General features: G+C 37.3%; 5 protein-coding genes across 6 annotated transcripts; 1 reads left to right on the top strand and 4 right to left on the bottom strand.

The window, feature by feature from the left end:
• The first annotated feature begins 4,533 nt into the window (after positions 1-4,533).
• On the top strand, positions 4,534-27,626 carry LOC115418881 (calcium/calmodulin-dependent 3',5'-cyclic nucleotide phosphodiesterase 1B). Its single transcript, XM_030133412.1, has 14 exons — positions 4,534-4,703; positions 6,571-6,684; positions 7,717-7,899; positions 8,299-8,365; positions 8,498-8,614; positions 8,976-9,116; positions 14,188-14,288; positions 15,842-15,967; positions 18,783-18,884; positions 19,107-19,227; positions 22,845-22,926; positions 24,231-24,348; positions 26,389-26,525; positions 27,150-27,626. Exons 1-14 carry the CDS (start codon positions 4,651-4,653, stop codon positions 27,245-27,247), a joined length of 1,560 nt encoding a protein of 519 aa, XP_029989272.1. The 5' UTR covers positions 4,534-4,650; the 3' UTR covers positions 27,248-27,626.
• A 5,020-nt stretch (positions 27,627-32,646) lies between these two features.
• LOC115420043 (protein phosphatase 1 regulatory subunit 1A-like) lies at positions 32,647-69,563 on the bottom strand. Of its 2 annotated transcripts, XM_030135196.1 has the most exons (8): positions 69,117-69,563; positions 52,130-52,190; positions 43,657-43,694; positions 43,422-43,485; positions 41,846-42,028; positions 37,506-37,634; positions 35,231-35,841; positions 32,647-33,594 (listed from the first exon to the last, which is right to left on the bottom strand). In XM_030135196.1, the coding sequence occupies exons 1-7, from the start codon at positions 69,195-69,197 to the stop codon at positions 35,762-35,764; spliced, it is 636 nt and encodes a 211-aa protein (XP_029991056.1). In that variant the 5' UTR covers positions 69,198-69,563; the 3' UTR covers positions 32,647-33,594; positions 35,231-35,761. The 2 variants fall into 2 exon arrangements, with proteins under 2 accessions (XP_029991056.1, XP_029991058.1); XM_030135198.1 differs by lacking the exons at positions 32,647-33,594; positions 37,506-37,634 and having other exon boundaries at positions 35,273-35,841.
• A 7,630-nt stretch (positions 69,564-77,193) lies between these two features.
• On the bottom strand, positions 77,194-78,938 carry npffl (neuropeptide FF-amide peptide precursor like). Its single transcript, XM_030135261.1, has 3 exons — positions 78,651-78,938; positions 77,674-77,789; positions 77,194-77,314 (listed from the first exon to the last, which is right to left on the bottom strand). The coding sequence occupies exons 1-3, from the start codon at positions 78,798-78,800 to the stop codon at positions 77,194-77,196; spliced, it is 387 nt and encodes a 128-aa protein (XP_029991121.1). The 5' UTR covers positions 78,801-78,938.
• A 3,626-nt stretch (positions 78,939-82,564) lies between these two features.
• On the bottom strand, positions 82,565-130,458 carry itga7 (integrin, alpha 7). The gene is given in 26 exon segments (XM_030135427.1): positions 82,565-84,314; positions 85,777-85,902; positions 88,693-88,791; positions 89,260-89,373; positions 89,653-89,769; positions 90,804-91,001; positions 91,179-91,281; positions 92,098-92,175; positions 92,543-92,622; positions 92,735-92,809; positions 92,903-93,089; positions 93,279-93,394; positions 94,027-94,176; positions 97,329-97,498; positions 97,762-97,823; positions 99,468-99,563; positions 99,690-99,817; positions 99,919-100,007; positions 100,899-101,095; positions 103,183-103,390; positions 106,482-106,613; positions 107,398-107,653; positions 107,785-107,864; positions 108,153-108,280; positions 129,987-130,050; positions 130,053-130,458. Coding segments are annotated over 26 exon segments (3,360 nt in total). The 5' UTR covers positions 130,204-130,458; the 3' UTR covers positions 82,565-84,158.
• A 5,207-nt stretch (positions 130,459-135,665) lies between these two features.
• Positions 135,666-140,261, bottom strand: LOC115420177 (protein shisa-5-like). Its single transcript, XM_030135428.1, has 5 exons — positions 140,146-140,261; positions 139,677-139,831; positions 137,854-138,002; positions 137,583-137,732; positions 135,666-136,311 (listed from the first exon to the last, which is right to left on the bottom strand). Exons 2-5 carry the CDS (start codon positions 139,826-139,828, stop codon positions 136,187-136,189), a joined length of 576 nt encoding a protein of 191 aa, XP_029991288.1. The 5' UTR covers positions 139,829-139,831; positions 140,146-140,261; the 3' UTR covers positions 135,666-136,186.
• Positions 140,262-141,164: the final 903 nt, after the last annotated feature.

The following is a 141,164-nucleotide window of genomic DNA, read 5'->3' as shown; positions in this document are numbered from 1 at the left end:
AGCTGTTCTACTTCAAAACAGTCACATTACAATATATTCAGTTTTCACACTCCTTCCATTGTAAGGTTAATAAATCCATTAAATAAATCTATATTAACCTGTGTATATTTTAACTACACTTTGTTATACATCTTGAAAACACTGGTCAAACAGTAAATTTTGTTTTGTTTCTTAATTCATCCTTTATCAAAGCAGGATCCTAAAAACTGTAGACCAGTATTATGTGGGACTTTTTCAGCTAATTTATAATATATTAAATGTTTTATAGATTTCACAAGTTAAAGATTGTGGGAGATTTTATTTATCCTACCCCTATAATTGTAGATAATTGTGAAAAAACTTTATCAAAAAAAAAAAAAAAAAAAAAAGGTTATATCTGTGGTGTTCATATACGTAGTGGAAGTTGTAGTGATGCTATAATTTGTCTTTACCTTACATAGAGGCTTTGCATGTAAATGAACTATTACCTTGCAGCTCCATTGTGGATCCTGTCCCGAGACACAGAGGACAGTTAATGGTGGAAACTCTGCTCCTGATATAAAGGCTCTCTGCTGATTGCGTCGGTGACGCAGACACTCTCTTGCTGACTACTGGAACACTGACAAACAAACACACACATACAAATGCACATATACAATCCACCATACATAAGGACTAGACATATCTGTGGGCATTAATGCGCAGTCACACAGATTAACCTAAACAACAGCCTTATATGTACACATTTATACAGTCAAAGACATTACATTTAAGGGAAAACACTGAGGTACAAACACACATGTTGCACAGCTGCACTGGAGCCAGAGGTCATGACGCCGAAGCGTAAGACACGCAGACCGCCTGATAGACATCTCAGTCTTATCACATGGAAAACCACAGAGGGAAGGTAAGGCTGCTTCTCATGCTTTATTTATTTATTCTACACTTACTGCTTATATTATTTTACATGTTGATTTTCCAGCTGGACAGATTTTAGTGTCAGTCTCTGGGGATTACAGGCCGTAACAACAGTGAATAGTTAGATTTGCTTATTTAATGTAAGAACAGTTTCGGAGCTGCAGACTCAATGTATTTTTGTGTCCCTTAAAGGGTATTTGAAGAAAAAAAAAAAAAAAAAGACGTTTAAGGTGATTAAGTCCAGTGTCTCGCCTACACTGTAAGCCCAGACTTTGTTTTTACTAAAATGCTTTAATTACAATGTATTTAAATGTTTTAAGTTTTATTACATTACTATAAAATGTAAAGTATATTCTACTAATTTGTAGACATAGTCGAAAGTATGAAAAAGTTTAAACTGAGTGGATTTAAATCACTAAGTTTTAGTCATGACCACACCTTTTTATCTCTGCATTGCATTGTGGGTATTGGGCATTTTGTTGAAAATGTGTTCTTTTTATGTGCAAGGGTTCGGCGGAGTTGTGGTGTTAGTGTTAATTTTGACTTAATGTGTGTATGGCAATGTTTATTGGCCTTTTTGTGTTTGTTTTTGTATTTTTGTAGAGCTGCACCATGAGTGAGAGCCATAGGCCCAACAATTGCTTTCCTGTTCATGCAAATTTGAAATTTTCCACTGTAAATCTTTATGCCTTGCCAAATCAAAAGCACTTCCTGTATTGGCAAATTAAAAATGAACTAACATCCTGCCTAACTTCCATCCACGCTATAATATATTAAGTGGAATAACCATACAAAGCAATTTATATTGCGAAAGATTTTAATTTAAATCAACTTGGAATTGAGTACACTGAAATGATGATATTAACCCTATCATGCACAGTGGTCACTACAGTGGACAGCTATTCAAAACTGTTATCTTATATATTCATGGATTTTATTGTTTTAGTTCCATATCAGCCAATAAAGTGGACATACTATTGCTGTAACTTTGCTGTTCTTGATAAACCTGATCTGCAGTAACATGTTTGGGTGTAAGTCAATTCCTTGTTATTGTTATCAGACTGTAATTAACTTTTTTTTTTTTTTTAAAACAAAAAGTTTTTTTTTTTTTTTTTTTTTAACATATTATCTCCATAAAGTGAGTAATAACTAATATTAGACTATATTAAAACGTGACAAAACATCAGATTAGCAGCATTAAAAAAATTATTTCATAATTTTCACACAGAATATTAGTAAATACATGTTTCTTTGCTTCAAAAATTTAACTCATGGTGTCCAACTGAGTGGATATTTTTGCAATTCCATGAAAAATGGGTTCATAAAATAATTCAATTGGTGTGTTTTTTTTTCATGCCTAAAGAGGAATAAAAACACTCAGGAAAAAATCTTGATGAAGGTTTTCATAATTCATGCATGAAAGGGTTAAGTTAATGATTATACCAAGCAATTGACATTGCAACACATTTGAAGTTAAATTAACTTGACATTTAGTGTGTTGTACTTAAAATAGCAATTCCATTCAAATCAAGCATTTAAGTTTAATACACTCAAGTTTTCATTACTCATTACTTAAATTTTTTAAAGCAACCGGTTTCCTTAAAATTTTAAGGTAAACCCAACTTATCCGGTCTTACAGTGTACCTTTAAGGCTCAGAGAGTTTCAGTTTAGTGATTTTCCCTGATGTTTATGCCTCCATGTGCAGTGAAGGTCAATTTGATTTTGTTTGTAGTCACCTACTCACAATTATTAAAATTCATTTTATAATACTGATGTTTCCTCTGGATGATGACATACTTAAGGTATAAGTGAGGATGCTGATTGTCACTGAAATTCCAAATCTATTTTTCAAGTACTGTGGGCACAACAAATAAAATTTCATTCACTTTCTCAGCAGAGGCAGAAAATTTCAACACTTGGATTTATACCAGGGAAACTTGAGTCAGAGATGAGCCTTTAGCCTCAGTACACGGCCTTTGACCAATGTGTTAAGTAAAAAATATTTTGACCTGGGTGAAAAACACAAATGACCACTCTCTGTGCCCCTCAGCCCCATCAGACCTTGGAAGTCTAGTTCCCATGCGGAGAAATGTAACATTAAGACATGATTTATGGTACCACAAAGTCAGATTTCAGCCTTTGAAGTGTGGAGTCTGTGAGTAATTATTGGCTCAGGTCACTCAGTGGATGGAGAGAGATCAGAGAGTGAATTTTCTTCACTATCAGACGACGGAGGATGGTGCACAAATGAAAGAAACAATAACTCAGTCTGTAAAATAAATTACTAGATAAAGCAAACCACAGAGGAATTACATAACTTTTATAATATATATTTTACATATGGACTACATCAACTATTCCTCAACCGTCTTTGAAATAACGTAATTATTGCGCAAATCTATTTTTCTTTGTCGATTATGTATCAATTGGTTTTTTCACTTTTTTTTTCTCAACAACGCTGCAAGTCATCAAAGATGGAAAAAAAACAAACGGACGAAAACAACCGACACATGAGATGCAGAATCATATGTCCTAATGTTACTTCTCTTCATTTTTGCGATACGTTGTGCCATGTCAAAGAGCATGGGAGCATGAGAGTCAGTTTGACCCAACAGCCAAAGCAGAACAAGTGAGGAGGGAGACAGACAACAGGCAGGGGTTTTCCCAAGCCACGTTCTAGCACAGCTCTCACAATCCTCTATAAAAAGACTAGTATTGGACTTAAGACCTTGAACTGTAAAAGTTTGAAAAGGATGACATTCATTGTCTTTTTCTGATGTTGTTCATTTGTGCATTTGCCTTTTATGGCATCTCGAGTGAAAGAAAATTCCTTTTCTTGGCCAGACGTTCCTTTCACTGCTCACAAAACACTACTCTGGCATTTACTCATGTGCAATTTTCAGTAAAAAAAAAAAAAAAAATGTTGCTGTTAGGCTCAGTTTTTATTTATTATTTTTTTGTGTTGTTGATTATTATCTTTTATTTATTTATTTAGTTATTTTTTTCATCAGATCAAGTGCATTAATACCTGCATATTAATTCAAATAACAGTTTGCATGAAGATTTTTAATATGAAATAGGACAGCAAAGAATATCATCTGCTAAAGAAATCACAGTTTTTTATTTTGGATTTTTATTAAGTTGCTTTTTTTTATTTATTTATTTTTATTGTTTTTGTTGTTTTTATGCCTGAGCCACCACCTATCACATTTTCTGTGCACTGCCGTACCAAAAACAGAAGTTAATGTATCGACCCGTTGTGGGTGGCTTTCGAGGACAAGCTTTGTTTATGTATTTTGGTTCGGGTGACTCTGGTGGGTTTCAGTGAAAGACCCTCTCTGTAGTTCTCTGATTTGCGGCTGTGGTGGAAAATTCTCATTTGGGATTTGAGTACACATTGCTTGAAAACCTCGCAGTCAACACTTCATCAGTGAGGTTAACTCACTCACACTTCACAGCGCAGGTTTAAACATATGCACACACACTCACTGACAAAGACACACATACACGTAGACGCACACACTGACACACTTTGGGCCTGCTTAACCAATCAGAGTGAAGTGGAGTAGGTCCCCCCTGAAGTGGGTGGGAGAGTTGTTGAAACAGAAGTCTGTCTCAGGGCACACAAGTTTGAGTTGGTGGTTGGGAGAACTTTTCTGCTTACTTATTGCTTTTCAACAATTTACCTTTTTTTTTCTTTTATTGTTTTTTATTGAACTCTGGGGTCCATTAGAGCATAGCTTGAGTGTGGAATGGCTGAACTGGTGCGAATCCGTAAGAAACGGCTGCAGATCCCCATCTCTAGGTAAGGCAGGGGGTTAAAATTACAGTTTACAGCATAGTTAGTCACCCACAATTTGAGCTTTTCTCTGACAGCACGAATACAACTGTAGAATATGCAGCATCTTTAACATTAGTAAAGCAGTGGAAGGGTTTATTTAGATGTAGGAGTTGTTTTCTTGTTTTGCAGCAATGGAAACATATGACTCAAAATAACATCCTGACAGACACACCAATGAGTGATAATGTAGCCGTTTTGACATATTTCTACAGTGATGAGTAAACAATGCAAAGTAATGATTAACAAATGCACTCTTACCTTTTGAAAGAGGAAGACAATTGACATGTACATTTTAAAGTTCATTAAGATTTTATTGGCTCCATGTGAACAAACACTTGTCACTATAAGTAGCTGTGTGAACACTTGTCTTACTCATACTTTTGCTGTAAGAGGGAAATGAGCTGGGGAGGGTGATAGGTCATGTGGTTTTGTTTTGGTTAACCCACTTGTGTAGTGTCATTTTTCATGAGAATCAGACTCGTTTCTCTTCCGACAATTTGTGAACATCATTGATATCTATATCTATATCTAACATAAAACCTGTGCGGACAAAGCTGATTTAACATTGAAAACCTTTCAGACTGCCGTGGACACTTTGTAAGGACGGTCCTATTCAGTGTGTAGATTCAACACAGCCTGAGCCAAAAGAAAATTTGTCATTTGTCTCTATAAACAAAGTTTCATGAGTGCACTTGACGAGATATTTCCTGTAAACCTCCTGTCAAAGGCCCTTCTAGTGCAAAGAGTTGAAACAAAAAAGACTATGTTATCACGAAGATTACTTGAGATTAAAAGGGAGCTGTGGCATTCAGATGCATGCTATTTTTATGACTCAACAGCTTTTGAAAGCCCTTGCCAGCGTGATAAACACTTGAAAAGCTGTGAGCGTCTCATCCCCAGGAGTTGGCTCCATGGCGTGGCCTGGTACCGTTTGTACACAATCATTCTGTCACGGCAGCATAATGTTTTAAAGAAATCATATGCAGTACAAATGCGTTATCATATGAAATGTGAGTCTCTCTCAGTCAGATGGAGGGAAAATCAGGTTACCCCAAAGTCAGGTTTCTCATCTGGGATGTTTAAGGCTTTGAGCGCATTTGGATTTATTACTGGGATGAGATTATGTTGAAAAACTGCAGGTGGGGTGCACTGGAAGTGATATATGGGTCACGCATTTGTTTTTTATTATAGTGCAGGAGATTAATGCATTCCCACCAGATCTCTATCATAATTTGATTAAAACTTTCAAAACCAAGAATGAGCAACATGTTCTCAGATGAGATCAGACTCCAGCCAAAGCTTTCAAAATTTCAACATTTTTCACCAAGCCCCCTTCGACAAAATACGGGTTACATAAGACCCCAACCATGGGAAGTTTTCCTCTCATGGAATATTTGGCACTAATGATGCCCTTTTGCCATTGGCTTCCTTTGGACAGCTTGGCACTGAATTCACTTCCAAACAAACTCTTTCCATTCACAAGGATTTCGTAGCTTGTTGTTAAAGCCCTTCTTAAACTTTGTTTTCTCAGCAGTCAAGCATCAACTCACTCACTCACTCATGACAATGACAAGCCGCTGCTATTTTAAGAGCTTGTTTAGAATCCTTTTACCACACATTTTGTTTAAATGGACCTTCCTCTGTAGCTATAACTTTTATTGCTGTAAACACTTCACTGTAAAATTGCTCCAGCCTTCGACCCTTTTTCACACCCCCGTTACTTCTGTCAGTTATTTTCTATTTTAACGTCTTTCCAGTGCTTTCAACAAGGGCATCACCCATTTTATGAGGTTTTGATCCTGTCCAAATAAATGATTATGTTCTCTTTCAGGTTGAGGAGTATGCTGAAGCAGCTGGAGGAGAAAGATGTGGACTTTGAAGAAATAAAAAAGAACCTGGACGTCACTGCATCGCTGCTCGAGGCTGTATATCTCGACGGAACAAGGTACAATACAGTTTAATAATTTGATATTGGAAAACACAAGCTAGCAACTGGATTTTCATCGACTTATGTGTCATTTCATGTTTGTATTCACAAGACCGAAGGGTTCTGTCCAGGGAAAGTATTTGGTGCTAGCTGAAAAAGGCAGCAAAGACTAAATTACAAATAATGTTAAAAAGAAAAAAAAAAAAAAAAGGTGATGGAGAAATAAACAAATTAGAACTGGAGCACTGACCTTTAAATATGCACAAAACACTGATAATCAGATGCCACATTATATACAAATGTCACAAATGAGAATGTTAAACTAAACTGACCAATATCTAAAACAACCTGCACTTGTACTTCTTAGATCTTTAATCATCATTATCAAAATCTACTATACAGGGTGGGGAAGCAAAATTTACAATATTTTGAGGCAGGGATTGAAAGACAGTGTATGACCAATTAGTTTATTGAAAGTCATGAGAATTTATTTGCCACAAGAAAATTGACATAATAGAAAATGTTTTTATTCTATGTGTCCTCCTTCTTTCTCAATAACTGCCTTCACACGCTTCCTGAAACTTGCGCAAGTGTTCCTCAAATATTCGGGTGACAACTTCTCCCATTCTTCTTTAATAGTATCTTCCAGACTTTCTCGTAATAGTTTTGCTCATAGTCATTCTCTTCTTCACATTCTAAACAGTCTTTATGGACACTCCAACTATTTTTGAAATCTCCTTTGGTGTGACGAGTGCATTCAGCAAATCACACACTCTTTGACGTTTGCTTTCCTGATTACTCATATGGGCAAAAGTTTCTGAAAAGGTATGGATAATAGTGTTAGGTATGATTATGACATCAATATATGTTTGGTTTCAAAACAATTGACGTAGTGCCTGCTGAGAAAAAACAACTAAATGTTAATTGTAAATTTTGCTTCCCCACCCTGTATGACTTGGTTTGATAATTACACATCTAGTGCTTGACCCTTAAGTGCGCACATTCTTTCTGCTTCACAGTTTTTGCCTGTAATTATGTTGTACCTTTCAGGCAATGCTTGGACACAGAGGACGACCTTCAGCGGCTGCAATCAGATGGGGTGCCCTCGGAGGTCACTGATTGGTTGGCGTCCACTTTCACCCAGAGGATCCGACGACCTGTACGACGGTCAGATGAGAAACCCAAGTTCCGTAGCATCGTACACGCAGTGCAAGCTGGGATATTTGTGGAGAGGTGATCTATCTATCTATCTATCTATCTATCTATCTATCTATCTATCTATCTATCTATCTATCTATCTATCTATCTATCTATCTATCTGTCCTGCAACTACAGAATACATAGGTGAAATAATTACGTCACCACCTCAAATAGTAAAAACCCATTGTATATAACTGATTTTAACTCTCTACTATAACTCTAATGTAAGATAGTGTTACTATTACAACCAAAGAAATTACAGACAGCTACACCACAATGTGAAAAATTAGCCTCCTTTTCTCTTTAAAACATCCTTCCAAAGGGGATGGGGACTTTGGAGGATTTATATAAACAGCTCCTGAGACGAGTTCGCTGTACAGTGTCAACATCTGAACTTTAACTGAACTCAACATAAACATTACATTATTCCAGGATGTTCAAGAGGGCCTACACAGCCGCCATGCCAGACCAACCTGCAGCGGTCGTAAACTGCCTCAGGGTAAGCCGTGTCTACTCGTAAATCTCACCGTGCTGAATGCGTTTGTGCAATAAATCGGACACCACAAAGAGCTCACATACACACTGCAAGTATGTGTCAATAATACAGTAACTTTTGTCTCTTTCTGCTCAGGATGTTGACCGCTGGAGCTTTGACGTGTTTGCTCTGAACTCTGCCAGCTCCGATCATGCACTACACACATTGTTTTTTGAGCTGATCACCAGATACGAGCTCAACAGCCGTTTCAAGGTCTTTCAATTATGGATTTTACCTTCATTTTTGTATTAATTATATGCTTTTGTAGCTATACAAGAATGTCAGGAAGGAAGCAATCATACTCTTTAACCTTGTACACTCAACATTTGTGAATACAAGTGTTGTAATTTGTTGATAGAATCAGACATATGGGTTTATTTATAAATGTCTGCTGTGCGAAGGAACAATGAGCTGCAAAAGTAATGTGTGCAAGCCCCGTCGGTCCTAAACACAACCTAATTACAATCCTGTAATACTGAGATAGTTTGAGCTTTTTGATTATTGACACAAACTTTTGAACCTTGGATTTCTAAACACAACCTTAGATTTAACGATTACATTATGTGTTTTGCAGATCCCAATCTCGAGCTTGACAGAATTCCTGTCTGCACTGGAGAGAGGATACTGCAAATACAACAACCCCTACCACAGTCATGTTCACGCTGCAGATGTGACTCAGACGCTACACTGCCTCCTGCTGCGATCTGGACTCGTGGTACAGTCGACCTGCCTCAGTACTTATCATTAGTCAACTGGTTTATCTCATCAGAAGGCCATGAAATGGAAAGATCAAGATCAAAAACACATCTTATTCTTTCTTTTAATATTACCGGAGACTCTAAGTGTTTGACTTGTTAAGTAAAAACATGCTTTACACATTACAAGTCAGAGATGGCAATATAGACTACACATTTACTAGACAGACAGACAGACACGTTATTCATCCCATAGGGAAATGTACAGGTTCCAGCAGTATCCACAAACTTAAAAAAAACTTAAAACAACAAAAGTAAAAACACAAGAGTAAAAAACACTTTAAATTTCCATAAGGAGTCAGTGCAAAGGAGATTGCTGTGTTTAGAGAGTTTGTGCGATGAGTGAGTTTGTGCAAAGGATAAAGTGCTATGTGAACAGTGTGTGTGTGTGTGTGTGTGTGTGTCCTACAGTCCAGGAACATGAGGAGTGTTTGTATTAACTACTACTAGATATCAGTACAGGTTTATGGGTCCAAAAATAAAACAAAAAACAAAACATAAATACAAGCTGTGAAAGATAAAATATAATCCACTTGTTCTGGCAAAACTAGTGAACTTCCAAGAAGCAAAAATGAAGCCAATACGCAAATATCCTAAAGGTGTAATACCACTGATGGCCACTTGAGTTGGCTTGTAAAAGTCCTGGTTCCTACAGACTTATGCTGCGTTTCCACTATGTGGAACCAGCTCGACTCGACTCGGCTCGTCTCGTCTCTACTCGGGTACCAGGTCCTATTCCTGGAGACCGTTTCCATTACAGGATACTACAGACTTTACAGTACTTGGACATCATAGCAATGCAACGCATTACTTCCGTGTTGTCTGCTCAGAGTCGCTGATAAACTCGCTCGTCGCGTGCTGTCTCGTCAAGCTCATACTGAATTTTTACATCTGAATCTCCTCGACAAACCATGGTGTAGTTGTGCGGGCTGTCATCATGTGGATTAACATACTGCTATATTTACTGTAAACTTCCGCATCTGTTTTTTCTAAAACGGCAGGTCACAGAGACAACTCTCTGACCAATCAGTGGTCTGTAGTGTTTACACGTCACATTTTAGTATCTGGTCCCCAGTCCTGGAACCTTGGCGGAGGTGATACCGAAAAACTAGTACCGGGTACCAGATTCCAGGCCCTTTTTCGTAATGGAAACGCAAAAAGGCCGAGTCGAGTCAAGCTGAGCCGAGCCGAGCCGATACCACGTAGTGGAAACGCGGCATTAGACTGAATTTGTCTCTAAAAATACTAAGTTAATAATTTGTTTTCGAGCACTCATTCCAGTCTCATCTATTTTATTTGGAACCTGTAACCTGGTGACTGGATGGTCCATCAATTAATTTTTTCCTCAGTTAATCATATCTCAGGTCAAAAAGAAGGTTTTGATGTCTGCTGTGTAGAGCTTTGAGTATAGGATGTAAAGGGTTTCATGTCAAACGTGCAGAGTTTTAGTTTATTCAATAAAGCACATTTTTACCTGACAGACAGCTGCATTAGGATTCTGCTTAATAGGTTCCAATAACACTGGTCTACAAGTAAAATGCTTCCAGAATAAAAGTATTGAAACTTTATTAAGTTTGAGTCACTAATAAAGAAAAATAAAGTCAAAAATCCTGCTTGGCTGTAGTTTCCAAGACACGGTCTTGGGTCAAAATGTGAATTTCTGGAAATTAATGAGAGAATAGGTTGTACTAAAAAGGAATGTTTGTCTCAGAGGTACCAGATCTACTTCAAAACACTGTCTACACGTTACAATACAATCAATTTTCAGGTTCTTTCTAGTGAAAGATTTATAAATGTACATGTAAATGTTTGGCTAGTGTTTGGTATTAGCTCACCACAGACTGCTAGGGCACTGTAGCTCCACCCCTTTTGTCCAAAAATGGTCTAAAAAAAAATCTAAATGGCTGTTCGGAAACCAAAGGACGGTGTTATGGTTCTTCTGTTTGCCAGTCCTATACATTCCATGACCTGCATTTATTCAAGTCAGTATTAGTTCTCCTGGTATTTAACATGTCATTAAACAGACAACACCTTTTGCACTTATGTAAAACTCATAACTTTGTAAATCTGTCTTTTCCATGCATTCTTTGTTCCATCCATTCCGTCTTGGTGTTGGAATTATTTATCATTCATTCATTTTTATTTAACCATATAAAATCCCATTGAGATGAAAGACAGAAGCATGTTGTGATATAAAATGAGAGAATAGTCAACTATCCCGACAAACATAACTAGCCTGTTTTGAGAAGTCATCATAACGTTAATAAATACTAGTAGAGTAAATAGAGATTTCTGGATACAGGTATAGTAAAAGTATTTATACTTTCATGACTTTAGTGGGAATTTTATTAAATCCTATTCAGACAAGTCTACAGATTATTTATTAGGATTATTGGTTCTCTGTGCAAGTCCATATTTACAGAACAGTGTACAATTAACTTTGACTGACAAACAATAAGTTTAATGCGGTTTTGATCAGTAAGGTGAAAAGCACCTTGAATGAGAGTGGTAGAGAGCGGTCAAAAAGTGGAACAATAGAGCTCAAAACAGATGGGATGAGTGCTAATGATGGTTTGACAGTTGCAAATCAATTCAGCAATTATTTTTTGGCTTCAGTTATTGAAATTAACCAACAAACTGCTCATTCCCCTTGTCTCTGTCTAACACCTGGTATAACATTTAACGGTGACGTGCTAAGCTTTAAAATCACTGACACGGCTAAAACAGATAACATAAAACTGTCCTTATGAAATTCAAAAACCAAAGACTACTGGGGACTTGATTGTTCTTTCATCAAAAAACACAGAGAGACATTAACAGCATCTATGACTCACATTGTTTATAACTCAACTGAAGACAGTGTATTCCCAAACATTTTATAAACAGCCCTGTTTATAAATCTGGCAGTAAAACTGAAGTTAGCAATTATAGACCTATTAGTATAATACCTACGGTCTCTAAAATTGTAGAAAGAGTCATAACAGAGCAACTGACAGAATGTGTTAATAGTAACAGTTTTTTACATTCCATGCAGTTCAGTTTTTGAGTGAATCACTCAACTGAAGCAGGCTGCTGCTCTCACAAAAAATATTAAAGCAAGCCTGGACAAAGGAGGCATAGTGCGTGCTGTGTTTTTAGGCTTGAGAAAGGCCTTTGACATGGTAAGACTTGCTGTACTCCTGTCCAAACTCTCTCATTATAATCTGTCCTCTGATGTTTTGCAGTGGCTAAAATCGTACCTGTCAGATTGTGTTCAATGTGCATGAATAAATAACTAGAAAAGCACTCGGAGAGCGCAGACCTCCTCCAAGGCAGATCAGTCCCCCCCCCCAACACCACCAAAATTTTATCATTTATTCCTCGTGCCAGTATCAACATTTCCTGAAAATTTCCTGAAAATCCATCCATAACTTTTTGAGTTATCTTGCTAACAGACAAACAAACAAACAAGCAAACAGACAGACAGACAAACGCCGTTACACTTGGCGGAGGTACCAATCTGTCCCCTCTAAAGCCCTGCACAACAGGGGTCCCCCAAGGGTAAATTTTTGGGCCCCTGTTGTTCACCATCTACATTAATGCTCTGCCCTCTGTGTGCAAAGATTTAGGCATCATCATGTACGCAGATGACACTGTCATCTACATACATGGGAAGGACACTGATCACATGGCTCTGAAATTGTCTCTGGCCATGGAGAGAAGAAGTGAGTGGCTAAAATCTTCTTGCCTGACACCGAACATAAATAAAAGAGTAGGAATGTATTTTACCAAGACCAACAAACTCAAAAACATGCCCAATATTTTTGTAAACGGTGACAAATTAAATATTGTAACAGAAATTAAATACCTAAGAGTGCATTTGGACCCTACTCTAGGGTTTTAAAAACATAATAAAAAAGTATGCAATTTAGTAAAATATAGTATCTTCATATTTAGACATGTTAGAAATAGTCTATCACTTGATGCAGCCATAATTGTTCCACACATGACCTACTGTATGTCCAGCTGGTCTCAGGTCAGTGAGACCACAATCAAACCACTCAGGTTTCCCTATAATCAGGCATTAAAAGTACTCGATAAAGAAGCCCTTCACTAACATTATTGTAGCATCTTAAACAAACACAAAATGCTAAGTTTTGACAATCTAATTTTATACTCTAATTTACAAGCCCTTTTCAAAATTATTTATAATACTGCTTCACCTCTGTTAACAAAATTTATTCAACTTTGTTCGTAACGAACGACCCAAAGTTCTTGATCCATGGCGCACAGAAACTATGTAATCCGTAAAAGATGTTCTGCCTTTGTGCAGTCGGCCTTTTCTTTTAAAACCCATCAAACAAAGGAACCAGCTGCCGGACAATTTGAAGTTGTCTGTTGATCTGAATAGTTATTCACAAAATTAAAAAAAAAACATATCGTAAATTCCCGACTGTGCCAATATGAGATGCACTGACATGTTTTTAATATAGAGTAGTGTTATATGTTCACTGGTAAATATTTTTAATATATTTTTAATGGTTGATGAATTAAGACAAATTGACTTTTTAAACATGATTTTAAAACCTGCATTATAGGAATGGAATATAATGAAATTGCTTTTTAGGAAACAATGTGAAATTTATGAAATTCAACTAAATATAGAAGTTTTTAACTAGTGGAATTATGAGCTGAGGTTAGTTGTGTATTGCATGTAATGTAAATGTTCTATATTGTGTGCGCACCTACCCAGTGACAGCAGATGGACAGTAGCTTGTAGCTAACTCTGCTGCAAAGCATCTCTTCTCTTTGAGATTAATGTATTTATGTCCCTGATAACTAAATAAACTAAACTAAACTAATGGAAAACATCATTTAATTGTTGCTTTGGTCCTATAGAAGGATGTGTTGTTTCTATTGAGTCATTATATCACTGATAAGGTATTGTTACTGTGAATTACTTAAAAAAAAAAGATTAAAAAAAGATAAAATATAAAGAATTTCCTTCCTGTTGCTTACATATATTTGTTTTTTTTGTGTGTGTTTACTTAGCACTGGTTGACAGAGCTTGAGGTGATGGCATCTTTATTTGCTGCAGCCATCCACGACTACGAACACACAGGAACAACAAACAACTTTCACATTCACACAAAGTAAGTTCTTTTTGTGCTTTGTGTTATATTAACCCATGAGCACCGACTATACGAACCTCATCCTCTTGTGAGGTAATAAAAAGTAAGAGATGTGCACTTTTAGACAGAGAGCAAGAGTGCAATCTAAAGCAAACACATCTTCATGGAGGGAACACTGTATTTTTAGATGTGGACTTTCCACATAGGAAGGCTGAAGTACACGGTCTCTTGGCACCCATCATCATCATCATGCTTTATTTTGGGAGTTAAGAACAAAGATGCTTGTCCGCATATCAAATTACATGTGATACTGAATCCGCAGCTTTTTTCATCTTGTGAGGGTTTGCTGGGTGGCTTTGAAAACCTTCACAGAGAATAGCAGCCACAATTTCTGCAAATGATTCTAATCAAACTATCAGACCATCCAGAGGAAACTCACAAGCTCCTCCCTCCAAAGTGTGTACTCCGCTGACCATCTGTGTGCTCAGTATGTTCAAGTTGTTATCATTTATGCAAAGACTGTCAGTATGGACTGCTTTGTGTTGTACAGCACGAAGCTCTTAACAGCTCTGAAGATGGAATGGAGGTTGTAGATGATGCGGTACCACTGGATCGCAAAGCGTCATTGTAATTACCCATATGCCATTTGAAATTGCTCAGAGATTTCCTGGAAACATTTTTATAATCATTGGTTTTACAGGGAAAATGGAAAAAGTGAATGGCTGGTATAATTTCCATTGGCATAAAAAAATCTGATTCAGTGCATGGCCTTTTAGAAATGTTCGACGAAATTGGACACATTTCAACAGATAAGATGGTTTTTACTGGTTCCAATAATAAATAAAAATGCACTGTTATTTAAATGGTTTCAAATAGAGACATTCTTTCAGTGACACCATTAGTAAATGAACATTTGCTCATTAAGTCCACACATCCAGATGCAATAAGCCCCAAGAAAAATAAATATGTCACAACGGTGTCTGTTTTTCCCTGATAATTAAAACAAATATTAGCTTTCTAGGATGTGTTCTTTTTTGGGAAAACTGCAGCAAAGGGATTATTCCACCATAAAATCTATAAGAAGTGGAATACTTTGTTACTTATGTTAATTTAATCTGGGATGTGCACTGTAATATACACACACCGATTTTGTTTACTGTGGAGGATGTTAAGCCTCATAATAATCACAGCTGGAAAACTTGTCACAATACTCTTTGCTGCCTATTTTAAGTGTGTAATAAAGTAGATTATGCAAATGAGTGGACACAGGAAGTCTGATTGGGAAATGAGTTAATTAACTTGCTATATTGAGTCATTAATACCCACATGGTGCCAGCTTTTTATCACCTTCCACTCCCACTTCACCACTTTTAAAATCATCATTACACACCTACAGTCATAGGACTTAAATTACACCCTGAGGACTCTCCCTTTATCTCCTTTGCACCTCGTTCGCCCCGTACTGCTCATAAGAGAGGCACGCTTTTTCACACTTTGCAAATGTACTTTATAAGCATTTCCATGTATTCATCTATGTTTCTTCTCCTGTGTTATTGCCTCTGTGTTTCTGCCAGGTCAGAATTTGCACTGATCTACAACGACCGGTCGGTACAGGAGAGCCATCACCTGAGTGCAGCGTTTCGTCTGCTGCAGGAGGACCAAATGAACATCTTCGTTAATTTGTCACGGGAGGAATGGATGTAAGATGATAGAGCCTCTAAAACCTAAAATTCATATTAATCAGAGACACAGATATCTGAGCGCATGTAATTATTAGTAAATGAATGAGAAATTGATAGTCTTTTCTTCTCTTTTCATCTCTTTTAGCTCTTTGTTTCACTCAGAGACACTTTTATTTATTCATAGCATATCTAACTAGAAGCACTCGGAGAGCGCAGACCTCCGCCAAGGCCGATCAGTGCCCCCCCCCCCCCGTGGGCCCCCCCATGCCAAGGAGGTTATGTTTTTGCCAGGGTTTGTTTGTTTGTTTGTCTGTCTGTCTGTCTGTCTGTTTGTCTGTCCGTTAGTGTGCAACATAAGTCAAAAAGTTATGGACAGCTTTTGATGAAATTTTCTGGTCTGCGCCCCCCCCGAGGGCCCCCCCACCCCCGAGGGCCCCCCCACCCCCGATCACCACCAAAATTTAATCATTTCTTCCTTATCCCATTTCCAACAAACCCTGAAAATTTCATCCAAATCTGTCCATAACTTTTTGAGTTATGTTGCACACTAAGGGACAGACAAACAAACAGACAAACAAACACACAAACAAACAAACCCTGGCAAAAACATAACCTCCTTGGCGGAGGTAATTATTAGTGAATGAAGATCTGATTGAAAAGGTTCCTCTTCTCTCCATTTTTCTCTCAACATGAACATCTTGACTCTTTCAACTAACATTAAACGCTAGATTTAGTTTCTTTAAACTTGTTTTTGTTTAGAATGCTCCCCAAAGTAATCCTAAGTCATTACAATAACAGATAATTTAATAAATAAATCAACTACTGTGACAATAGTTAGGCATTTGGTTTGATCAATATCATGTTTTATGTAGTTATGTCATTTTTTTTTATTATGTTTACTGCTTATAAGAGGATTAAAATTAATAAATGCAACAGGACAACACAATACAAGTACATAAAGGTGGCTAGCCATAGTGCTTTTGGACCACATGAAGCAGTCAAAGCATTGAATAATCCATTATACGAATGAAAAGACATGTTGCATTAAAATGTCTCATTCATGGCAAATATTTTTTCCTCAGAAATCTTGCAGCCCTGTACACCTACATGTTTATTTAAAGCAAAAAGTCCTTTAACCTTCTGTTTTTGTGCATTCTGGGAAAATCACTTACTAAAATAGAAAGAGATGAAAAAAGCAGCATCTCAGGCTTTAAAAGGGTATTCAAGGAAAAACAAGAGCAGATCCAGAATTAGTTCCACCCTAGAAAACTAAATCTTAAATGGAGTAAATATAGAGAAACACAGCTTGAGATCCTCCAAATGGCACAAGGATGAGGGAGGGATACAGTGACAAAAGAGGACCTTGTGAAGGTAATCACCATGACCACACCCTTAACCCTGACCTCTGAACTACTGGTCTTACATTACTACTTTAATAATCAATAAAGGATCATGTTACTGACACTGGATAATTACCAGCAAACACTTCTTCTCAGTCCAAGATGTGAGCAAAAGGGGTAAAATGATCAGAATGCATTCCTCACTGAACAGTATCCAGTATTTGATACAAAATAAAAAATCATGATAACCTCCTAAGACCCAGCTATAGGTTTTCTGTCCACGTTTGTGGACAAGAGTTTCACAGCTTTAAACAAAAAACAACAACAACAAAAAAAAACACTGTCCTACGTAAAGGATAATTTTTTTTTACCCCACCCCCTGAAGGGGAGGCAAGGGGTATTATTTTTGGTTCACTTTGTTTGTTTGTTTGTAAACACTGTAGCAGCAAAACTATTGGTTGAATTCATACTAAATTGGGTTTATAGATTACCAGTAACCGAAAATTGATCTGATTACATTTTGAGAAAAGTAGGTCAAAGTTAAAAAAAAAAATTTTAATGAATTTTTAAAATCTTTTTTTTTTCCACATTTACTTATAATGGATGAAATTTCAAATGTCTGTAGCAGCAACATTCTTGGTTGAATTCATACCAAATTGGGTTTATAGATTGCCAGTGACCCAAAATAGATGTGGTTAAATTTTGGGAAAAGTAGGTCAAAGTTCACATTTTTAATGAATTTTTTAAAATCTTATTTTCTCTCATTTACTTATAATGGGCGAAATTTCAAATGTCTATAAAAACATCAATTTTGTTTCTATTTACATCAAACTTATATAGACATATATAGATGCAGTTTTTATGCTGACATCAGCACATGCATAGACATGATGACATCAGCTGGATCGATGCCAAAATAAGCTATAACATGTGAGGGACAGGGTTTGTTGTGCCTAGCACCACTTGTTAAAAATGCATCTGAAAATTTGTTGCATCATGATGTTCCCAATATAGACAATTATTTAATTAAAAAAGCAAAAATTTGGTCTTTCCTGACATTTCCTGGATCTCACAGGAGGATAAACAAAAATAGCACCAGCTCACTTCACCTGCTTGTATTTTCTAGTGGATGTAAACAATTCAGTGATAAGAGTTTGTGATGAGAAAGCGTCCATGCCGCCTATACAGCTGATATATGGTGGCTGCAGATGCTTATATCATAAATCTATCATGTGACGATATTTCATGGTAAATGGAAGAGCTTTGGGGATATCACCGAAGATAAACACCAGCAGTATAATGTGCTTTTCTTGCAGTCAGTGTTACCATGGGAACAGGAAAATCTATCAGGGAATCTAAGAAGGTTACAACCCTATTGAGTCTTCCTGCTTGCCTTTTTGCTTCATGCATTTTTTTTTACATGATCCAAGGTCAACCAGTGTGTATAACTGTATGTCCCTCTCTATATATGTGTGTGTTTGCTTGCGTTGCAGGGAACTGCGATCGCTGGTAATAGAGATGGTGTTGTCCACAGACATGTCCTCCCACCTACTCCAAGTCAAAGCAATGAAATCATGTATACAGCAACAAGAACGGTAATGCTAATGGCCTGCACTGTCGTTCATGCTCTGATGCATAATTTAAAACCAATGAATAAATGTGTAAAGCAGATTCGGCTGATTAAATGTCTTGCACAAAGGGTCGAGTATATCAGTGTCTTAGTCTGCTTTTAAGATTTGTCTGTTCACTGAGTATACAGTACTGTGGTCTTGAGGCACAACTCAGCAACAACTAGTGCATTACGCTTTCTCCAACAGGATTGACAAGCCCAAAGCACTGTCTCTGTTACTCCACACAGCTGACATAAGCCATCCATCCAAGCCCTGGGCACTGCATTCACGTTGGACCAAATCCTTGATGGAAGAGTTTTTTAGGCAGGTAGGAACCATAATAGATCTGAGAAGACAATAGTTTTTTTTTTTTTGTTTTCTTCATTGATTTCAGCTCATTTACTTACAAATAAAGAGCAAACATAAAAATGTGTATCTATACAGTATTTCCATAAAAGTGAGTTAAGCACCTGTTTATATTCTGCTTTTATCTGCAGTTAGACTTCATTTTTCATCAGTTCATTTCATATTTCAGTTCTTATGTCTCAGCGTTTTTCTGTTGGTGTTCCAACAGGTGATGTGAACTCTGCTCTCTGCTGTTGTTTCATGTTGAACCTACTCCTGCGGTTTTCTATTTTAAATTGTTATCGTCTCGGTGAAACTTTGCCAAAATGGTTGAGAGGCAACTACTATCTTAACAGTTTTTGAAATGAATCATCTGTGTCTTGTTTTCAACAAGATCAGAGTGTGAAAAACAGCAACAGAGAGGCGTTTCATGTATCTGTGTCTTGTTTCATTCATTTTTCTGATCTGATCCCTCAGATTTACAGTGTGATGTTAGATGTCTGTGTAGGTTCTCATTTGCCAAGTAATCTTTCTTCTTGGTGGTTGAACTGAGAAGAACTACCAAGAAGTATGACGTTAGGTTTTCAACTTAAAAGTTTGCAATGCAGTGCAACATCTGAAACAAGGCTCTGTAACCGAATGACGTTCATTCATTTGACCTACATTTTGATTCAGAATGTTTTGTTTAGCGAGAAGAGGAACCTAAAGAATAACTGCAGTTATTAAAAAGCTAGACAAACAAAATGCTCTAAGCAAAGGAATGAAATGAAGTAAGTTTCTGTACATAATGTGGACCAAGTTGCAGGTGGACAGTGACTAAAACTAGATTTTCCTATTGCAGTAAAAAAAAATAAGCTGAACATAATGACTCATTTACACATGTATGATAAGAACCCACATTTATAGACAGTAGTGATGTGATGTAGGGAGTACACAATATAGTAATCATTTTATATATAAAACCTAACCCTTTCACCTCGTCAGATAAGTATCACTGTTGATTATTCTCAGTGAAAAACAGTGTTCATTGCAGCTGAGATATATACATATAGAACATCATCATAGTCCAAGGCTGATAAGAAAATTACCTACATTAGCTCCTATTTCTAATGTAGAGAAAATCCAGACCCGAAGATATTTGTAGCCTGTGACCCTTTCAATATTTCTTCTACTTTTATTGGAAATGAACTGATCATCACAATCAATTTTTTTTGCCTCTGGAGAAAAACAGATTCAGTTTTATCTACTTGAAGAATTTATTCATAATCACAGAAGAAGAGTTTTTCAATCAGCATAACAGTTTGGATGAATTATACAGCTGAATATACATCCACGTTAGAGAATAATATGGTGTCATCAGCATAGAGATGTTTATTAGACAGAAGAGACAGTATCATCTGTATAAAGAATGAACGAAGTAGTCACACACTGCTTTCTGTTTATTAACCCATAAGGATCCAAACAGCAGCCGACAACCAAAACCATTTACTGATCTAAACTGTTTAATACCTGTTGTTCCATTAATCCTATCAATACATGTAAATGACTGAGGTAAAATGCAGTTTCTCATCTTTTCACGGTCATCAGATATGACCCATTTGGACGTTCAGAGGCTCCGTAGTGAATATTGAAACACTATCATCTTGATTCACCAGTAAAAGCCGTGGAGTTTGATCAATGACAGTAGATGGACATACTTGGTTTATGTTCAGTTAATGATATAGTTTGCTGACAAAAACACCTTTTCCTCAGTTTTTGACATAATAACCCTCAACTTTAATTTGAGCTTTTTATGATCATATAGATGATCAGTGAATTAAATATAGTAAAATACATCATTTTCACTGGAAAAAAAAGCTACATACAGTGGATAATATTAAAATAAATAGTGATAAATCAGGAATTGCCATAAAAGTAGCACTGGGTCTTTATGGGTTAAGTCACACTGAAGCCACATGGAAGCAAAACTATCAAATCCGAAGTGTTGAGGCTTTTCTAGAAGAGATATATGATCAGCAGGATTAAACTTTAATTTTCTTTCATTTTCTCCAAAGTCATGTTAATGTCATTTAAAACAAGAGGTGATAGTAATAAGCTTTTCTTTAACATCCCAACAATGTATATATAGAATAAAATGTACTAACAGAAATGGTTTAATCTGATCATTCAATAGTCATTCTAGAATATTTGCAAGGAGGTATAATTTAAGAGTAGGCTGATAGTTGAAATCAGATGTTTTGAGCATCAGTCAAAACTAACAAGTTAAAAGTACAGTTATGTTGTATATGACGTAGTTGATGATAAAAACATAGGCTTTTCACAGGACATTATATAAAACTAGAGCTACAGCTGTAACATAAAATGAGTTTAATCAAAGGGGATACCAACAGACGCACGGGTATGAAAATCTACACAAATCTGTCGCAGAAATGAGACAAAAGACTGACAGTTAAGGGAATGCATTGCTGTTGAAGATTTTGCTGGATTTTAATGTGATAAGGGAATTAAAAACAAATATAATTATTCTGCCTATTTTATTGAAGCTAAGGAAAATATTTGAAGCTGCTGAAAAGCAAGCCAGGCCTGGCAGGAATCCAGGCTTTATTTCTTTCTCTCTGTCTCTGTCTCTGTGTAAGGATGGAATTTCTGCTGAGAACCAGAGACTTGACCTATTTTATACTCAATATTTCTAAAGGTTGTGTGCTTATCAACTATTGTGTTAAAAGGCTTGCAAAAACGGCCAAGAGCTAATTCAGTGTCAGGAATTTTAGTAGTGAGATGATCCAAGAGGGCCAGCTCATCAAAATCAACATATATGAACCTAATTTTTTCATCCTTTTAAACCAAACCTAAACCCTCACTATTCTTAAAACCAGAGTTTAGATTTAGCATATTTAAGATGACATAGGTTTAAGGCGGTGCTGCATTTAACACTGTTTCCCATAGCAACAGGGATAAAACTAACAGGTTGATGTTATTTTTGGGTGATTAAAACTTATGTTTGTACAATACCCCCAGTCTCCCAGGATGAGTAATGTGTTTTAAAGATATCTGTGATGATAACTATACAACCTTTTCACGACTTTTGTCATGTTTTTTTGTTTTGTTTTTGTTTTTCCTGAACAAAAGCAGCTCAGCAAGAGATGCAATCATCCAATCAAGTGTAGGAAGCATTTATGTTGTGATGTCTGGATTCTTGCAAGAAAACAAGAAATTGTCAATCATACTTTGTGCCACCTACTTGAAATGTCATTACAGTATTTTCATCAGATTTACCAGACTGAGCAAGAATAAGCCGGTGTAAGAGGATAGAACATTGAGTTTTTTAGTGGAAATACCGCAAAAACTTGTGTTTCTGTTGTCTATTTCCACTGCATGGAGAAATAAAGGAGGCGCGGGGCAGCTTTAATGTCTTTAAATGTGAATATCAGCTCTCAGTAAAAGCTTCTTCACGTTTGTATTGTGATGTAAAAACATTCTGTGGTATTATATTTTCTAAAGGTCTCAGGTAGTGAAAATCAATACACCTTAAAAGTTATTTCAGGCTGCATGTGGGAGGCATTTTAAGATATCTTCTCTCTGTCTTTCTATCTTTGTGAGGGTGATAGAGAGGCGGAGCTCGGCCTGCCCTTCTCTCCTCTGTGTGATCGAAAAAGTACGCTGGTAGCTGAGTCCCAGATTGGTATGTATCACCAAACACTTTGCAAAATCTGCTACTACTGAGTTCATTTGTAAGCAGCAATTTCCTCTACATTTTTAATTCCTTACTGTTAATCTCATGCTTAGTGAAGCTAAAAAAAAAATTAAACATTGCACAAATGAGTGTTAAAAAAAGCCTGTATGTTTCACAGCTGCTCCCAGGTATGATAGAACAAATCATTGTGCTCAGACTAAAAATAGCACTGAAAACACGTGTGTGTTTGCCTGGCCATGCAAATGCAACAAGCAGACCAGTGCCATCGTGCTGTTAGTGTAGGGGAGAGTGGGGTTGGTTGTCACAAGGGTTGGTTGTCACACTCATCATATCTAAGTCAACAGGGGGCGCAGTCACAAAATATTAGTGGTGAAATGACCAGAACTGGGAACAGAGTAAATGTATATAGCCTTATTTCCTATTGAAATAATATGGGACAACCAACCCCATAGTGTGTGACTCACCTATAAAAGCCTGGCTACGTCTGACCATAGGAATGAAGCAATTATGCTAAACTAGGCTAAGTTAAGCTAATGGAAGGGCTGCGAGAACAAGGCAATAGGTGCACTGCAGTGCAAACTGTTTTGCCCACTTATCAAACTCATTAGTGCATGACAAATGAATTAATAAAAAACAGGTGGTGAACTATTCCTTCAGGCTTTTAGAAGCTGGTAGATCCCATCAGAATAGCGCACTGGAACGGTTTGGGTTGACTAGACTGCATTGCCTATTCTTCCGCCAGTGCAGAATGTGTGTGTCATCGCGACAAGACAAGACAAGACAACGAGCATGTGCAGAATGGAAGGAATAAAGTCCAAATGGAATAAAGGGTTTACATGTCCGAGGAATAATTTAGACCGGATTCAAAAGTGAATTAAACCAGTGACTTTAATCGGGTTTAAATTTAATCCGAACTTTTCTTTTTCAACTGGAATAAGGTGCTTACATGGGCATCTGAAATAGGATCTAACCTTTAATCAGTTTAAACCAGGAATAAAAGTTGTCATGTAAACACATGGAATGTGTCAGAGTGTTTTTGATGGTTGAATAATCACTGATAAAATAAGTTAAAAGAATGAAAGGGATGCCTATTACAATCCAAGACTTTAAGCTTGACTGCAATGTAGGAATGACTATTCTATGTTGATCATGAGATATTCACAAATGAGTCAAAATTGTGACAACAAACCCCATTCTCCCCTACTGACTGCTCATAGTTTTACACTTCTGCAAGCTATCACTTTATAAACATGTTTAATGTCGTAGTAATAAGCTTATGTTTGCTGTGGCAGGTTTCATAGACTTCATTGTGTACCCTACATTCTCTCTGCTGACGGACATGGCTGAAAAGATTGTTATCCCATTAGTGGAGGAGAACCCAGGTCCACCTGACCCCTGCAACAGACACAGGTAAGAGCATCTACAAGACTGGAGGGACACAAGACCATATGAATACAGCAGTTTAATGTTGTAGATAATGTTTTCAATTTTAATATTTGGCTAAAGTCCACCTGCATTTTTTGACAAATTTAACACTTTTACCTGCAGGATTCAAACTCGTGACAGCACATTGCAAACCCGCCACACAACTACTTAACCACTAGTCACCTGCTGCCCTGTATTACCTTTGCAGCCGAATGGCCAAGGGGTGTTTGGTGTCACACTCTGTTAAACTAAAGTGTTTGTGTAAAACCCAAATGTGGATTAGACCAGTGGTGTGGTCCAGGGTATATGGTGTATACCTACTAATTTTTCAGTCAGCATTGCATATACTCACTTCTAAATCCCCACGATGTGCACCATTCAGTAGTATCTGAGCCAATAGCCAAATAGCCTATAATTTCTCCTGACCCACCCTACTCTGTCTCTAATTGGCTAGTACTGGGTACATTCACTGATTAGATTGGTTAACTTTAGGCATGAGGACTGATGAGCCAATCAGAGGCAGAGTAGGGTAGGTCATGCCGAGGAAAATATTGGTAATTTAGCGCCAGCCACCTCTGGAACCTGATTGGACACCTCAGCTGCCAGCATCACCCCAGGTGACTGACAGGTCACTGCACATTTCATTGAAAGATACACGGTTATTGGAAATGTGAACGAGAAACGTCTTTCAAGTGAGTGACACATATCGAGAGAACCTACTTTCATGGAATACAAAATTATGTGGTAAGTTTTAAGGTGGTTTCAGAATGAGTCACTGTTAAACTACTGGCCACATGACTGCACATTTAGAGAACTGATGCTGTCGCCAATAGTTAAACTGTGTGAGTAGGCTAACGTTATGAAAGGCTAATGTTATGAAAGGCTAATGTTATGAAAGGCTAACGTTATTCTATGTTCGCCTCATGTTGAATACATTTACATTCATGCAGTTGCTTGTGTAACCAGTAAAACCTACAAATTGCTCCTGATCAAGTCATGATAATTTTATAACAGTGAGCAAATACTACTGACGGATATTTGAGTAAACTAAATAGAATAGTCTTACATGCCACTGTTTCTAAAACAGGGCATATTTCTGGGCTACTTAAAAAAATAGGCAAAAATTGAGAGTAGACCCATTTCTCCAGGGACCACTACACCACTGGATTAGACTACATTGAGACGTGATACTTGGGACAGAGTAAACTTTGTTACCTGTGGATAAACATCTACTTTCTGGTAATTCTGGAGTCCTGAAAGAATCTGTATCCCACTTAAGGCCACAACCTAAGGAAAAGTGTCCAATCACGAAATAGAGAAGAAGCCATTCTGACTGGCTACGGGGTCCAAAAACTGGCACCTTGAGTCGAATGTTTAATCCTCCAGTAATGTTACAGCTCGATGTCACCTATTCTTTAGGTTTTCAGAGCCACATACTCCTTAGTCCAGCTGTCTAGGACCAGAAAGTGAAACATATTCACACAGAAATGACCTAAATGCAGTTGAAAACCTTTTCAGTAAATGTTGCCATGATATACAGATGCAGATCAGGTATATCATAATAATTAAGACACACACTGTTGCCCATAAAGTTGGAATCATTTTGTTTTCAGACACATTCCTCTTTTTATTCCTGTTTATACACATCACCTTTGAACAGGTTCAATAATTACATACTGAGTCCAAGATAAAATGTATCTATCAAAAATAAATCACATTGTCACTATCAGTTCATGAGAAGATGTAAAAATATTTTATTCCAGCTTTATGGGCAACAGTGTATTTTGTTTCCGAGACATTTTTTTTTGCTCCAAGTACTATGATTATTAACAGTTCCTCTTGTCTAAGTAATTTTAAGTGCAGTCCAGCAGTACTGGTCCCCCTATGAACCACTATTTAATAGCACAGACGCAAAAATTCTTAAAATACCTAAACATCTTGATATAGAAACAGGTTTGTTTGCCAGAAACTTAGGGTAAAACTAGAAACATGAGCTCTTATGACAGCTCTGTTATTTCTCAACAGTAATCTTTGGAAGGAGAGCTCCAGAGGTCTGCAGTGGAGTCTCGCCCACATCACAGCCGAGCTGGTGAGCTTCCGCTCCACTTGGACACGACACACTGAGGACAACAAGCTCAAATGGAAAGAAACTAGCTCCAATGGTACGACATTCATCCAAAAATACACTGTGACGCATGTTAATATTGTTCAGAAATTAACTAGACATACATACGTAGTTATTCTTACCTCTAGTCATTTTCACTCTCTATTTCATTAACTGAGACTTGAAATATTTATTTAATTTGAATTAGATTAATATAAATATTTCTATATGTACCAAATGTATTATTTTTCTTTTATATTTCATCTTTCACTCATTTGTAGTTTTTCTACCTATCTTTTTCTGATGCACTTTCTTGTTGTATGTTGCTACTGTTAACTGTGACATTTCCCCACAGTGGGATCAATAGTCTTATCTTATCTTATCTTATCTTATCTTATCTTATCTTATCTTATCTTATCTTATCTTATCTTATCTTATCTTATCTTATCTTAAATGATCACCTATGAAACAATATGGTTAACACCTTTTTCTCCAGATGTGTGACTGATTTTGAATAAAGTTTTTCCAGCTTGTGCTATAAAATTCTCAATCTCCCTGATCTGATTTATTATCTCTATTTATTTTTGAGTGATCTCATAGACTAATTACCAGATACAGATATTGTTTTCTTTTCAGTTTAACATTTTCCAATGTCTTTTCCAATTTTTTTAATATCCTCCAGGATTTTCAGATTCCAGTGTGACAAAAGAGGCAAGATCCAGACACGAGGAGCTGTCAGAAAAATCTCTTCAAGACTCCACTAAAGCTACAACACAGTAGACAGGACTTCATCTGTGACATGTGTTATTTAATAGGATATCTATAAAGGTAAAATGACTTTAGCATTGAGTCACTGTTTATGATGAAAACACAATGCTTTTTTTATAACTGTTAGAAAAACAGGATGGTGACAACTGAGGTGGAGGAGGAAAGTTAAGATCATCTTCCCACACGAGATGCTGCGTAATCACAGAAAACTGTCCTCATGTCTTATTTTAAATGTAGTATACAAAGATAATTTAAACAGTGTACATGCTGGCCATGTTATACAGTATAGTCTAGAGCAGTAATTTAATTTGCCACCTAAACACCTGTAAGAGCATTTTACTTTTTGTAGTTTATACTGTACACCATCAAGTAACCGTGCAATAAACTATGGAAGTATGATCATAAAAGGTTTGGTTTGAATTCATAACTGCACTTTTTTTTTTTTTTTTTGTCAAAATGCCAATTACGAAGTCTTTGTGTGTGAAGGGTGATAAGTTGTCGCCTAAGGTGCAATGGAATTATACAGCTCTCAGTTCATTCATGAGCTGTTCATTTAATAACTTTTGTGGTTTTTCTGTTTCAGATAATTGAAATTTGCACATCAGCACTTTCCGCAAAAAATTCTGTAAAGTACATGACATGTTCTTGGCAAAATGACAAATAGAAAAACGGTACAGAGCTTGGTTTCTCCCAATATTGTCTCTGTGCAGTTTTCTACAGTGAACCCCGAATAACCAAGGTGTCACTGCATGAAACTAGTGCTGTCCATTTTCTCAGAAAGTGATGACTTGCAGTTTTCAATTACTCGAAACAGAAAATCCATCATTAATTTTTTTCTTCTTTCTACACAGTCATTCTGTGTGATCCAAAAAGCACCCTGGTAGCTGCTAAAGTCACACAATCATCTGTCTCACATAACACTTTCTGAAACCTGTTTCATCTTGCTCACTTCACTTTTTTTTCTTTTTTTTTTTTTTTTAATGTAAACATATCATCCAGTAAAGCTGAAAGTAATACTTGATAGAGTTTTGTCCAGCCTTACAAGATGTAAAAAGCCATTATATTTTTTTAGTAAAATATAATACAGCAGCAGCATACTCCATCTATCTATCTATCTATTTTTTTTTGTAGGCAGTGACATTCAAGAAACATTAGAAATATATTCTATTACCAAGTATTATTATTACCTCCACCAGGAAGCATTGTGAGCGCTTTGCTTTGTGTGTGTGCGTGTTTGTTTGTTAGCAAGATAACTCAAAAAGTTATGGACGGATTTTCATGAAATTTTCAGTAAATGTTGATACTGGCACAAAGAAGAAATGATTAAATTTTGGTTGTGACTGCGGGGGTAGGGGGCAGATCTGTCTTGGTGGAGGTCTGTGCTCTCCAAGTGCTTTTCTTGTTGAGTAATATTGAGTAATATATTTGGTTCAGTTTATTTGTTTGTTTGTTTGTTTTTTAACACTCTAACAGCAAAACTATTGGTTGAATTCATACCAAATTTGGCTTATAGATTTCCAGTGACCCAGATTAGATCTCATTACATTTTGAGAAAAGTAGGTCAAAGTTAAAAAATTTTTTATGAATTTTTAAAATCTTTTTTTTTTCACCATTTGCTTATAATGGGCGAAATTTAAAATGTCTGTAGCAGTAAAACTATTGGTTGAATTCAAACCAAATTTGGTTTATAGATTGCCAGTGATCCAGAATAGATCTCAATACATTTTGGGAAAAGTAGGTCAAAGTTTAAATTTTTTATGAATTTTCTAATTTTTTTTTTTCTCCCATTTACTTATAATGGGCAAAATTTCACATGTCTGTAGATGCAAAACTATTGGTTGAATTCATACCAAATTGACTTTGTACTTTGCCAATGACCAGAATGGATCTCATTACATTTTGAGAACAGTAATTCAAAGTTTAAATTTTATGTGAATTTTTAAAAATCTTTGCATTTACTTATAATGGGCGAAATATGTGCAAGAAGTGGGGTTTGTTGTGCCTGGCACCACTTGTTTTAATATGTTACTGAGGTAATACGTGCTTTTACAGGTTTCACCCTTCACGATGTACCCTACATCCTACATCCTCTCTACCGATGCACACTTTTCAGTTACATGGAACAGAAAAAACCCTTAAAGGATTTTTTTCTTTCTATGTAATGATTGAAAGTGTTGATACCGCATGTGGCTGTAGCTCATCTTTTTCCTCCATCAGTAACTGTCTCCATTATTTTATTTATTTGCAAGTGAAATGAGTATAACGTGTTTCTTAACATGCAAACCAGGGAATTATGTGACAAGTAAAAGGACACTATTGTTCTCAGAAATGATGGTTCATATTCATTGAACTTCCTCATACACATCTGTGTATTTTATGCTTGAAAGTACTGACGATAGTTTTATAATAGATCCAATGCGGCACATACGGGAAATTACTTCCATATAAACACTACCCTATTCCTGCGCATTGCCATTTGAGAGTTTAAATAGACCATAAGTGACCCAACAGGGGAGCTTATTAGAAGCTGTCCCTTCAGGCAGAGTGTGTCCTTCGAAAGCCACGTGTTATGTTGAGTTACAGAAAACAATCCATCTGCAGCAACTGTATGGTAAGTAAAGGCTGTTTAATGTGTTCAAAACAGGCTTAAGACTGTCCAAGGTGTAAATATACTGTACTTTTATTTTTTGTGTATGTGTGTGTGTCCATACGTTCATAAATTTCAAAGTGGTACATTTTTACAATAAACAGACAAATTATTTGTACATATGTCATTGTAGGGAAACCAGTGTAAAATTTCTGGTTTTAATACAATTTGAGAGAGACTATTGGGGACATCTTGACATTTTTCATGCTTTGTAGTTAACACCATTTGACATTTTCAGGTGGGTGCAGTCTTACATTTACAAAAAAAAAAAAAAGTCATAACTAATATAGAACTACTATGAGACAAAGACAATTGAAAAATAGAGAATTTAACTGATCTAGTGCATACTTTTAATTCTTAAAGACCTAGAAGTATTCCTGTGGTGGCTTCCAAATTAAATTTTCTCATTTAACGTTCCCTCAGCGATTTATCACCACTTATATTCCTCTATATAATTTGCTGACCATGTAGATGTTAAGAAAACCTCAGAGTAAACACAAAGGCTATTAAATAAGAACAGAAAAAAATGAAAATATAATTTTTTCACCAAAACATTTCATTAACTGGACATCAAAACAAATCTACAACCACTGTTATTTGTCAAAGTACATTGGTTTTATTGATGAATCGATGTTACAGAAAATGACAGTGTTCCCACGTTCACTATAAAGCCTCTGAATGTCTAAATGGGTCATATCTGATGATGATGTGAAGCAGAGACAGCGCAGTTTTCCTGAATTATGTCATTGTATTGATAGAATAAGTGGTTCAAAAGTTATCCACCGGGTTCTTTAGCCTGCGGGTGTTTGGGTCACTGAAGGTCAGAACAGATTTATAGACCAAACGCTCTTATTGTCACTGACTCACTCACAGAAAAATGAGAATTGTATCTGGATTTTATTCTTTTACTTAGTCTCCATTCCATCCAAAAACATGTTTGTGTGCTTCCAACCATCCAGCCTACACTATCTTTGTTAGACCTCTTGTTTGACCTTTTAGTGGATTGTAAAGTTGGTGGCATTTAGGTGAGTTTATCTTCCGTAAGTCTGTTAAAAGCTGTAGCATGACTCATAAACTTATGTCTTTAATTCTCTGCTCCGCCAGCAGGAGGGGATGTTGAGTAAACTGACACAACTGCCATGAGGGTGACCCAGGGCATTCAACATCAGATCCATTTTCTAGTTATAACAGTGGTCAGACAGGCAGTTTGTTTTTGCATTTGCATTTTTGTTTTCTCAGCATTAAGACAGACATGACAAATGACCAGATTTATATTTAGGTTATCTGGAAGAATGTAAATGACCAAAGAGACAGTGCTACAACAGTGAGAACAGATTCGTTTTTTTAATGTGCAGGCTTAAGTCCAACACACACAAACATATTCTATGTCACGCGTGTCAAACTCATTGTAGTTCAGGGGCCACATTAAGCCAAATTTGATCTGAAGTGGACCGAACCAGTGAACTAATAACATAATAATATATAAATAATGTCAACTCCAAACTTTCCTCTATGTTTTAGAGCGAAAAAAGTAAAATTATGTGATGAAAATGTTTACATCTATCAACTATCTTTTAAAACATTGTGAATAACATGAATGAACCGAAATTTCTTAAGAAAACTAAGTGCAATTTTAACAATATTATGTCTCAGTTTATCATTTACACATGTAAATTACAACTTACAGGTCACAGTGGATCAACAAATACATAAAACATTTAATAAAAGGCAGAATATTAGTAAACTTGCACTTCAGACATTTCAAAACATTCATATTTGTTCAGGTTATTTGCGTTTTTGTGAAATGTTAGTTTGTCTTAGTGTAAGTACAGTAAAATGACATGAAAATGTTTATATTTACAAGAGAAACATTTGGAGTTGTGAGTATTTAGGTTATTATGATAGTATTTTACTGATCTGACCCACTTGAGATTAAATTGGTCTGTATGTGGAACCTGAACTAAAACGATTAATATCGCATTTGCATTTTACAAATTCACCCGACGGGCCAGACTGTACCCTTTGGTGGGCTGGATTTGGCCCCTGGGCCGCATGTTTGGGACCTCTACTCTATGTGATATCAGCAGAATAACCCTGCACAAACAGGCATAATGTATATTTATGTCACCATACATTTATAGACATAGACGTCATACATTCACCTTCACACTCAAGTAAAAAAAATGTGAAAGCAGTAGCTGTTTCTCTCATCCTGACATGGAAAAGCATTAAGGTGAACAATTTAATGCTTTTCCCTGCTGCATATTTGCCTCAGGTGATGAACAGAAAATACTTTTATGGCATTGCAATACAAATAAAAAATCTGACACAGGGCACACTAACAAAGACCAACTGGGAGCCTGTGTATAGATATCACAATGTATAACTCAAATTGCTGCAGTGTATCAAAAATATATTTGTGAGAACCAGTCATATTTATGAAAAATGTATGTGTTTTATGCTTCCAGCCCCTAGTTCAGTGAATTATTTACTGGCTGGGGGCCTATTTTTAGGATATGGTCAACCTCAACTAAGTATGTGACCAGTGGTGCAATGGTGTCAGAATACTGTCATTTTAACTTAAACACCTCCATTTACACACATCATTTCTGACATTTTATGAGGAAAGAAAACCCTAGTTCTCTCTGCCGTGGGCATTAAAAATAAGTGTTTTCTAAAAATAGCAGAGGGTGTCACGTTGTCAGGTGAGCATGCACTTCTAAAACTCATCTGAAAATATGTGAAGCAAACCACCAGCCAATCACCAATTTAAAGATTTTATTGTATCAAACAAATTTAGATTACAGACATAATCATCAATCAAGTAAAACTGAAACGAAACGCCCCAGATTGAATTAATGTAAAGTACAGTATTACCATCCAAAACAGAACAAACATTACATGGGTTCATAAATACATTGCAGAGGAAAAACTAGAGTTTGCACAGGAATGTTTTCTGTTCTTTTTTTTGTTCGTTGTGGACATAGTGGTCTTTGTCGGCAGCTGGGAAACAAGCTGCTCATAAATCCGGTAAAGTAATATTAACAAGGTGTCTTTCTGTTTGGGTTTTGTTCATTTATTATATTTGTTTCAAGGGGTGTTAAATATAACACGAAGGCTACGGAAGGATTGTCACTTAATCTAAGTACATTTTGATGTCAAATAATGATAATGACAAATATATATGACTGTGAATGAGTAGACTTAAAAGAGAATTCAGCGAGTACAGTTTGAGTCTGACGATGCTAAAATGGACTGTTTCAATTGTTCGACGTACAAAAAGAAGCACTGGAAAGATCCCGCGCTTCAAAAAAAAAGTTACTGTACATTCAGTGCCATGCAGGAAAGTGTTTTATGACAAAGACTTTGACTCCCAAAAGCATTCACGTGCCAGATACTGAAGTGCAGAAGAATTCTTCACTCTTAATAGTTGTTCATCCAAAATCTGTAAATACTGTATATCTGCAGACACATGATTTTTACTGGGTTTTGCTTGTGAACTATACATTTACAGCAACATTTGTATAGACATTAAATGCCTAGTTTTCTGTGTAATTTCAACCTTAATTCTTTGCTCAAAAAGCATCATTAATTTAAAATAAAACCATGATTACGTGACTTTCGAGCACATACATACAGTACATTGTGTGTGGCTATATCCAACTCCATCAAAAGCACTTGTTAAAATCTCTAAATGATGATGTGCTGTTTACTGACCAAGCATCTACGGGTGAATCAGAAAAAAGTAGACTCTCCGAAAAAACAACATAAAACCAAAATGCCAAGACATTTTGAAAATGTGGTCATTTTGTTTATTGACCATGTAATTTTCCCTTGATTAACACCAGTGTCCTGGGTCAGTTTTCATGCTTCAGTGAACAACACTAATATGAACTGTGTAAAATAGAAGTCTTTTGTGCATGGAAGTGTAAGAGTTAATATGATATCTGTGACTGTGGACGACAAGTTCCATTGGTCTTTTACTTGCATACATAAAACAGGAAAAAAATAGTAACATCTTGACCCCCTACCATTGATACAAAGATTTCACACATCGCTGAGAAACTGAAAATTAATAGAAAAATTTGCTCAGTGTCAAGATTTGGGCTTTACACTTCAGGATTTTATTTGAAGGCACACACTTCTGTTAGTCGAAGGATTCCGGTATGTTCAGTCTTCCACATGGGCCTGTTCCTTGCCACGCAAATTTGTGCCCCCCTCAACATATCTGCATGGTTTTTGGTCTGTTTCTAACTACTGAAATTACCAAGCGGGAACACTCAGATGATGCAATGAATTACATATTCTGACTGAAATATTTAACATTTCAAATGGTCAGCTCAAAACAAGTTTAAAGAATCCTCACTAACAGCATTAACCCCTTGCGTTTGTCATGACAGACTCAAACCTGACGTTGATGTGAAATCTTTGTATTGATGGTAAGGGGTTAACATGTAATTATTTTTGTCCTGTTTTATGCATGAAAGTAACAAGATTCTAATAGTTTTGGATTTTTCATTATAGTTTAGTTTTATTTAGTTTAGACTTTTTTTCTCTAATGCAGTTCGTTTTAATTCATTTCTAGAGCAGGTTTACTAGTTTTTATTAATTTTCATTTTTTTCTAAATGCTTAGTTTTAGTTTAGTTTTACTTTTGTCGTATCTTTTCTCTTCTTCTCCGTCGTATTCAAATAAATCTCAGACAGGATTCTGCTTCTTTCTCCCAACTTTAGTCTCCATGTTTCCAGGTAGAGTGGGGACCAGAAGACGACTGTAAACCACTAGTGACCACAAGTGACTGACCGTCCAGTGTCGTATGGTGACAGCAGATAAAATTGCTAGAGCGAAATAAATCGCTTTCATATCAATCCGATGTTGACAAAGACGAAAACAAAGGGAATTTTATCCATAATTTTTATACGTTTTAGTAAGTTTTGTAAACACACAATACAGTTTAAGTTAGTTATTATTTTTTTCCTTTTAATTATAGTTTTTATTTTTTTTTCAGTTAACGTAAATGTTTTTTCAATTATAGTTTTCGTCATTTTGTTAGTTTTTGTTAACGATAATAACCTTGGAAAGTAAAAGAGCAATGGAACTTGTCATCCAATGGCGACAGATCTCCTATTAACTCTTACACTTCCATGCATAAAAGACTTTTATTTTGCACAATTCAAATTAGCGTTGTTCACTGAAGCATGAAAACTGACCTAGGACACTGGTGTCAGTCATGGGAGAATTACACAGTTAATAAACACATATGACCACATTTTCAAAATATCTTCACATTTTGGTTTTATGTTGTTTTTTCTGAGAGTCTACTATTTTCTGATACACCCTGTATATTACACGATGCTGTGATATTTGAGGGTGACAGATTCTGCTCCAGTGTTTTTGAGGTACAGATGTAATGTTATTGCTCTGAGATGGAACAACAATTGCAGAATTCATGGCACATATTTAATGATAAAAACAGATTGCAAGTATATTTGTTACCTCTGAACATTAAAATGGGACATGAAGCCAGTGAGTTTTGGTAGCTTGTGATAATGATTGTGTGACTGTGCCGCTATAAATATTCCCTCTTTCCCATTTTGTACACAGGAAGTCTGGTTCAATAGGTTAGTTATGTTTAGTGCAGGGTAAATTATAGAAAACAATTTAATCAGAATGAAGTAGTAATTGGCCCTTGACACAAGATTGTTGACACAAAATAAGTGTAGAAACGTCTTTGTTGAGGTGGTAACTAAGGCCTGACCGTAGAGGAATATAATATATGCCCTGATGTATCGAAAAAGTGGATTTACAGACACAATCTTCTGTCATTGTGTTGGGCTGGCTGAGCAGACTGAGCAGCATTGTGTTGTACAGAAGACCACTCTATTTGCCCTTCTTCAGGCTGGATTTCTTTGTCTTCTCCTCTGATGGCTGACTTGCACTGGATGCTGCTGCTTTTGTGTCTGCAAAAATGCAGACAGAGACATAAAAGACTCACAGACAATGAGACAAGAGGTTGAATCTGAGGAATTAAACAGAATCTCTGAGAACAATGCACTACGGTAAATAAACACTTGGCAGCGCTTTTATTATTTTCGTCTGTGGAGTGTTCCTCTGAGTGACATGCAAAATGTGATTTTCTCTGTTTCTATGCTTCACTATAGGTCATTAAATAGTCAATATATGGTGTAAAGGTAATTTAATTTAAATAATAGGAGGTGGACAGTTAGATGGTGCCTTTACTCCATACTGAAACACCGTACTGAAACAGAACAGTACTGCTTAATTTTCCACCAAATATGAAAACAACACTGACACTATATATATATACCATGTAAAAAACACACTACAAAGAACAAAAATGAATCTCTAAGAGTCAATAAATGTTCTGCAACAGTAAATACAGTCTTTGTAGAGTTGTTGTAGAGGATGTGGAGAAAGGAAAACCTTTTTCCTCATTCTCTGTGACTACAGTTAGACTGCAGGCAAGTCAAGTGGTCCAAATGTGATTTTTTTTTTTTTTTGTCAAAGTGACCCAGATTTTTTTTTTTTTTTTTTCTTGTGAAGGTTTCAACAACATAAATGACATGGAATCTGGTCTTTTGGATTCTGATTTGGGTCACTGCAATGCAGCCATAAATCAGAAACAGATCCCAGTTTTTGAAATGCAACCTCAGTTTCAGTTTATTCAGTTCAGTTTATTGTCATTGCCATAAAAGAGACAATTCATTGTAACACATCATGGCAGTTTAACATCGTTCTATTTAGTGACACTTGGCGAAAAGATAAGCCTCGCTTTCTCTTCTTCTATGCAATTATTTGCTCTTAAATTTAGTGATTTCCACTACAGATGCATGTAAAAATGACAGAATGTGAGCAGAAGCTGAGCTCTAAGGCTTGAAGTGTGAATGTAGCTGAAGTATTAATGATGACTGATTAGTGACCTACATAATAACACATGTTCTTTGAAGGATTTGCTGAGCTTTTCCTCTGAGCAGCTGATGAGTTCACTGGTCATGATAACAGATATGACTTGTATTAAAACATAATATTACACATGCAATACCCTGTTCTTTAAAGATTTATTTGATGCTGCTTTGTCAGATAAGAAACTGTAAGTAGGTATTTTGAATTTTTGTATTTTATGATCAGATATGAAAAAAGTTGCCTATACACTACTGAATTATGAAAAAACTGCAGCTCTAGTTGTGTGAAGCTGTTAAGATATAATACAGCTGTGTTTACTCTTTATAATTAACTGGCTCTATGAAAAGTATTAACTAGTATTTGGTCAAAACAAACTCAGTTTTAACTACTAACAGGCTCTGACAGTCAGGTCACCCCTACTCGTCTCTACCCGTTTTTCCACTTTCGCCTGCGGCTGCCTCTCTGGATATTTCATCCACTGCAGGATTCTGTGAAGTGCGGATCAAAGCCACTTCACAGATGTTTGTTCACAAGCCATGATTACATGACGCCAAGCCAAGCCTGTTGAACTGTTTAACATATCTAAATAAATAAACCCGCTGAAATGAACTAATGATGAGGAGCCCCCTGGGAAAGACCGCAGGGGAGAAATGAGAGGCAAAGGACTTCAGGGTCCGTGGCTCTGCAGGCTAAAACATACCTGGTTGTGCGTTGTTTTGTTGTGATGACGGCTCTGCTACACTGGCGACGCTGGAACAGTCCTCTGTCTCCTTGGAGAGAGGACACTCCAGTCCTCCTGCAGCTTCTAATAAACTCTCCCTGGAGAACTCTGTACACATTAAAAAACAGAGTCAATTTAACTCTTACAGAGTTGAATTTAACTCTGTTTCAGATAAGATTTGGTCCCACTCAAAATTAGAGTAAAATTTACTCTATGGCCAGGGTCAAATTTTCAGAGTTAATTCTACTCAATTCAGTGTCAACATTAACAATGAAATGTGTAAAAATATTTAACACTGTGGTGTTTTCACACTGTTAAGAGTAATATGATTACACTTTATAGAGCTATTTTTTCCTCCAGATTTAGTTTCAAAATGACTCTATAAAGTGTTAATATTTATTTCTCTGCAGTGTTATTTTCTTCATCAGTTTGCACCTTATAATAATATTGAAACAATATACACTCTTAAAACCATATTTTTCGACATAATTTTTATTTTGAAAACCTAAACTGGAATTTTTTTACATGACTCATTTGTTTAGGATATTGCCATACAGAAACAAAAATGTAAAGTTTCAAGAATAATTTCAAAACAAAAAACTTAAAAGAAAATGGCACCTGCCAAACACAAAGTCACAACAGTAGCGGTCCTGGTCGAGAGTTGTCACTCTCTCTCACCCTGGACGCGGTCTATCGTCAACAGAGCCTGTGGTGTTGTGGCGTTCAACCAGGTTTGTGATTGTGGGTTGGGAACAGCCCATACGTAGGCCTGGCTATATCACTGGAGCTCAAACCGGCCTCCACCATACCCAGTGCCCGGAGACGTTGTTCACATGATAGACGTGGCATGATGCCGTTCACTGGACTAACAATGGTGGCCTTTTTTGGGCCTTTATATAGGCCTTCAAAACCAATCCTCAAATTGTGCAGATACCCACTGAGTATTGCTCAATGTGTATTTGGTCCACTTTTGCAAAGAGACCAACCCATGTGCAATGAACCGTGACAACATGACAACTCATCATTATCTCAACTACTCGAGCACTAAGTCATCAATAAATCCACAATGAATAATTACAACCCCCCTACAAGTAGAAATATGCACACATGTCTACCTCAAAGTTTCTATTGACTGTTAGTATACAGGGGTTGGACAAAATAATGGAAACACCTAACATTGTGGCATCATAGAAGGTGTTTCCATTATTTTGTCCAACCCCTGTAGAACTGCAAAGGTTCCCAAGGTGGGGTTCGTGAAGAGCATAAGTTTGCATTATGAGTTTCAAACACTCAAGGACATGATTTTACTTTGATAGAGCAAAGTCCTCCCTACATGAAATACAGTTATAATTTCATGGCGACAATCAAGTAAGGCACTGTTTGACTAATGGTGTCACATTAATACAAAAATAAACATAAAAAGGCCAATAAATGTTGTAAAAAAGACACATTACCCTAAATAAACGCTAACATAAAACCCCCCTTGAATCCCTGCACATAAAACAGAACACAATGAGTAAAATGTCTGGTACCCACAATGCAATGTGGCAGTCTGGCACTAATCATCACTCCGTAGAGTTGAATTTTACACTGCATCTGTGCAGAACTTTACACTGACTCGTACTCTACTGTTAGAGCTGGTTTACTCTCCATAGAGCTATAAATACTCTATCTAGGTTAAAATAGCTAGACTCTGAAATATGCATGATATGCATCTATGAAACTGCATTTTTTTACTGTGTAGGAGGCACAACAGAAGCCAGCAGAAGAGAAGTCAGGGATGGGTAGACCATACCATAAATGACATGTTCTGCACCGAGACCAGATCTTAGTTCACCTTGTCTCATCAATCAATACCACCTGACATTTGCACTCACGTGTTACCTACTCATGCTGCGTGATTTCAAAAGGGTGATCTTTAAGAATAAAGCTACACTCAATTGGACTGGTGTTAATGGTCATTGATTTGTTTCCCCTCAGCTTCCTCTTTGCTCCTTTTATCTGGATTGAAAACTTAATTTGCAGATCCTCTAACTACACAATCAAACCACAAAAAAAGAAGGCGACCATCCTGTTATTTTGCCGTATTTGTTAATCTAAAAGCTTTTACACCAAAAAGGTCACCTGCATCCCATAATGAATTAAAACCAATAACTGCATCAACAAAAAAAAGTCACTTTGTGCTAAAAAATCACCCCTGTCCATTCATGATGCATTAGTCCTGGAGTGTGTGTATGTGTATGTGTGTGTATGTGTTGTCCTCTATGACCATCTACTGTATTTTCCTGCCATTTATGTGAATTATGTGGCCCGGCCTGAAAGGCTGACCTCTGTTTTTAGTCGTCACATGTAAAGTATTTGGCACAGAAAGGAGAACGCATGTGCCAAGGCAGTACTCTTGTGATTGCTTCTTTCTCCCTTGTCTGACTGATGTTAATGCCCCCTTCCTCTCCTTAACCCCAATGTGCATTTACATATATCCCTTCCAGCTGTTTTCATGCTTCCTACTTCATTCCCTGCTTCCCTTTTATCCCCTTTCCTCCTAATATTAAACCTATCCCTTATGTTAATAAGCTGTATTTTGCTGTGTTCCTCTTTCTTAATTTGCCTCTGAAAAATCTCCTCTTTCTTTTTTTCCATCACTATCCATCTGCTTTCATCTCCTGACACCACACCATTCATTTTTCAGTGACCTTCTTATCCTCTGCTTTCATTCAAGCATCCATATAATCTCTCTTTTCTCCTCTCATTCTTTGTGAGATTTTCTTATTTTCTATGCCATCCTTGTAGTAGACAGTGTTCTGGAAGACCTCCTTCTGACTCTGTTCATACATTCATTCATGTTCTTTACCCTTATTATTGCCTTACACTGAGTAAAATGTGATGCGACAGAGTATCATCACATACACATCTAGAGGAGAGTCTGCATTTGTAGCACCTGTGTTTCTGAATAAGCAGCTAAATGAACTCATGTAAATTAACCCTGTAGAGCCTGAACCATTAAATCATTGACAGAAAATTCCAGTTCTTTGAAACTGCAGCCTTTATTGGTCCTTCTGAACAACCAAAAAAGATTTTTTTCAAATATAAAATCCAATGTATGAGTTTAAATTTTGTATCATATTTGATACATCAGTTCTCAATGATCAAATATTATTATTTTTGAACAAATAAAAACATAACACAAACATGTCTAACGAATTGGTAATTCCTTTTCAAAATTGGCAAAGTTCTGTCTCCTTCTTCATTAATTACCTCCGCCAAGGAAGTTATGTTTTCATCGGGGGTTGTCTGTCTATTAGCAAGATAACTCAAAAATTCAGTAAAGATGGATTTGGGTGAAATTTTCAGGAAATGTTGATACTGGCACATTTAACAAATGATAAAATTTTGGTGGTGATTGGGGTGGGGGGGCAGATTTTGGTGAAATTTTCTAGAAATTTTGGGCAGATTTTTTGTTTGTTTGTTTGTCTGTTAGCAAGATAACTCAAAAAGTTATGGCAGGATTTTGATGAAATTTTCAAGAAATGTTTATACTGGCCCAAGGAACAAACGATTACATTTTGGTGGTGACCGGGGGGGGCAGATCTGCCTTGGTGGAGGTCTGCGCTCTCTGAGTGTTTTTCCAGTTTAATCTTGTAGTGTCACTGGACATTCCTCCCCCCTAGTGAATTATCTGTGTATTGCATGTATCTAATTGTATACATCAGGTTTTTCAATAAAAAAAACAGAAAAGCACTGAAGGAGCACAGACGTCCGCCGAGGCAGATCAGCAACCCCCCCCCCCCCCCCCCCCCCACACACACACACACACACACACATACACACACACACACCACAAAAATGTAATAATTTGTTCCTTGAGCCAGTATCAACATTTGCTGAAATTTTCATTCAAATCTGTCCATAACTTTTTGAGTGATCTTGCTAACAGACAGACAAACAACCCCCCCCAGACAGACAAACCCCGATGAAAACATAACCCCTGCTGTTACACTGGGCAGAAGTAAAAATATCACACTGATCATGTAGAGATCTTCAAAACTCATGTATCAACTAGAAAAGCACTCGGAGAGTGCAGACCTCCGCCAAGGCAGATCAGTGCCCCCCCCGCCCCCTCCCCCCCGATCACCACCAAAATGTAATCATTTATTCCTTGTGCCAGTATCAACATTTCCTGAAATTTTCATCCAAATCCGTCTAGAACTTTTTGAGTTATCTTGCACACGGACAGACAAACAAACCAACGCCGGCAAAAAAGATAACCGCCTTGGCGGAGGTAAATACGATACATTTGGTGTCATAGGGTTAAAACATACCTTCCATTTGGCAGCGCAGCTTTTCAAAGGCCTCTGCAGTGGCCTCGTCGTCATGTGGGAGTTCCTCCCCAGCAGGAACAGAGTCAGGACTGGGCCGGTCTGACAGGCAGCTCTCTGAGGAGCACTCGTCGCCTGCTCCCTGCTGCTGCCTGTATAGGTGGTGCTCAACCAAAAACTGCAGCTCTGCAAAGGGAAGTACAGAAAATGTTTGTTAAGGGGGAAAGAGTTTTAGACAGTTTTAGGGATGCAGTAGTGGAGTTAGACTGAGAAGTAAAAAGCCTAGAGTCACTAGGGGGATGGATGCTTCAGAGGGAGGAGCAAAGAAATAAAAGTGTAAGAGAAAAACAGATGGAAAGAATAGGGTCGGTGCACTGCGATGAGTTATCTTGCACTTCAAAGGCATATTGTAGGTTAAGCATTTTTAATGAACCAACATTAATTAACACCCAGTGCAGCTTTGAGTAAAACACGCCTGAGTTTGGAGATGATTAGTTTAATCAAGCCTTGATATTTTTAAATGACCCCCTTACTTTGCATTTTATTACATTTAATCCTCTCGTAGTGGGAAAGTAAAGTGCACTGATTGGTTTTCTCTCAGATGAAACTCATCACACTTAAGAGCCATTTATCTGTGGAACTTAATGAAGAACAAACATCCTTGAGCATCTTCTTCTTATTGTTTGCTCATTTCTTTGTTGGAAATTATTATCTATTCGTCTGCACATTCTGGGTTACAATTTCTACACCTGAAATCTAAGTTTGGATTTATATGTTGTGTTTCTAAGTTTTAAATAGGACTTGTTATTCCCAGAAAAAGTACATCTCAAGACATACAGTATGCGATTTCACATTTCATCTTCCCTAACTGATTTTGTATGCAGGAGGCTTTTTTTTTTCTTTTTAGGTGTGACGGATCCCTGTGTGCACTGTCTCACATAAGTCAAAACATGGAAATTTGGTCAGAAGTTTTGGGATAATGAGACCTCGTAGAGGAAAATACACCACCGAAGCTGAAATAGGTCACTCAAGATAGAACGAAACTTCCATCATTATTTTAGCTGTTTCTCCAAGTAAATTCAGATTAACTGACATCTATAGGAGTGCTGCAGAGACAGGATACTTAATATATTGTACTAAACTTAGGTCAGAACTTAATACTTTTGATAAGCCTGTAGTTCTGTTGTTTTCCTTTCACCTGTATGTCTGAACATGGACACCTGTTTATCTCCTCTACATGCATCCTTTAACACTGAACTCATGTCAGCAGACTTAATGTTGGTATGTCAGGGTCAGATAAGGTTGTTTGGGTGCAGCTGTATCTTAAGGACACTGACAAAGAAGGAAAGAATAACTTAGTTTTAGTTTTAATAGTTTTTTCTTTTTTAATTTATAGCAAAATGCACGCTAGGTTCAAGGTAGACCTTCCAAACTGAGTACAGATCTAAAGGAATATTTACTTTATAATAAATCTTTAGTTGTTTATTGGTGTCAACAGTGTGATTTAACACATGCTGACATTAATGCACATAAAATGCCACACATCACTCATTGTGACAAGAGTAATAGCTGACTTTACCTTTCATCGTAGGTGTTCCCTTTTGCCCTTTCCGCCTTTGTCGAGGTGAATTCAACAAAGCTGCCTGCAAAAGACAAACACCAGTGAGTCAGGCAAGTAACGCTAAGCTGAATGACGTTCTTTTCTTTTTCGTAGATAAAACTGAAGGGCATTTTAAAAAGAAAACAGAATTCACATAATTTAATTTCTGTAATCTTATTTCAATAAAACAGTAATCAAGGGGTAATGTAATTACCTTGTACAACTGGTTTGGGAGGCGATCTTCATCTATTTCTGTGAGAGAGTCAAAGATGCAGTCAGTTCATGACAAATAGAGTAAACAGGGAAACAACCAAAACAATAAATGTCATTCAGGTCTCTTTTCTCATCAGCTACACATATTGCGTGGTCTAATTATTGGCTATAAAAGCACAGCTGATCTCTTCTTTTTGTCAGTGCACTGTGGCTGGAGTGCTGCTGTGTGACCTGACACAGAGTGGATATAAGGTGACCTCCAGCCAGATGGTTATCCGACATATAAGCAATGCACTGAAGTGCTGTTAGTGCCTGCTCAATTTTTCAGAGCCTGGTGGGTGGATTTATTTCATGTTTCATTACTCTTTGCTAACATCTATTACAAAAAATGATCCAAGAAGTCTATTTCACTCTTGCCATCATCCTGAAAGTCACCCACGTGCCACAAAAACAGCAACACTTTATTATTTATGACTAAAAATGTGCAGTAAGGGTTTATCATAGTAGTAGAAGTTCACTGAAGTTGCAGTATTTTTAAAGATACAGTGAGTGCATGAACTTTGTACACAGGAGACTTTATATTACTAATGAGAACAAGAGTTTCTTACATAATATGACACACATACTATGAAGCTCATACTGTATGACTCCCACTCAACAGAGAGGTTTATCATCTTTTGTCAATACAGTATGTGAAATATGACTCTGTGGTCACAGTGTGAGGGGAATAGAACACTGAATGTACAGTCAAACCATTAACTGTGATCAATAGTGAATGTGTTATGAACCCCAATCTAACTCTATGTTTCCAGGCTTGGAACTTTTTTCTAGGACACCACCTTGTTGCTTGGCAACCTACGCATCCCTAGGCACAAGGAAAGCACTGTGTATGTGTATGTGTGTGTGTGTGTGTGTGTGTGTGTTAGGGTGTGTGTGTGTGTGTGTGTGTGTGTGCATGAATATATTATTCCTACTTAAAAGTATGCGAGTATGCGCCAGGCTGTTCAACATGCCAGTGATGTGCTCCCTCTTCTTGCATCAAACACAAACTCAGTTGTATATAAAACCAGAATCAAAAACCACTAAACTTCAGTTTGAGGATGATTTACCTTCCTGATGCGCATATCGACTGAGTTTTATTTTGAGCCTCTTCCAGGAGTTTGGGTAGTATAGACACTATGGATTTTGTCACAAATCAATCCCAGGAAATGAGCCAGTTTGGATGGCCCATCCCAGGGTCACTGGAAGAGCCTAAGATCTACAGCGTAAACTGTTTTTTGACAGACAGTAGTCGAAGAATGTCAGTCTGGAAGGACACTCCCACCATCACAAATTACAGGAATCATTTGAAACATCTGGTGTCACAGCATGACACATCTACTAGGCATGCACAGGTCATTGACCGAAAACACCATCTCAACCATGATGTGTTCTTACAATGAATGCAATAAAATGAAAGTTTTAAATATACGTGTTTTGTCACGTTTATTTCATGTTTACAGTGTGTGCACGCACTTCGATTTGAACAAACAGCATTACCAGTATCATATATAACAGCGATAGTCTTGTAATAATACAAGAACAAATGGGTTAAGAAATATGACATACGGCTTTCACTTGGCTGATATTTTTGGTGGTTTCTTTGTGTTTGTGTCCATCTGTGCTCTCAGAATGAAAGAAAAGGCCAATGAAAATGCCTTTCCAGCAGTGATGAGTCTATCACTCCAATTCCCAGCTGACTGTGTCTGACACAAAGCCAGATGAGAACAGAGATGCTCTACTGACTCCACAGTATTCATAAGCCTTTCTAAATTTGCAGTGAGATGTAGTTGGCGTGAATTTTTAGTTGTTGCACTGTCTTCAGTGAAGAAAAATAGAATAACTCCTGCAACCCCTGCAGGTGTTAGTTGCAGGTTTATGTCAGGCCTTTAAAAAGGCTGGTTAATGTAGTATAGGTACAGGGTAAAGTAACACTTTCATCCTAGTTTAAGCAAATTGGACACAACATTGAGTCTTCAGGAACACAATCAAAAACATGTAATTTAATACAGCTATCTTCTTGTAAAGAAAAATGAATGACTTCTTCAAAATATGTGTTCAAGACAGTCAACAGCATTCTACTTTATTTTAGAAATAAAGCATACTTGCTCACGTGTAAAATAAAAATAATGAGTGCCTTGGTTGTCTTAGATTGAATAATAATAAGCCAGCGTGTTCAACAGTGCCATTTAAATGTCACACAGCAGCACGATTACACATGACGTGTTTTGTTTACCAACAACCTTAAAATGAAAAACCTAATAGCTAATACAGCCTACTAAAAAAAACCCTTCTTGTCCTCCTAAATTAAGTTTGTGTTCAATTTTCAGTGTCAAAACCAGTGCAAATCCTGATTAAATTCAAAAGCAGCTCACACGAACATTTCTTAAGCTGTAGACTCAGTGTTTTGGAAGTGTTTTTCACTGACTGAATGGTATGGTTGGGGGGGGGGGGGGGGGGGGCACTGTGCAAAAGTCTTTATTTCTGTTGCTTTTGCAGGGTTGTAATAAGTGCACCTTTTCCTCTAAAAATAAATATGCAGGAAATATGTTCAGAGTATTGAAACACACATACACAAAAATCTGAATTTAGCGTCTGCAGATAAGGTCAGTATTTAGTGTGACCTCCATTTGGATTCAGTGGGACTTCAGCTCTCTGAAGTCTCTGTCTGGATGTCGTCTTAAATAATCTTGTTTTATATTGCACACCAAGTTACCTTCAGAATGTCCGGAGGCTTTCATGGTCTTTTGTCCTTTTCTCTGTCCAGATGATCACATTTAGCTTCTACAACATTTGCCTGAAATGTATTGTTGCTCTCTGTACTTTTTAGAATGTCTGCTGTATATTCCAATTGTGCGTATATTATTCCAGAGACTGAGAAATGCATATGAGTGATCATTTTAAAAACAACAGACCTTATGTTAGTTAGACTTTTACACAGAACTGTATATCAGCTGGTTTGTCTGTCAGCAGGATTGTACTACAACACTGTTTTTTATTAAACTTAGTAGGACAAGGGCCAAGGACAAACTCCTTAGATGTGTGGCCAGATGCACAAAAAGCAGCAGAGGCTTGATTTAGTTTTTCACTTTTTCTCACATTGCAAGTGCCCCTCTGGTCTGGATGTGCTTTGAATTTTACTCAGCCTGGCTTTATATTGTATCCCACAGTTGGCCAGCTCTGCACAGATCAGCTGTCAGAGAGTATGTAGGTGAAGTAGCTCACTTAAATGGCACTTTATACTTTGTGACCGTTATATGTGAACACGAGGTGAATACACTTTATAGATGTTACATGTTAAGTTACATTATGGAGCTGTGGACAAGGACAATGATAAGGACAAAGCACTGTCAGGGCAAGAATCATTAAAAAAGACATGTACCACAAAGAAGTTCATACATAATTAATTAACTATTTGTTTTATGTCACTCTGCTTTTCCGTCTCCAATATCAGTAAGAATCAGTAAAAGTTCACCCCAAGCCTTCATCCTCTATAACAGGGGTGTCAAACTCATTTTAGATTACGGGCCACATTCAGCCTAATATGACCTGAAGTGGGCCGAACCAGTAAAATAATATAAATAACAGGTTAAGAACTTATAAATAATGTAAACTCCAAAGTTTTCTCTCTGTTTTTGACTGAAAAAAGTAAAATTCCGTAGCGAAAATGTTTACATCTACGAACTGTATTTGAACATAACCTGAGCAAATATGAACAACCTGAAAATTCCTAAGAAAAATAAGTGCAATTTTTACAATATTACGCCTTAGTTTATCATTTATACATGTACATTACAAAGTACAGATCACAGTGGATCGACAAATACACAAAATATTTAGTAACAGGCAGTATATTGGTAAAAAACCACATACGTCTCTTAAGAAATTTCATATTGTTCATATTTGTTTAGGTTCTTCACATTTTTTGTAAAAGGATAGTCTGTAAATATAAACATTTTTGTGTAATTTTACTTTTTTTACACACACAAAAAAAAGACAAAAATTTGTGTTTTTCATTATTTATAGGTTGTTATGATTGTATTTTACTGGTCTGACCCACTTCAGATTGAATTGACCTAAAATGATTTTCACATCTTTGATTGTTAATATCTTCATTATAATTTTTGCATTTCACAAATTCATCCAAGGGGCCGGATTGAACCCTTTGGCAGGCCGGTTTTGGCCCCCGGGCCGCATGTTTGACACCTATGCTCTATAAGGAAGACTTAAATGACCACTCCTTTGTACAGTTTGTGTCCTCATTATTTAGCTCAAAGCCAGTTGTCTGTACATCTGTGTCTGCTCTTCTGATCTGCTATTGGGGTTCACAGTGCACAGGGTAGAGCAATCTGCAAAGCATTAAATAATGCAAGGCTCTGTCTGATGTGGGGCACACCATTAGTGCACCAGCACAGCCTCATCACATGTGTTCATACCCATCCCCCCTCGATCTGGCACTAGAACTGTCTCTGTCTCAGATTGTGGCAACAGCATTGTCTGATTTGTCTGATTCTGTCTCTGCTGGTCTGTGTCAGTCATTCTGTCTCAGCTTCTATTTTTGTTTCACTATCACCGTTACCTTTCATGGCAGACATGTCTCTATCTTTCTCAACAACTCACAGTTTTATATATGTCAGTGAGGTGTAAGAATAAATACAAATCCTTCAAATATTGCACTGTATACAGATGTTTTACATTTGCATTGAACCATCCCCAAACATTTTTGTCTATCATGACTTCATTAGGGTGGTAATCTTCACCAGATTCAGTATTTTATACTGATTAAAGTGTTTTGACCCTCATTACGGCAGGATAGAAATAGAGTGACTAAGATTAAAATAGTTTGTTGATGTCTAGAAGGGAAACTAATTGGCCATCAATCCACAGAAAGGATACAGGCCGTAGTAGTGCATGCAAAGTGATTATTTTTTAAAGTGAAACGTGACCTAAATTCAAAGTCAGAATATTGCATTTAATGTAAAGTAACACAAATATTATGTAAAGAACACAGTTTATTGAATCAGAACTGTTTGATCAGAGCAGACAAATGGTGACACCAAAACATAGAATCAAATTCATTCAAAGCCCACTCTTTACCTACTGTTTACCTTTTCTATATTGTGGTATTCTTCGCCACATTCTATTTTTTTCACTTTACAATTAGTTTTCCATCTGCACCACTTCTAAGACTCTTTCACATTCTTTTTTTTTTTTCTGTTTTTCTCCGTTTATCTCTGATCTTTGCGGCACCGAGGATCGTTGAGGGTCTTCTCTACACTTTCAGAGATCAAGGTAAACTGTGAAACACTCCACATGCTCTGCATCTAATTATTAAATCAAAGACAAACACAGAAGCATGCTCACGTACAGTAGGGATGTAAACAGAGCTCAGCCGAAGAGAAAAGACACCGATCAAAATGTGGAAAAAAAGAGTTTTCCTTCATGGATTAAAAACTCATATATTTATAGTCTGGTAAATGCTGTAATTTAAAACTCTGACATTTGGAGTCCCTGCTGAGATCATCGACGACACATTACCTTTTATTTATTCACAAGAAACGGTGAATACCTCCCTCTGGTTTTTTTCATCTGAAGAAAATTAACTCTCCGCCCCAAATTCCCAGTTGATTATTTCCTAATTCAGTAGTGAAATTATGCCTTCACACACCAAAGTATAGCAGCGGCAGCGAGGGGAGCAGGGATGACTGGATGACTCATACAGCAGAATAACTCTCCAGAGGACTGCTGCTGTGTTTGATCATTCAAATCTCAGGAGAATACACACTCTGGGTGTTTTTGCACAGAAGGTTTCATTTGGTGGATACCGTAATAGAGCTGAGATGCTACATCACGTAATAAATTGGAATTACTCAGACTGTGACTGTTTGTGGTCACATGATGTTTTAGTTGTCGCCTAGTGTGGATATGAAACACAAACTATTATGGGGAAAAAAATGGTTTCCATGATTTGATTTGGTTTAAAGGAAAGGTTAGATGAAAGGTCAGATGACTGGGCTAAGGGATGAGGTCAGGTCAACTAAGGTTGATCAGATTTGGTCTTCATTTTTAATAGGGTTAATAATAATAAAGCAAGTGAAAAACAGGAGAAAAAAAACATTTTTCTTTCCCTTTTTTGTTGGTGAAGCTGCAAACATATCACTTCGTCAAACAGCAGGTATGGGGTATCTATTATCTATTTGACATAATGAATATTTTGTTGGTTTGTTTATAAACTGTGCTAACTCAAATTTAGTTTTGACAAGATTTATCCCATTTTCCCCACTTGTTTGTGCAGTTCATTGCAGAACATTTTTCCCCCACCCCCTGAAGGGGAAGCAAGGGGTATTGTTTTTGGTTTGGTTTGTTTGTTTCTTTGTTGTTAACACTCTACCAGCAAAACTATTGGTTGAATTCATACCAAATTGGGATTATGGATTGCCAGTGACCCAGAACAGATCTGAATAAATTTTGGGAAAAGTCAAAGTTAAAATTTCTTATGAATTTTTGAATTATTTTTTTTTCCCCCACTTATAATGGGCGAAATTCCAAATGTCTGTAGCATGAAAGCTATTGGTTGAATTCATACCAAGTTGGGTTTATAGATTCCTAGTGACCCAGAATAGGTGTTATTACATTTTGGGAAAGGTAGGTCAAAGTTTAAATTTTTTATAATTTTTTTTTTTAAATTATTATTGTTTTTTTCCTCATTTACTTGTAATGGGCGAAATTTCAAGTATCTGTACCAGCAAAACTATTGGTTGAATTCATGCCAATTTGGGTTCATAGATTTCCAGTGACCCAAAATAGATGTGGTTACATCTTGGGAAAAGTACGTCAAAGTTATTTATTTATTTATTTATTTTATTTTTAAAATCTTTTTTCTTCTCCCATTTACTTAAAATGGGTGAAATTCCAAATGTCTATATAAGAATACATTTTGTTTCAATTTACTTCAAACTTGGCACATATATAGAGGTAATTGATATGCTGACATCCCCACACACATAGACATGATGACATCAGCTGAACTGATGCCAAAATAAGCTACAACACATACAAAGAGTGGGTTTGTTGTGCCTGGCACTACTTGTTCATTTATTAATTCATTCTCCAAACTGCTTAGTCCATGAGAGGGTTGCACAGCCTATCCAAGTAACTAATGGGTGAAGGTGTGATACACCGGATGTGTCCTCAGTTCATTCATTTTAAGAACCCAAAGAGAACCCATCCAGAAACAGAAAGAATATACAAACTCCCTGGCTAGTGCTGAGATCGAATCCTACAGTAAGGTGACAGTGCTAACCACTGCACCACCGTACCACCACATTGAAGAACAATTATAAGCATATAATAAGACACAATGACTTTTAGTAGCAAATAAATCATACTTATGTCAAGATTTAATTTGTGTCACTGCCAGAACTTTTGGCAACAATTGATGAAAAACTGAGTTTTAATGAAAACTGTAGATCTGTGTGTAAAAAGGGCCATCAGCGCCTCCACTGCCTTAGGAAACTGGCACACTTCCACATTGACCGAACCATTTTAACTTTGTTTTATCGTTCTTTTATTGAGTCTGTTTTATCTTTTTGTCTGGTGGCGTGGTTTGGTCAGACCTCAGTTGCAGAGAGAAACTCACTAAATCAAATAGTGAGAAGGTCCAGTCGCCTGATTGGTGAGTCCCAGTCTTATCCCGCCTCCCTGTACACTAAACAGGTACAGAGGATGGCTTCATCAGTTCTTAACAATGACTCCCATCCTTTACCAGGTGAATTTCAACTCCTTTCCTCTGGACGGAGGTTCTTAGTCCCAAGGTGCAGGACACAGCGTTATAAAAATAGCTTTGTTCCTGTCACCGTCACTGAGCTCAATAAGAAACAGTGACATTGCACTTTACTAACTTTTTTAGTTATGTATTCCATTTATTTGCTCTATTTATTATTATTGTGACTTCAAATTTTTACATTTTTTAATGTTATGTTCTTATCCTGGTTTTTATCCCAGATTGTTTTTTATTTTATCTTTTCTGGTTTTTATTGTGTTTTATTGCATCTTGTTTTTATTTATTTGATCTTATTTATTTTATTCTTTTACTTATCCATGCTGCTATACAGATGAATGGTGGAACACTGAGCACTTTTTGTCCTGTCTTTTTGTCCTGTCTGTAGGCGTGATCAAGTGCCTGTCTTGAATGTTCAATGTATGTGTTGTTGTAACGCCAAGGCAATCACCTAGACTGCAAAACAAATCTACCTACGGGTATAAATAAAGTAACCTTGACCTTGAACAACTGTAGACTAATGTATTAGCGAGTTGTGTTGCATCACTGCTAATAAAACTGATGTCCTGGTGAAACAATAAGCCTTGAATTATTTATCTAAAATAACAATGTGAATTTCAACAAGTGTATGTGTTGTTGCGATAAATTGTCTTACCTGGAGATGATTGATCGCTAGATGCCACTAAAGTCGCTGGTGTGGGTCTACGTCGTCTGATCTGAAAACAGAGGTTTCATTAGTGAGACTTGTTATAAACATTGATCCTCTACCTGCAAAAAAAAAAGAACTGCTTTCTGAATAATGCCTGATGAAGCTCCAGCTCTTCCACTTGTTAGTTTCACAGTGTCGTTACTCTCTAAAGCATTATACAGTACAAGCAGTACACTGAAAAATATATTATTTATCATCATTTCATCTCAGTGTGAGTCTTGCCATCTTATTCTTTCATAACCAAACCCAGACTTCACATCCTCTGATTATTCAGCACAATTCACATTTGTTTACACAGCATCAAATCTGAGCAAAATCCTCTCAATCACCCTTTACATAGTAAGGTCGAGTCCTCACAGTACTGATGCTGTTTGACGGCAGAGGCTGAGGGATGCATATTTTTGGGGGGGATGACTTTATAGACATTTTGCATCGTGAAAACGCCTGAGCTGAGAGGGAGCAAAGCAGTGAGCTCAGCAGAGCAGCCTCACACCACCCATTGTTTCTTGGCTTAGGAATAAAGGATTTTTGGTAGCCAAGGAGCTTTTAGAATAACGTAGGCATGATACTCTCACTGGTTTTTAGCATCAAGATGTATTGTTGGGTGTGTGCTGTAGCTGCTGTTACACGACCAACTGCCCCTTTGGATGAAAAATAAAGTATTATATGAAGACAAGAATTACAGTGTATAATGTTTAGCCACCCTTTACTGAGAGGTTGGATCATACCCACAGGTTGATTGTAGGAAATTTTATAATAAAAATAACAACAGTTATTTGAATTCTTCTATGAAACTGGGTTAATTTTGGTACCTGGCACTTTGCCAGCTTTTTTAGACCCAATAATAAAAGAGAAATTTAGACATGTTTCCCCCAAGATGAAGCAAATGATGACCTCAAATAAATGCAAAAAAATGATACTCTTACTCTGAGCCACCCCAAAATTCATGAATTTTTAATCAAATATTGGGGCCAAAAATAGGACCAGAATTGGGACATGAAAAGCTACCTAGGTGTCAGTGCATTTGATCTGGACCACATGGTTTGAAATGGTCTTATATAGCGCTATAAATAAAGACGCTGTGTTAAATTTGAGGATCCTAGTGGTTTTTCTAATCCAGACATGAGGGTTTTTCATGAATTAGCAGTCTCATTCCTGGTTTTGTGTGTAACCCTTTGTGTCCACTCGTGTTACACATGGAACCTGCCCATTTAAACACATATAAATCGGGAGTGATTTTGCAACAGTGGTCATTTTTGTGAAACACTCTGCATTGCATAATTAGTTTCATTCCCAAAATGTACCTGTGAGAGAGTAAAAAGATATTCAAAAAAAATAGTAGCGTGTAATTTTCATGTCCTTTTTGCTGTATTACATGCAGGGTTTTTTGTATAAAAATAATGCAAAAAAATAAAATAAAATAGAAAAATGTGTCTTATCTGAAAAATAGTTTCTCTTTTATCTCAGTAAATATTTATTTTTAAAATAGACCCAAAGTGCTTCCAAACTTGCTTCATAACATTAGTCTACATCTGGTTTGAATCTTTAGCCCCCATGTCCTGTTTTTAGGTACCAGTTTCACAGAAGCAGCCATTTGCATTAGCATGTCTTACAACTCTGAATGAACCATATGCTGTTATAGTTTGTTTTATTGTTGAGAAGAAAAAGAGCTTCTTACCTCAACCTCAATGCAGTTTTTTTGGTCTCATTTATAAAATATTCACCACATTTTCAATAATGAAACAAAGTTGTGTTTTATTTAACATATATCTCCTCAAATGCTGGTCTACCTGTTCATGAAACTATTATAAGGTGATGTGGAAAAGGCAGTAAATTCACCTGGAACTTCTTAATATTCATAGATATAGAGTATATTGTCTTTTGTCAACTGAGTTGTGATGGTGTATTTTTGTATAAAACAATTATTGTCCAGAAAAAAAAAAGAAAAACTTTTGGAAACATTGCATAATAGACAACATTTGGCCACATTAGTAAATTACAGAGGGTGACAATTTATTCAAGACCACTACCAACGTTTCAGAGTCAGTGCAAGACTTGTAACTGTTAAAGACTTCAGAATAATTAACAGAGAGTCAAAAATATTGTATACCATGTGGTTCTGTAACTCTGAAGTACACTCTAAAGCCAAACCTCTGCACCAAAACAAAATAATTTAAGGGGAAGCAGTGATTAATTTCCACTTCCCTGCAGGATCTGGTGATTACATTTCCATTTTACTGCTCCATAAAAGATGTGAAATCAGGATCCAAATAGACAGCTCACACACATACACACACTCCGTTACATTGCTCAGACGCTAACTCCAGCCCCTGCATTTCTGTGGATGTTACTTGTGCATTTATGAAGCTATTCAGTCAGCCGTGCAGCCCTGAGCACAACTTTCGATCAGTATCTTTTTACCCATCAGTGCAGTTTCACAGGGAATTTTAAATTATATTTCAAGCAGAGCTAAAGTCTTTTCCATAAAGATTAAAACTAGATTGCAAGGAAATAATCAAATGCTTGAGTTTACAATTAAAAAACTAAAGAGTGTGGATTCTTTTCATTGTGACTTTGTTCAAAGATAAAGCCTAAATGCAACAGATGACAAACAGCCATTACATTATTGCCCTCAATTTCTCTCACAAGGTTAAGGTGAATTGGATTTTTATTCTTTTTTAATAATCACTCAAAAAAGCATATTTTCCTATTTGTGCTTCCTGCTGCTCTGTCTGTGTTCTGACAACAACATTAGGACTAAAATAGCATAACATTAAGATATTAAACAGTAAAAATGTCAGAGAGCAACCACAAAGACTGATTAATTTAATATAATGATGTGAAATACAGATGTAAGTGTGGAAATCATGTTCTCTAATGAAAGTTGAGCAGTCACCACTTTCTCAATAGAGTCTAACTGAGCATTCAGACTGAAGGAGCTTCATTACCAGCTGTGAAGCACATGAAGGTTGAATGAATAGGAAAAGGCAGCAAGTGCCTGTTCTTTTCTCCACTAACAAGCAAGCAGAGAAGCAATAGTGCTTTGTGTACTTTTTCAACAAAATTGCTGACCTAATATCCTGAGTCACTTGTCATCTTCCTCCCTGCGGTACAGCTACCTTCGCTTTACAACTGTGATTTATGTTTTTTATTCAGGATTTCAGCCACTCATGTTAATGTTGTCAGAGTCTAATAATTGTGCTCAGGTTGACTTAAATGCAGAAAAAAGACTGTTTTTCTTTTTTAATTAGACAGAAATACAGTTTTCAGTTTTGTACCACTGCAAAAAGCCACATACAGACCTGATCAAAATCTTAAGACCAGTTGAAAAATAGCTAGAATTTACCTTTTGCACATATGGATCTTAATGAGGTTTTAAGGAGAGCTACAATATACAAAAGCAAGAAAGGGAAGTGAGACAAAAAGCACTTTGAAAAAGTAATTTATTGAAAACAACAAGTAAACTGAAATAGGCTGTTTATCAGCTGATCAAAAGTTTAAGACCATCGCTCAAAAAATTACAAAAAACTCTCCAAACCAGAACAAAACATTTTCTCAGTAGGACTCAGTAATGAGTAGCTCCACCGTTCTTGTTAATCACTTCAAAAATTCGTTTGAGCATGCTTGATGCGAGTGTTTCCAGGAGGCTGGTGGGAACACTGCTCCAAGTGGTGAAGATGGCTTCACGAAGGACATCAACTGTCTGGAACTGATGGCCATTTTTATAAACTTCCCTTGCCATCCATCCCCAGATGTTCTCTATGGGATTTAAATCAGGGGAACATGTGGGATGGTCCAAAAGAGTGATGTTATTCTCCCTGAAGAAGTCCTTCGTCAAGCGAGCATTGTGAACTGCAGCGTTGTCCTGTTTTTAAACTCAGCTGTTACCACACAGACGAGGGCCCTCAGTCATGAGGGATGCCCGCTGCAACATCTGCACGTAACCAGCCGCTGTTTGATGACCCTGCACCACCTGAAGCTCCAGTGTTCCACTGAATGAAAAAGCACCCCAGATCATGATGGACCCCCCTCCACTGTGCCGGGTAGAAAACATCTCAGGTGGGATCTCCTTGTCATGCCAGTAACGTTGGAAGCCATCTGGACCGTCAAGGTTCAATTTTTTCTCATCAGAGAATAAAACTTTTTTCCACCTTTCAGTGTCCCATGTTTGATGCTCCCTGGCAAAGTCTAAACGGGCAGTTTTGTGGCGTTGTAGGAGACGAGGTCTTTGAATTCGTTTTTTGTTTTTGAAACCCTTTTCCCGCAGATGCCGTCTGATGGTTATTGCGCTGCAGTCGGCACCAGTAAGGGCCTTAATTTGGGTCAAGGACCGCCCTGTGTCTTGACGGACAGTCAATCGGATCCTCCGGCTCAGCGCAGGTGTAATTTTTTTGGGTCTACCACTTGACTTTTTTGTTCCATAATGCTCAGGATCTGTCAAAAAAATTTCGAATGACTGTCTTACTGCATCCAACCTCAGCAGCAATGGCACGCTGCAAGAGGCCTTGCTTATGCAGCTCGACGATCCGACTACGTTCAAGAAGAGAAAGCTTCTTAGCTTTAGCCATCAGGAGGGCATGACCGTGTGAATGCCCGACAGAAAATGAGAATTTTGAGCAGATTTTGGCTTTTATAGCCTGCGGTCTTAAACTTTTGATCAGCTGATAAACAGCCTATTTCAGTTTACTTGTTTTCAATAAATTACTTTCTCAAAGTGCTTTTTGTCTCACTCCCCCTTCTTGCTTTTGTATATTGTAGCTCTACTTAAAACCTCATTAAGATCCAAATGTGCAAAAGGTAAATTCTAGCTATTTTTCAACTGGTCTTAAGATTTTGATCAGGTCTGTATATACCCCATACATGCAGATTATGATACAGTCCTACTGGTGATTGCACTGAAAATACATTAAACTTATATTAACACACACATTCACCAGTTGCATGTGCAGATGGGTACTTCTATGAAACTGGGTTCATTTTGGTACCTGGCACTTTGCCAGCTTTTTTAGACCCAATAATAAAAGAGAAATTTAGACATATTTCCCCCCAGGATGTACCTAATGATGACCTCAGATAAATGCAAAAAAATTATACTTTTGCTCTGAGCCATCCCAAAATTCATGAGTTTTTAATAAAATATTGGGGCCAAAAATAGGACCAAAACTGGGACATGAAAAGCTACCTAGGTGTCAGTGCATTTTATCTGGAAAACATGGCTTGAAATGGTCTTATATAGCACTATAAATAAAGATACTGTGTTAATTTGAGGATCCTAGTGGTTTTTCTAATCCAGACATGTGGGTTTTTCATGAATCATCATTCTCATTCCAGGTTTCACATATAACCCATCGTGTCTACTTGCGTTACATGCGGAACCTGCCCATTTAAACACATAAATCGTGATTTTGCAATTTTTAAAAATTTTTTTTTATTTTTGTGAAACACTCTGCCTTGCATAATTAGTTCAATTCCCAATATGTACCCATGTGAGAATAAAAAGATATTTGAAAAAATATTAGATATTTAAAAAATAGTAATTTTTGTGTCCTTTTTAACGTGTTGCATACAGATTTTTGTATAAAAAAAAAATATATATATATATATATATTAAATAATATAAAAATGTGTTTTATCTGAAAAATAGTTTCTCTTTTATCTCAGTAAATATTTATTTTTAAAATAGACCCAAAGTGCTCCCAAACTTGCTTCATAACATTAGTCTACATCTGGTTTGAATGTTTAGCCCCCATGTCTTGTTTTTTAGGAACCAGTTTCATAGAAGCATCCAGATCCGTATGCCCATGTGTTATGTTGTGGGGTTCTGGCTATAAACAAAGGCCTGAAAACGCTAAAAACCCTTAAAGATAGGGTCTGGAGTCTTAAAACCACCCAACATTCTTTGAAATAATCTGACCCGATTCCTCTACATAAAGAAATCAGTATGGAGGCTGTTATCATAGTGGCACATGTAATAGTTGTTGGCTTAGAAATGGAGTTAATTAACATTAGTGAGGCTTCCAGCAAAATAACAAAATATTTCGTGTATATGCATGAGCACATACACAAATCTTTTTCAGCCTTTAATTCATCTCCATTCCCAATCCTATTGCATGCATTTGTAGTAAAACATATTGCTTGGATTAGGATATATTTTACCACAACTGTAAAAATGCTCATATCTAAGCTGAATGTGATGTTTTATTTTTATAGTGTTAAAACAAAGCTGGAGGTTGAGTTTTTCTTCTGCTTATATCAGGTCAACTTTCTCTTCCTCTGCTCTTCTTTTTTTTTTTTTTTTTTTTAATTCTTGAACATACTGTAAAAATCCATGCACTGATATTTCAGGCGTGTGTTGTGTTTTGTTGCCAATTTAGAAAATCCACCCCCTGGCCCACATTAAAAACCAGAGCTGTAACTGTGTAGAACTGATTACGCCCAGAGTCATTGTTATTCTCCTCAGCCCGCGGCAGAGCAAACTCATCATTCGCACACAGAAATACCACCGCTACTGGACCGGCCCACCCCTCAAACCACCAAGCCTGCCTTTCAACCTACGCTCCATTTGAAAAACAGTTCAGTCACTTTTCACAACAATGAAACAACAGCCTTCAATAGTGGTGGGCGGTGAGGAAAGCTTTGGATGCCTGATATTCTTCTTGTGTGAAGCAGTGGAAAAATACCTTTGACTGGAAAATATAGGCCAGGACAATAGACAATATGTATATTATAAGTGCCTCAGTAGTGATATTCAGAATTTCATTCGATTCTATTTTTACATATAATCACATCTGAGTTTTAGCAGGAATTAATTAAACGTTCAGTGTTTGTATCTAGTGGTGAAGTTGCAGATCTCTAATGAATAAATATACTCTACACAAATTCCCCTATGGTCACCAAAAAAAACCCTAGGAAGTCTTCTGATAAGGCAAAGACACACCAGTCCAAATTTCGGTGGTCAGACGTCATCAGGCAGTCTGGCGAGGTCGGTGACATGAGTCTGGTTGGTGTGTTCCGTTACCAGTCTTTTCAACCGACTCAACATGTGTAATCAATTACTACCTGTCGTTTAGTCGGACCAGTCTGATTGGTGGAGGGATAGCCCTTGACTAGTGAATCAGTGAACGAGAAGTTTCCATGTGAATAGAGGGAATGCACATACGTCACTGCCCCCCTGGGCTACGCCCCTCTAAGTCAGACTGAGTGGCAAAAACAAACCGGCTCAACATGGCGGAGCATAGCAGTAACTACAGCCAGACCGGGAAAATGTGGAATATAGCATGAAATTAAAGACAACTGGACTCAATACGGATCCATACAAGCTACTAAACAACAAGTGGTCTACGAACATTGATATGTGGCCAGAAATCACGTATCCTGACATTTATATGAACCTGATTTCAACGCCGGGAAAATACCCAATGCAAAGGCTGAAAGCATACAACAGCCAAACAGTTGTTGACATCCTCGTCATTGTTAATTAGAGGATTACAGCTGGTGAGTGCTTTCAGTTCAACATACTATTGTTTTTGAGGTTTTCTGTCAGTGCAGACGTATTTTCTTGGCGGTGATTGCCAAGGTAAAGGCCCAGCAGTAGTGCTCACAGTTCACTACTGATTTACTGGAGTTGAACCCTTAGTATTGACCCAAGTGAGTGGATGATCTAGTGGTACTGTGGAGATTTAAGTAGAGTTAACATCAAATACTTGATACAACACAGCTACAACAGCTTTGTGCTAGAGTACCCCCTTATTTGGAAAACTAGGTTAGCCTCAGTTTAAGCTAGTTTACAAATCATGTAGAGCACAAGGTTCAGAATCACACAATTGAAGACAAAAACGTTTCAGTTATCAAATATAGAACTAAATGACAGATGCTAACATTAAGAGCTTTACTAAGAAGTAACGTTAGCCAAAACGATATGTAATTTAAGGTATGATTTTACGCAAGAATACAGCATAAATTAACGTTACCTGACACGAAATGGCAACCACAAATCCAGGTTTCGTTGCCTGGATTCCAGTTATTTCTACGAATTGCAGCGATCCATCTGCTTCTCCTGTCTTTGGTTTTAGTTAGCCGCTAAAACGATAGCACAGACTGCTTTTTAAACCTATTTGTGCAATCAATGGCACAACAGCTCTTCCCCATTTTTTAGATCGTTCTAAAGTTTTCGCAGTATTCAAGCCAAAACCGCTACTCATCTCCCTCTTTCTGCCACTCAGTGGACATAACTGTGGTGACTTCCACTAGCGGTGACGTCACGTGCATACCCTCTATACAGCTATGCCAAGGTACTTCACACTATTACGGTCTTCTATAATAGGCCATTCACTGCTCGTATCCAGTCAGTGTTGCCTATGGACTTCATTCATTCATTCCATGAAGTGAACACTGTTAGCATTGTTAGCATAGTGCGATTTCTCCTTAGTTTTCACCTGTGATATCTTTCTTCATCCACAAGAAGAAACCCGAGAGCTGACAATGCCAATATCTTCTTATTACTAGCCACCCGTTCAACAAGTACAACAACAACAACCTTTCTTGACTACTCAACACTCTTTGCTGACAACAATGACTGATGACAGCGAGTTCTGTGTTTTGATCTAGAGAGATGTTCCGTCATTTCCGTCTCGTGCAAAGGCAGAATGTACGCTCAAGTCAGTAGTCGATTTGATGTGTTCTTCACACTTTTTTGACCGAGTCAGAGAGACAGGAGCCAACTGATCAGACGGGCTACATTTTCGGGCGACGATCGGCAGTTGGCTTGGTGTGTCTTTGCCTTTAGAGCCAATGTTTGGGTTGAGTGTTATGACTTCCATGGTCAAGGATATAGTAACTCTGGTTGACTCACACAGACAGCAGGTGATGGTAATGTATGTTAACACCAGTTGTCATAAAAGATGGAAAAAAGGAAGATTCTGAGGTGAGAAAAAACACACATTAATGTCAGGTCACTGTTCGATTGACCAAAACATAATTATGATCATTTTAATCCAATTCTGCAGGTGCGTCACCTTCAGTCATACACACAGAACTGGTAAAAGTATTAAATATACTGTGTCCTGCGTATTATTTGCTATGTCGATCAGAGACTGAAAAACAAACCATGAAGTTTCACAGCAGTTGGATTCTAAAACACAAATACACACATCCACACTTTTGTACAAATCTATAGGAGGGTTCTGATTGAATAGAACTGAAACACACACTTCGTCCTGTGTCAGAGAGGCCACATAGAGTTCTCTACAGAAACACACAAACCTCTAACTGAGCAGAGAGATCAGACAGTGAGGTATCCAGAGTCGCTTGATTTTTATCGTCCTTTCATACTTTATGCTTTTACACTCGCTGCCTTTGAGAAAATCACTGGTAGTTTCGTGTCGCAAATCTGCACTGTGACCTTTAAGAGAACATTGTGTTCGCACTGGTCAGCAACCTGAGTGAGAAAAGGACATTCATGCTTAGGAAATTGCAGCAGGAGTGAGTGGTAAAGAAAACTTTCCAAAACATTAGTATGAGGTGGGCAAAAGTGGTTCTAAAAAGACAGGGAGTCTGTTCTGTGGGCTTCAGTAAAATGCACAGGGCCTATCAGCCACAAGGAAACACGACGTCTCATCCTTCATCCTGTCGCTTGAAATATTATCTTGGTTTTGTAAGAGCTAAAATCAGTGCACATCCATTATAAATCATCAAAAACCCTCTCCAAGTGCGGTCTCATTTGGCGATGAATAGATGGAATTATTATCTTCACATGACTTTGAAAATCCAGATCATTGACTCTAACATTCCTCTATTGCAGTTTGCTTTGTTTTCTGCCTCACTTTCATTTTCTATCAATTCTATGTCTTCCATTTACGACAGTGCTCTCTATCATTTTCTCTGTCATTGACCTTAACTGTTCAACTTGCCTTATATGACGATACATGTGATGCTATTTAAATTCTGTAACAGATCCAAGAAAATGGTATTTTTGAGAGGATCGTCATGGTAGTTTTCAGTCCCCCACCCCACCCCCAACAGCTGCAGTTCTAAACCAGCAGGGAAGCACCATGTATTCAGGCTTTGATTTTAGTTTTTAGAAAAAAAAAGGGTATAATAGGCAAACTGCAAAAAACCACCCTACTGCACGCTCCAAATGGAGTAGAACACAGCATTTGCCCTTTCAAGCTGTTAATAGCCGAGCACTTGAGGATAGAACCCACTCACAGGTCAATAGATTTGAATGGTGCAATAATAATAATAGTAATTTACTGCAAAGATACTGAAAATTGCCTTCCTACCAATAAGATTGATTGTTAAGCTCTTAGTGAAGGACAAAGCTAATATGAAACCTCCGCAAAGAGCATATTGAAAAGGGCATTAACTCAGTCCTGAAATGTCTGCAATAATAATAACTTGAAATGATTCATCATGTCAGGAATGGATATATCGTCGTCATCTGTAAGTGTAGATTGTTAAGATGCAAATGTCTGTCTGAAGCAGAAGTGCAAAACATAATGATATTTCAGAAACAAATATACAAATCAACAAAATGGAACAAAAATCTTCCTTGTATCTAAAAAAAAATGGACATAGTTGTAGGGTCTTAGTAAGTTCATCAGTGTTTGTATGTTATGCAGGTTTTAGTCATGAAAGCTGATACAGGAAAATATATTTTTCAAGGAACAAGACAAAAGTCGCAGGTTACGGCCTAAAAAATATAACTAGAATTTTTTTCTTTAGAAATGTTGAATGTGTTGGTTACTTGCTGTACATTCATTCCTTTCTACCCTACTGTAAATTCTTACTAAGCTGGAGATAAAAATTACATTTCACTTATGGAGTTAACTAGCTTCATAGATGTAATGTGTGCAAACTATTGCAATGATGAGAGTCACGGTGAAATTGTTGTATATTTGTGTGATATTTGGGTTTTTTTTGGTTGATTTATTTCCATATATTGGAGTGTCCTTTTGGATCTGGAATTTCTTTTGCCTACATACATTTGAAATGAAGTCTATCTATATGTGTAATACGGCTATCAAATGGACGGAGGTCATTTTTAAAATGTATGATTTTGTTGTGTTTTGTGCAGGATTAGTTAGAATTTATTTTGATTGAGGTTTGTTAAGTTACTTTGAGGAACTGACATGGGACTTTGTGATCAGTTGAAAAAGATGGGGTAAGGGGGTGGGAGTATACAAGTTATACTTTATCCCACTCCGTTTCGAATTTTTTTTTTTTTTTTTACATTTTTCCTCTTGTTTTTGGTTTTTCATATTAAAAATAAATAAATAAATACATACATACATACATACATAAAATGATGCAATAATCAGATGAGTGCCTCACTTTGGTTGTAATGGACTGTGTTTACATGCAGACCAGTGCACTGGGCAAATAACATGACAGAAATACATACAGTAAAACTAGCACTCCTTTCAGTTTAGATGAGAAACACAATGCCATGTTGATCCATTCATGTCCATATAAAACAAGCCACGGGGCATTGACTTATAACAATATGTACAGTGCAGCAGGTCAGGTCACAGTGGAAAACATTAAAGAAACATTATTACATGACCAAGCATCAAACACAGCCACTGGACTGCATCATGACAGGCGTCTACCATCAGTCACAGTGGCATAGCTTCATTCACCACTCCCTTGTCTTACATGAAGACAGTGGCAGATAGATGTCAGCGTCAGGACGTGTTTACCTGTTGCTTTCATCTACCGTTGCTGACAAGAGTGAATGCCAGTCAGACAAATCCACAATGTGACGTTGATATTCAGTAGTGCTTATCCTGCTATAAATCATAAAAAGCCTTGTTTTCAGTAGCTACAGTGACATTAATATGAAGTTGGGAGTTTGCAGTTACTATAATGAATCTGAATAAACAGCAGCAGGGATCAGTAATATGTTACTGGTAATATGATCAGAACTAGGATGAGCCTCAATTTGCATACACTCAGGATTCCCAGCTGTGCATTGTATATATTCACACTGAAATGCATAGTGTAGCTTTAGTGATGGTTGTAAAAAGTTGTTATGTTGTTATTTGCATTCATTGTCATGTCCTAATGTTGCACTCCACTGTCTGGATATGGTATTGTATTAGGTTTTTTATGTTTTCTATTTTTGTCAGTTCAGCTGTAATGCGGCACTAATACCCAGACCATATTTCCCTGTGGGGACAATAAAGGTTACATTATCCTATCTTACCTCCATGCTCTAAGTAAAAATCACAATAATAAAACATTTACCTACTGTTCAGAAACAGTGTCAAATAGCTCGCAACATGACATGAACTGATCCTTTCACAATAACACTACCGCACTTGTCAGTAATTGCTGGAGACTATAGCCACTGTGAGGTTGCCAGGCAACAAGTACTGATTCCAGGTAGCCAAGAAATTATCCTAACCTGTTCCAACCTCTTACGAAAATACAGCCTAGTGACTTTATATATCAATGGGCTTTAAATTTGTTAAAAATAGTATTGTGGCTGTATTTTTTCACTGTGTTGGTATATGGTGCATATAGGCAGGCTGTGCCCCATTTAGTCTTTGCAGGTTCAGTATGCTAGATTAATCCTGTAAAGCCTGAACCACTAAATAATTGACAGAAAATTCCAGTTCTTTGAAACTGGAGCCTTTATTGGTCTTTCTGAACAACCCAGATTTTCTTTTTCAAATGTCAGTCTCCATGTATGAGTTTCAACATTGCATCATACATACATCATACATCGGGTCTCAATGCTCAATTTGAACAAACAAAATCATAATAAAACACAAACATGTCTAACAAATTGGTAATTCCTTTTCAAAATTGACAAAGTTCTGCCTCCTTCAATATTAATGACAATCTTGTAGTGTCACTGGAAAGGTCTCCGATGAACAAATTCCTTCCCTCTGGTGGATTATCCATGTACTGCATGTATTTAATTGTATACATCACACTGATCATGTAGAAGGCTTCAAAACTTATGTATTAAATATGATACGTTTGGCGTTATAGGGTTAATGCATGTCTCTGTGCTTATATAAAGTTTGTGCAGGAGTGTGGGTTGTTTATGGACATTCACCAACTCCTTCTCTAAGCTGACAGCTGGAGGCTCATGTTGCTCACTGTTGCTGCTGTAGAGGAGCAGATGAGTTTGTGAGTAAGTCATGGCTCTAGTCAATTGACAGTGACTCATTTGCTTAGAAATGGAGTTAGCTAATGGCAACAACCATCTGGGTCTCAGCATAAAAAATACCCACAAGCTTGCACACAATTTACTTACTCAACCTTTAATTGGGTTTGTTGTGTAATCCTCCCTTGCATCTGAGGCTGAAGCTGTACTCACTATCCCCTCCAGTGCCTGCCAGAAAATTGTTTGTTTTGTCCATTCTGGCTTTTACTTAAGGAGATAATAACTGTGGTGCATAATAACCTTAATGCTGTATGCTACCATTTTTTGTGTTTGTACATGTAAACATATCCTGATCTTGGTTCTAATATAAGAAAACAGAGGGCTCTTATTAGTGACAACATTATTAAGTATGTTATATGTTACATTTTATTCTATTACAATACATAGTGGATAAGTAAAGATAAAATAACTTTTACCAGACATATACTGTATGGTATCAATATTCTCTGCATTTTTTGATCTTTTCATTTCTTAGGTACATTTAATGAGTCAGTTTGAAATACATTCAGTCAAAGAATACGTAGCAGTAGCTGTAAAAAAAAAAAAAAAAAAGCCAGATTTTCCTGTCCTCTATCAGGCATAATAGAGGTATATTGAAAGCACATACTGGCTTTAAATATAAGGTTTTGATAAGGGTGATGAGAGGATAACAGTGTGAATGTGTGCTTTTGTTGTGAGGGTCAGGCCTCCGGGAGGCTATTTTGACTGACATGCAGTTCTCCACGGAGGCTGATTCACCATGCTGGGAGGTGTCAGGTTGCAGGGATTACTGAACCATGGGTGAAGTCCCCTGCCGCGACATTCATAAGTGTGCTTGCAAACACAGACAGACGCACACTCACACATTTTCTTTTTTCTTCTCCAACAGGAAGACATCCCGTTTTTTCCTTGTCGTCATAACTCAGCGTTGCTCTGTTGGACTGTCTGTCTCAGTCATCACTCTTTCTCGCACTGACACAAAACCACACACACTTCAGAACCAGCCTGCCATGCAGCCGCAGTGGCCACTTAAAGCAGTCTTTGAAGAAATAGTGTACGTATCCCAAAATGGTAAAGGCACAGTGGAAATCAGCCAAGCTTTGGTCACGCTTATTGAGGCTGAGAGCTAAGAACTCTCTTGAGCTACTGAAGAAAATGGTAAAGTGAATTTAGAGTGTATACAGAAAAATGAAACCTGTCAACCATCTGAAAAAAAAAAAAAAAACTAGACTCAGACAGAAGGCTTTAACATACAGAGCACCTGCAGATCCAATGTGTGACTAAATAAATGCAGTGGACACTGATTTCCTGACAGAAAACATGAGTAAAACACAAAGCTTTGTGCAACTTTAATTGCATCTCAGTATTTCAGACACATATTAAGACAAAAGAGGCTACAAAAGAGAGAGAGAGAGAGAGAGAGAGAGAGAGAGGTATGCACAGCACACACATCTACGTCTTTGTAAACGCTCCACAGACACCAATTTACACACACAATATCTTTTGGCCAATTACGCACAGAATATTGGTTCTTAGTACAAATAACATTGTAATGAGTTCTACACATTATCAGCACAAACTAATGAGGTACCAGTCTTGATAATTACACCATCCCACTTTTAACCATCTGCTACAAGATGAGGGCTGAGCACTTAAGGTCAGAGTGAAAATAATTATCCAAACTATTTTTAAAGCTGAGTGTGGATGACTGTTTATTCAGGAAGGACTTGATGCATCTCATGTTTTTTTTCAATAGTCTGTCAGTTCTTTCATGACTTATTAACAATACTTCTTTCTTCATACAGACAGAAGTTGATTAGGTTTAATTAACTTTGATCACAATTAAAATCTCCTCTAACTGTGGCCTTTAATAGTTGGAAATTATGATGTTACACAGGTACAGACTGACATTAAGGACTGAGGTGTGTAGTTAGTTTGGCTCTTTTTGGAGAAATCAAACAGCAAAATCAGTGAACATTTATGGATTTTCCCTTTAGTTTGTCAAAGAATATGAAAATAATTTTATATTAGAGTTGATAAAATAATGAAATTGGGCACAGAAATTTTAGGTTTATGGTTATAGTTACTTTTTCATGTGTAGAAAAGAAAATCACAGTTTGCAGGAAAACCTAGGCCCAATCCCATTTCACCCCTTGGACCTCCCCTTTACCCCTACCCCTCCATTTTCCGCATAAACATGAAGGGGTAGGGGTGTCTTGATTCTCAATGAGTTGGAGAGGAAGGGCTGAGGGGGAGGGCTGTTTGGCCCTTGAAACTGAGATTTTTCAGGACCACTCTACAAATGGAAGGGTATGAGAAATCTTCCAGAATTCTGTTCGAATCATCGGGTAAACAGCAAAAAGTGCAGCAGTGTGATGAAAGAAACACACAAATGTAGGAGTTTTCTTTGTAAACTTAATCATTTGATCAACTGTTTAACGCTGTTTCAATGTGTTATAGACCACATTTCTGCGGTTTATGGTTGATAGCCGCAAAAAGATGACCAAAGCCCATGCAACAGAGCACAGCTGCTGACGGCATAGTGAATTCCTTCCCAAACGAAGCTGTCGCATCTGGGATCGAAGGGTTATCCCATTTCATAGGGGAATATTTCAAACCCTACCCCTTGCAACTCCATTCCAAGGGGTAGTGCCAAGTGCAAGGGCCAAGGGGTGAATTAGGATTGGGGCCCTAGACTGTAAATTCAATATAAATTCCACTCCAAAGTTCTTACTCCCACACTATGTCACCATCCAAGTCTAATGCACCTATAAGATCTGTTCTTACAAATGTGTTAATCGACTTTTCCTGTCCCTGACCATAACTATCCAATAAAATGTCTTTACAAGGACAATTTCACACTCACAGAAACACACATCCTCTTACTTCAGCAGTGAGCCTTTCAGCCTCAGCGGTAGAGAGAGAAGAAGGCGGAGAGACACTGACAGGGCAAAGTCAGACTGATTTATTTTTGCTGGTTTTTCTCGAGGCTCATTTATTATAAATGACCTGTCCTGCTCATGTTATACTTATAAAAATGTAAAAGTGGGACACATCCTTTCGCTTTATTCTCTACAGACATAAGCTTAGAGTGTTTTTCCTCTTATGTCATATTGAGATACTAAGTTACGTCTTATTAGGAGACTTCTTGGGCTGTCTGCAGAGGTCAATTACCCCAGGTCAGATTACGTACTTGAGATCACTGAAGAGAGATTATGACACATAGGATAGCTTTTTTCTTGAGATACTAGATAATCTCTTTTAGTGTATTGTTGCTGTGGATGCAATCAAAACAACAGCAAACCCCTGGAGACACATCCACACTGCAACATCCCTTTTTAACACAGCTGATGTACGGACTATACTGTGAATGGAGGTGGAAAAATCATTGTTAAATTCATTAAATTCACTTAAGGGCTGCTGTCAAAGGAAACAGTTAACTCATTAGGTACAGAAGTAATAAGATACTGAAAATCTGGTTGATCTAAAGCAGTCATTTGTCATCAGAGAACACTTTGGGCATATTTGAGCTTCTATTTCAGTTAAGCTTTGATTGCACCTGCTTGCTTTAGTGATTGGAATCATCACCAAAGCTGACGATTTCAGTCTGTGATCCCTCCTATATCTTGCCCTTTAAAAGTAGCTGCACTTCATCACCCATGCAGTCATGTCACTGATGCATAAAGAAGCCCTTAAAAGCTCAAAAGTCCCGCAGCACCCAAACTAACCCCCCCTCACCCTCCCTCTTGCTTCCTGCCTCTTCTCCTTCTTCCTTACCTGTTCAGCTGCCTCTGGGTCCAGGTGGGTGTCCAGTAGGGGGACGGTGAACTGTATCTTCCTGGGGCTCCCAGTTTCCATGGTGGCACTGTTTGTCAGTAGCTGGTGAAGAGGAAGGCAGGAGGAAGAGGAGGAGGAGGAGGAGGTAAAGTGGATGATCCGAGCAAAGACAATCCGTAAGAGATGTGAATAGTAAGAGGTTCAATGAGGATGACTGGGACAGATGATAAGTGGTTAATAATCCAGTTCAGAAAAGGGCTTCTGTCTATTTTTCTGTCCTTTTAAAACAGTTGGCACATTTGCTCTAATTGTATTGCTTTTTGGCACCCGATTTCTACTCTACCCTTTTTTTTTTTTTTTTTTTTTTTTTTTTTAATATCCTCGGCACCTGCTGGTGAGACAGTCTCTTCTGTGGTTTCACTCTCCTTCCTGTCGGTCTCTCCTGGTTCCCAGTGCTGAGGCAAGGGCACTCAAAGCTGGGAACACCCCTTCTTCACTCTCATTTGCTGAGCCTGACTCCCTTTCACACTAAGCCCCACCCACTTTTCACATCTCTTTCTCCCTGTATTGGCTGTCTGAGCCCAGGGCTGTTCTGCAGCATCCCCTGCACAGATGGGAGAGTGAGGATGACAAAGACACATTCTCTCCCTCTTGAATGAGTACGAAAGATGCATCATCTGACTCCTGCGTTAACAGAAAGTATTTTTGACATCACCTGCCCACACATGCTCCTGTACAACCTACACAATCTACATTTCAAAGCATCACACTCAGGATGTTACACGCACATATAAACAGTGACTCTCCTTCAGACTTATGTACGAGTGTGCACCTGCTAAAACTACTGAATTTATCATGACATGCAATCACAGTGAATCACGGGCAAATACGCTACCACAGTTTTAAGGAGGCAGTGTAATGGCAGTTTAAAGTCAAGCTGTGAAATGATTATCTCAGCTTTGTTATATCTCACTCAGCTTGTCCTCACTGCCGCCTCGCCAGCACAGTTTTTATTGATTGCTTCTTAGTCTGAGTGTCCCTACATCATGCATTTACTGGGTCCTGTTACCTGACACCAGCCAAGAAGCATAAGACTGGGGTTTTGCTTCTGATTTTCAGGACATTTTAGGGAACATGTTTACTTAATAGTTACAGAATGTAGAATTAAAAGCTCCCACTACTTAAAAACTAAAAATGCAACTCAATTGCCAGGTAAAAATATTGCTATTGCATATTTTCGTAAATCACAGAAAGTTAATATTAGTGTTTTTGAACCAAAAATACATGTCAAAAGTCACACACATTATATTATTTGGATGGCTTTTAGCTTTGATTACCAAACACATTTGCTGTATTATTTTTGCCATGTAAAGCTCATGCAATGTCACAGTAAATATCACATTTGTTTCCATCTCAAATTTTTAGTCATGATCTTGTATTGATGACAGGAGCCTCTGACCTCTGTGTAAAGGCTTCTCCAGCACATCTCAAAGATTTTCAATGAGTCCATGAGGTCTGGACTATGTGATGTCCAATCCATGTGTGAAAATGACGTCTCATGCTCCCTGAACCGCTCTTTCACAATTTGAACCTGATGAATCCTGGTATTGTCATCTTGGAATAAGATCCACTGATGTTCGGACCTGGTCATATATTCAGATTCATTTGATTATTTAAAATTTTTTGACCCATAACATTGCTGAAACCTGACCAACTGAATCATCCCCAGATCATAACACTACCCCCACAGATTTGTACTGTAGGCAGTAGGCATGATGGGTAATCACTTCATCCACTTCTCTTCTCACCATGATAAACCTATCAGTCTTGAACAGGGTCAATCTGAACTCATCAGACCACATGACCTATTTCCATAGAAACACAGTCTAATCTTTATGCTCTCTATCAAACTGATTGTTGTTTAAGAAAGTAAATGGTACTAACTGCATCAGATAGATAGATAGATAGATAGATAGATAGATAGATAGATAGATAGATAGATAGATAGATAGATAGATAGACCCCCACCATCCCCAAAGTGACTGAAACATTAAAAACACAAGTGGCAAATTAGCCACATTGCATTGTGGGTACTTACCATTTTACTCATTGTGTTCTGTTTTATGTGCAGGGGTTCAAGGGAGGGGTTTATGTTAATGTTTATTTAGGTTAATGTGTCAGTTTTACAAAGTTTTTATATGTTTATTTTTATTTTTACCTCCGCCAAGGAGGTTATGTTTTTGCCAGGGTTTGTTTGTTTGTTTGTCTGTTTGTCTGTCTGTTAGTGTGCAACATAACTCAAAAAGTTATGGACAGATTTTGATGAAATTTTCAGGGTTTGTTGGAAATGGGATAAGGAAGAAATGATTAAATTTTGGTGGTGATCGGGGGTGGGGGGGCCCACGGGGGGGCCCATTTCCAACAAACCCTGAAAATTTCATCAAAATCTGTCCATAACTTTTTGAGTTATGTTGCACACTAACGGACAGACAAACAGACAGACAAACAAACAAACAAACCCTGGCAAAAACATAACCTCCTTGGCATGGGGGGGGGGGGGGGCACGGGGGGGGGGCACTGATCAGCCTTGGCGGAGGTCTGCGCTCTCCGAGTGCTTCTAGTTATTAATGTAACACCATTAGTCAAATCTGTAGGCTGAACCTTTTTGTTGCTGTCAATCTGCTCTTCACATTGCAGTAATAGATCGCTTAATCTTTCAAAGTAGCATACCATGCATGAACTTGAAATCCCTGACTCATTTGTCGCATTCCTGCCACCCAGTGGCCTGACTTATCAGAGCGTGCCAAAGTTTTTGCACATATGGACGGACGGACAGACAGAAAGATGGACGGGCGGATGGATGACGAACTGATGACTGTTGTCCCTCGGCTTTTTACCCTTGGACAGTGTGGCCAAGGGTAAAAAGCACTTTCTACACACCCTGAAACTCACAATATCAATATCCTTCCTTCAAAGTACATGTGCAACAGTACTGCCTTTAATCAGTCATAACCACCTCAGGGATTACATCAAGAGGTTTCTGAAAATCATCTTGCAACCCCCACTTTGGAAACCCCTGAGTTACAGTTAAAGAACTTGTTGCAGCTGGAACATTATAATCACTGCAGTAATGATCAAATGGAAGGATCTAGGATTAATTTCTTTAGTTAAATGGAGGTTGCAATTTTTTTTTTTTTTTTTTTGCCAAGTTATACATCTAGATGAATGTGTGCTCATTTTGTCATATTGTCACCTTCCTAAAGTAATTACCTAAGTAATTTTAAGTCACACTCTTGACATATGCAATTATCTTAAGGGGTAGAATCACAGAATCTTGATCACAACTGAGAACATTGGCAATTTTATCAGAGGTGGTCATTTTTGTCAAGAAATAACTTAGGTAAATATTTTAGGATGATAACCATATGTAAATATTATCAACTAATAGTGCTTGGTTAGGATTATGGATACTAGAGCTTGGTTTAATAATAAAGAAAAGCCCACAGATAAAGAATGACTCACAGTGCAGAGTACCATTCCTATCATTCATTATCTTTTCTTAGCCCTAACAAAAGTTTTTTTTTTTTTTTTTTTTTTTTTTGCAGAAATCAACAAAAATAGGGGTTGGTTTGTACTGTAGGTTATATATACTCCTGTGTACCTGTCGACATGTAAAAAGTCCTGGTTTTGCCCATCTGCAGACAGAAAAGCATAACAGTTCTGATGACTGGGTTAGTTAAAACTCTAACACTGATAAATCTAATACTACAACATGCATTATGCAGTATTTTTGCTGGTGTAAGGGTTAAGAAAAGCATCTTAGGCAGTTGAAAGGGGAGGATATAAGGATATATACATATAAGGGTATGAGGACATAAGAACCTACATAACTTGCTATTACATTGTGTATGACTCTTCATTTTAGTGTAAATCACAGGGACAAGAAAGACTTACACAAGGTGGATGAGGAATGGACCTTGATGTGTAGAATTCTCTTCCTCAAGGCCTGTTTATAAAATAACTAAATGAAAACATTAGAGCGTCCTTTCCCCCTTTTTATTATAGTCACTGTATTGCTCTTTTAGAAATACACACAACCCAATCCACAAAAGACCCATTTTCTTGTTCTTGAGGCTGTGAGTACAACAGCTGAAAGATAAAAGCTGCCACTGTAAGAGCTTTTCTAAAAGTATGTCTCTGTCATGGAAGCAGAGAGTAGTGTTAATATGAGGCCACATGTTCTGAGTGAGTGTGTGTGAGAGTTAAAGAAGCTGTGATCCTTAGCAGTGTTTTGTCTGTGCACCCTTTATGCTGTACAAATTTGGTTGCCATATTTCTTTATACTCACATATAGTTTGTGTCTTTGGAGGAGGAAGCTTAAAACAAAAGCCTATATATTGTATATTGTGCATTATGGATTTTTTTTTTCTTTCTATTTTTCATTTTTACTGGGGCTGTCACAATGAATGCGTTGATGCAGATTAATCCATCATCATGATCAATTTGATTAAAAATTTGAATCATTTGACAGCACTATTTTTTTATTTTTTTACATACAGTATCTGCTTTCTTAAGATATGATGGAAAGAGGCAGGAAATGCTGGGGTATGAGGGGGATGACATGTGTCTCTGTACCAGGTGGGCTGGGTGTTCAGAACATCACAGTACAATATTAGTCAGAGCGCTATGCAGAATCAAACCAAGCTACATTTATCTTTCAGAGAGACTTCCACATCTCTTCATTTCATCCAGTCAGTTATTTCTTACCACATTTGATGGTGTGCTGAAGAGTGTGAGATGTATTCAGTTATACTACATCTTATGTTAGATTTGAGTATTAAAGGTTGGTTACATTCATTACAGGTGGAGAAAGCAATTCATTATAAACTGTTGATAACTGAACTCAGCAGTCACGACCACAGCCTTACACTCCTCTATTTTGTGTAGGTGTGAACGTACAGATCTGTAGCACATATATTCCTGGTTCCTGGCATCTGCTGGAGCCATCCAACCAACTTGGAGGTTCCTGCCCTTAGTGCCCAAATCACTACTTTTGCCTTCAAATCCTACATTTTCTCTGGCTCCGCTGTCAGCACTGGTATGTCTTCAGCTTCTCATGTTCCTTCTTCCTGATGTTGCTATTATTTGGGATTACTACATTTACCACCAACACTGTCTTCTGATGTTTATTGACCACCTCTATGTCAGGCTGATTAGCCATCATCATTTTGTCGGTCTGGATCTGGAAGTCCTACGGGATCTTGGCTTGTTTGTTCTCAGTGACCTTCAGAGTTGTCTCTTATCTTGGCCCTAGGACCTCCAGTCCATATACAGATGTTCCTGTACACTATGCCCGCTACCCGTTTATGCCGTTCCATGTATGCCTTGCTGGTTATGCACTGTCTCAGGGGTTTCTTTGCATAGCCTGCACCTGGGGTTTTGTCTGGTGTGGTAGACCTCTATTGATCTTTAGGGCCTGTTTGTTGTGCTGCCATGAGTAGTGCCTCTGTGCCTGTGGTATGTTTTGTCAATGTCAGCCATCTCTTCACTTTACTGGTATATATCTACACACACGCACATTGAATATATATATATATATATATCTATATCTATATCTATATCTATATCTATATATATATCTATATATATATATATATATATATATATATATATATATATATATATATATATATATATATATATATATATATATATATATATTACCCACACATAAACATTCACTCTGTACTCATTTGGGAATGGTGCACAGTGCAGTTTAACCTTGAATGTCATACTGCCCTTGCTTTCGTAAAAGGGGATCATTCACTCAGGCTGTAGCTATTAAAGCTTGTTGTGTGTGACAAATTGTGCTGCGTCATGGCCATGGCCAGTAAAAGCTGAGACCACCCCCTTTGCTGCTTACGATGGCTACTTTCCAAGATGACGCCCGTGAGAGCGGGGGGTCGAGGAAAGGTCAACAACCATAGAGCAATAAGGCTACTGGGATATGATGCAGGTCAGATTTTTCAGTGTGAAGTTGCAGGATAAAAATCTTGATTTTGTCAGTCTGTTTATGTCTTTTCTTGCTCTCTTTCTGTCTGGTATCATTGGTGCACACACAGACTTTTCTGCCAGAGCACCCCTGCAGACTCATGAAATTCAGATGAGTCTGTCTTTAATTCAGCTGTGTTGATCAGGGGCTACAGCTGCGTGGACAGCAGCACCCACGCCTGCTTGTTTCTTTGTATTGATTTTGTTTTCTTTGTCTCATTATGATCCTTGTCACTGCATATATATTTCTTACATCTCACTGTGTATTGTACGTGTGCTTTGAAATGCTTGGGGATTCCTGCTCTAGGGTGGTTTCTAGAGAGTTCCCCTCGCCTTTGTTTTGGCACTAATGATGATTCCTTTGTCCTTTACATTAGCTTCATTTTGTGTATCAGTTCTGGCAGTGACTGATGAATGCCAAGACGTAGCTTTGCCTATTTTTCCAAAGTCAGCGGTGACATTCCGTGGCTCCCACTATTTTACCTTTTGAGATACTGTTTAGTCAAAGACATGTTTAAAATCATCATTCTTGGCCTTGTATTGGATAAGAAATACAAACAAATTGAAACAAAATACACCATAAAAAAACATGATTTCCAATGGAAAGGAGGCTCCAGGATTTGCTGTTGTCAAACATGGACAGATTCAGGCATGAGACACATAGTCATGTTAAACCTATGAACATTATGGTAGTGTTTATGTGTCTTTGATTAGTGTCCTACAGTATGTGGTCAATTATACTCATAAAGCATGTGTGATGTGCACATGCAACGGTGAACTTTAATGGAATCACAAATGATCAGAAAAAAAAGTCTAAAAATAGATACAGAGTAGGATTAAGTTAAAGTGAAAATCGAGAGGTCATCTGTCAAATGTGTCCAATCACCACTAGTTATTCTCTGCTTTGTCTTTTGGCCTCATAAAGCGAAATGGGAGGTCAGACTAATAAAAGACTGCTCCTGTGAGGGATTGACGTGCTTCCTTTCCCAGTAATTGGCTGCAGTAATTGCATGTTGCTGTGTTTTAATTAGTGCTGAAGCTTATTGCATGCTGCTTCCCCAGGTGGCCTGTAAATCCACCACACACAAAACCAGGCAGCCTTTCCAAATGCCGTGCATCACTTTACATTAAATGTGTGACGGCAGGATCTGGATGTAGTTTCAGAGACCCTGTAGTTCACATTAATGTCAGATTGTTGGATTATGTTATAGTGGTAGAAATGAAGTGATTAACTAGTGATATTTTAATAATTACTTAGATACTGCAGTGCTGTGAGTGTATCATTCACCAAATTTGTATTCCTCTGATGTCTAAGAGAGTCGACAAGGGCAAATTTAATAAATCATTAAAAAGAAACAGAGGAAATATGTTTGGGTGGGATGTAGTTAGATGTTAATGGCTGCTGGTGGTTCAAGAAAAACTGTAAGAAATCCATGCTTTTTAATTTCGTCAGATATTATTTCCATATTGTGCAGCTACAGCAGCAGTAACATTTTACAAACACCGAATCAAAACGCTGCTGTTGAAAGTGTTTTCCCCCAAATTTAACTTTTACCATCTCCTCGTTTCCTGATGTAAAACCATGCCAAAACATAGACTTAAAACCTTTTTGACTTGCTTCATACTCAGCTTATACACATGTGGCTAGTTTGTCCAAGCTCTTTTATTTGACCAGAAAGGAAGTATTAATAACAAAGAGTAGCGATCAATTTACAGCAAACATTTTGGTCATAAATAACATTCATTCTGGACAACATAAGATATACTCATTAAAACTTAATCAGTCAACATATTTGCAGAGTCAGCCCAAAATGAAAGGAGAAAAAAAAAATCCTTAAAATAAGCATGTGTCATCTTATCTGAATAAGGGTTTTCAAATAAGGCTTAATGGTCTGGCACAGTGTTGAAGGGAATGGGAGAGCTTTATTATAATTCAGATTTATTCTTTCAAAGGTAGTCTCTCCTCATCCACGTGCCTCTTGGCCTTGTGCCGAACAGTGATGGGTGGGTGGATCTGATTGCCAGACTATTTCTTGCCAAACCTCTGGGGCACAGCCATACTCCAGATCTGGCCAGGGGCGGCCTCCCAGTCACGGGAAAGTATCTGATCGTCTGACACAACCTGCCCTCTGGAGCTTCGGCCAAACCTGCAAGAGGAGGGAAAACACAAACATGAGATTTACAGCAGTTATTAAATGATGAAATGAAGCTGGAACAACAAGACAAGATTGAAAATGTTAAAATAATAAATACTGGTACACTTTGGGATTTAGTTATGAATCATGACTATGAAAAAGGGTGAGTTTTGCCCAAATGTATTTTCATAAATCTGTTTTATGTGAAGGTTTAGTTCATTTTATTTCATTTTTTGCAGTAGAATTGGTGTCTATTTATTTTTTTCCTGCACTATGATAGAAAATTGCTATAGAATAGGTTTAAAATGTTCCGTTCCCATGACCAGCGTTTAACACATGTGAAGAAATAGAGGCTTTGTAATGGAACTGACCTCTGTGGCTGATGGAGGACAGAGTTCCTGGTTTCCCTCTGAGACCCGAGGAGCAGAGCTTTCAACACCGAGGCCAGGAGACGATCGTCAATGCTGTTATCTATGTTTTCACTTTCCTGAAGCACAACAGTATACACACACACATTTCCATTTAACCAAACACACACCAGAGCAAAGCCAAGCATCAAAAAGCTTCTTTTATGCTTTTGACCAAAAATCCACAAATAGATCTTGGGAACATCAAGAGCCATAACTGCACTCTGCTTAGGTTGCTACATTAGCCCCAGGGGTGATAACTTCAGCCGGCCATCCTGCTGTGACAGGGGACCTTGAGCTGCAGAAACAGTGTACAAAGGCAAAAACAATATTTCTCATGGTCATGCAAATTTTTTTGTCATCCTTATCTTTATGTAATGCAAAACCCAGATCCATCTATCCTTGGATGCGTCAATGTGGGAACCTTATATTCCAGCTTTTGTTCTGAAACCCTGCATTTGGTTGTTCTGTCTGTTGACCCTACTTCATATTACAGCGGATTTCACACTATTGCATGAAGAGGAGTGCTATCTGAAATCTTAATGGGTCGTGATTCGCCTGTCTCACTTGATAAAAGGCTCAAATACCATTTGCATACTTCATCACATGAAGTGACAGACTTCAGTAAATATGTTGGCGTGACGTTTTGTTGTGCAGAAAATATTACATTCCTATTAATGTGGCACAGCGGACAGTATATTTTAATCCTGCCTGCAGACAGACAGTATAATTTACCACAGAACTGTGCGCCTGAGATACACTTCATAACTGGATTTGTATTTAAATGCTGAAGTCATTTTGTTATGAAATATAGCCTATGGTAGAAAACAGATGACTGATATTCATATTTCATGGCATATTTTCCATGGGTTCAATCCTATTAAAAAGAGAAGCTGTGAGAGTTAAAATATTAAATGTCTCTGGGTGCTGTGTTGTCTCACCATTCCCAGCAGGTGGTCGGCCATGTTGTCCTCTGTGCTTCCTGGCAAGATGTCACTTTTATCTAGACCGCCTTGGATGTGTAGAGCCTGACTGATGCCAGCCATGGCCAGAACCAGAGCCAGAAGAGTCACTACTGCTGCTGTGTCCATGATCTCAGGCTGTGGAGAAGGTCAGATGAATGCTGAGTGCAAAGACCTTGGTTAGCCGATTACGCCTGTAGACTTCAAAAGCTTGGCTGTTTAGGTAAAAGGACTCTGTGCCAGTCCGGGTCAGGTTTATCCTGTGCTACTTGTACAGTGTCCTGCTTAGCTTTGATGGTGGCAATATCTGAGCTTGGTCTTATATACACCTCAGTGTAAGTGGTGCGAAAACCCAAGAGAGACTGAAAAGGATGTTACTGTACAAAGGGGAACCAGGCACAGGTTGGGGGTTGAACCAGCCCTAATATGTGTCTTAACCAGGTCCATTTAGCAGGATCAGGGCATTAGTGATGACTGAGCACCACAGTGTATTATTATGAGGCCCTTAGGGTAGTACTACCAAAGAGTTCATGTTATTAAACAGATAAATCCCTGCAAATGGTCTCTGACCCACCAGTCCCTGTTGTCCAGTGGTCCACAATCTGTGTACTGATAAGACAGGAAGACACTTAATCATGAGTCAATAGGAAAAAGATTAGTCTTAACAACTTAATAGACAACACAGTCACAAACAAGAAATGTATTTTACTGTCATGAATGTATCACCCTTTATTTTTTTAACTACAGCCTAAATATATATCACAGTAAGGCATTATGTATCTCACCTCAGGGTTTTTAATAAAGTTAGTGACTTACTCATAACTACAGGAAGAAATTCTATGTACAGTTGGATTTGTTTTGCATGTGTAACTTGGATAGTTGAAGATCTTACACAAGATAAAATGTTTTATGTAAATTACTTTTTCAATTAGATGTGTGTCTGTTTTCATCTAATCAATTGACCCTTTAATGCACAAACTTCTTACACGATGACAATAAAGTCTGTTCTATTCTATTCTATTCTATTCTATTCTATTCTATTCTATTCTATTCTATTCTATTCTATTCTATTCAAACAGCTTTGTAGATATAACTAGTTATTAGAGTGTTTGACAGAGGTCACAGTTAACCTGAGCCCATGTGGTTCTAATCATAGATGGAGATTTGCTGTTGTCTGAGGGATCAGAGATCACTGTGCTCAGCTTAGTCTTGAACCATTGCCTTTTATGTGGTGAAATACATTCAGAGTCCTTCAATCTTTCAATCCTGTTCAGCACCGTAGAAGGTGAAATCTCTAAATCCCTTCCTGTCTTTGAGGAACATTGATTTTGAATATTTCAAGACTTAACTCACACTGTTGTTGACACTGGTGATCCATGACCCATTTTTGCTCCTGAAGTCCTAGACCTCTCCTGGATGCTGTTTTTCACCTGTTTCACATCATGTTATGTCATTATTTTAACTCATTATTTGTCCTTAATTGTTGCCTTTAACGTGTCCTTCTTTCTTCAGACCTGGATGTGAGGATGTAGAATATACTGTGTTTATACGGTCTACACTGAAATTAAAATGATATCACACTGGTCTACAGGTAAAATGCATCCAGAATAAAGGTAGTGAAACTTCACCAAGTTTGAGTAACAGAAAAGACAGAAAAAATTACGTCCAAAATGCTGGTTTGCTGTAGTTTACAACAGTCTTGGGTCAAATTGTGAAATTCTGAGAATTAATGATGTTTTACTCAGAAGGAATGTTTGTCTCAGATCTACTACATTTACTTCTAAACACTGTCTGTACATTATAATACATTCACTTTCTATTGTAAGATTTATAAATCTATTGTATAAATCTACATAAACCAATAAATATGTATAACACATCATATACATTGAAAACAGCACTTTTGTCATTTGTTTTTCATTTCATCTTATTAAAGTATGTAAGATTTAGCACATTTAATTGAGGCAGATCATTTCTAAAATCATTTTTTTAGTCTATTATTTTGCTTTTTATTCTTCTGTATAACAGGGTTTTAATTGTACAGCTGCTTTATGTTTTTAATCTATTCTTGTATTTTTCTTTCATTTTTTGGTTTTTCCCCTGTAAGTTGCTTTGGAAAAAAGCATCTGCCAAATGCATAAATGTAAGTGTAAATCAATAAATATAATGCATAAAAATGTAGACCGATGTTATCAGTTTTATTTTTTTAATTTGCATTGCCACGTTACTTCTTGGGTTTGTATAATTACAAGTCATCAACCAGATGCTTAAAGGGAAGGAGAGCAAGATATTCCAAATGGAGATTCATCTACGTCCAAACATCTTCTTTTGTTAAATGTTGTTCTTTTCAAACAAAGAAAACAACAGGCTTGACTGATGACAGTGACACAGATGTGCTTTGTCTCTGTCACTGTCTCTGTGTTCGTAAATGTGTGTGCATGTTCTGACTGTGTATTTAATAATTAGTCACTTCTCAATATAGGATGAGGCATCAACACATTTAGTTCATCAAAGTGCCTAATGGGTCACAATCCGCTTAAACTGCAAAACACACGCTGTACAACTGGCCTTTGCTTAACGCCATAGCAACCATGGCATCGGAAGGATTCTGGGGGGAATTGGTGTTTATTACTATAATAACATCAGTAGCATTTGGATTTAAGACAAATCAGACTTGAAAATAAAATCCTGTTTTTATGTTTAGCCTGTGGTGTTCTTCCAAAATTTGGGCTAATGTTGAATTATTTTATTACTAAACATATGATGATAGTGGAAATGCACATACAGCAGCATTTTATCATAGAATGAGACTAAATGTACTGTAGTTTGGGCTTTTGCGCAGTTATTAGTATTTCCAATACAGTGATTATTTTAATTGAAATAAACAGTTAGAGCCCTGCCTCTTCATTGGTCTATATGTGTATTTTTTTTTTGTTCTACAGATATCATATCATAGAAAAATGTTACAATGCTTGTTATTGCATTACTGATTATTGCATATATAATACATTATACAAGTTTGATACTAAAGATGCTAAAACAATGTCATTTATGATGTTTAATCAAAAATACAAAATTCATTTGGTACCAGATGAAGGGAGTGGTACCTTAAATCTTGTGCTATAAAAATAGTCCTAATGATCCTCTTCTCCACACCTGAGGAAGGTCATCCCTCTTACTGTATATCAAACCTTTTTTTAGTCTGCTGCAGCATCCTGTCATCTTGCACAGTCATGTATCTTTCTCTCACCCCCTGCTGGTTCAGAACATAGCTGCTGCAGTTTTAACTAGATCTAAATGAGGAAAAAAAGAGCATGTCGGAGCAACATTTTCCTTGTTACTTCTGTGCTAGAAGCCAGTTAGTGCAGAAATGAGCTTAAGGTTTAAAGCTCAGGTCAGTGAGATGCTAAGGTTTATATGACCAATCTTTTAGTCGTTTTATGAACCACAGTAGTGGCTCGTAAAATATCCTCTTGCAGGATAATAATGAAGAGTGAGCGTTGACTGTTTATGTTACTTTACAAGCTGTGCATACAATTATTTGTATATATTATGAGAGGATAAACAGAACAAAATATATGTGCATCTTCACCCAAACATTATTAATTAACAGAGTAAATGCTTGGTATAATGACGTCATTATGTGAAAAAGAAGACACAACTTATGTCTCCTTATTTGTCATCATGCAAACAAATTACATAGGTAATGTGTTCTTTGCTTAAAACATTCCAGTATTAACACAATATGTCATTACTGAATTGCATCACAGCCTCCTGCTGAAAATTGTCTGAAACGTTGCAGCAACGATGCAGAATCTCAGCTTTAAACCAAGTCAAATCAAATCTTTGCTTCCACCTTGTGTTGTTCAAGTGAACTACAGCCTCAACTGAAACACATTTTGTCACCTTTTATTTACAATGTTTTAACAGTGCAGCCAAACAAAATAAAATAAATAAAAACACCGAATGACAACAGAAAAAGTGGGGGACATCAGAACAGTAATGGGAGCCTCATGCAACTAATACAAGATTGTCCAGCAATATCTAAAAAGAAAACAAGCTGACTTTTCATGCTTTACAGCCACTTCATTGACCCAAATCTAAAAGTCCGGCTTGTTCTTTACATTTTCTGCTTCTCAAGAACGCTTCAGTCCTCTCAACACGTTGGCGAAAGATGGAAGGATGAGTATTTTTCCACAGGTTTCCAAAGAATGCTTCAGAACAGTGTGATCTCATTTGCAAGATGCCTTTTGTTCATAATCAGTGGCTCAGTTTACCACTTTTATTATAAGGCACTTGTGGACTATTAGAAACACCACAGCTGAAAATAATTCAGCACTGACTGCTTTGAGTACATTAGGAACAGTGCAGCAAGCAGGTTAATACAATCTTACTGAATAAAAACATCATTATGCAAAATATTTTTTACAATATATCTCCGTAAACAAAAAAAAAAAAAACCTGTTTGTGGTGTTTCAACTCAGAAGAGCAGCTCAGTTAGATGTTGACACTTTGTGGTCACATAATATTTAAATGCACTGTTTCTTTGCTCACATTGCAAACTACTCACTTTGATAAATGCTTTAGTTTTGTGAAATATTTGGTTTTCATGTGACAGTATTGCTGTGGCTGTACTGTGGTTTCTTGTTCTAATTCAAGTTCACTCAGGACATCAACTGTCAATATACAGTGTGTTTGACTGGCATGTTTAACAGAAAAGATATATCCACAGAAAAAAGCTCTTCTTTCAAAAGGCTTTTTTTTAAGAAAGGATATATAAAACCATTATGTGAACTTATTTAAAGGTTTTCTTTCCAGCTCCAAGAAATCAGCAAGCCCAGAAATCAACACATTCAGTGTTTTAATCCATAACATCTTATTTTACTGTTATCATACATACTGACATTTCCCCACCAGTGCTAACTAAAAGAAAATCCCCCAAACACCATTAATATATAAAAAACTCATTTTTTTCCTTGCCCATATCAGTCGTCAGTCTTGCAGTAGTTAAGGCAAAAAGTAATCTGTCACAGGCAGTGGCTTCTTCATCAATAACGTTGTGTGTCTGGTTGCATCTATTATTATACTGTATCATTGTGCATTCATGCATGTCAGTGTGTGGTAACTGTTCTCCGACAGACACTGAAGTCCACGTCAGTACTCCTTCTGCAGGTTTTAGAACTTATTGAGCAGGTAGACTGGCTCTGCTGTAGTTATGGACCTTCAGTATTTACTGTAAAACACCACTATAGATGCACCTTATAAATAGGCTATCCAAGGCCAGCCAGGATGGGGATAGAAGAGAATATAGATCCAGTCAGTGTAACAGGCCACTAATAAGTACTGACACAGTACAACATGCACACGATTTCATGGTCTCAGTCCATGTGCACTTTTTTTTTAGTCAGTTAGTTCCAATGCGAAGACAGGATGCGAACCACACGTGGTGATTTCAAATGAACTGAGTCAGTCTGAGCTTCAAGCGAGTTACAAGGTCCCGTCGCTCCAGTGTGTGGCCCATTCCTTTTTATGGACAACCCCCGACTTCTCAGTCTGGAACTGTGGCCGGTCCTCACGAGGAATCTTCACCGCGTGGTACTGAGGCAATTTGTCTTTGTAGTGGGCCCGACGGAAGAAGCCACACTGCAGACAGATGATAGATGAGGCACAGACAGGAGGGGAGGAAACAAAAACAGAATACAGAATTAGCTCACACCAGATGTTTTAAAGCCACTGCAGATTACCAGATTTTTTTCAAATTAGATGCACTACTTTTACTCTGAACACCATGCCTAATAAGATACGCACAAACTAATTTATTGAGGTTATATATATTTTCTTTTTTATCTTAGATAGATGAGAAGGAAAAGGAAATCCACTGAATTTGTGTGGTTAAGGTGACTTTGTGATAAAAGCACATCCACATGCTCTATACTTCAAACAGTGTCGAAAGTGTCTTTGACTAACGTACCAGTCTGCTGCCAAATTGCCATTAGGAAAAGTTTCACACATTAATATCCACAAAAAACACCTGACAGGTTCATTCTAGCACCTGAAACATCCAGCTTGTCATGAGATCAAAGTGAAATAGAAGTGTGTATAGACTGAAAACGGCACGAAAAGCACATCATGACAGTGAATAGTTGTCACTGACTGATGCCAGAATGAACAAGTGCACATTATTAAACAGAACAAAAGCAGAGTGCACAACACAGCAAGCGTCTCAAAGCCCTGAGGGAGAAGTGGCTGATGGTGTTCAACAGGCAGATTCAATGGGGAAATAAATTGTTAAAACATAATTTTAAATGAATAAAAGTAAAAAACACACAATTCATGATTTAATAAAACACAGTAGCACAGTAATGGTAGACCTGCTTAAACCAAGTGCCTGATTAATAAGACTTAAAGCCTCATAAACAGTTAGAATGAACGCCACCAGCTACTCCACAGCGGGAAGAGAAACACAGCGACTGAGTGGGTGAGCATTTTTACCGCTTGGAGGGAGAGGAGGAGGGGAGAGCAGGCCAGAGTGAAATATCTTTTATATTAAAGTTCTGATGCCTGCTTCTCCGCCTCCGAGGGTTGGACCCCCAAATGGGCGCGGTAGTACTCCGTGTCATAGTGTCGACGCCGTTCACTGCGTTTGAAGAACCCACACTGGGGCAACAGATAACCACAAGGGAGTAGGGAACAGAAAAACAGGGTGGAACAAGGGAAAAGAAATTGGAATAGAAGTAGATTTAGGGACAGAGAGTCCCAAGGTGAAATTAGAGGAGACCAAACAAAAGGAAAAGATGGGCACGGACAAACAAAAGTAAAAAAGAGGAAAGAAACAGATGAGAATGAGTTGGAAGGAATAAAGTTACAGGACAGAACAGAATGAGAAAATGTCACAATAATGACTGAGGAGAGTCAAGAATGAAGTAAACAAAACCATTATGTACAGGCCACCGACTATTTTTTTTTTCAATATTTCATCATTATTGTCTCTTGGACAAAAGTATTTCTAGTATTACTACCACAAAATTCCTTAAAAATATAGGATAAGTGTGGAGAAGTACAAAGACAAGTAGGCTACAGTAGAAAAATATAGTGTATTTGTTACCTTCCACAATAGGCAAACAAGTAGAGTCAGCAGCAGGATGCCTGCCAGGATGGCTATGAGGATGATCCACCAGGGGATCCAGTACTGATCAGCAAGACCAGGTTCAGGATAGATCATGACTGGAACCTGGATGTGCAGAGAGAATCAAGGCAAAATTAAAAATTAAAAGGCAAGTAGGAGACACTTTATTCTGATGCTTCCAGTAAGTTATCAATTACCACCATAGGCTGAGCCAGAGGTGACCATATTAAAACAAAAGGGGTGGAGCTGTGAAAGCCCAAAGGGTCAGAGGTGAGCTAATGCTAAGTGCTGTCTCTCTGACTTTACTAACTTTTAACGACAACTACAGTCCATAACATTGTCCTTTATTAAATTGATCCAACAAGCGACTGAGCTGTCAAACACAACTGTCAATCAAAGTCTAACATGGCGGACACTCAAACCCTCTATTCAACCTCAGATCTGATTAATGGATGAACATTTTAAGGTGGATCATCAGATCATTTATGAGAGGTGTTATGGCCCCTGGGGTCCTCTTGGGGTGCTATGTATTCTTCCAGCTCTTGTCTTCTAACAGGCACCCGATGGGGAGTTCAAGAACACCTGTGGCGCCCAGCGTTCCTGCCCTTAAATAGTCTGCCTGTAGTAGTCTCTCTCTCTCTCTCTCTCTCTCTCTCTCTCTTTCTCTCTCTCTCTCTCTCTCTCTCTCTCTCTCTCTCTCTCTCTCTCTGCTTGCTGCCCTCACAGATCCTTGGTTCTTCAGCCCTTGGTTTGATTATGTTGCATTAATGTTTTGTTCTGTTCTGCACTTTTCAACATTCACATCAACACACGTTCACCCGTGCACATTTACACTACTGACATTACTGATGGCTCATTTACATTCTGTAGTATACTTTTGTCTTTTCCTAATTTGGTCTAATTTGGCTTAATTTGGCTTAATTTGACTTAATAAAGCATTCTCGTGTTAAACTTCATTTATGGTGTGTTCCCCTTCTTTGTTGTGGCCTCCGAGCCAGCAGGTCATAACAGAGGATCCAAATAAAATAAAACGGATGAGACTGGAATGACCCCTGGAAAAAATTAGCGACTTAGCATTTTTAACCCTTTCATGCATAGGTCACTACAGTGGACAGGTATTCTCCAGCTGTTCTCTTGTATATTAATGGGTTTTGATGTTTTTGTTCCATATCAGCCAACACAGTGGACACTTACACACCATCCCATACACTGACATTCAGACCATTACTGTAACTTTGCTGTTCTTGATAAACCTGATCTGCACTAACATGTTTGAGTGTAAATCAATTGTTATTTGTTAGACAAGAAGGTTTGTTTTGCATATTATCTCCATGAAGTGAGTAATTACTAGCATTAGAATATGTTAAAATGTGAGAAGACATCAGATTAGGAGCATTAAAAATGTTTTTATTTCATTGTTTTCATATCACTTTCTGATATTGGGTTTTAAACACGTTTCTTTACTTCAAAAATTAAATGCATGGATATTTTTGTAACTCCATAGAAGAAAAAAAAACTCGATCGCATTGTTTTTTTCATGCCTAAGGAGGAATAAAAACACTGAAGAAAAAAATCTTGACTAAGGTTCTCACAATTAATGCATGAAAGGGTTAAAGAGAAGTCCACTCTAAGTCTATTGGATGATTGCTGTCAGTGGTGTTACAACTTTAAGACACTTCCGCAGTGGCTTTATTTTTCATTTACCCCTTGATTCCCTTTCAGTGGGTGCTTTTGAAATTAACATACTGGTTTTTTTGCTGTTGTGATTATAATTGAGTGCTTCTATGAAACTGGGTTCATTTTTGTACCTGGCACTTTGGCAGCTTTTTAGACCCAAAAATAAAAGAGACATATTTCCCCCTCAGGATGCACCTAATGACCTCAGATAAATGCAAAAAAAATTATACTCTTGCTCTGACCCATCCCAAAATTAATGAATTTTTAATCAAATACTGGGGCCAAAAATAGGACCAAATTGGGACATGAAAAGCTACCTATGTGTCAGTGGATTTTATCTAGAAAACATGGCTTGAACTGGTCTTATATACAGCTATAAATAAAGACACTGGGTTAAATTTGTCGATCCTAGTGGTTTTTCATGAATCAGCAGTCTCATTCCAGGTTTTGTGTGTAACCCGTCATGTCCACGTGCGGAACCTGCCCATTTAAACACATATGAATCTCATTTGATTTTGCAACAGTGTCCATTTTTGTGAAACACTCTGCCTTACCTTGTTAAATTCCCAAAATATACCTGTGGGAGACTAAAAAGATATTTGAAAAAATAGTAGCGTGTAAATTTCAAGTCCTTTTTACCGTGTAACGTGGATTTTTGTATAAAAATAATATAAAAATGGGTTTTATCCGAAAAACAGTTTCTCTATTATCTCAGTAAATATGAATTTTTAAATTAGATCCAAAGTGCTTCCAAACTTGCTTCATAACATTAGTCTACATCTTGTTTGAATTTTTAGCCCCTCTGTCCTGTTTTTAGGGACCGGTTTCATAGAAGCACCCAGCTGCTAATGCTAGCTGAATAGAAAGTACTAGAGTTTCATACACATAGATAAAGCTATTAACCTCCTAAGACCCAGCTATGGGTTTTCTGTCCACATTTGTGGACGAGAGTTTCACAAATTCATACAAAAAAAAAAAAAGAAAACTGTCCACCACAAAGGACATTCCATAAAATTTTTAAAAACTGCATCTGAAAAAACTGTTGCATCATGATGTTTTCAATATGGGTACTTATTTAATGAAAAAAAAAAAAAGCTTGTGCTTTGCTGACATTTCCTGGATCTTAGGAGGTTAAGTGCAGTAACCATCATGAAATCAGAAACCCGTAAAAACACTTTGATCAAATATTAGGATTTTTATTTAACAGTGGCTCAGTACCTGGGCAGCAGCATCCTTCAGGAGTAGATGCTTGATGCTGGACTTCACAGTGATGTTGGCTCTGACCAGCAGCTCCAAAGCACTAACTGCTGCAAACTCCTGAGACACAGAGGGAAATGCAGTGATAACATATGTGTCATAACAGCTGACATGTGTTACATTTTTATAAATCCCGAGTGAATTCACAAAGACACGTTCTTAAGTGCTCTTTTCACTCAAACCAGCAGCAACAAATATATTAAATAATTAAATAATTTCTAAAGTCATGCTCAAATTAGTTCACTGAACTTGAAAAAAGCAAAACCACAGGAAAGAAAACATTTCACAGCTATAATATCACAGGACTTGTCTTTATTTAACCTGTAACCACAGGGGACACCGTGTCTAAAGCTGGCAGTTGCTTGACATTAAAGCTCTTCAACGTCTCTCATCAATCATCCTGTGAATGCACTTTCTACAGCCATCATTCATTCAGTGTCATTAGTTACGTTCTTAAATCAGCTCTTAAACTGCCAGATGCAGCTGTAACAGCTGAAGTTTAACATTCAGGATGACATGGTGTTTTACCTCAATGAAGCTGCTGTTCCACAGTCTGGCGTTGATTTTCAGGACAGCCTGACCAGAGAAGCTGTGGAGGGGACACTGGAACAGAACACAACGGGCCGAGCCCAGGAGGCAGTCCTAGAAAAACAAAATGAGATCTGAGTTGTCTGCGATGTGCTGTTAATTAAACTGGTGGCAGCTGTTACAAAGGCAATTTATTCTAGTGAAAACAACAACAAAGCCTCTGCACATTTTCATTTGTACACCGATTTATCAGGTCTGTGTAATTGTTTGTGAAAAGCAATCTAAAAAGGTGATTTACAGTGACCCATTCCTCCTCCCTTCTCTTGTTTTAATTTCCTCCATCCTCCTTTGCATCTGTCTCTTCTCACCCTGTGTTATATTGTTTCCTCTTACCAGTTTGAGGGACTTGCGTCTCTCTGAGGCAGCCACAGCTGGGGTGGTTCGTCCCACGCTGCCTTTGGTCATCACTTGACCTTCCTCCTCTGGATGTGAGCGACGCGTCCTCCCTGTCTGATATAATGAAATAGTCACTTGACATTGCTGGAGAAAAGAACTGTGTCTATGTGCTGTCACTGATGTAAAGGGGAACAGATGTGAAACAAGGGATTGATGTGCAAATCACAGTTTACTCATAGTTGATTCTGAACCAAACAGGGGGAAAATACAGTGTGGACCCCAAAACATGACCACTCCCTCTACATTTCTATTGTTTCAACCATTTTATAAGAAATAACAAGTTACTATAATGAATGAATGAATGAATTCATTTATTTTTGGTTTGGTTTGTACATCAATCATTGCACTTAGTACAATAATCATAAAAAAAATATAAAAACCAAAAAAGGAATAGGCTAGAAGCAAAAGCTTATTTTTTTGCCTATCCTTTTCACCTGATACACTGCTTACATTAAATTAAATGTGTACAGCATCGAGTCGCAAGCATTCACACCATAAACAGAAAAAAAAATCAACAATAATGAAAACATATCTACCATCTCAATTCAATATTTCTAAATAATTTTAAACTTGAGGCTTTTTTTTTTTTTTTTTAACTTTGTCAAAGGAGTGAATAACTCACATGCATCATCAGGTCCATTCCATAATTTCACACCCACAACCCCAGTCCATCTAGACTTCACATTTGTCCTCACTATAGTCCATTCATAAAATATAAAGATCTCTGAAATTATAATTACTCTTTCTTAATTCCAAGAAATTACAAATGGTATTTGGGACAATACTATTTGTATCCCTCATCTTCCATATACCTATTTAGAAATAATTGTTTATACCTCTATTGAAATAAAAATGAATTGTCACAGAATGATCACACAGGGAAATATTTATTTTTTAATGATAATTTTTAGCATAAAGGCTCATCTTTCTAATCTAATGGTATGAAGAGAAAGGGTTGAGTGTCTCATCATTGAGCGTATATGAATACTTGTCATATGATGATGCCAAAAAAATTATAAATATGTAACACAAAGGGAGATGCATGTTGAGTCTTTTCGTTGCAGTTGCATCAGTTTTCCTTCACTTACCACATGATGTGCTGGTGAGGAGCTTTGTAGTTTCAGGGGGTTTAAGGCCCCTGTGGGAGTGCACTGGGTGTCTGGATGACCCTCAAACTTCAAGCTGGCAGGATACAGGAGCCATTTCCCATTGGACAACTCATAAGGCCACATGATGTTGAGGAAGGCAGAACCCAGCGTCTGCACAGCTTGTCCTCGATTGGAGACCTGACATCCAAATGTTCAGTACATGTTCTTATAGGTGATATATCACTGTCAGTTTTGTGAATGTGTGACTGTAAATAAATAATAATTAGCCATGCAGATAATATGTCAGCCACCACAAGGCTACATGTACATGGATAAGGTCAATTTAGTGGAAACACAGACAGTCTCATTTCTCACCACAAATTCAAAGTCCACAGGGCTGCCGATGTCCTCCAGACTGGTCATGGCACTCTCACCCCTCACGGTTCCACTGAAGAACAGCTGATGAGGACGGGCCAGCCTACACAGCGACGTATCAGTGGGTTAGACATCTGCATGCGCACTTACACATGATTGGATATTCAACATATGTGGTTACAATTAAAACATTAACATTTGTCATGTCCAATTAAAGTCCTTTTCATTTTTCATTTGACGGAGATCCCAGTGTTTCCAGTTCAGTTTGGTTTTATTGGTCATATGTATGTTTATGCTGGTTAAAAGTACAATATAATGAATATACTGGAAGAGAGAAAGAGGTCAGTCATGAATAAGACTACAAGTAGAAAAACAAAATCCCAAAACTATGAAAAATTTAAAATGATTTGAAAATATAATATATAATTCACAATAGAACATAGATAATATATCAAATATTTAAACTAAGAAAAGGAAGAATTGGGGTTATAAAAAAAAATTAAAAAATCAAAACTGTAAACTAAAATTACAAGCCATTGTATGTGCGTTTGAGAATGCGGTTTTATGATGTGTGTACAACAGTGATAGCTCATTCATAGTATATGGTCCCGTTCAACACTATCACTCACTGATGATATCAAAGTTCATGAAGATGATTGAAAGATACCAGTTATATCATCTTGAAATGAGGATACTTAAAACAGGGACTAAATTAAAACAAAGGTGTCTAAAATATTTAGAGTTTATACCATTAGTATTAAAAAAAGAGCTGAAACTACATCCATATCACAAAATATGTATAAAACTGTATTTCACCCAACTTTGAGCGAGGGAGAATGTTTCTTTCATAAATTACCAAAAGATAAACTATTTTTTCTTGTAACAACAAACTAGACAAAACTGTGAAGGTGTTACTCACCCGCTGACAGACAGAGGGAGCTCTATCACAACTTTAGCAAAGGCAGTGACTGGGTCCAAGTCAGACTGCTCACTGATACTGAGGACAAAACAATGAAGAAACACTCACATTAAAAAATGACTGAAATTCCAAATAAAACTATTATCAACTTTTATTTGTTCATTTTCTATAACTCTGGGGGTCATGGGTGGAGGCACTGGGACCACTGAGACCACCCTGGACATGTTACCAGTTCATTGCAGGGAGATGAACAACCATTGACTCTAATGTTCACCCCTATATGCAATTTAACCTTGGACAGGCTGGCACTAGGGTTAAGCCCAGGAACTTTTTGCAGTGAGGCAACAGTACTCACCACTGCGCCACTGTGTAGCCCCATCATATACTTAAAAAAACAACAAATTAAAAAACTTTTTGCAATTAAATAATGGTACCCATGACTTACGTCGACAGTAACAGATCTGCAGTCAACTCAGTGGTCTCTATTGTTATGTTAGACGTGCTCAGGTTGATAGAGAATTTCAGCTAAAAAACAAACAAACAGTGAGTTAAAAGACAATGCAATGATAATGTGGTTTTAATATTTTCATCTCCTTAAAGACTATGAGTAAATTCACCTATTCATTTTTTTTTTTACCTTAGCGTTTCTTTTCAGAGGATTTCCCAGGTCACACTCAACTTGAGAGCCATTCTGGTTTGCTTGACATCTCATCTAAATTAAGACAGGATTTAAAACAAATACACTCAAGTATTGATTGCTCAAATACTCTGCATCACCAAGGTTCTGCTGAATGATTCTTCAAACCTGAGGTGGGATCCTTAAGCCAGCGTACGACAACGTGTTTGGAAGAGTTATGAGCAGCTGAGCGGCATGGGCATCATCTCCATCCTCCTCAGGGTACAGGGGGTCAGAGGGCATGTTGGTGACAGTGATTTCCAGAACCACCACCCGCTGGTCTGACAAAGAAAACACCTGCACACCATCTTCATCTCTGTTTGAAGACAGAAAAACAGAGGAGGAGGAGATGAAAAAAACACATGACAGTAGTGAAAACTGCGTAATTACAAAAATTAATGATAAAGACTGCTAAAATATGTTACTGAATTACTCTTTGTTTCAAGCTAAAGGTTGCTAAAGGTCAATATCAAATCCAACAGCTCACAGAGAAGCAGACACTAACTTTGGCAAAGGGGTGAAAAGGTCAGAGTTCACGGGTCGTGTTCCAAACTGGTAGCTCAGCTTCAGGTTGCTCTGGCAGATTTTGTCACTGCCACATCCTTCCCGTAGGAAGTTCACCTTCAGGGGGTAAACGAGAAAGACATGAAGTAACTGCTTTATCTAAAGGTCGTTCGCTACTTTATCTTAAAACAGATTTATATCAAACGGTAAGTGTGTGAGTGTGTGTTTTTTCTGATGGATTGTTCCATATCAGTGCCATTAAGAGGTAGAGAGAAAACTGCAGTGAATGCAAATCCACAATGAGGCCTTAAAAAAGTGGAACGATGACTCTGCAAAAGCTCCAGGAAAAGGCACCGGCTTGGAAAATCTTTAGTAAATGTGCATCATAATAATCCAATAAAAAAAAAACATATCCTGTGTGCAAAAAGGAGCTGAGTTGTATTTAGCAGAAAGGTGTATGAAGTAACAATCTAATGGCACAATCACAGTCTCAAAACCTTTACTCCATAAACATCTTGTCGATTCTGAATATTTTCATGCTGTAAACTTAAATTAGTATCAGAGTTGAATGTTTTGTAATATTTATGGCTTAAACTCCACTAACCTAAATTACAGCAGAAAGACATAAAACTGATGTTGTAAACAGTTGCATAAAAGCTCAGTTTGTTTAATGATAGTTTGTGAACAGCTCATTAAAATCAATCTTGATCATAAAGCATTTCAGGTTCCTGTTTTTTCAAGGTACAGACCTCAGAGTGCAGCGTATTAGACGGGGTAACACTCAGTATTGGCGCCAGCTTTTCCAGCTTCTTGGCACCTGAGTGTCTGCGTGGTGGCACAGGCTTGATAGTGTGGGTTATGGCCAGGGAGATGGGCCGCAGTTTGTCACGAAGGCCCTCCTGCACAGAGAAAGGTCATAAAAAAAACATATGGTCGAGAAAAGATATGGTTCAATGGTTAAGATGTGAAAAAGGTGAAATTGTGGATTGTTTGTCTAAAAAGTAAAAAAAAAAAAAAAAACTAAACTAAAACACTGTATAGGATTTGTGTTATTTCATTTCTGCATGCTATGAAAGAACTCTGGACTTGTAACTTAAATCACTGTACTTGTGCACAAATTGTACTGATTTTCCTTTTTTTTTATTTTTTTACCCCGACCTCCAAAAGGGGAGGCAAGGGGGATTGTTTTTGGTTCGGTTTGTTTGTTTCTTTGTTAACACTTTAGCAGCAAAACTATTGGGTGAATTCATACCAAATTGGGTTTATAGATCGCCAGTGACCCAGAATAGATTTCGTTACATTTTGGGAAAAGTAGATCAAAGTTCAAATTTTGATGAATTTTTTTGTCTTTTTTTTTTCCATTTACTTATAATTTCATGTCTACAAATACAAATTTTACTTCAATTTACTTCAAACTTGGCACATATATAGAGGCAACTGATATGCTGACATCACCACATAGACATGATGACATCAGATGGATCAATGCCAAAATAAAGCTACAATATGTGCAAGGGGCGGGGTTTCTTGTGCCTGGCACCACTTGTTAATTATTTTTCCACATTTTCTATAACTATATTCTATCTTCATCTTTCAGTCATATGTTTGTGGACCACACAGTTCAGGAGATAAATTGTTTAATTCTTTATGTAACAGTGTCCGAAAAGTTACTTGACTTTCACAGTTTAAACAAAATCCAAAACAAGAGAATTATGTCTGTTATCTTACATTGTACTGAACTCAGCATGAACTAAAATGACCCCCTTTGTGTAAATTACAGCAGAAGCCAGCATTATGACTCATGGTTGTTTTTATGTCTGTTTCCTAATCTGTGTCAAAGTGTATGTGTTTTGCCAAACCTCAGTATTTATGTTTATTTGAGTGTTTCTTAAAAATCTAACCATGAACTTAGTTCACCACCTAGCTCTGCTGACAAGTCCTCTGTATTATACAGTGCATCAGCTGCATTGTTCATCAAGGTCCCTTAACATAACAGTGCATCTTTATTGTGGTTTGAGGTTTATATATAAACTGTGTGAAAAATAAAAGCAGTGGAAATACATGAAAAATACATACACAGTACTGATATTACTCTGTTGTCTTCTAAATACTACTGCTATTCCAAGCCAGTAAGCGGTTCTATATTCTACACTATTACCTGCAGAAGTATGATGTTTGCCACCTTCTAATATAATTTTACAATCCAAGAAAGTCATGGTTTGTGCAAAGATAGGAAGAAACATCTAGTCTTATGTTAAACAGCTTAACAGACTGCATTTATTGTTGAACACGATACATTAACATTGCTGCTGCCTTGGTACATTTTACCTCAATCTGTTTGGAATAGATTGTAGAGGCAGTTATGATGACTATGTGACTTTTGTGTGTGTTGTCCTTCTATTTATGTAAAGTCCCATGAGACACAACTGGAAGGAGTAGGACTTCACCTGTGTATTACAAAATCCCCATCTGGTGATGTATTAAGAAATAAGAAAGAACTAATCCTATTCAAAGTCAAATTTAGTAGCCCCACCCCCATCAGTTACTACCACAGGGCAGTGACTGACCAACTAACTCTGAAAAGTTATTCCTGTTTCAGTGCATCAAAATATGATATTTCAGATCAGTGGCTGGAGTTTACTTTTGTAGACGGATTTAATCTTGTGTAACTTGTGTCTTTTTGGATATGCACAACACAATAGTGACTGAAATGACAGTTCTGTTGTTGCTAACAGTTACCTGATGCTTTTGCATGTGTGTGTGAACATATTCTGAGAGCTTTGTATGAGTTAAAAAAAGTTGTATTAATGTTCATTTGTTCAGTTTTCATACTTTATTTACCACTTATGTTTAGCTGCAGAGTGCAGGCCAAGGTTATAATAGTTTTGGATTTTTCATTACAGTTTAGTTTTATTTAGTTTTGACTTTTTTTCTCTAATTCAGTTAGTTTTAATTTGTTTTTAGAACAGGTTTGCTAGTTTTTATTAGTTTTTATTTTTTCTAAATCCTTCGTTTTAATTTAGTTTTAGTTTTTTCATATCTTCCTTGCCATCATATTCAAATAAATCCCAGACAGGACTCTGCTGCTTTCTCCCAACTTCAGTCTCCATGTTTCCAGGTAGAGTGGAGACCAGAAGACAACTGTAAACCACCAGTGATGGACCGTGAAGTGTCCTATGGTGCTGCTAGCTAAAATTGCTTGAGCGAAATAAATCGATTTCATATCAGTCCGACACTGACAAAAACAAAAACGAAGAGAATTTATATATATTTTAGTTAGTTTTGTAAACACACAATACAGTTTCAGTTAGTTATTGTTTTTTTCTTTTAATTGTAGTTTTTATTTATTTCAGTTAACGAAAATGTTTTTTCAATAGTTTTCGTCATTTCGTTAGTTTTCATTAACGATCATAACCTTGGTGCAGGCTACAGCTAAAGCTAATGCTTCAGTCAATGCAGAGCTGGACAAGGGGGATAAACTGTTAATGTAGATGTACATACATTATACTGCATATCATCACCTTCCTAGAATAACTGCTGAAGTCATTTGTTTTTCTTTTTTTGCCTAAATCATCAAATACTCAATTTCTGGTTAAGTTTTTGTGTTTCCTGAAAAATCTGAGAAAAATGACTGGCAACTATTTTAGGAAGGTGACGATATACTGTGGCTTTATGTCTAAATCTGGCCCCAGCTGATGAAAAGTGGGTGGTGACAGTGTAATATAAGACATTTGTGGCTGAGACACAGAACAGAGAGGGAAAATCCAATCTATCCTCTATACTATTAATACTAAGTAGTATAGATAAGTGTTCAAATATGGGACCATTAAATGTAACAATGTTCATATGTATCGTCCCTGGCCAATAGAGTTTAATAGTAAATAAATAAGCTTGCAGGAAATGTGTAAGAAGAAGGAGAATGAAGATTGTTACTTATTTTTAGGGAGTGGCTTCCTTAACTGAACAAAAGTCATAATTAAGCTCTTAAAGTAACACCAGTGGATCTTTCTAATGTTAATACAAATGATGACAACAAATCTAAGTTACTGACATGGAGTTGGAAGACAGCAGAAGTGCACACAGGATGATTCTGGCGATGCAGCTCCACTTCTTCTGTCTGGGTATACTCTGGCTCAAGGGAACTTCGGCCCAGGAAGTTAACACGGTGCGGAAGGCCCAACTTTCTGCGCTCTGTATCAGCTTCAAAGTGAACCACCAGGGCTAGAGGAGAGTGAAGGAGTGAACACAGACAGATCAGGACACACACAGGGAACACTTAAAGGATCAGTATGTATATTAATCCTCTATATACGAGAGTACAGTGTTACATGGCTTCTATTTTATCATAATGAAGTCTACCATTACCCCACAGATAAGGTTTCTCTACACTGCAAATAGAAACGACTCCTGTCACTGAGGGGGGGTTGATATGAGGTCCCATGTGAGAGAAGACAGAAGGTCGGGAAAACCATAGGGTGACTTACTGATGTGGGGTGAGTAGTGTTCTGGGTGGGCTGTGAAGCTGAAACAGGCCTGGACCTCCACACTGAAAACACAGCGGAGAGAGAACAGTGTTATGGTTTTTACACTCATGACGGAGCAAACTGGGATAACACTCTACTTTGATGAGAACATTAATAAATATACTACAGAGGTGTTTTTTTTACTTCCGCCAAGGAGGTTATGTTTTTGCCGGCGTTGGTTTGTCTGTCTGTCTGTGTGCAAGATAATTACCTCCGCCAAGGAGGTTATGTTTTTGCCAGGGTTTGTTTGTTTGTTTGTCTGTTTGTTTGTCTGTCCATTAGTGTGCAACATAACTCAAAAAGTTAAGGACAGATTTGGATGAAATTTTCAGGGTTTGTTGGAAATGGGATAAGGAAGAAATGATTAAATTTTGGTGGTGATCGGGGGTGGGGGGGCCCACGACGGGGGGGTGGGGGGGGGGCACTGATCGTTAGTGTGCAACATAACTCAAAAAGTTATGGACAGATTTGGATGAAATTTTCAGGGTTTGTTGGAAATGGGATAAGGAAGAAATGATTACATTTTGGTGGTGATCGGGGGTGGGGGGGCCCACGGGGGGGGGCCACTGATCAGCCTTGGCGGAGGTCTGAGCTCTCCGAGTGCTTCTAGTTCAAAAAGTTAAGGACGGATTTGGATGAAAATTTCAGGAAATGTTGATACTGGCACAAGGAACAAATGATTAAATTTTGGTGGTGATCGGGGAGGGGGGGGCACGGGGGGGCCCACTGATCTGTCTTGGCGGAGGTCTGCGCTCTCTGAGTACTTTTCTGGTTTGTTTTTGTTTTGTTTTGTTTTACAATATCTTCATTGGACTTTGGGACTTTTTGCTACATATTAAACATCCAGTATTCACTTGTACAGTGTTGTTTTGAAAGAAAATTCATGGTATGCCCTCCCCCCACCCCACCCCATCATATAAACAGAGTAGAACATCATTCCGCTCCCTTATTTAGTGTAAAAGGAAATAAATGGACAAATAAAAGATACACAAGACCAATAAAAACATTATATATAGTCAAATACAAATATATACAGGGTGGGGAAGCAAAATTTACAATATTTTGAGGCAGGGATTGAAAGACAGTGTATGACCAATTAGTTTATTGAAAGTCATGAGAATTTATTTGCCACAAGAAAATTGACATAATAGAAAATGTTTTTATTCTATGTGTCCTCCTTCTTTCTCAATAACTGCCTTCACACGCTTCCTGAAACTTGCGCAAGTGTTCCTCAAATATTCGGGTGACAACTTCTCCCATTCTTCTTTAATAGTATCTTCCAGACTTTCTCCTAATAGTTTTGCTCATAGTCATTCTCTTCTTTACATTATAAACAGTCTTTATGGACACTCCAACTATTTTTGAAATCTCCTTTGGTGTGACGAGTGCATTCAGCAAATCACACACTCTTTGACGTTTGCTTTCCTGATTACTCATATGGGCAAAAGTTTCTGAAAAGGTATGGATAATAGTGTTAGGTATGATAATGACATCAATATATGTTTGGTTTCAAAACAATTGACATAGCGCCTGCTGAGAAAAAACAACTAAATGTTCATTGTAAATTTTGCTTCCCCACCCTGTATAGTACCTTAAATGTTGTTATATTTTATTGTACATTGCATAAAAACCAGTTGTTGGGTATTTGTTTCAATTTCAGCTCTTACCAAACTCCATCTCTGCCTTTACAGTTATGTTGCCCCAGATCAATATTCTGAGGGTCGATGGATATTTTTCTGCCCACATGAATGACTGGTCGAGACCTTGGAGAAAAACAGAAACACAGAACACATTATGACAAACTTCCATGTGGAAAGTGGATGGTAGTGGTGTATGACTTTTATTCCTGATATTTTTATGTAAAATATGTCTTTTCTCTCTTTTCTCACCTGAAGAGAACGACTGAATCATTGAGGGATCCCACTGCTACATCTGGGTATTGATTACTGTCTATATCCAAACCACCGGAGATGGAGTATCCAAAACGTTTCACATCAAAATCACGACCGTCCAATACCTGTTGGAAAATGTTCTATCAGTATGCGTAATGATCTAGTCATTCATTCAGTCTCATATCTTTTTCATTCTTTTGTCTTAGAAAGATTGGAGGAGACTCACCTGAGCAGGTTTAGTTTCAATTCCAGCGTCTGAGCCTCTATAGATGAAAACCTTGCCATCTCCATCAAATGGAGCTCCGACAGCAATATCTAAACAGATGCAGGAAATATGAACTTACAGCTATAATTTTACATTCAGTTTCTATGGTAGTTAAAAATGTAACGCAAAAAGAGAAACGTGTTGAAACATAAAACATGGATGTAGATGTTTTTCCAATTGACTGAATCAGATTCTGTTTTGAGATGCTTTTAAGGAACACTGTTGTTATACTTTTAGTACCTTTTTTAAAAAAAAGGTTGTGTTTTATATGTATGTTCTTATTTTAATGTTTTATGTATGGTTTTAGAACTGACTTTTATTGTGTTTTATGTATATTTTTTGTGTGGATGGATGTATGGCTGTGATTTCTATTTTGTGTAACTTCTGCTGCTGCTGTCTTGGCCAGGACACTCTTGAAAAATAGATTTTTAATCTCAGTGATAAGAATAAGAATAAGAATAAGAATAAGAATAAGAATAAGAATAAGAATAAGAATAAGTGGTGCCAGACACAACAAACCCCACCCCTCTCACATATTGTAGCTTATTTTGGCATGGATCCAACTGATGTCACCACATCTATGCATGTGCTGATGTCAGCATATCAATTACCTCTATATATGTGCCAAGTTTGAAGTAAATTGAAACAAAATTGATGTTTTTTATTGAAATGTGCAATTTTGCCTGTTAAAAGTAAATGGGGAAAAAAAAAGATTTCAAAAATTCATAAAAAATTTAAACTTTGACTTTTTCCCAAAATGTAATGGCATCTATTCTGGGTCACTGGCAATCTATAAACCCAGTTTAGTATGAATTCAACCAATAGTTTTGCTGCTAAAGTGTTAACAAACAAAGAAACAAACCAAACCAAAAACAATACCCCTTGCCTCCCCTTTGGGGGGGCAGGGTGATAATAATAATGTCCTGATAGTGTTGGTTCACCTCCATATCCATCCTGGTCCACATCGCCTATGTTACTGACTGTCATCCCAAACATGGAGTCGTAGGTCCCGTTGAGGCGGATTGGCCGAGCTTGATCATCCCAGTGACCGAATGGGTTCAGGTAAACATAAACGGCGCCTCCAATCTCAGCCTTACGATCAAAGAAATTAGGAGCTCCCACAATGAGGTCGGTCCAGCTGAAGACAGAGACATGAGCGGCAACAAAGAAACAGAACTTAATAGAGGTGTTGAGTTAGTAGGATGCTTTATTTAAGCAAAAGCACTAATATGACAAAGTGAAAATACTCTAGAACAAGTCAGTATTCTGCATTTAGACCTAGACAAAGTACATAAATCATTAAGAGAAGGTCATCAGCAAAAGTATGAAGCATTATATATGATTGTATGGATTTATTTTATTACTATATTAATGTGCATGTCTGAGGTTTCCACTTAAGATGTTTAGATTTTTGCTAATTTCAGCAATTTTATTTACTTTGGTCAGTTTGACAACAACGCATCGCATTATACAAGATAACTACGTTTGTAGCGCTATGGTCCTGTAAGAAGCTTTCCATGATCTTAGAAAAATTACCCTATTTTCAGGTTTGTACAATGTTACAACGCATTTTCCTGCTATTTTTTTTTATAACAAATCTTCAAAACATATTTAAAAATACACTGACATTGACAGGATGGGAATGAAAATTGTCTGAAAAATAACTAAAGCTGTCTGACAAATGTAGTGGAGCAGAAGTATAAAGGTATATAAAATGGGAAAATACTCAAGTTAAGTACGAATGTCTCAGATTTATAGTTGTATATTAGAGTAAGTGTACTCTAAAATATTCCACTACTAGAATTTCACTGTAAACATTCGCAAAACTCCACATTGAGACTTGGACCCTCATAGACTTTAATCCACTCTAATCCTTCTCATCTATGTTACCCTTCAGTTAAACTCAGTAAACTTCAAATCTGTGATGTTTCTCACATCTGATACTGACTGTCTGCTGCACTTTAATACACATTATACTACTGTCATATCAGCTACTGTTTTGTTCCATTATGCACCTTCTCACCATAACTAGACCTGAAATGATTAATCAACCGACTACTCAAATCAGTTAAAAAATATTCAATTACAATTTTCCTGAATTGAAGCTTTGTTATCTTAATTTCGCTGCCACTAAGCTTTGGCTCCGCTGTTGTATTTCACACGGACACTTATTGTGACGCACATGACGCCAGGATTAACACAAAGTTGTATGTTAGCTCCATTTTAAACTGTTAGTAAGTTAGTAAATCGGATACAAATTTGTCGAAGATTGCAGTGCACATATTGTTTGTATATGTCATTTGACTTGTTTGTTGTTGGTTTTGTTATCTGTAGATATTTTATATATGCTTTTATACTGTTGTTTTTGTTGTTATTTCCTGTATATTTTGTATATCCTTTTACTTTTATACTTTTTGTGGCTGTTTCAGCTGGTTCTGGAGTAAAGGGCAAGCTGTTTGTCATTTTCAGACACGTCTGTTTTACATCTTTACTATTTTTTCACCTATTCAATCATTTAATCAAATAGAATTGAAGAAGACAGATTGATCAGTTAGAAGAAGATAGATTGATCAATTACCAAAATAATCGATAGCTGCAGCTCTACTCATAACCGCTGCTGTATTGCACTATTGCTGCTATTGTAAATAAGTTTGATTCATATCTTAAATATTCTATTATAGTCTATAGTTTATATCACTTTCATTCTGAACCACTTATCCTTGAGAGGGTCATGGGGGTGCTGGAGCCCATCCCAACTACCTATGGGTGAAGGCGGGGTACACCCTGGACGAGTCACCAGTTCATTGCAGAGACTGACAACCAATCACTCTCACATTTGACCCTAGGGGCAATTTAGATTAACCAATTACTGCATGGCTTTGGATGGTGGGAGGAAGCCAGAGACATGGGGAGAACATACAAATTCCACACAGAAAAGGTCCCATCCCCATAAGCTGGTGTTGGAACTGAACCCAGGACCTTCTTACTGTGAGGTGACAGTGTTATCCACTGCACCACCCCTTTATAACACTTACTTATTCCTGTTCTATTTTTACCTTTTTTTTTGTAGTTGTATGGCATTTAATACCAAGGTGAGAGAGAATCAGTGTCTCAATTTTCTGTATGTCCTGTGCATCTTGTGAATTGATAATAAAAAAAAAAATTTGACTCTGTTCGCGTGACGATGACCAAGCCTGACTTCTCACTCAGCGTTCATCTCCTCACCCGTCCTTGTTGAGGTCTGTGGTGGCTACTGAGTACCCAAATGAAGATGCCAGTTCCTCCCCCCAGAAAATATGTTGCGGCACCAGTCGATACACGTTGTCCTTCCGTAGCAGCACAACCGCTCCTGTATGATTGGCCCGTGGTGCACCTGCCACAAAGGTCAGCTCCCCAAGGCTCACTATGCCCATCGCCGAGTCCACAGAGAAACCTGGAGGAGGGAGCGAGGCAGGGCCCGAGGGGAAGACGGGGGCAGGAGGAGGATGGGTCAGAGGTTAGCATTGACTGTGGAGCTCCGCAACTCATCCCTTCCCAGAGTAACATGTTCCCTTCTTACTAATGAAATGTGTGCCTTAAGTGACTATTGATTTTATGCCAAAGTCATGATGGGACTAAATGTCCTGTGTGCTGCTTTTGCTGGTGGACAGATGTCTACGGAGAGGGAACGGTTGTGTTTCTACTGGTAAAAGCAAAAAGCCTGGAGATGTATTGCCCTTTGGCTAATGTCTCATGAGATTCATGATGCCACTCCTCTGTATCAGCAGCCTCTGGTGTGGGTAGTATGTAAACACAGTGAATGGACATTAATCAGATTTATAGCCTAAAGCAATTCCTCCTTTGTGGGAGTGTGTATTGAGGAAGTGCATGTGTGTTTGTGTGTGAAGGAATGTGAGGATGTGCTTGAATTTTAATCAGGTAAAGCTAAGAGCAACAACAAGAAAGGGGAGTGTGTGTGTGTTTGCTTCACAACAAGATTGTGTTCATATTTTCTTATCCAGCTGTGAAAAATAACACATGATATCAAACATTTCCCATGGAGAAACAAAAAGAGAAGCGACCGCATGCATTCGCTTCTCTCGTGTAAAACATGCACAGGGCGTGAAAACGGGGGATCATCTATCAGGACATGGTGGGGGGCATTTGTTAGTCCTGAGTAAACATGCAGAGGGAGACAAAACAGAGACAAACAGTGAGCAGCTCCAGGGTGGCAGGTGTGGAATGCAACAGTCTGCATCACAGCTCCTGTAAAAACCAGCAAACGGGGATGAGGTGCTACTTTTTCCACACGGGGTGGCTTTTAACACACAGGCTCGCTACAAGGTCGTGTCTATTAAGCTAAATGGGGAATGGAAGCTTAAAGCTGCAAAAGCCTTTAAAAAAAAAAGGTGGAGTCTTTGCTTCAGCTTTACAAAGGTGGGGCACACAATAACAGTTTTACAAAGATTTTCTGTTTTCTTGCTTTTTGTTGAAAAATTAAGCACTGAACAATCAAAACTAAGATAATGAGTCTAAATGTTGTTTCATCTATGGGAGTAAATTACAGTTTATGACATACATAGCATTAGCACAGGGTATTTTCCCACATTCTGTGTGTTTGTAGTCATTTATATTTTGACTTGGAAGTTGCAAAAAGCCACTAAAGCCTTGGGATTTACAAAGCAATACACCGAAACTGCAATAAAGTGATTTCAGGATTTCATGTGGCTTTAATGCAGGTGTTAAAAAAGGAATATATGTTCTATTTAGCAAAACACACTTTGGAAATATCTTTTTGTGTATGTCTCTTGTCTCAGAATTTTTCTATCAGTAATATAGCACATAGTATCTAAATAGATGGATTTGATCAAGTTCAAGAGAAATACGTTGTCTCTGTTGTTTTAGTACGCATGCACAGGTGTGGCATATCATCTGGTTAGGATCAATGGAAGCATGTGAGTTATACATGAAGGCTAAAAGGTCGTATGGGAATTAGTGTCGTCAAGGAGACGGCTCAATATGGTGAGTAGGAGGGTAAAGCAAGCTTGAAGGTATGTGAATTAAGAGATTTATAGTAGATCCACACTTTGAGTAAAAGCTAATAACTGGAACCCAACATTAACAATAAATTCAGGTGCTGAAAAGGAGGTGATGACCCAAGAACACTAGGCAACCTACAGACAAAACCCAGACATTATTTATCTCTAAATGTAGGTTTAGTGATAGTTAAAGATTCATACTTTAAAGGTGTGATCAAACCAACACTCAACAAGAAAAACCACCACCAAGAAACCCTGGAAAGCTTCACACATGCAGACCAGCAAACTGGTCCAACACACTTCAGACAAAAGAGATCTAAAGACAGACTGGACACACACCCTGCTGCTACACAAAGAGACAGCCATCTTTATAAACCAGCAACTGGCAAAAGAAAGAAATCAAAGACTAAAATTAATAATACAGTTAAAAAATGATTCAAATTAAATTGACTTGTCAAATCATAAGGAACTCCTCGAACATGAGGTCTTTTAGGATGGCTGTCTCTTTATAACAGTGAAGGTGAAAAGACCAACATAGTACATAGATTACAAACTAAAACTCTATAGGCAACGTGGAATTAGCAGAAAGGATTAAGACGGAGACGAAGGTGGGACTACTTCCACTACAAGCCCAGTCCGGTTCAAACAACAACACCTCACGCCTACAAACCTAAGTAGCTATTATGAGCTACATCCTCAAACGGTGTGGGCCGGTTGGAGGGCTCCAGAGTTTTGTACAGCAGTGCATCTTCAATGGGGCTAGCCATGAACAAGAGCCCTATGGCCCGAGACAGAAAAAGAAAGACAGGGAGACAGGCGGAAGAGTGTGGGAGGGGAGTGATGGTGAAGGGAGGGGGGTAAAAGAGTGAAAAGAGAGAAAAAAAAAAGAGGAGAGGGAGGTGCAGGTGAGACAGGCTGTGATTGATTGGTGCTTTGTCTTTGTGGTGCCACAGTGGTTTGTTGGTGAAAAACCACTGGGTGTCTTGGGGAGAGACAACATTTCAAGCTCAGACAGCACCCTGACGTTTATTTACCACCCACTTAACGATGTGACTTCATTTTTGGGAAAGGGTGGATCACACCATCATTGTTGGATTGGCTCTTTGGTAAACATTTTATTAGGGGCAGCGGGGCCAAGCTCCTGACAGATACTGGCACAACATACACATTGATGTCAGGACAGAATGAGCTCCAGGACGTTTTTAACATCCACGCACATTCACATGAGAAAGTGTTCAAAAAATTTAGGTGGAGCCACATTCAGGGCTCAGTGAGTCACACTTGGGTAGGATCAGCCAGAAATAATCTGCAGGGAATAGCAGGAATACCAAAACAAGTTTTTTGGGGTTTTTTTTTCCCCAAGCTGGTCAACTGGCGGTTAGTCAGTTGTTATTACAGATATTTCATCCATGTTGGGGTAGGGTCTGAGCTCGTTGGTGTCTCTCCCCCAGCCCTCTCTTTCTCGCCTGTGCACAAGCAGCAGTGAGCAGGGAGGGCGAATCCTACCCAGGTAACTGTGGTAGGGCACAGGGATGAGCTGGGCATTAAGCTGTTTCTGATCTGCCACCTCATATGGTCCGTCGTCATAGAAACCAAGGTCAAGCAGAGTCTGGTTTAGGAGCTGGACACGCATCTCACCTGGAATGGAAATGGGTGAGGGCACAGCAAAGTAACAACACAACAATGGCATACTTACACACAGAGGGCGTGTACTGTAGGATCAGAGGTAGACTTAAAAACATACAATCACACAGTTTCTGCTCATTTTAACACAAATTCTGAACATGTGCTGACCATATTTTGGACACTGTGAAAACAATGTTGTGCAAAGTAGCTTACATAACATTGAGTAACACTCAGAATCTCAGTATCTTCTAAGAAAAGCCAGAACATAATTGTGCTTTTAATGAATTGTCTGAAATATTATGCAATTACACAGTAAAGCACATTGAGCTTGGTTGAGAAAACAATATAAATCAATCCAGTAATTTACAGTATTACTGCCACAGAAAGAGTGCTTTCTCTAATTAAGTGCATGCCACTATTTAGCATAATTTCTGTATTCAATTACTAGATTGGCTTATAAATCAATTCTGTCTTTTGCCGCTGAGTGTTGTTTGTCAGTAGTGTTTTAGTTTACACAGCTTGTCTTTCTTCCTGCTTACATTAAAATTAGACATAGAATTACTTCTCTTTTTTAGTCCAGAAATCATAAACATCTTTACATACAGAAATACATGCACAGAGATAATAAAAAGGGTGACAAATACAAAATCTCAAGGGAGAATATATATAACAGATTAATTTTAATAAAACCAGATGCAACACTTAATAATAAGCTTCTAGTTGTACTGATATTGGTTTTTGTCTTCTGTTGTTTCATATCTCTTAACATTGTCTAGAGTTGTGCTGATAATATTACCTTTCCAGTTGTATGTTCCTGGAGCCCCAAACAGTATGAAGTTGTTGTCTGGGGTGAAGCTGACAGACAGGCCCTGCTGACAGAAGCCAAACTGTTCATGTCCCTGTGGTCTCCCCTCACAAAATTTCCACTCCCCTCCATCGAGGTCGTCTCGCTCTGTCAGGTCCTCGCTCAGGACGTAGCAGCGTCCAATGGGGTCCCTTGTCTCTGAGGCTTGGTTCACACGTTGCCTCAACTCATATAGGTGAGCACAAGTCTGGCAATTAAAAGGAAAATCCATCGCTGTTCTATTGTATTTTTGCAAATATTTTGTAATTTACTGTGTCATTTCAAGCATGTGGTGTAGCTTCTTCACTGATGTATTTACAGTCTGTGGTCTCTACTTACCACCACCTTCCCTCCGATCCCTTGACTCTTGACAGTAACTCCCAGCCACTGGTTGTCTTTGCTCTCTCTATCCAGTCTCACTAAAGAAAAACATAGTGGGAAAAATGTTTCCATATTGTAAACTAATTAGGAACTGGGTCTCAACAAGAAAGCTGCACTTTGTCATGCAATAGAGACAGGTCAAGTTCAGATGCCTTTTCTCTAATGCATGGCAAAATACCCATGTAAGTATAATTTATAATAGAGAAATTTATTGACAAATTAATAACAAAAAAACCCCCAAAACTAAATGGCTTTTCCAGTAGCATTGCCTTGGAGCTATCCTCAATAAAGAAAAATTTAAATTCACAAAAACACCTCAAACTCACCTTCTCCATCAATATCCACTCTTTCGCAGTCATACTCCTCAGGTGTGATTGGACACCTGAACAACGCCCCTGGTCGACTTCCCCGCATCAAGCCCTGCCCTGCAGCCTGCGGCGCCCCCACCAGGACCCTGAAGTGACATTAGCGATAGTTAAATATAACCAGCATCAAAGATGTTCATAAAAGTACAAACAATAGAAATTCAGTGCATGACATGTACTGTATGTTTGGTGAAAAGGGGTCTCTCATTCAAAAAACAAGAAAAGACAATGTAGTGGATGAAGATGAAGCAGTATGGGATCATGGGAGCTTACGTTTTCACAACCATTACTGATGAAAATTTATATGACATGACTTAGACAGAAAGTGTGCTTACAGATGAGTAAATATATTTATATTAGTTACAGACATATACAAAAGTAAGTACAATTTATAGTAAAGGGTTTTTACAGTGGCATAACTTCACACACCCCCAGTTTCCTTAACAAAACGTATTCTAAAAGGAAAAAGAGGCGAATATAAATGAAGTGAAAACATCACCTCAAACTCCTTTCATGAACACAAAACAGTGTGGGATCATGGGAGTTACTGTTTTCACCACCATCACAGAATTACTTGACTGTAGTGACTAATTTTGATGAAATAGCCACAAATGTCAAGTGATGTTTAAAATGATTAGCAGCATTAGTAAAGGGGATGTGGATTATGGATTAGGGATTTCTCTGTACCATTTGGCACTTGTTAGCACAAAGGTCAGCAAAATACATAACACAGACTGAGACATTTATAGATATTTTAATGTGGAAATGTTACATATTATAGCTTACACTCTAGACCCCACACAATAATAGCCTCAGCTGTCCTAAGTCACTGTTAAAGTAAAGTATAAGCATCTGCAAAACCATTCAAAACCTCCTGAGACCACCAAGCCAAACATTACGTTGAACTATCTTGACTTCACATTAATTTCCAACATCCCTTCTCTCTGATCTCTACTGTAACACTGTATGTATCACATGTCATCCTTTACTATCTAGGCAAGGAAAAGTTTTATTCTCAGTGAGGCGGTTGCTGATATTTTGGGGCCAGAGTGACTGCCCTCTGCCTTATTAGGAGTGCCTGATTCAGGCTAGGATGCTATTTAAAAACTGAACGTTGAGCCACATTCCACCTAACACTGTCAGCCACGGCATATGCATGGAAGCGAGACATGGAGAAACAGAAAGGAGGACAAAGATGAAAGGAGAAAGCAATTAAAAACGACCTTAAGTTATCAATTAGAATATACTGACTACTTAAGTGTAATTATAACAATGAATCTGACACGTAAAAGTACCTGGTTCAGTTGTCTGACTGCCAGTAGCAGCAATGAGAAAAGCTGCCACCGTGCACCGCCCCTGGCATATCTACCTTGTTATTGGTAACATGCTTAAATTAGAGCTATCTCTGGTGGCTGGGAAGTATTTTGCCTATAAATACTGTGTAGCAAGCTGATAGCACTGTGTGGGACATGCACAGAAACACAGAGAGTGGTGGATGTCTGATTGGTCAGACAGACACACAGAGCAGCCATAACATAACAGTTGGCTGCACAGCAACTACTCCAATTTATTCTTGAGCTGTTGGTTGGGATTTTCTTGAACACATGTACAAATGGACTGTACACATCTGAAACTATCAGCTCCAATATGACATTAACATTATTACTTTATATGAATTATGTGTCTTCTTTACTCCAACGTGTTATCAGCAGTCAACAATTTTAGCATTTGTGACGAAAAATAAATAAATAAATAAATAAATAAAATTAAAAAAAAAAAATATATATATATATATATATATTTATATATATTTATATATATATATATATATATATATATATATATATATATATGTATGTATATATATTCAGCTGCAGAAAAGTAGCTTATAAAAAATTTGAAAAATGACTTTCTTTGGAGGATTGTATTGAATATGAAATGCTATTATGTTTGCTGATTATGTTTGCTCATGTTTTTGTACTAATACCGAATATATGCAGCAAAATAAAGTTTCTTCTAGGGATGTAACAATACGAAAATTTCATATCATGGTTATTGTGACCAAAATTATCACGGTTATCATTATTATTGCGGTATTGTTGAAATTTTTTTTTTTATTTATTTATTATTATTTATTTTTTTTTTATATGTGTGTGTTTTTGTATCTTGTATTTAACTGAAATAAACATTCATTCATTCATTCAAATTGTGTTCAAAATGTTCAAAAAGTACTAATACACACACTGAAATAATTTAACCAAATTGTATTTTGAAAAAAAAAAACAAAAAAACAACAATAACAAAAAAAAATAAAATAAAATAATAGGCACAATGTACGTTCTGTTGCAGAAATATTCAAATATAAACCCTTAGTGGTCTGAGCCTATTTTGTCCGTTTTTCAGTCCTTTTGATTTTGCCTTTATATACTATATAAACAAATGTTTACGATACCCATGTTTGGGTTCTGTTTTTTCAGCACAACTTCATCTATTTCATCTGTCTATTATTTTTTTCACTTTAACCTACTATAAAAACATAAAAGGCCAAAAAACACACCAAAAATATAAAATCTGATTTGAAAAATCCTACTCTAATGGACGTTTTTGTGTCTGACGCGTTTGTCTAACACATCCCGATGTTGCAGCACGGGAGGGCGCTATCATACAATGGCACCATGGGTACAATACTGCTAGTGTACATTATTTATTGCATAAATAACACAAAGATGCTTAACGAACCTTTTCAAAGACTTTAAAAGTGAATATTGGTTCCAAATATTAGGTATAGAAAATTAAAGTTGTAATAAATTAAAACTATACTCAAATATTTGACATAAAAGCAGATCTTTACATAGGCATTTTCTCCGGGAAAAGTGCGGTAATCAAACACAGTTATCATGATAATTACAATTTAAACGGTAATACTAACCGTCTGCAATTTTACCGTGGTTTAATTATACCAGTAATCGTTACATACCTAGTTTCTTCCTTATTTATTTTTCTTCAATCCAAAATTTTGAAAGGTGATGATTAAACGTTAAAGTCAGGGATTCAAAAGATATTCAGGGAAAAAGATAGTTTTTAGGTGTTTGGAAATTGATGCCATGATGGACCAGACTACACAACAACAACAGAATCACAAGATGACCCTCCATCGTACCCTCAAGTGTCTGTAAATTCCACTCCCCCTAATTTCATGCTATCTAATACCCTACACACAGACACACAAACTTTCGCCAATACCACCCAGGGAGCCAGACAACTCTACCTTCTATTTTCTGCCACTGTCTTCTCTTTCATGACAAATGCTGTTGAAGCGCAGCCCCACATGCCTCAAGAATGCTTCCCCTCACCCTAATGAGTGAAACGAGTGAGTGAACAACCAACCCAAACAACCACCCAATGTAAGACCTACCATGTTAAATCATGAACACTACACATCACTGATGGTGGTCCACAAAAAAAAAAAATCACTAACAGTGTTAAGCGAATGCAAACACATGTTAAACAAGTGATTTGGTCAAGAAACACAACAAATCACTTAAATACTGATAAAATCTGATTCCACTCTGCATTCCTGGGGGCTCTGGTGTATGTTTGAGAGTTAAAGCGATACCCCCCCCCCCCCCCCCCCCCCCCCCCCACATGTACAGATGCACAGGCAGGTGTCAGGGTGTAAGGGTGGGAGGTCTGCTAAGCTGTTATACCACCAGTATTTAGAGATGAGATATGAATGGCTCCCAACCCATCTACACAGAAAGACATAATATTCAGTCAGCCTTACAGCCGGGTCCGATCATTTTTTTTCTCTCAGTAATGAAACACCTTAATAGACCCAAGGTTTATCTAGAGAACTAAACAAATGATTTCACACTAGGCAATTTTACAGTTAAATTGTCCTTCCAAGCCTGACAACATATGGTAATTTTTCCAGTTCCAGTTAGAATTAGAATAAGAAACATTTGATTATTTCTTATCTTTTAGCGAAGTTAAATTTATTTTCATATAAAAACTCTTAGTTAATGCATTACATTAATGACAGGCTGATTAATACACCAAAAGACAGGTGTAAATGTCAAGAATGTGATAGATATGCTGCTGTAGATGAGTAATGCTTTCTTTTGTTTGCCCTTTACCCTGCTGGTAGCTCACTTCGTTGTTTAGGATTGAGTCACAAAGTATGATCATGATCTCCGCTGCCCTGCTCATCTTTCAGTAAACCCACATTGGACATGGAGTCAGGGTGGTGTGTGTGTGTGTGTGTGTGTGTGTGTGTGTGTGTGTGTGTGTGTAGCTGCGGATGTGTTGTTCCACCCTGAGCCTGGAGGAGATAGCAGAGTGTTGAGTGTGAATGTGATGGTGTCTGGTGAAAAACCTCCTTGAACCAGATGCCATAGATGGTATCAGATGACATGTGAGTGTTTTAGAGTGATTTAGAGTACATCGGCAGGTTGTGTACAGTGATTAGATAATGCACATGTACCCCAATCATCCTGATTAGAATGAGACAGGAGTATTTTTAGTCAACAAAATCAGTCCAGATAGAGTAGATGAGTGGATCCGACTGTCCACATTCATGTTTGTGTAACTCCCAGGCCATGCAGGTCTATCCTACATTATCAAATCGTGATGTCCGTAAGAGCTCTCTCGCAGCTACTTTCAGCTCTTTATGACCACTTCTTACAGGAATTACCCACAGTTCATGTTACTCAATTCAGGGACACTGAAATTCAAGAAAGCATTTAACTGGATGCAGAATTAGGCTAGTATATGCCCATAAATACAGAATGAGTGATCACAACTGTACCAGATAATAACAAAAAAAATTTAATTTTGGTCATAGCTGGTCCAGATACTGCTGCAGAGGTGATGTGTAGCCCAGAATATACTTAGATATACGACACTGAATATTAAAGGGGTCATATTTTGCTTTTTTAAATGGAATTATGCATTTTAAAACATTTCCCTGTGGTCTACATAAACTGTAAATGCTATGCTTGGGTCTGAATTCTTCATTAATACCCTATGTCTGAGTAATGACATGAGACTGGCCCTTTAAATACAAATGAGCCACTTTACACCCCATCCCCTTCAGGCTGTTGACTGTGCTGCTCTGCCCCATTCAGCCATCTTTATAGTTTTCAAGATACAGTATGCTGATCTAGCGATACTAAAACTTTTTGGAAATTATAATTTAGCAGAATTTGTACTTAATAATGGCAACAACGGCAGACTGTAGCCTTCAGCCTTATAGGTATGAGCTAGAGTCTGACCTGGAGCACGAGGACAGCAAAGAAGAACCTGTAGAACCACAACTTCTAATGAACGTATCTCAATAGAGCTGCAACCAATTAATCGACTCAAAGTGATCCAAAAAATCATTCAACCACAATTCACCTGAATCAGAACTTTGTTTCCTTCATTTCTCTGCTGTTAAACATTGGTTCCACTGTTGTGTTTCACACAGACGCTTATTGTGACGCACAAAGAAGCTTCAATTCAGGAAAACTGCGATAGAATATTTCCCTTCAATCAATTCGAGTCGATTAATTGAATCGTGCATTTTTGCATTTGCTTCCAGCACCTAATCGATTAATCGGTTGCAGCTCTACATCTCAATGTTTTTTTTAAAAAATTGTCTATAATAAAATAACATACACAAAATGCAGGAAGGCCAAAAGTCACTTATCCACAGGTGGGAAGTAATGAAGTACAAGTACGTCGTTACTGTACTTAAGTAGATTTTTTAGGTATCTTACTTTACTTGAGTATTTATTTTTCTGGCAACTTTTTACTTTTATTCCCTACATTTTTGCATAAATATCTGTACTTTATACTCCTTACATTCTCAGAGTAGGCTTGTTACTTTTTCAAACTACACAAATGTGACAGTACATAAAATATGTCGCTTCAGAGGGAAAATCAGTGTGGAGGAGAGAAGGAGCACAGGCTGTGACTAGGGTGAGTACCAGAGTCCTGCACAGGTCCACTTTTTTCTAACTTTTCCACCCATACCTGCAGACCTGATTATATATTTCATTATATTATATTTCTAGTAACTGATAAAAAATAAAATTACTAATAAAAAACATAAGGTGAGTTGACAGAGACAATCCCAATACAAAAAAGACATGACAAACTCTGAAGCTGAAACTGAAGCACTGTGGTACTGTTTATCTTTCAAATGTTCATTGTGGTCAGTTTCAGACGCTGCAGCTCTTTCATAATTCATAGTTTGAGTTATTGTTTGTTCAGTATTAATTGTCAGCCTTGTAAATCCAAGCTGGACTGACTGTACATATCCTAACCAAGGAAAATCACATTCTTACTTCATGCAGTAATCTACACCTGGCTTTTCTGCCTCCGTCCATAATAATATACATGATATAGACTAAATGTCGTCTAAAATTGACCTTTATTTGAAACATAGTATAGCAAACTATTACATGATGAAAAATACATTAATTTAAAAAATGTCTCCATTTTGAATGTCTGGGGTCGCCAGAAATTTGTGATGTTAAAATGGGGTCATGAGCCAAAAAAGGCTGGGAACCACTGGTCTAATATGTGCTGCTCAATGATGTCTGTGGCTGATGTAAACACAGGTGAAGCTCACTTCACAATAAAACAAACCACAATGAAATTAGATGATCATCATCATTAAATGTCCTGACAATTATTTTCATCCATGAATCTTCTTTTATTTTTTCACTTTCTTGCCCGCTGCCCCTGCATTTTGTTTAATTTTGCCCGTGCAAATTCTTAGATTTTTTTATTTTTTTTTTTATAAGTTCCAGCATGTTTTTGCGGGTTACCTGTCGGCTAAATGGCAGCTTAGTACAAAAACCAAGCTAAAGTTTCCATCTTCCATCTACAGGCTCAGTGCTATCACCACCAGTAGCACTATCAGAATGCTAATGCTGTCATGTAAACACATACCCATACTGATAGCGTCTAAAATACAATTCACTGTCATTTTAGGGGTAACTGTAACTGTAACTGTTACCACTTGCTTGTCGCCACCATTGTTGTAGACAGTTGGAAAAGACCGCTCAATTAAACGCAGTTTTGAGGCAAATCCCTGTCTGTAATGTACGACGGCGTATAAGGGCCACATAAGAAAAAAAACGCTTGTCATTAGGAGAGTCATTATTTAATGAGAAAAAAGTCGTAGTTTTAAAAAAAAACTCATTATTTAACGAGAATAAAGTCGTTAATTAACGACAATAAAGTCATTATTTAACGAGAATAAAGTCGTAGTTTTTAAAAAAAACTCATTATTTAACGAGAATAAAGTCGTACTTTTATGAGATTAAACTCGTAATATTTTAAAATAGTGATGTGTCGGTCGCGAACTAAACGGCTCTGAGAGCCGGTTCTTTAACGTGAACGACGGGAGCCGGTTCCTGATTATTTCCTGATTGATTCCTTCGTTCGTTCGTTCGTTCGTTCGCGCCCCGCACCCCCCCCCCCCCCCCCCCCCCCCACCACAGACCAGAGGGGAGAGGGGCGGAGTTACACACACAGCAAGCGCACGAACAGGAGGGAGAGAGAGAGAGAGAGAGAGAGAGAGAGAGAGAGAGAGAGAGAGAGAGAGAGAGCGCAGGGACCACAACGCAAACGGACTGGAAAGATAAAAAAAAGTTGAGAACATCAGTGACAACAGGAAACGCAGCAAAATCTGGACACATTTCAATGACACTGACCAAACTAAGGCAGAATGTAGAGTGTGCAAGACACAAATCTGATACAGAGCTGGCTCCACTAACAACCTGCACAGACACATGAGGACTGTTCATCCATCAGAGCAACTGGAAGAAAAAACACAAGCAAGTGAAGTGACATTAATGCAGGTGCCAGTGAGTCTACTGCAACTGTTACTGCTGCTGCTGCAGTATCTACAGTGAAAGCTAAAAGTTTTAAATCGCTAAAAGTTAGTAAAGGTCATTTGTAAATAGTTAAGCATTTCTTTTTGCACTTTCTAATTTATTTATTTTTAATCACTCTGTAGAGTGTATAAGTAAAGGTGTATTTACATAAACATTTGATATAGTGCATGTTTTTTTTACATTAGTAATTCATATTGCGCATAACTTTACATTATTGTTGATAATAAATTAATTTAAGCACCAAAAAATCTTAAGAGCCACTTGGGAGCCAAAAGAGCCAGCTCTTTTTAGTGAGCTGAGCCAAAAGAGCCGGTTCTCTAAAAAGAGCTGGAATTCCCATCACTATTTTGAAAATTCGACAGAGTTTCTGGTTTTACAGCAAAGGCAACAAACGAAGCAGCAACTTTCCCTTCTGATGGACTCAAAAACTCACAGTATCATCCCCACAGTTTGTTCAGAAACACCAAACCCTCTCTGTATAGTTCTCTGGTGTAACCACTGATAGTCCTACAGATGACCACTTCATCAGTTTCTCTTCCACAAAAAAGGAAATTTACTACAAATCAGTTCAGTTCTTACAACAAACCTAAATGTGTGCAAACTCTCTTCAAAGTCCTCAGACTAATGTGTTGATGAGAGGATAGACTCAGTGTTTGGCCTTTGTGCTGAACCCCCCAAATGAAAGGAGAACTGCACTAAATGTTCCAAGTTCTACATCGATAAGTAGGTACAACTTCTCACTATATTATGACTTTATTCTCAAAATATAACAACTTTATTCTCATTAAATAATGACTCTATTCTTGTAAAATAACGACTTTATTCTCGTTAAATAATGAGTTTTTTTAAAACTACAACTTTTTTCTTGTTAAATAACGACTTTATTCTTGTTAAATAATGACTTTTTTCTTGTTAGATAATGACTTTATTCTCATTCACAACTTTATTCTCGGTAAATAACGACTTTATTCTCGTTAAATAATGACTTTTTAAAACTACGACTTTATTCTCGTTAAACAACCACTTTATTCTCATTAAATAATGACTCTATTCTCGTAGTGACAAGCATTTTTTTTCCTTATGTGGCCCTAATACGCTGTCGTAATAATGCCTGAGGTTGCTAAAACACTTCTTTTCTAAGTGGTTAGCACAGACAAGAAGGGATTTTCCAACAGTTGGAGGGATATTCCCATAAAAAATAAAATTCACCCAGGCCCTTCTTGTTCAGAGGCTGGAGGTCGGTGTAGAGACTTGTGTTTGTTAATACAACCAACAACTGAACATTTTAGGTAATCAGCTTGAAGTTTGGACATATTTTCAGTATGAACTACAACCGCTGCTGCTGACAAACAATTCTGGCGTATTTGGAGAAATGCTCGTCAAAAGTCTTGACCTCATTTGTGCAAATATCGTGACGTAACTGGTTATAAAACGTAACAAATTAAGCAGCAATTAAAACTGGTTGTAGAAATCCACTCGATTTTTGCCAAAATGAATATAAAGATAGCTTTGCAGCACCAGGGGGTTTCAAACTTTTTGAACTATTAGGGTCCAAATACACAAATAGGTTGTCACTCTGATGAACACTTCATGATCCATCCAGTGTCGATATCCCGCTGACTCCAATTCACCAACTCACAAACTTATATTTTGTACTCTTTATAAAACTGTCTAATTTGCACTATGTAAAAAACTGTATTTGTGCCACAATAATTTATATATATATATACATATATATATATATATATATATATATATATATATATATATATATATATATATATATATATATAACATATATATATATATATATATATATATATATATATATATATATATGTGTGTGTGTGTGTGTGTGTGTGTATATACATATATATATATATATATATATACATAAACATATATTTTTACAGACTGTATTCCTGTACATATCCGCTCACTGTATAAATACTTCAATTTGCACTTTCTGTACATATTACAATGTAAAAACCCACTGTAAATAATACACGCATATACATATATTTTTAATAGACCGGACCCACACACCCACTCACTGTATAAAATCTTCAGTTTGCACTCTGTACATATTACATTGTAAATCCACTGTAAATCTCAACCCATTGTTGCCTCTGTCTCCAGTGGACTGTTTGTCTATATTGTGTCTAGGTCCACATGTTGTCTGGGTTCATGTCGGAACTGCGTGTCGTGAGCAATATAAAAAAACGAAGCCAAATTCCTTGTATGTGTTCACATACTTGGCCAATAAAGCTGATTCTGATTCTGATAAATGTACCAAAGACTACTAAAAGTGGGTTTAGCAAAATATGACCCCTTTAAAATAAATATGTTTCAAAATGAGTACAAGGAGAATATGAGGAAAATTTAATTGGAATATTTCAACAAAACGTATAATGAGTAAAAAAGTTGTATATTTATGAGTAAAAAATGTAGGCTTACCAACTGAAGCTGCATGGTAATTCCTCTGTTTCCCCCTTTTTATGGCATTATTATAATAAATGAAAATATATGCTTTTTCAAAATGACTCATGACTCATTCACATGGTATTTGGACTTTTTTCTTAATATATTCTGATTTAGTCTCGACATTATTCTTCCCTTTTGCCGTGATCCTCCTTATGCACTTGGATTTATGATTAAATTACAAATGAAAAACATTACATCAGCAAGCATATCCTATTTTACAGACCCTGTTTATTTAATGTTTGTTTGAGGTTATTGTTTTGACATAAATTTGATTAAATTAAATATATGATGTTTTATCAATGAAAGCCTGAAAGACATAATGATAGTACTTTGCCATAAAGAAAGAAACTACAGTGAAACAATCACAAACTCACAGCAGTAATAGATATATCTTGGTGACATCAAGGTAACGTCACATGATATGTCTCAGAGTGCTTTCCCATTCTATTTATACCATTTTGAGCTCTCACAGCCTCTCACACTCACCCATTTACCAGCTGATGTCCACTAAGTCTATGAGGGTTTAATGATGAGGTCTTAAGGTGGAGATCCACAGAAAAAATGTCTGTAGAAACTTTCACAGTGGTCAGTCCAACAGTTGTCATAGCCACTGAAAAGCACACATATCAGCTCATTTTTAGGGCTCAAGTCCAATTTACCACACCTTGCATCTCTGGATAAAACTTCACGCTCATACATTTAATAAAATAATAACATGATGGACTGACCATTAATTCCATTAATATTAACTCAAAATAAAGGACGTACCATCAGCCATCACTAATTGGTGGTAAAAAAAGCTCAGCAGGTCAGTCACACTCTCCAATAAATCTATCAGTTGTTGCTCATTGACGTAATTAACCCATAAAGACCCAAACAGCCGTTAACGATCAAAACCATCTAAACCAGGGGTGTCAAATTCATTTTAGTTCAGGGGCCACATTCGGCCCAGTTCGATCTCAAGCGGGCCAAACCATTAAAATAATAGCATAAAAACCTATAAATAATGACAACTCCCAGTTTTTCTTAATAAAAAAATATGAAATTATGAAAATATTTACATTTACAAACTATCTTTTCATCAAAAAGATGTGAATAACCAGAAAAAAATGTATTTTCGTAAGAAAAACAAGCAAAATTTTAACAATATTATGCCTCAACTTATCACTTGTACATGTGCATTACACACAATGTTACACAAACATTTGGAAGTTTGGAATGTGTCACTAAAATAAGAATGTCTACAATATTATGTGTCAACTTATTAACACAACTTACAAATGGAATCTACAAATATACAAAACATTTAGTAACAGACAGAACATTGTTAAAATTGTAATTAATTTTCAGGTTGTTCACATTTTATTGTAAGGGTATTAGACTAGTATTTACTTTAGATCACATTGGGCTAAAACCAGTTCGACACCCTTGACTGTTCATATCTTCAGTGTAATTTTTGCACTCCATAAAATCATGCCGCGGGCCAGATTGGAGCCTTTGGAGGGCCGGTTTTGGCCCCCGGGCCGCATGTTTGACACCTTTGATCTAAACTGTTTATTACTCATCAATCCACTAATCCTATCAATGCATGTAAATAACTGATGTAAAATACAGTTTGTCATCTATTAATGGTCATCAGATATGACCCATTTGGATGTTCAGAGGCTCCATAGTTACCGTGGAAACACTGTCATCTTCTACAACATTCATTCATTAGAAAAACCCATGGAGTTTGATAAATGACTTTTGATGTAGATGCTTGTTTTATGTTTAGTTAATGATCGATTTTGCTGAAAAAGTCACTTTTTCTTCAGCTTTCTCTGTTTTTGATATAATTTCCCTCAATTTGAATTTGAGCTTCAGAAAATTAAATATTGTAAAATACTTGATTTTCACTGAAAAAAGCAAAACGCAGAGGATAATATTAGAATAAATCATGATAATTGCTTAAGAAAGGTTAAATATAGAGAAAAATACATTTGGGAACTGGTACAAAAGTAGCACTGAGTCTTTACTGTTCATTATGTAGAGACATAAGTGTGTATCTGCAAATCAGTAAGGTCTTTTTATGTCTTCTGTGCTGTTTCGCATGTGTTGAGTTACATTACATTCAAATCTAAGTGTTTTAACTGCTGTCAAAACAGTAATATCACTACAATGACACATTGAACATTGAAATTCACATGCTCCGTTTTTGATCAAAATCACCTTTTTCTCGCTGCTTATCACAGCACAAACAAATGCAGTATCCTCATTTAACCGCTCTCATACCACATATTTATATAGGAGAGTATGTGCAGTGACCCCAACATTTATTTTACCACAATTCTGTTCACTCCTCCCCCACCCAAACCCAGTATCATACATCCTCCTTTACACCTCCCCCCGCATCAGGAGTCACATCCCTGAGTACAGCCGCCCAGTAGGCACAGTGACCGTGAGAACAAAACACTGGACAACAATGCATCACACTTGTAGCACAACTCGGGTCCAGTCAGTGCATACTTTTCAGAAAACAGAGCAGAGATAAGGACTTTTACAATTTGAAATGCCCTCTGTTGGTGGATTTCCAACATAAATTGACATTTGTTGGCATACAATAAAAATAAAATGATTTTTTTTTTGTTAAAATGTTTATATTGTTTCTGTCTGGTAATAAATGCAACAATGCAGATTTAAGCAAGAGACACATACATCTGAAGAAAAGCATTTTTAATCCCTATTGAGGATTCACCACCAGTTTTGTTTGTTAAATAGGAAGAAAAATGTTTTAACAAATGATATGTGAAATAGACAAGACTGGGAAGCACTACAGATACTAATGAAGTGGCCACACAAGTTGCATTATGTGGCTGAAGGGCGAATGAACATCATCCAAACAATACAGTTAAAGAGACAATAGCATTTTGTGTGTACGTGACTTTAGTTTCACTTATAGAGTAATCAAAACTTTGTAAAAACCCAACCCTTTCTGTGGAATGCTCCAGGCGTGGGACTTTGAAGCCTAATAAAGTTTGTAAAACATTGAATCAGATGCATATTTCTAATGTTTAGTTTAACGCCATTTCATTTAATCTGTCTGCTCACACCCGTTAACATCTGTCCATTCGAGATCAGCGTGAGGCTCGGGTTCTATACACAGTGGCTGTACAAGATCAGCATGGGGGCCAGGGGTGCTTAGACCTTCTGTTGTTACCCTGAGGCAAGACTGTGACCTCTGACCCGGACACACAAAAACTCACACACACATTTACAAACACACGCCGACATAAATTCAAGGGAAAACATGTGCAAGCACGCAGATGATAAAGACCTGAGTGTACAAATGGGCTTGTGTATTTATTCACATACTCACACACACTTATGCACATGTGCGGACACACAACAGACGACAGAAGGCAGAGCAACAACTGTGTAAACTATGGATCAACATACTGGCTGCAGCCTGTCTAACAACATCTACTGTGACTATTACGCTAATAAAACGGAGCTAAAGCGCCTGTTCCAGAAAATGCCCCTTTCACACCTCACTCAGTTTCTCCTCTCAGATGCACAGATAAAAAACAGCAGCTGAGAATGAGGTGATGGAGCTGTGAATCATCATGTTCTTGAACATCTCAACTGTGATGCCCTCACTATTCTCCTGCTCTGTACAGGACAGAAAATGGGCAGACAACGCATAATAAACCTCAAAGAGAGAGAGACAGAAACAGCTGCCAGTCCAGGCAAAAACCCCTTTGGGAGGTTATGGTTCACTGCCCACGGATGTGACTCAACTTCCTGCTGAAAGATGACTTCAGTGACACCTCATGGAGACTGTAGTATATTTAGTGAAATACAACATATTTAACAAAAAATATAGAACTTCAGCAACACACTGACAGTACATAAAAACAGAAAAACACATAATATGCTTTCTTTGAATAGAGGACAATGGTAACCCCATCCTCGCTTCACATGCATCTTTAACAACCCTGAGCCCACCACCTGACCCACTACTGATCAATAAGTGGGTGGCCATTTCCAGGCAGGGATGGGGTAATGATTGGCCCTCAGGTTCCAAAGTGTAAAGAGGACACAACCCTACACCATCTTCCCTGGTTCCTCTTTATCTACTACTTACTTATCCTCCATTATCCACTCATTGATCTATTGATTTGTCTTTTTTTATTTGTGATTCTCAAGATCCACTTTATTTAAGAGATTTTTATTTTTGCCTTGCTTTGGTTGTTAATGTTAGTCATGTAGATGAACCCTTTACCTCTCTGAGGTTATAACATGCAGCATTCAGTCTAAGGTTATTTTCAGACACCAGGCAAAAGTGGCCAAAATCAGATTTTTTTTGCCCATATGTGAGCTGTTTTCTGATCTATTAAAGACAGTTTGAACAGCACAAATAACATTTTTTTCAAATCTGACCCAGGCCACTTACATATGTGGTCCTAAATCCAATATGTATCCAATATTTTGCAATGCGACTTCAGTCTGAACAGCCAGGTTGCATCTATCCGATCTGTACATCATTGAAATGTGATAAACGTCACAATTCCACGTCCCAGGAGGAGGAGGGGCATGAAAATATATTTACATCCATAAACACAGTGCGTGCCTGCATGGTCACGTATTACGTCAGGACCTCTTTAGCGCATGCGGGTCACTTCAGGGTTGCATTCAGTTCATACTCAGAACTGATAGAAGTCCCATTTAATGTGTAATATGAACAAGTACACAAAAAAATTAGATTTCACAAAAAAATCCAAATTGTGCATGAAGACCTGCTGTCTGAATGTAGCCTAAAGGAAACACACTGGACAGATCTCACAAACAGACAAAGAAACACTATCATTAAGTGACAAAATGACTTTTCATTTTTAGGTCACCTGATCTGCATGTCTGTGGACTGTGAGTGGACAGTGTCTGTTTATTATATGATATGGATGAAAATATGTTATCACTGTCAATAGTGAAGACTCAGGTCCATATGGACAGGAAAAGTAAAAAAAAAAAAAAAAAAAAAAAAGAAAAAAGGGTTAAGATATGCTTTTTTTTTTTTTTTTTTTTTTTAAAGAATCTTGGATAGGCTATGTTTCTGGGAAATTAGTATAATTGAATATAATGTCCCCTATACAGAAATCTAGGGAAAAAAAACAATAAAATTGAGAAACACAGGCAGTAAAGAGAAGGAAAGAATAAAGGTAGAAAAAAAATTAGGGGAGGTAACAAAGGAAAGAGATGAACACTTCACTTAATGACAACATTTAGATTGAGGACAGTGACTACTGACTACTTCTTTATCATTCAGGTCACATCAGCCCCTAAACAGCCTCCTCTCCACAGTGCAGTCAGAACTTTACAAGACAAATGGGCACACTGTCAGGTTGACAAACAAGGTCCCTTAATGGTACTATTGTGCTTCTGAAGGATCAACTCAGTGTCTATTTCTATTGACTTTACTTGGATGAAAAACGCTTTAAAAATGGGAATATGTCAGCTGTTGGTGATGAAAACATAATAGGTTGAAGATGCACCAAACAATGAGTGAAGGTTTAGTTACAATGAACATCCTCTGTTAAATATACTCTACTGTACACTGCATTGCCCTAAAGAAACATAATTCTCAACATCATAGCAGGGGATCATCTGTACAAGCTTTACATCTGTGAAATATGAGCTGATGTTATTTGCTTTGCTCGGAGCATTGTCATTTCAGTGGGGTTTTTTTAACCCATGAAGACCCAAACCTCTACTGTTAAACCAAAGCATCTACTGATCTAAACTGTTTAATAACTGTTAATCCACTAATCCTATCAATACATATAAATAATTGTTGTAAAATACAGTTTGTCATTTTTTCATGGTCATCAGATATGATCCATTTGGACGTTCAGAGGCTCTGTAGTGAATGTGGAGACATGTCATCTTCTACAACATTGATTCACCAGTAAAACCCAAGCAGTTTGATGAATAACAGTGGATGGAGGCACTTGGTTTATGTTCAGTTAATGATATCTTTGCTGCAAATGGAAAAAATGTTTTGACATACAGTAATAACCTTTGAATTAACCCTGAGTTTTTATAAATATCTAAATCCAATATAGGAAATTAAATATAGGAAAATATATGATTTAAAGTGGAAAATGCAAAATATAGAGGATAATATTATAATAAAGGGTGATAAATCACTTAAGAAAAGGTTAAATAGAGAGAAAAATTCATCTGGGAACTGCCACTGAAGTAGCACTGGGTCTTATGGGTTAAAGCTGATATAAGATACAAGTATTAAGACTGGGGTTGTGAGCAAAGGTGTTAAAAATAGAGGAGTTCAAAAATATAATTTATGAATCTATTACAAGAATTAAAAAAAAAAAAACATGACATTTGCAAAGGATGGCTTCTCTGATCAACAAATCTTTCATTACACACAACAAAAACCCTGCTTATCTATTACAATATCCTGTTGTTCTTCTTGTTTTCTTCAGTATCAGCTCTGGATCAGTACAGTGGAGCTGCTCTCAGGTGATTGATTAAACTGCGTCATTCAGAGTTAACAGTCTTCAAATGCACATGCACTCACACGAGCATGGACACACACACATATTTAATCAAAAGCAGGGCCTGCCATGATTTATTCATCCCCGCAGTTCGAGTCACCATCAGTCCCTCTACCCCACCCCCACATACATATCATCCAATATTCAGAGGCTATTGAAGTCACCTCAAGCTGTGCTTTTTATCAGATACTTGTGAAAGGAGGTAAATACTGTAATGACACCTGAGACATTTGCACCATAGATGATGATAGTACATACGATAATGCAACAAAAACAGATTCTCGTATGGCACAGGATTTTATCTGCTAAGTATCTGTGAGGTGCAGATGCGGAATCAGCTCCTGTTCTTCTTTCATTGCCAAAGTGAGCATTTTTTTTATGCATCTCTATCAGATCTAAGTTGTATGTTTCCTCCTGACTCTGCAGAATGTCCCTCTCCCTCCAGTGAGCACGTGGTCTGCAGAGCAATATTTCTGAAAGCTTTGGCCCAGGCAGCGCTGCTTCCCACCGAGCTTTTGTCTGCACTAGCAGGCCAGTGGAGGAATGAGAGAATGTTAAATAGACAGAGAGTAAGTGGGTGGTAGTAAAGAGCATTAATCGTGTGTTTGTGTGAGTGGTGTGTGTGTGACTGTGCGTGTGAGATTGTAAAACTCATGCTATATACCCTTTTGCTCTTCCTGATCTCTCATATAAATAAGCGCTGCAAAAGGTTGAGTTCCTACATTTATAAGGCTTTCACATGAATGGCATCTGGGAGATTTAGCAACAAGAGTTACTGTGGGACAAACTAAAACGAAGAGTGAAGGAGAGGGAGAAAAATCATGAATTGAATTAGAGAGGGAAGAGGGGAAGGTTCATTCTCAAGTCTTAAGCCGAGGCTTTAAAGCTGCTTTCATTTGGCTATTTTAATGCAAATTAGGCCCCAGAAATTTTCTTTGTGGTGTTTAATGTGTGTAGGACTTATGCTGGACCTTACTTAAACATACATTTCTGTATCTAAAGGAGGAGCACATATTTTATTTGACTTTGTGACTGCATCAACCCACATATTACTGTTAAATAAGCAAAAGAGTTCATCATGAATTGAAAACACAAATAAATGCAGCCACTAAACGCATTTTGACTTCTCCTGTTCTCTCTGTAACCTTTTGAGGGTCATCCAAAAATCAACTTCCATGCCTCCACTCTTGTCTTTAAGCTGTGTTAATCAAGCCTCCAGTTCAGTGAGAGGATTTGTTCAGCTTCAGAAAGCTCTCCTTAAGAACCTAGTCAGCCGGAGAAATGTCTGGAATTGGGTATTCCTCCTTAAAAAGACACCAAAGTAGATCCACAGTGAAGTAAAGTAGTGCAACCTGAGACTTTCTCCCTTGATTTTTTACAGCTATGCTGCCCATCTGAGTTATCAGCATGTGCTGCACCCAGAAATAGAAAATAAACACTGTTATTATTCATTTACCAAAGAGAAAACACACATGAGGACGAGGAAATTTCTGCCACCGCCTTCAACACAAAAGAAGGGGAGGCTTGCAATTGGCGAACTGAAGAAAAGCACAATAGATGTCTTTCAAGGCCAGACAGAGGTCCTTCAACAACAACAATAATACATGATTTGTGACCTCTATTGGAGCAGCCTCATCTCTTTGAAAGTAATCTAAAGCAGAACGTATGTTTGCACTTAATCCTGAGATCAATGTACAGAAATGACATCTAACTGTAAATCTGGATGCTTTCCAATGTGTTGGGTAAAGTCTAATTTACATGCCTCTGGCGGGACACTTCATGCTATATCATGCTGTCACAGATCTGATGTGTGACATATAGTATGAAATATGCAGTGTGTCTGAATGAGCTTATCCTGATCTGTATAGACTGTCAGCATGCACAGTTTCTTGTTTTTTGATATTGTACAATGCTGTCGGATATGTGGGAGCTGTTTTCAAAAAGATTGACAGCATTGGGATTAAGCCGAGGGGGCTTCCTGTCTTCACCAGGCAGTGAACTATTAGCGGACACACTTCTCATAGCAGTATAAATAGCAGACACACACATAACTCAGACTCAAATACCCCCTCATCTCATCCCCTCGTCTGGCATCAGCAGCAGCAGGAGAAGACCCCTAAGACCGCTTTGAGGCCTCGCTGCAGGACAACAATCAACAGAGATAATAATATGGAAACTTTTCCGAGGTTCTCCTCTGAGTGTGGCATACTTTTACTCTTACTTCCTCCCAACATGCCAGCGACTAAGATCTTCTTACAGCACATCAGTCATTATGGGCTCCTTGTGTCACATGGGTTGACCTTTGCCTTGGCCTTTGCTTCCGTACTGAAAAGAGACTGTAGGTTTTCAGACAGGCATGAGTCTGTATTAAAGATTACAAAGATTCATTTCATAAACCTGACAGCTGTGAAGTTGAATTACAGCGCCCTGAAACAGAAATGACTCTAAAACTCTGCAACTCTCAAACTAAAGAAGATGCAACTTACTGAGGGTGACAGTGTGACTAATTCTCTCTCAAGAAGCACTTTTATGTTATATGTGGTGTGATGATACAGTCATGAGTAAGCACACACTGAGGATCAAAGTGGTAATATCATTTTCAATACTGAATGAGTTGACATAACAGACAATGGGGGAAAAACAGTACGGCTACTGGTGACAGTAACCCAAGCCTTTTTTTAACACAAAGAAATGATGTGTCACTAGCTTCTAATTACAAGTTTCAGGCAAATTATTTCAAAACAGTACATCAGAAGAGCAGCCTTTTGCAGAGATTGTAAAAGAACCACCTTGGAAACCAGACTCCCAGAACTGAACTGCAGCAGCACAGAGAGGGCACTATCATAACACTTAATGGAAATGTATTATTCAGACTGGAAACATAATGGCTGTCTGAAGAATGCACTTCTCTGCCTGAAAGTGCGCAAATGTCATGCCGAAAAAGCTGGAAGAAGGATGAAATCACTATAAAGTCATCTATGCATAAGCTGGTGTGATGTCAGAGTGTACTGGCACCAGCATTATTCATCCCACGCATTTCCAGTAGAGTTCCTATCAGCAGATTTAGTGCATTGGCTCCCTTCTGGCAGGTGACTCTGATGTAGCATAAGCATTTTCTCTGGAGGTGCTCCATCTGATGCACTTTGATACGGAGTATAGCAGCAACAGCGAGTGATACAATTCAGTTGTGCTCATAAGTTTACATACCCTGACAGAATGCACATGGGACGGTCTTGGATGTTCCGACATGACAATGACCCAAAACACAAGGCCAAGTTGACCTGTCATTAGCTACAGCAGAAAAAAGTGAAGGTGAAGGAGTGACCATCTCAGTCTCCTGACCTCTGTATCAATGAGCCACTTTGGGGAGGTCTCAAACATGCAGTTCATGCAAGAAAACCTAAAATCTTAAAGGAACTGAAGGTGTTTTGCCAAAAAGAATGGGCAGCTTTACCATATGAGAAAATTAAGTGCCTCATCTACAACTACCACAAAAGACTTCCAGCTGTCATTGATGTTAAATGGACCAATACAGAAGATAAAGAACTAGGGTATGTCAACTTATGATCAGGGTCATTTGGATAGTTTCTGTTGTCAGTATGATTCAAAAAGAAAACACACATTTGTTTGATAATAAATGGCTTCATCCAACCACTAGCCACGAGAGAAAGAAAAGTTTTTGTAATATCATTCATATTCTCTGAAAATGGTAAAAGAATCACAAATTCCACCAGGGTATGTAAACTTCTGAGCACAACTGTACGTGGCGTTTTTAGAATATGTTCCAGGAATGCCACTGGACTATGAGCAGCAGTACGTTTCAGAGGGGTGACACGCTGTCCTGGTTCTCCAACCGTCTGTGTTTCTAATGCTGATGTCATTCCCCTGGTCTTAACAGGCGACAGGACGACTCCAGCGTGGGTAAACTGAGGAGCCAACGGTAAATATGGAGCTGCATGACAGGGATATGTAGTGGATTCATTCTAAATGATATACATTAAATAAATGTCATTACATATCTATGTGCAGATATGTGTATTCCTGTTGCTCTTATGCTGCATGGTTTTTAAAACTTATAAATGTGTACAGGCACTATGAGGACCGCAACCAACTTAACTGAAAAGGAATGTACCATCCAGGCAGTACATGAAGGTAAAAACTAAACTCTTAGCTCACTCATGGAAGTAAAATCTGTAACTAACCACTGACTTCAAAGGGAAACTAAAAGGTAAAATCAGGCCACCTTATATCTGTAGTCATGCAGTATTTCCAAAGATTTACAGACAGATCTACTTTCATAATTTATGTATGCCCTTTGGAGGTTGGGAACAGGGCTTATGAGTATTCCAGTCACACTGAAAGATGCATCAAAACAGCTGTTGGCAAACAGCAGATCAGAGAACAAACAAAGTCACATAGGCAAGTTAACACACATATGCATATCTCATCCATGAACACAGACCAGTACACCACAGGTCACTTACTATCTCCATTCTGACAGTGTGAAGTGCTGAATAATGTTGATCAGACCTTCTCCAAAAACCCCTTTATCATTACCTGTCTGCCTGAACACCATCCTACTCTCACTTTCCATAAATCATGCTGTAATAATTGAACTCACTTTGCTCCTGGTTAATGTGTCCCATAAATATGATTAAACTACATGTGGTTAGCAATGATTTAGCAAATCTGAGGAATGCAGGATAAAAAGCTCAAGTTTTTAAGCCTCTATGGTAGTAATATGTTGCTCTTTTTTAGTGGAATATGCTTTTGATGATCGGGTGTAGGTACCAGATATTTCATAATTAAATTGAATATGTAAAAGGTCAAGATTAAACAGGACAAGCTCAGTGCCGCATTCAGTCACTCACCAGCTTTGAGGCTTTGGTGTAAGCTGCTGATGAAGTGCTAGAGAAAAACCAAAAAAGGTGCCATGTCTCCAAACTTATGCAGTGTGTGAGTAGTATCCAGGTTAAACCCCAGACCTGGTTTAAAAGAGTCAGGAAAAGCCCAGAATACAGTAGTCCGATGAAAAGAAGAACAAGATAAGAGGGAGATAGAGTTCCCGTGTCCCATCTGGGCTGCCATAGCAGGGTGCAGGTCCTACAGCAGAGCAAGTTCAATTCAAGAAGACTCTTTTTTTTCTAGCTCCCAAGGGTGCAGTGATTGAGCTAAAAGGAAGGAATAAAAGGCAAATCCTGTGTGAGTGTCCTCTTTTTTTCCTCTTGTCTCTGGCCTCAGTGGATGCTTCCCTTGTTTCCAGTCATTCCCTCTGCCTCGCTGTCCTGTGCTGGCTCTCCGTTTGCTGCTGTCAGTCTGGAGAGCAGGCTGTGAAAATGTGGTCGTGGTGGCTTACTATGTGAGTGTGTTTCTCTCAATACATGTGCGCCTCCCCCTCCTCTATGCTCAGAGGGAGACAGAGGACAAGTGCCTTGAATAGCCCGCTCCCTCCCCCCCCCCCCCCCCCTTTCAGTCCCTCCACCCAGCCCCCCCCCCCCACTCCCACCCACCCCTCTCTCCATCTCCTCCTCCCCTCTCTCAGCTGACATCAACACTCAAGGGACTGCTGCCAAATACCAGGCAAGGTTGTCAAGATACTTGGAGGCTATTGAATAGAGAGAGAGGGTGAAAAGACACCAGACTGTTTTATCTGTTGAGTTCACACGGTCTAAACTGCTTTTTTTTTTCTCTGGACACTTGTTGGTGCAGGTGCATGTAGGTCTTAAACACATAATAGGGAATAAAAAAAGAAAAAAAAAACTCTTGCAAGTTAAAAAGCCACACACATGGAAATCTAAAGACTAAGCTTGAAGCATCAGACTTCATGTGGCAGTGATCTGGAAGAATCTGGGAGACAAAAGAAGTCTAAATGTGCACAGTGACCCAGGAAACTTTATTACTGACCCTTTGCTACTCAGAAAAGGGATAGTGGGAGAGATGTATGTGCAGTGACAGAGCAATGTTAACATAGACATAATTAGAAAAATTGCTGTTTTTTCTCATGCAATTCCATTCAATCATTTCTTATTGTCTGTTAACATCCATGTTTTCCTCATGCCAATATCTCAGATGAACAACGTCAGCCTTTCTCAGTTATGCTTTCGCTGCATTGTCTCCCTGATGCGTGAGTTCACCAACAGCTGCTCTGTTTTAACCATCTGATTTCTGTCTCTCTTGACTCAATCTGCGTGCAGCTGTCAGTGTGTCACCTCAACTGTTCACCGCAATAAACCTCACATACGTTCAACAGTTGCATGCCAGTGACTCAACCAGATGAAATGCTTGATGGATAGGGTTTAAGGGAGGACATCATCCCTGCATTTTCAATGACTTAGGAGGGGTGGTTGTGATTTATGTACCTTGAAAAAGTGTGTCCAACAGATGACAAAAGAGACTTCATGAAATGTAATCGTCTATGAGGATTAATACTGACCTGAGATTAGTGTCTCTGGGCACCAGCATCAGTGTCCACAAACGTCTATGAATGAGGATAATTTTGTTTCATGTGATCAGTCGGGAATTATTAAATAATAAGACTTCATGTGGTACAAGAAGACCTGGTATCTACAGTGTGGAGATAACCTCAGTGCACGATGAATTTGCTTCATTAAAGTATCTAATCTTTATATCTGTTTGAGAACTGTCATGATTTTTTTTTAATCTTTTCTGTATTTTCATCTTTTCAGTATATAAACACCTTTAAAATATTTGGAAGAAGCAATACCATGCTAAATTAATATAATATATAAGTAAATATTTATAAATAAATTAATTAAGTATCTAATCTTTATATCAGTTTGAGAACTGTCATGATTTTTTTTTATCTTTTCAGTACTTTCATCTTTTCAGTATATATACACCTTTAAAATATTTGGAAAAAGCAATACCATGCTAAATTAATATAATATATAAGTAAATATATATTATAATATATATAAGTAAATATAATGCATTTACTTAATAAAGCAGGATAAATGAACTTTCAACACATATAAAGTGGAATTAAACATGTAGAAGTCGTTTATTGATGCAATTTTACATAATTTCAACTGACAGAAAATAAATAAATAAATTGATTTTAATAATTCAAGAACAATGAGATGTATGTAAAGTCATTAATTTTAATCATTTTTTGTTTGTCTTTTTAAATATATATATATATATTTTTTATATATATATTATATTTTTTATAGCAGTTGGCGGTTCTGTCTGTCTTTTCTGTCTGTCTGGTGAACAATATCAATATTCTATTGAGTAGAAGAATACACATGAATAAAATTTGGGCATCATTATTATGACAAAACAATAACACACAGTGTTAATAACTAGATTAAAATTTCTAAAAAATAAATAAATTAATTAATGTATTCAAATTATTTAATTAGCCTGACAAAGTTATACCTAGAGGTGTAACAGATGTAAAATCGAGACTAATACAAATCAACGCAAAAACATTTTTTGACAAATATATAACAAGTGTGAATCTTGAAATTAATTTTAATTACATTAATGTCAACATATTTCCGTAAATGGAAATCAGAAGTTCAGTTTTTGCACCTTAACAGGAAATGTTTTACCACATGTTCTGATTAATGGAAGATATAAACTTATAAATAATGATGGAAACTTTTTATAAACTTATCAGCAATAACAAAACAGACTTAAAATAACCTAAGTATGAATTATGTTGCTGCATCTGTTTGTGTTTCCAAATATGTGGGAAAGTTCGGCATGTCTGTATCTCTTTGGAGCATCTTGGCCGGGGAGTGTGTGCTTGTGTCAGCAGCTGCTCCCACACAAGGCTCTCTGCAGAATCCTGAATTATTATCTAAATCCTGATCAAAAGCCTGGTTTCCGATCTGATACCCAATAATATAATGTGTCCCTTGTCTGCTGTACATTTAGGAGGCTGTTTAGATTTGATATAAGTACCAAGAGTCTATGGGAGAAGCAGAAGAAAGGGAAAATGAACAAGGAATGGTGTGGGATGTCAAGAAAATGCTGAAAACATCTTAATGGCAGCTTGGGCTTGAGGCCAGATGTGAATGCCTTCAGAGAGAACAAAGAACAGTCAGAGAAAAGGATGGAAGAAAGAAAAAGCAAAGGAGAAAGTGGAGAGGATTGTTTTCAGTAGTAATGGCTGGATGTAAAGATTATGTGCCTCATTGTCCATGACGCTGGGAGTTTCAGACCCGTCCTCATTAGCAGTCGGAGCCACACTTCAAGGATAGAGCTTATTTTAGATGGCAGGCAGCGGTGTATGGACAGGGTCATTTTTCCTGTTTTAGCCCCCCTCTGAGATAGCCACAGTCAGCACTATTACTGTATTGATTAATGGAGAGAGCGGGATGCTGTACAAGGGAGTGGTTCTGCTTATTATTGGATTAAATGCAAGCATGGCCACTTACGCTGCACACAGTCCCTGAGGAAGGGCTAAACTTCATGTGGTCAGTTTCAGATACGTGGTTAATAAACATTTATAACATTACTAAAAAACTAATTTAAATTCAGCGGTGTTATTACAATAAGCAGCCTGGATTTCCACGGTAGCTGATAATTATTTTCTTTTTTTTTAAAATTGTTTATAGAGTCTCAAACATTTACTCTCCAAAACCTTCTGCACTTCATTATGATATGAAGAACATGAGAATTTGATGAATATATTAACCCATAAAGACCCAAACCGCCACTGACGACCAAAACCATCCACTGATCTAAACTGTTTAATACTTGTTGATCCCATTTGGACGTTCAGAGGCTCCGTAGTGAACATGGAAACATCGTCATCTTCTACATCATTGATTCACCAGTAAAACCCATGGAGTTTGACAAATGAAAGTGGATGGAGACACTTGTTTTGACATTCAGTTACTGACATGTTTTGCTAAAAAAAGTCACTTTTTCTTCATTATTCTCTGTTTTAATATCATAACCTTTGAACATCTACACCAGGGGTGTCAAACTCACTTTAGTCCAGGGGCCACATTCAGCTAAATTAGATCTGCAGTGGGCCGAACCAGTAAAATAATAACATGATAATATAGAAATAGTGTCAACTCCAAACTTTTCTCTACATGTAAGAGCGAAACAATTTAATTTACATTATGAAAAGGTTCACATCTACAAACTATCCTTTAAAACAATGTGAGTAACATTAACAAACTGAAAAATAAGTGTAATTTTAACAATATTCTGCCTCAGTTTATCATTTACACATTTACATTATAATATAAAAAATACACAAAACATTTAAAAACAGGCAGAATCTTGTTAAAATTGTACTTACTTCTCTTAAGACATTTCAGATTGTTCATATTTGTTCAGGTTATTAAAATTTTTTGCGAAATTATACTTTGTTTTAGTGTAAATACGTGAAAATATATACATTTACAAAGAGAAAAATTTGGAGTTGTCATTATTTATGTGTTATTATGATCATATTTTACTGAATCCCACCCACTTGAGATTGAATTGATCTGAATGTGGAACCTGAACTGAAAGGATTGTTAATATCTTAGTGTAATTTTTGTATTTCACAAATTCATCCCAAGGGCCGGACTGGACCCTTTGGCGGGCCAGATTTGGTCCCCAGGCCGCATGTTTGACACTTGTGATCTACACGATCAGTAAGTTAAATATAGGAAAATACATGGTTTATACTGAAAAAACTCAAAATAAAGAGGATAACATTACAATAAATGATGATGAATCACTTAAGAAAAGTTAGATATAGAGAAAAATTAATTTGGGAAGTGACACAAAAGTACTACTGGGTCTTTATGGGTTAAAATTAAGGCCCTCTTTACAATGAAGACAAACAATGAATCATCACAAAAGTACATTTTTGTTATTTTTTACCTGAAGGAGAAAAAATAATATCTGTCTGAAGCCATTCAAAGATGCCCATAAGGTTCTTACTCTGGTATAGCTCATCATTTTTTTACTTTATATATCAATAATTCAGTGTTTGATGCATTTATTAATCTTCACAACAGCAAAGAAAAAGAAGAGATTTTTAATATTTTTTCTGCGTGGTACTATGTACTAAACACAAAACTTGTTTATTGTGTATTTGAGGCAACATTGATTGAAATGAGGTTGAGGAAAAACAAAAAAGAAAGTAAAGCAGATGACAGGTTGGTCGATACAATATTAAAAAGCAAAGTTGCATGGTTTCTGTGTGCGGGCTGCACAGTTTTACAGATAAACCGAAGAATGACTTTGAGCCTACAACAATGATAGTAATATGTTAACATGTTAAAGTGCATTACTTTTTATTTCCAAATGTTCTTTATGTTTTCCTGACAAAACGACAGGACCCAATGCAGAGAAGCTACAGAGCCACATCTGGTCCATGGGTTACAGACGCCTGGCAGAAACAATGGTAATTAAACAATAAAAATTCAATAACAATAAACTATAAGAATCAAAGAAAAAAAAATCACATGCATATCTTTAATGTCTTGCATTTAAAACAATATCACAAATACACTGACTCTGTAGTGTAACCCAACTATTGGCCTTTTCTTAAAATAAAAATGGGTCAGAGGTGTCCTCTAGTGGCAGAATTTATTACACAGACAAGGAAGTACAGCAGAACTGAACAAAATTAGCTCTCACTCTTGAGTCAAAGCTTAATCAATTTGTAATTTTTTTTTTTTTTTTTTTTTTTTTTTTTACAAACAATATCATTCTGGTTGTATTGTATATGTTTTACTAATTATAGTACTCCTCTTACATTTAACATATTTAAATATGAATACCTAAAAGTACCAGTAAAAGTGCTTTTAAAACATGCACAGCGAAATAAGTGGTAATTACAATCATTGTATCCATGAAACAGCATTAGCACCAAAGAAATAGTACTTCAAGCAAATCCATTTCCCAAATGGAGTATGATAAAAAAAAAAAAAAATTCTAAACACAGAAATGATTTTATTGTAATTTCCAGAAAATGTGAATCCACATGTAATGGAATACACACCTCTTGTAGTCTTGTGGAGACAACGGTGGTCCAGCCATAGATTGAAAATATAGAGTTCTACCAAACTATTTGGATTTGGAGTCTGGTTTAGGGGTTTGGACAATATGCAGGGTTGTAGGGCAGCTGGATACGCTCATCTGTTGGTTGAGGGTGGACAGGGTACGGAGGCATCTGTCCATGATCCACTGGAGGTGATGAGCAGCTTGGATCAGCTACAAAGACGAAAATAGAAACAGAAAAACTGAGTTTTACTTCCCAGTCACATGAGGGGTTTTTTAAAAGGTACATGATATATGTGAGGACATTGGAATGATTCTATATATTAGGTGTAACACAGTTTGGATAACAACTGATTCAGTGCCTCTCTACTGTACCACACTATTTCCCATTAGCTCAATGGTAGAGTTAGCTGATGTCAACACATGACTGCTTTGTTACACAAAACAGAATCCAACACAAACTCCACTTAAACACATGCACACATATAAATGAACGCATCTTGCACCTTTAACAGAACTGATATGTTGTATTTCAATGGCAAAATTAAAAAAAAAAAAAAAAAAAACAACTAAAAGTATCATCCATGTTTCTAATAAATGCATTCATCAAAGATGTTACTGTATTGTGTTGCAGAGATGCACTGGAACAGTCACTGTGACCTCCAGAGTCATAAAAGGTTAATGCAATAACCTTCATACATTATTACAGTGACTGATACAGTCTGTGGATACATAGTGTTGATTTGTTAGTGTTTTTTACTCTGCCCCATGAAGGGGAGACAAGGAGTATTGTTTTTGTTTATTTGTTTGTTTCTTTGTTAACACTCTAGCAGCAAAACTTTTGAATTCATACCAAATTTGGTTTATATATTGCCAGTGACCCAAAATAGATCTCATTACATTTTGGGAACAGTAGGTCAAAGTTAAAATTTTTTATGAATTTTTTTTTTTTAATCTTTTTTTTTTCCCATTTACTTATAGTAGGTGAAATTTCAAATGTCTGAAACAGCAAAACTATTGGTTGAATTCATACCAAATGGGTTTATAGATTGCCAGTGACCCAGAATAGATGTAATTACATTTTGGGAAAAGTTGGTCAAAGTTCAAATTTTTTATGAATTTTTTTACATCTTTTTTTTCTCCCATTTACTTATAATGGGCGAGATTTCAAATGTCCTGTAAAAACATAGTTTTTTTTTTTTTTTTAAATTTACATCATACTTGGCACATACATAGAGGCATATGATATGCTGACATCAGCACATGCATAGACATGATGACATCAGCTGGATCGATGCCTAAATAAGCTACAATACGTGTGAGGGGTGGCGTTGTAGTGCCTGGCACCACTTGTTTGTTGTTTTTTTTGGTGTGTGTGGGGGGGGTACTGTTATTCAACTTCCTCTGCTGTTGATAGTTGGATTAATGTCTTAAATTGATACTGCAGGTGAGTCCTGTTACAAAGTGGTTAAAAACAAACTCACTAGCTTCCAGGTATGATGGCGGTGCTGTTGGGAAGGACATGGTGCTCCCAGGTTGTAGAGGTACAGACTGGTAGCCTGGGTATGAGGGCTGATACTGAGCAGGGGGAACTGAAGCAGGAACGTGGATTACAGTGGTGGTGTTTACCGTATCTAAAAAAAGAAGCATTGAATAAGTTTAGTCAGTATATTGTCAATCAGATTGTCATCCGACTTTGTGATTGTATTGAACACCCAATGATAAACTGCAGTCATTATAAAAAGTCCATCCTACTTCGTTGTCTTCTTTTACGCCACTTGTAACATAAGCAGCATGGAACCACACAGCAGATGATCACCAACACAATGAGCAGCAACAGGAGGACAGCTCCAATGATGGCACCTGTAAGTGTGCCGATGTTCTTTGACTTCATTTTTGCATTACTGGAAAAAAAACAAATGTTAAATTTCAGTTTAATGATCAGATCAGCGGTATTATAATTCTTTACACATTCTGGCAGTTAGATTTTTTTTCCATATTGTTCATTTACCTCATAGCATAATTACTTGAGTCATATTTCTGACCAAATTGTGATATCTGCATAAATAACTCTCCAAACACTGCTTCATTTTGCATCATTGGCTGTACCCTGATAAAAATATGACTTAGGCAATAATGCTATGAGGTCTAATGATATTGGTCCATTATATATGTTTATTCTGTTGTCATGGAATATTAAAAAATATATATAGTTTCATCTCAGATATGATGATGGCTTTGATTAATATGAGGTTTGCTTGGACTCATAACATGAAGAGGTGTTTAGTATATATGAAATTGTTGCTGAAAGTAAGATTTTTATTTCTTAATCTACAATGTAAGAGAAAAAAAAGAGAAATGAGAAATAAATAGCTAACTCAACACTTAAGTACGGTGTCATTTTAAAACAAAATATTAATAGTATTAACTCATAAAGGCCCAGTGGTATTTTGCGGCAGTTCCTGAATGATTTTTTTCTCTAGATTTAACCTTTATTAAATGGATTATCACCATTTATTACAGTATTATCCTCTGAATTCTGTGTTTTTTTTCCCAGTGAAAATAATTTATTTTCCTATATTTAATTTACTGATCATGTAGATGTTCATTAAAGCACCAGAGTAAAGTTGAGGATTATTATATCAAAAATTGCATAAAAAATTGACTTTTTCAGTATAATCTGAACATAAACCAAGTGTCTCCATCCACTGTCACTGACTCAACTCCATGGGTTTTACGGGTGAATCAATGTTGTAGAAGATGACGGTGTTTCCATGTTCACTATGGAGAATCTGAAAGTCCAAATGGGTCATATCTGATTACCATGAAAAGATGACGAACTGCATTTTACACCAATTATTTACATGAATTGATACAGTTAGTAGATCACCGTGTATTAAACATTTCACAACAGTAGATAATTTTGGTCACTGGTGGCTGTTTGCGTCTTTATGGGTTAAGTGTTGTCTTATGAAGTTATAAGTTTTAAAATGAATGGTGTATACACTGAGGCTGTATCTTGTCTTAATACACTCAGTACAGTGCTTCCTAAAGCCTCTACTGTTGCCAATAATATTGAAATGAAATATTTTTACCTCTTCTTATAAAACAATTGTGATAATGTGATTCATTCTTGGTAGATAAAGGGTAACTGGGACTCAGTATGTAATCATTTCACCAGATCAAAGTTGATTACTGATGTTTTTAAATAAGAATAAAAAGAGGAATGTGTCTAAAACAAAATTATTCCAACTTTATGGGCGACAGAGTACATCCTTTGTCAACAACATTATAGTCCTTCACCACCTAACTACTAAAGTTGTAGTTTTATCTGTGATATGATAGGCAGTTTATTAAAATATCCACACCTTACAGAACATAAAGACTGGTTTCTCCGTACCGGTTTATCCAGAATTCAACAATACAATGACCCTCTCTTTAAAACTGAAATGACTCAGAGGTGAGATAGCAAGAGAGCTGATGCCACTGTTTAAAACGTCTTATAACAGAATGGTTATTATTATGATTATAATAAGGTTTTTTTAGTATGGAGACAGAAATCCAATAGAGGAGCACACCTTTCAGGGCACCGCTCTTGTTGTTCTTGGGTAAGGAGGAGATAGTTGTCATCACAGCAGTATCTGACTTTGCAGCTTCCACAGCAGTGATTCCAGCCACACTTAACAGATTCTACGTAGTTGCCATCAGCGTCCCAAAAACCTTTAGTCATTAGCTGTTTAACATAAGGAGAACACAGAGTGAGACTTGATTTAATGGCAGATTCAGAGTCCAGCAGCTACAAATAAGCACTTTTTTTAATACAAATACATGCATGCATAACCCTCAAACAAACACATACATAAATTAATGGAAAAAAATAATAAGTCCCTCTCAGGTTAAGGTTGAACATGTAAATATGATACCTGATCATCACTGGACCACTTATATACGCTATGCTGACTGGATAATCTTGGTCTCACTTTACACCTGACATGTGACTGAGGAAGCAACAGAAACCTGTAGAATAAATACCAAAGTTAAACTCACCCCACACCACCGGTAACAGAACCATACACAAGAGACACACACAGGACAAAACCTTCGACTCCATGCTTACGCTGATCCAAAGCAAAGAGCTCTCTGACTCTGGTGTAAGAAAACCGTTTTAACCTGTCTATCTGTCTGTCCCACCCTAAAGCAAGTAACCCGACTACATTCCACACCTCATGTGAAAGACTTTCTACAGTGTCATTTGTGATTAAAGCACCAGACGTCACTACATTAGTCTTTTCTCTCTTAATTTTTCTGTGAGTTAATGCGAGTGATTATTTTTTCACCATTTATTAATCAGAAATAGTCACTGCAACAGGATGATTTCATTATGTATTTACTTGCAGAGGCTTATTTAAAATAATGTAGGTTGTTTGGACACATTTTAGCCAACTGACTTTATGGAGAACATAGTATAAAGTGGAATCTCCGACTAAGGACTGCAGTCAAACCAGCCCTGATTCTCCTCTGCATGGTCGAGCCAGCCCCCAGTGTTTTCATGTGCTTTATTTATCTGATAATTACTGTAAAGAACAAACACTATGAATTACTTTTACTGAGTACTTTTGGAATAATTATACTCAAAAATCCCTTCCAGGCTACAAAAGTGTCTTTGTTTTCATCTGAAATAGTATTAAATACCAAATTCAATGATGAATAAAATAAGTACCTCATGAATCAAGTATATTTGGAAGTATGGTTATTCCCAAAGTACACAGTAAAAGTAGTTCATAATATTTGTGCATATAATATATGAAGTACTGATACCAAATACAGTATTTTGGATTCATGGGGTAGTTATTGGAAAAATTAATTTTATTCATCGTTGAATTTAGTCTTTAACACAAAAACAAACACATTTGTTGCCTGGAAGGGATTTTGGAGTTAGGCTACTCCAAAAGTACACAGTAAAAGTAGTTCACAGTGTTTGTGCAAATAGTATATGAAGTAATAATACAAAAATATACCAGATTTGTGAAATACTTACATTGGAAAAAGATTTTATTTCATGTTAA

This window comes from Sphaeramia orbicularis, chromosome 5 (genome assembly GCF_902148855.1).
Source record: "Sphaeramia orbicularis chromosome 5, fSphaOr1.1, whole genome shotgun sequence".
Taxonomy (NCBI): domain Eukaryota; kingdom Metazoa; phylum Chordata; class Actinopteri; order Kurtiformes; family Apogonidae; genus Sphaeramia; species Sphaeramia orbicularis.
Note: the sequence above shows the minus strand (reverse complement) of the source record. Positions and strands in the feature narration are given on the sequence as shown.

Excerpts from the sequence above, each read along its gene's own strand:
- LOC115418881 (XM_030133412.1), top strand. The coding sequence starts at position 4,651 with ATGGCTGAACTGGTGCGAATCCGTAAGAAACGGCTGCAGATCCCCATC. Across the intron at positions 6,685-7,716 it reads GTATATCTCGACGGAACAAG|GCAATGCTTGGACACAGAGG; the intron begins GTACAATACAGT and ends TGTACCTTTCAG. Across the intron at positions 8,366-8,497 it reads CGGTCGTAAACTGCCTCAGG|GATGTTGACCGCTGGAGCTT; the intron begins GTAAGCCGTGTC and ends CTTTCTGCTCAG.
- LOC115420043 (XM_030135196.1), bottom strand. The coding sequence starts at position 69,197 with ATGGAAACTGGGAGCCCCAGGAAGATACAGTTCACCGTCCCCCTACTG. Across the intron at positions 43,695-52,129 it reads TAGCGATCAATCATCTCCAG|AAATAGATGAAGATCGCCTC; the intron begins GTAAGACAATTT and ends ACTCTCTCACAG. Across the intron at positions 37,635-41,845 it reads GCTGCGCTGCCAAATGGAAG|AGTTCTCCAGGGAGAGTTTA; the intron begins GTATGTTTTAAC and ends TAATGTGTACAG.
- npffl (XM_030135261.1), bottom strand. The coding sequence starts at position 78,800 with ATGGACACAGCAGCAGTAGTGACTCTTCTGGCTCTGGTTCTGGCCATG. Across the intron at positions 77,790-78,650 it reads CCGACCACCTGCTGGGAATG|GAAAGTGAAAACATAGATAA; the intron begins GTGAGACAACAC and ends GTTGTGCTTCAG. Across the intron at positions 77,315-77,673 it reads GTCCTCCATCAGCCACAGAG|GTTTGGCCGAAGCTCCAGAG; the intron begins GTCAGTTCCATT and ends CTCCTCTTGCAG.
- LOC115420177 (XM_030135428.1), bottom strand. The coding sequence starts at position 139,828 with ATGACTAAAGGTTTTTGGGACGCTGATGGCAACTACGTAGAATCTGTT. Across the intron at positions 138,003-139,676 it reads CAAGAGCGGTGCCCTGAAAG|TAATGCAAAAATGAAGTCAA; the intron begins GTGTGCTCCTCT and ends TTTTTTTTCCAG. Across the intron at positions 137,733-137,853 it reads GCGTAAAAGAAGACAACGAA|ATACGGTAAACACCACCACT; the intron begins GTAGGATGGACT and ends TTCTTTTTTTAG.